This window comes from Poecile atricapillus, chromosome 2 (genome assembly GCF_030490865.1).
Source record: "Poecile atricapillus isolate bPoeAtr1 chromosome 2, bPoeAtr1.hap1, whole genome shotgun sequence".
Lineage (NCBI taxonomy): Eukaryota > Metazoa > Chordata > Aves > Passeriformes > Paridae > Poecile > Poecile atricapillus.
In genome coordinates this window covers 71,874,547-72,018,725 of record NC_081250.1, presented here as the reverse complement: position 1 = coordinate 72,018,725, position 144,179 = coordinate 71,874,547, and positions in this window count along the sequence as shown.

The following is a 144,179-nucleotide window of genomic DNA, read 5'->3' as shown; positions in this document are numbered from 1 at the left end:
CAATGGTAAGTAGTGGATGAATTCGTTGTTACTTTTTTCTTGCATATGCAGCTTTGTCTTTTATCTCAACCCACCAGTTTTTCTTGCCTTTTACCCTTCTGATCCTCTTTTCTGTCTACTGACAGTGAATGAGTGAGTGATTGGGTGGTGACTTACCTGCTGGCCAGAGTCAACCTAACATAAATGTAGACAACCCTGCTGTGGAATGGGCAACAGATAATTTGGGAGTTTGTGTAATGTGGTAAGAGTGGAAGCAAAAAGACTGTGAACATTTGCAACAGATTGCCACTTGAAAACAGGGGGACAAAGTCTCCTTTAAAATAGCCTCACAATAACATGTCCTGGATCTCATGGAGGACTTTACCTGACATTTGCTGAAAGGAAAACTTGGAGAGGATCAGATTTCTGAAGCCTATCAGGATCAATTTTTGATGCCGGTTTTGGATGGCCGAACTAGAGAAATTGCCCTGCTGCATCTACAGTTCATGCAAAAGAAAAGTGGTCATGGATATTAAGATGAATGACAGCCTTTGCTGTGAAAATGCCATTGTACAATTTTAAATTCTGAGGTAAACAGAAAAGGTAGCAGAAAAAGACCCTTCTGGGCAGCAGACTTGGGAACTGGCCAGCAGCTTCCCCTGAGTGATCTTGTTCTACCAGGGATTTCATTCTTAAGGGCATGATAGCCCATGACAGCTTTCTGATCTTCAAGGACAATCTCCTCAAAGCATAACCATGACCTACCCTCATGGGCAGGAATTTGTAGAAATACCAAGTGAAAGGAGCTTGGAGTTTTGTCAAGGCTAAATGAATAAAGTGCACACTAGAAGCACACGTATTGGAGATGTGTGAAAATAGAGCCAGCTGTTAGCTGTAATGTTACATTGGCACAAAATAATCTTCAGGAGAAGAAAAGAGGTGCAGACAGTGATAAATTTAATCACTAAGTAGGAGAACTTGAAGGAGGATAAATATACTTTTACTGGTTACTATGAGAAATCTATAAATTCACCTATACTAGAAGTGAGTATGCTATATTGTAAATAAATTATTAATTGAATTTCAATTAAATATAAAAATAATTGTTTTGATAAAGTAATGAATTAAGATAATCTAAGAAAGGTGCAAAAAACTTGTGAGCTAACCTGAAGAATGATATAAACCATGCAGGGAGAAAAGGTTGCAGAATAACTTCAGAAGATTAATAACAGAAAGAACCTGACCCAGATGAAATGCAAAAAAAACACATTAAAATCATGGATATTAAAGAAATCGAATAGTTTGTCAGGCTATTTAGTAATACTCTTTGGCCATATATTGAATTATTAGCATAAAAGGTTTATTGCTCTTATTTTAAATATAAAGGAAAAATTAAAATTTTTATCAGTTATTCTAGGGCTACTAATTTAATCCAGAATCTGAATGACAATATGACCATAAATTTTAAGAATAACTGAGTCTATTGTATGAAATTAATGACAAATATTAAACTGCATCTGGAATTAGACTTGAATCTGTTTATATCTGCAAATGTTACCTGTGTGGTGAAAAAGAATAAATGAAACGAGGAGAGGAGACTCGAGGAGAGGGGAGGGGAGGGGAGACTCGAGGAGACTCGAGGAGAGGAGACTCGAGGAGAGAGGAGAGGTTCGGAGAGGTTCGGAGAGGTTCGGAGAGGTTCGGAGAGGTTCGGAGAGGTTCGGAGAGGGAGAGGGAGAGGTTCGGAGAGGGAGGGGAGGGGAGGGGAGGGGAGGGGAGGGGAGGGGAGGGGAGGGGAGGGGAGGGGAGGGGAGGGGAGGGGAGGGGAGGGGAGGGGAGGGGAGGGGAGGGGAGGGGAGGGGAGGGGAGGGGAGGGGAGGGGAGGGGAGGGGAGGGGAGGGGAGGGGAGGGGAGGAGAGGAGAGGAGAGGAGAGGAGAGGTTCGGAGAGGAGAGGTTCGGAGAGGAGAGGTTCGGAGAGGAGAGGAGAGGAGAGGAGAGGAGAGGAGAGGAGAGGAGAGGAGAGGAGAGGAGAGGAGAGGAGAGGAGAGGAGAGGAGAGGAGAGGAGAGGAGAGGAGAGGAGAGGAGAGGAACAGGGAATTAATTCTGCCAATTAACGTTTTGGCATAAAACAAGTATGAGAAAGGGAAAAAAAGACTGACAGGATTAAAAACAGAGGCAGCTGTAGGATTCACCATCTTGACAAAACTAATATGTTTTTCTTCATCTTATATGGTTAGTGTAGATTTAAACATAATTCAAGTTTCATATTCATCTTTTAAGTGTATGGCATGAACAAGCCAAAGGTATTTTTGGCACCATTGAATATTTAAGCAATAAAAAGGGTTTACAATAGTCTTTGAATATGTTATTAACTCTGAAGAAGGATGAGACTTTAAAAGGATATATGGCACTAAGCACCCACTAAATGATGTCAATCATAAGTATGTAAAGACTCACTTTATGCTTTTATTGAAGTGTCTTTTCTGCTCTAATAAAGCAGTTATAAGTTCAGCTATATGTTCAGCTATATTTTTCCCCACATGTGAGAAAAGTGTCACAAGAAGTGCTTAAGATTAGTGCAATTTAGATAATAACTTCTATGTAAATGATCAGTGTTAACAGCTGACACAAAAATTATTCACCAACATTCTGAAGCTCTATGTAAATGTAACACATAAATTAATATGAATAATAACTATAATAAAAAACCCCAAACCACAAACTATATAATTTCCTACCAAATGCAAATTGAAGGAAAAGCACTTTAATCTCCCACTGTAATATTGAGCTTTCAAGCCAGCTAGGCAATTTTGTACCTTCCAAATTAACCCAAAGACAAATATAATCCAGCCAAAACGTAAGCCTGTTCTCTAAGATAATCAGCAAATCAGAAAAATATGATAAGACTAAGTTATATTGTATTTGCTGAATTACTCATTATAGTCCTTCATTCCTCAAACATATGGCCTGCTCCTTCTAAAATTTATAAGTATGCCTAATTTAATACAGTAAAAATTCCAGTGTCCCTAAATGTATGCAGACTTCCTGGCCAAGAATTTATTAGTTCACAGTTGGTACTGCATGGGTAAAGTGTCATTCAGACATTTTTTCTAGCATCATGTAGTTAAGCTGTAACTGATCTTACAAGTGGGAAGAGAAAGACTGTGTTTTCTCATTCCTTTTGAAAATACTTTATTTTACTTTGAAAATGCAGCTGCAATGATTGAGAAGAAGAAAAAAAATTAACCATATAAAACAATAATGTTTTGCACACTCGGTACAAATTCAGATGAAGTCCCTTGCTGAACACTTCATGGGAAAATTGAAGTCCTTATTTGTATGTCTTTGGACAAAAGGAGGAAGCCTCTGTTGGCTTTTAAAAACTGGGACTTTGTTTAGGAGAGAGAAAAAGAAAGTTTCAGTTAATTTCTTCCATGGAACATGGAGTATGGGGAAGTGGTGGTGAGGGTGTGTTAATCTCTATTTCTCTTTCTTATTTTCCCTTTGATGTCCAGGGTCATCACTACTGTGCACTACCCACTGTTTACACCAACTCACACATTAATAATCTAGTTTGTGATAATATATTTGATATGCCTGTTTTTCAGCCTGAATATCACTGCTGCCATTTCTTTACATGTAAAGGATTTGGACCATAGATCCATAGCATTGTATAATATTATTTTATACTAGATTCTTCTATGGCTTTATTTGAACATTGAGTTAAACAGCAGGTACAGCAATGTAAATAACCAAGGAGTTTAACCACAAAATATGTAAATAAATTTTCAGGAGCCATAGGTGGCTAAGACCCAGATTAAAGCCTACCTCTAATGAAAAATATCAACTGAAAATAATTTGAAAATTTAAAATAGGCATAACAAATCTTTTTCTTATCCTTTAAATGTATAGTTTTAGCACCATGCACAGATTATTTCTGTAAATAGAAGAATCTGGAATTAACTGTCTAATTTCAAGCATTACTCCCGTTCTAATATTGCAGAAACATTCTATGTAATCTTGATTTAGTTGTGTGGAAAGGAAAACTCAGTATCTTCTTGTATTTAAACTATTTTTCTTATATTTAAACTAATATTTTATTAATGCACAAGTTATTTATATATGCATGGAATTATTAGCCTTAAAGCTACATGAACTTTGTGTTTAAAGTAGTGCTATACTTGTTTTCTGGTATTTTTCTCAAAACACTATCTTTTGAGCATTTAGTGATTATTCTAATTATAAAGAGCATAAAATTAAGATACTGTCCATTGTACTTATGTCCTAAGGAGAGTGGATAACCTGTGATGGGTTAGTTTTCAGCAAGAATGCTGAGTGCCTCCATAAAGCAGGTGGCAACAGTGTGTTCAGTCCCTAAATTCTAAATTGTATAGTCAAAAGAGCCCTGCAAATTATTACCAGGTTATTGATTTTAGACCAGGTATGATGCAATGTCCATGAGCACATTCTGAACATCCAGTAAGCTAGCTAGTGGATGGAAAATACTTGGTGACTTGGAATGAACATTTTGGTTTTGGTAACATAATGGATAAAGCAGCAGTTATTCTTAGTCCAGAACCTAGGTGAAATTAGCTGGGGCAAGATTGTCCCCTGCCCCTCCTAATTAGCTCAGGAGGCCACCTGAGATGCCAGGCCAGCAGTGGCAGATGCAGCAGAAACGTGACAGAAATGCATTTGTTGAGAGCAGGCAGCAACAGAATTGAGGAGCTGAACCTGGAAATGCAGGCTCTGAGCTGAGTTATGGAAACCCAGACTGAGGGTTAAATTATTGGTGTTAAACAATTTGATGATGCAATGTTGATGACATCTGTTTTGAAAATTATGTGTGTCTGGGCTGTATTTGTGGTCTGAAATTATGCCAAGTGTCTGAAGAGACATCTAAGGTCCTGGGAGACACTGATGCTATAGATATTCAGCAGGTTGTTAAGGTAATTAGTCTAAGCATCACAGAAACAAGTGCATTTGATCAAGTGATTCCTGCTTTAATCCTGGTAGTTCTGAATTAAAATGTTATTTGGTGGTAAAAAATAATTAACTCCTGCCTAAATTATGACAAAGAACTTATTGTAGAGTCAGGTAAATTCCATTAATGTCTTAACTTTTTTTTCTGAACTCGAGGCTAAAAAATATTTGAGGGTAGATTTAAGGAAGTGTCTGTGAGCAACAAACAGTTACAACTGTGAAACTACTGCTGCATATCAACACAGAAATCATTTTTGAATTTGTTCTTCTTAATGGATTGCATAGGCTGTACTTGGGAAATCCTTTTATGACCATTAATTTTATTTATTGAACTGTTATTTTCCTGTGATTATGCTTACTTTCCCATCCCTAAACTCTAGTTTCTTACAACTCTTCTATAGTTTTATTAATTTTGACCAGTTCTGATCACTAAGATTCCATTCTGCATGTACTTTACATTGATTTATGTGCTTTTACTGATGACTACAGTATCTAATAACATGACTTCAACATCCTTATTTAAAGCTATGTGATACTCAGGAATGAATAATGAAGCTGGGAAGGTAGGATCATTTTGTTGGTTAATGAAATGATAAATTGTAAAGAAATAAAATTAGACAGCATGGAGGAAAGAGAAACTTATTTTTATCAAAGCTACTTTGGGGGAAAGATTAGAGAAGCAGTTTTATTTTGTTTTGCTTTCTGTGAGTTCTTCACAATACTCAATGGTTGAAGATAGATACAGACTTCTGTATTTTACTAGAGAGATTAATACTACTAGAAATTGCAACAATATTGATAATTATTTCTCCACTGTATATAGCTAGCAAAAGAGTGCTGGAAAGAGTGTTGTCTGAATATTCTTGGTCATCAAAACTAATGCAGTTCTTTGTGAAAACTTTAATAAAACAGTGGGTGCTGATAATGTATCTAATGTGGGAAAAATATAAAACAACATTACAAGCATATCAGGTAGAGGAATAAGTGGGCTATAACACTTTATTTTTTTTTTCCATGAAGTAAAATAACTATTTATAGTATTCCTACCTAATCCTACAGATTAAAGTTTACCCTGGTAGCATTATGTGTGTATAGCTATCATGAAATCATCTTGACTAGATACTAACAACTTTGCTGCAAAGGATGCCCAAATATCTCCAAATCATAACTACTAAAACTCAGAGGAATTTATATTTCAAGGGAAGGGAAAACATCTGACATAGCTGTTGAGTGAGCCAGCTAGGGAAAGTGTCCTAGTAGACTAGTGGTTTGTGAACAGGAAAAGACTTGTGGGTGATGTGATGGCTGGAGGCTGTCTTGAGCATAGAGATCATGAAATGATAGAGTTTTATGGTTCTTTGAGAAGTAAGGACAGGAGTCAGCAGAACTGTCACCTTGAATTTCCTGAGGGCAGACTTTGGCCTCTTAAGGAGCCTGGTTGACAGAGTTCCTTGGAAAGCAGTCCTGAAGGGCAATGTAATTCAGCCAGGCTGGATGATCTTCAAGAAGCAAATCTTAAAGACACATGTGCAAGAAAAAGAGCTGGTGGCAAAGAAGACTTGCTGGGCTTAACAGTGAGCTCTGTCTTGAATTAAAAAATAAAAAAAATAAAAAAATGGAAGGTTATTTTATGATTTTTGGAGGAAGGGGTGGTTAATTCAGAAGGATTATTCAGAAGGATCTGTGAGGTTATGTAGAGAGAAAATTAGAAGGCTGAAATCCCAACTAGAACTTTTTCTGGCTACTGCTATAACAGACAAAAAATTTCCTACAAATACATCATCAACAAATGGAGGGTAACAGAGAATCTTCAACCTTTATTGGATGGAGAAGGAAACATATTGACAAAGGATGAGGAAAAGGCTGAGGTACTTAGTGCCTTGTCTCAGTCTTTAGCAGTTTGACAAATTTTTCTCAGGTTATCCAGCCCCTGAGCTAGAAGACAGAGATGGAGTAAAATGAAGCCTCTATAATCCAAGCGGAAAAGGTCAGCAACTTTCTGCACCATGTAGACATGCACTAGTTTAAGGGGATGAATGGGATCCATCCAAGGGAGCTGACAGACGTGATCACTGAGCCACTTACCAGAATTTACTTGCAGCCCTGGCTAACTGGGGAGATTCCAGTTGACTGAAAGTTGACAAATGTGCTGCTCATCTAGAAGAAGTCTGTCAGCCTGACCTTGAAGGTTATTGAGCAGTTCATCTGGAGCATCATCACAGTCAGCTGAACATGGGCCAGTGTGTGCCCAGGTGGCCAAGGCCATTCTTGTCTTGGATCAGAAATAGTGTGGCAGGACAAGGGCAGTTATCGTCCCCCTGTTTTGGCACTTATGAGGCCACACTTGGATCCTTTTTTGGGTATTGGGTCTCTCACTATGAGAAGGACATGTAGGTGCTGGAGCATGTCCAAAGAAGGGCAATGGAGTTGGTGAAGGTCTGGAACTCAAGTCTGATGAGGAGTAGCTGAGAGGGCTGGGGGTGTTTATCCTGGAGAAAAGGAGGCTGAGGGGACACTTTAGTGCTCTCTACAACTGTGTGAATGGAGGTTGTAGCCAGGTGGGAGTTGGCCTTTTCTCCCATATAGCAAAAGAGAGACCAAAAGGAAACAGCCTCATGTTGCTCCAAGAGAAGCTTAGTTTAGATATTAGGAAAAAATTCTTCATGGAAAGGGTGGTGAGACATTGGAATAGACTGTCCAGGGGAGTGGTGGAATCACCAGCCCTGAAGATATTAAAAGTGTAGGGACACAGCTTAGTGGCAGACTTGACAGTGAAGAGTTAATGATTTAGCACAATGATCTTAGAGGTATTTTTCAAACTAAATTATTCTATTCCTATTCTATTCTATTCTATTCTATTCTAATCTTCTAGAGGCTAGTGTTTGGGTTTTTTTGTTGGTTTTTTTTGTGGGTTTTTTGTGGGATTTTTTTTTTTGTGGTTTTTTTTTTTTTTTTTTTGGACAAGCCAGTATGGAACAAACAAAAGTTTGAAGAAAAAAATGAATGTATCGATATTCACTGGTCATGTTGCTTGCATGTAAATGAAAGAAAATGGCTTAGGCAGCTATGGGACTTTCAAAATGACCTTGGCTATTCAATTAAAATGAATCTTAAAGGAAATACTTATTATAGGAATTGAATCAAATGAAAAAACACATTAACAAAAGAGTATTAGATTGACCTTGCATCTTTCTTAGACGGACTGTTTCACAGTCATCTTATCTGTTAGAATTTCCATAATGTCTTCAACATGATGATGAATAAAAAGTTATTTTAAAACAAGGAGAGGGATAGGTGAATCTTATAAGGTAGACAAGTAATAGAAAATAAAATTGCAACAAGTTTTACTGAATGTAAGCATCACCTCAGAGTGATTTTGTTCACAGAGAATCTCAAAGAGGTGAATAATAGAAAAGAGATCAAATTCAACTATATAAATGAAACATAATGTACTTAAAAACTAGGGATCAATGATTTTATTAAAAGATAGTTATTCTCTGTTGGTGTGTATATATTAATTCCTCATAGGACGGCTATACAAAAATGCAATGGAATTGTAAGATATGATTCCAGAAAATCTAAGTGTAGTTGCTCATTTTGAAGAAGAAATATTTCTACTTCAGAAGCCACTAAGCTGATTTAGTATACAATGCATGTGCTTCTTGTGCCATGTGTGTTTCTACAGGTTACACTTTAAAAATCCATGTGGGACAGAGATATATATATAGGCTAATCTCAGGACCCCCATAAACAGAGAGGACATGCTACCCAGCAGGTTTTCAAGGAGCAGGCTTTGGTATAACACAGTATGAATAGAATGGCTCTGACTGTTCTTAATTAAAACAGCTTATTTTCCTAATTCATCCTTATCATTTCATCTTATTTACCAGTATACAGTGTTGGGCAAGAGATCAAATGGGTAAAAACATGTCTTTGAACAAAACAAGGAACAGAAATACAAGGCAAATTCTAACAAAAAGATCTGTGATGGTTTTCAGCAAAATAGCAATAGCAAGATCAAGAGGCCTAAGTACTTTTTAAATGACTTGATTAAGTTTATGAAAAGGATTATATGACATGGTTGTCTGTGATGGCAGGTGCTGAATCCAGGCAGTTCATCACAGGAACAAAGGAAACAGGATTAGGAAGAAATTATTACAATAATCTTGTCTGCAACTCTCAGATACGTATCCCATGGTTAGGAGGTGTGGAGCAATGACAGTCTTAGTCTAGCTGGAGTCAGCTGCATTCCCTTTGTTATTATCCGCAGCTCTGCTGATTGGATTTGATGATTTGTTTAGATTTTGTGTGTCTTTAAGGACGGGGTTGACAAAACAGTTATTCAGAGAGTATTTAAGGAAAATATTGATAGATTAGCAAATACAGAATGATAAGGGTCAGTATAACTGCAGCAGAAATTTTAAGGTGCTGATGACATTTGCCTGCAGGTAGAAAAAAGGACAGTGTGAGAGAAATTAAAATCTGAGAAAATAACTCTTCAGAGGTCACATGTACCCTTAGATTTAAAACTGAATTTTCCATGACTTGAAGGAGAAATAGTCTCTGTTATCCCATGCTGTCAGAATGTTATGTTTGAGTAGTGCTACTGTTGATGTATACCCTTTGCTCTAGTGTTTAAAAGATGCTTCTGGGCTGCAGAATATCAATCAGCAGTATTCTTTAGAAATGTCAATAGCTGGCATATTAGCACTTCAAATCTATACCCCTTATAAATGGGGACTACTTGACATTCATTCTGTACCACACAGCAATACTTAAATGGTGACACTATAGAGGAGAGTGGAGAGAGAACAAATACAAACTCCGAATTTTAGAAGGACTTCTGGAGTTGATAGTTTTCAAAAGGAATGGGAAAACAATGTATGAACAAAGTTCTGGACCCACTGAAATCTGGGGTGAGTAGGCTTTGCCACTCAATTCAAAGGAATGCAGGTTTCATGAGAGACACAGTTATGTTGAGATTATGTACTCAAGGAATATGAATTTACCTGCAGCCTTAGTATTTAAAGTAGAAATGCGTCACAACATATAAGAATAACATTTTCTCTTAACTACTAAGACTAAATTCCTTGGATTAAAGATCTGCTATTATGTTTGTACTCTGAAACAACAGATTCCATCTTCTATTAGTTGAATTCGTGTTATTGTATGCCTTAAACTCTTGACTCAGAATGTTAATGATACCATTAATTATGGACTTGTTACTTATAATTAGTATTACATGGATATTAGTCCAGGAAATATGGGTCAAACCTAGTGATAACACTACTGGTAATATAATAAAGCACAAAAATTTCTACTGTAGAGGGATCGTGTGAGGAATTTTACAAACATAAAACTCCTGCTACTACTGTCATCACTGAATAAATAAGGGTTTATCCACAGTACAGTCAGAGATTAAATCTGTATGAAAATAACTAAATTTATGCTAGTGAGATAACATATTGATCAGTTTGCCCACGTCAGTACCCTGATAGTGCTCTAAGTTCTGTTGGGTTTAGAAAACCTTAGTTCAAATAGCACGTCAAGTAGGATATGCTTTCCAGGTAGTGTAGTGCTACTCTCAGGAGCTGTTTCCTCTGTGCTCCCCTCATGAAGTGACAGTGCCTTCTGCCTCTAAGGCTCACCTATAAAGACAGGAGACATTTCTCTGTGACTGTGCTGCCCTCCCAAACTCCAGTCTCTCTGGCTCTGTTCAGTGTGGCTACATGCACTTGATTTCATAGTGGTTTAACTGCACCATTTTTAGACAATCTATGCAATGGCTTTGTGCTCCATCCTAAACTGGTATTAGGTATTAAAGAGGTATTTTGATTGGTATCCAAGCTACCTGAAGGTAATTTTCACAATGTCTGCACAAACTAGAGGCCAGACTGCAATAAGCTGAAAAGCAGTTATTAGATTATTTTAGCACAGTGGACTTACACAACAATTTTAAGCCAATGGACTTAAAGCAATCTCACTGCTTAAGTTAACCTTTCATGTCAACTTCTATCTTATTCTGATTTCTTCAGCAGCTTTTATAATCAGTTTTGATTTGCCTATATTACATCTTTTCACCTATTTGACATCCTTGCAAGATATTTGAATGAACAGCATTTTAATGAACCGTGCTGGAAAATCCATTTGTCTTCAGTTCTGCCATTTTTGTTCACATCTATAATCAGCTAATATAATTAAAGAGACCAGCCCAAGAATGAAGTGCTGCTTAACGTAATGGTTGCTCTGATGGTCCCTAAGGGATACAGCCAAAATTAACACAGCGATTCCACAACGTGGTATGACCAGAGTTCAGGGAACCTGACTCTCCATCTGATTCAAGCAAACAGTCTTGGCTGTAGGACAAGCTGTAATGTGCATATTCATCAATGGTTTCACTGGTATATTGATGAAAATAAAGAGCTTACTCCTGATATTTTGTTAAAGGATTTGGATACAAGCATCATTACTAAAACATCATTATCAATTTGGCAGACACCCCTCATGACTTTATTTATAGTTTCTGTTCTCAAATGTTACCCTTTAATCTACAAGGACAAAGCATCAATGTGAAGCTCCTGAATGTATTTTTAAGTTTTTCTAAACTCTGCTCATCAGCTTGTGCATACAGCTCATGCAAAATATGAAATGAAGATTGACAGAAGGACACAAGGAGCAGCAAATATGGGGAGAGACTCAGACAGTCTAAGGAAAAAAACCAAAATGTTAACAGAATGGAACTCAGTAGGTCATGAAAGTAGATCAAGAATAATTATCTATGAAATGCTGCAAGGAACACAGCAGACTCATGAGGATAGATTTTCATGTCAGTAAGATGAAAATTTAAGGATTAATTCCTGTGACTGTTAGTGGAATTATGTACTAATTTTCTCACAACATGAATATGAACTACTGTAGATCATTTCAAATCAAAAGTTCAGCTAAATATTGCTAGTACCCTGAAGAAGAGAAGGCTGTTAATTCATAAACTGAGCGTCCTTCTAATAAGGCATGGCTGATATTTAAACTTATTAAGAGATTATATTTTAAAAATTTAGTTTAGGGTTAATGAGTCAGACAAATTAAATATGCATGTTTAAAAGGGCCCAATTCACTAAATTAACATTAAGTACAAATCACATATTCATAATTTTGTTTTAGTAGAGTGATTTATTCTTCTGGGTTTCACTAATATAAGTGTATTGGTGGATTGTAGGTGCTCAGGGATATTGCATCTCTCTGGCACAGCGTGTTGTTTTAAACCACCTGCTGTCTTAGCTTTGCTGGCGGGCTGAAACCAGTATCTCAAATTATTGAAAGTTCTTTGCTTTTCTGAGTGTTGCTTCTGCCATTTGCAGCATTCTTCAAGTGGAAGCAATTACAGGGTCCTCTTGAATTTCTTCTGTAGAATAGCAGTTTTCATGGATTCTGGATAAAGGTACTGGCTGCCACCAGTTCCAGGAGTGGTATCTGATTTTGTACCTTTTTGAGGTATCTCCCTGATGACTAGGCAGAAATTTAGCCAGCCAGCACATCAAAATCAGATTAAGGTATCTTCTGTCATAGGTGGTGGTGGTGTGTCTGGTCTTCAGCTAAGTACCGTAAGAAAATGCTCATGCAATGAGGTTTCTGTGTTGGATTCAGACCTGGAAGTAAGAAGAGGCTTAATGAGAATCTACATACATCACAAACATGAATATATCATATCTGTGTTCTCAAATGGGAAAAAGAGAGGTTGGATCATGCTATCAAACACATCCAAAATTTCATTTTAGAAGTTCTACCAATTAAATATGTAGCAATGGGGAACAAAAACACAGACTTCCTTGTGCATGTGAAGGAAATCACTTTATCGTAGAAGTTATCTCCCTTTTATACCTTTAATCTCAACCAAATCTAAAATCTCAGCCAATATAAAACCAAATTATAATAGGACAAGAGCACCCATTGGCTGACTCAGTTGCAGTGCTGCTGTCCATGAGTCACAGCTATCTCCCACCCCCAACTGACTTTTGTCTATCCTGCAGCTGTGCCTCAGTTATATAGGGTCTTCTGCTGAACATAAGCTGTAAAAACTTTAACAATTATAACCCCATATCCCACATAAATACTGGCAAGGTCATAACCTGTTTGAAATACTCTTTGAATCCTGCCTCAGGTGAGATACATTGTACTGCTTTCTTAATCATATAAATATTTATGTTGGAAAGGCCGCTAAGGTAATCAAGTCCAACAATCCAGTACTACCAAGTCTGACACTAAACTATGTCCTTAAGTGCCACATTTGCATCGTTTAAACACCTTCAGAGATGGTGACTCAACCACTTCTATGGGCAGTCTTTTCCAATGTTTGATCAGCCTTTAAACACTGAACAAAGGAGTTGCCATTGTTGCGAAGTATATTTCTTCCAGTATTTCTCTGAACTTTATGTAAATTATTGTCCTAAGTAAACAAATCACAAACAACTCATCTCCAAGTAAAATAGCCTTTGCCCACTTTTTTAACCATTTTCATTGCATACATCAACACATCACATTAGCTACAGTCAATAATATACAATAACAACAACAACAACAACAACAACAACAACAACAACAACAACAACAACAACAACAACAACAACAACAATAATAATAATAATAATAATAATAATAATAATAATAATAATAATAATAATGGTACAACACATCTCCTCAGATTTTTCCAAAAAGTGTTAGGAGGAAGGAATGGCATAGAGCAGCTACTATGGGCTCAAGCCTCCCTTCTTCATCCCTCTGCTCCAGTTCTCTCAGGAAAATAAGTAGAGGAATCAGGGATGGAAGAGTGAACTTGTGAAGAAAAGGGTTATAGGGAGGAAGGTGTTTTAGGTTTAGTCATTCTTTTCTCATCATCCTTCATTCTTTTGTCATCATCCTACTCTATTTTGTTTGGCAATATGCCAGACTAATTTTCCTTGTGTTAAGTCTGGTTTGCCCGTGACAGTTCTTGATAAGTGTCTTTGTCTTTCTTATGATCCGTGAGCTTTTCCATATTGTTTTTTCCATTTGTCTTATTGAAGAGTTGGAGTGAGAGAGTGGCTGGGGAGGCATCTTTCAGCCAGCCAAGATCAACCCATCATAAGGAATTATTTTATCTGTCCTCATTGCATCATGTGAGATTCAAGTTACTGAATTTTTTTTTATCTGTAAAGTTTTTGTGTTCATTTTTCCACAGCAGCCCCTTTATCTTTCCTCGTTCTCCTCCTCTCAGATCAGCACTGTTTAAATTGACGCATTAGTCACAATTGAAACATGTGACTTAACATGTGCATTTGATGTTACACTAATGTCATGGAGTAAAGTATAGGTTTTCCATGCAAAAGAAGTAGCTGTAGGAGGCACTGTGCTAGTTATTGTGTGCTGTCAGGTTGGAACATGGTCTTCTTCAGTCAGATTTACAGTCTACCTGTATGAATGGATACTTCATACAAAATCACAGAACCATAGATCAGTTAGGATTGGAAGAGAGCTCTGGGCATAACCTAGTCCAACCCCCATGCCAAGGCCAGGTAATCTTGCGCATATTACACAGGAATGTGTCCAGGTTGGTTTTGTGTATCTCCAGAAAGGGAGACTCCATGACCTCCCTGAGCATCCTGTTCCAGTGCTCTGCCACCCTCAATGTAAAAGGTTCTTCCTCATGTTGGGGTGGAATTTCTTGTGTTTTACTTTAGGGCTGTTGTTCCTCATCCTGTCACTGGGCACCACTGAAAAGATTCTGATACCATACTCTTGACAAATGCCTTTGAGATATATATGTTCATTGATGAGATCCCCTCTCAGTCTTCTCTCCTCCAGATTAAACAGGCTCAGGTCCTGCAATCAGGTTTGGAGAAATGCTCCAGACAGCTACAGGGTTGTTTGCTTAAATTGTTGTGATCTGCTAGCTATGACCTTGCAAATACACAGTTGGGCTTGCTGTGGCCAAAGATGACAAAAAATTTGAGGACATTGAATATTTTACCTCTCAAGGATGCCAGGCGTCTTTCAAACAATACTTTAAAGATATCAGAATTGATTTTGTGAATTTCTGTCATTTTAAGCAACCTAAAAAGTGAATCTGTAAGCTATGCCAAAACTAAACTTAATTGACCTTAGACATCGTACTGCCTTTTCTGAGAGGCAGGTTCTGTGATCCAGCAACTAATTTGCTACTGAGCTGAAAGGAACTTAACTGTGCAGGTACTTAAGCACCCTATAAGGACAGGGTAATAAACCGTGCTGCTGAAATTAATTGAAGCTGGGCATCTGGATATGCACACATTTGTGAAAAAGGTTTCTGATTTTATCTGTCAGGAATTACCCAGCTCATCTCAGAGCAGAATAACAATTTCCTCTTGGCTGGTGAATAAATACCCTATAAAATGACTAATGGACTATTTAATTGTCATATCGAAAAGAGCATGGTTGTGACTAATGTGCAAAATAAACCAACTTTGGAAACCTCATACAGTACTTACCAGCCTTAAAGTAATGAAGCATGATGATGAGATCTATACTTGATCCTAACTACTCTGTCACTCATGTCAAAGTTTTCTTCTCAAGAAAATAAGTGCTCTTGCAAGAATGTTCAGAACATGAATGAGCTTGACTTTTGCATTATAAATCTCCAAATTTGCCCTGAATCGTTCAGTTATTTGTTTGAGTCTTAGATGCTATCTTGTCCTAATGTGTCATCAGTGAGGGAGATATCATTGCAGAATGACATTTAATTCCAACATTATAAAGCCTTAAGTAAACAATAATTCTTTGTTTGTTTTTCAATGGGACATAAAATTGCAATGTTCCAATGTTTTTAGCTTTCTTTTCTCGTACATATATCTGTTAAAATCAGCCTCAGCTAATGGAGAAATATATAGCATAGCTGTCAGTTCAAATCCAGCCTATTGATTCAAGACTGTTTAATACAACTTACAACTGTAAGCACCTTGCATCAGCCTGTGTGAGAGTGCAGAATCAGGCTACAGGGCAAAAGAAACTGAAAATTATTGCTGTCTGCTCTGTGTGGCATTCTTCAAGAGTGTGAATTATGAAGCAGTTTTCAGGGACTACATTGCTGAAATTAACACTAATTGAAAAGTCTGTTTTTATTAAGAGACTTTAACAGACTTTAGTAAGACAAAATTATTTTAGGTCCTAATTTAACAAAACTTTAAAGTGTATGTTTAAATTCTATCCAAGACAATTTATAATTGAGTAAGATGTTAACATTTAGTTGACTTCTCATTGCTTTTTACTTTATCTGCTAAATCCAGAAACAGGACCTGCCATACAGGGAAGATATAGGATGCTGAAATTCATGTTTTCGGTTCTTTGTGAGCAAAAGTTTATGTGCAGAATTTTAGAGCTCTTCTGGAGCCTTAATTGCCCATGGCAGAAGAATTGGTACTAGATAAACTTTAAGACCCCTTCCGACCAAAAAGTTTCTTTGGTTTTATGAATTCAAATGAAAACTTGAAAGGAAAAGAATGAAAAATTGAGCAGAAGGATATTTGGTCAGTGAACATAAACTTTATGTGTTTAAACACACAAATGTCTTACAGTACATTTTTACTTATTGGAAAACACCAAATTAAAAATCTAAATTAAAAGAATTTTTAATTAAACATCTTAGTGAACCATTTTTGAACACATATTTGAATTGTTTGAGCTATTGTGACTAGCTTTTGTGTTCTCTAACAATCAGCAAACAGAAAAGCAGACAGACATTGTTTCTAATGAAATTGTTGTCCATTTTATCAGGTATTGTATTCTCAATACATCTCCCAACATAATCTTCAGATATCAAAGCAATTTTGATGCTATCTTATCACCCTTAAGGAATGTGGTTAAAGTTCAAATCTATGGCAGCTGACAGGCACATATCTGTTGTGTGCAATAATAGCAGATTTATAGTCCTTTTGACATTAATCTGTCACTTTTCAAAGGCATGAAACTGACTGAAAATAATTTTCAAAATAGCAGCAACTAGAAAGAAGTTTTATTTTAAACAAATTTCAAACATTTTCAGGTTTCTTTTGCTATGCATTGCCATCAATGTCACTGCTACCTCCAGTATATACATCACTCCCCTTCATAAAATGCCATATGAGTAATAGTTCAGAATATTTTGCTCATGGTTTGTAGTGTCTGAAGGAAAAAATAAATTATAAAGGAAAACAAATCATGACTTTCATGGAAGGGCTCCAGTAATCCAGTTCAGTTTAGGTAATGATATATCATTTCTTGCTTTCTGGTTTGGATACTTTAGGCTTCTGACATTGGTTCCAGCAATTTTATTTCTTTTCTGCCTGCCTCTTCTATGATATAGGGAAGCCTTCGTTCAAATAGGTGACATACACTTTTCAATTTCTTTCACTCCCTCCTCCACCTACCTGCAGCCATCATCCCCATCAGATTTACAGGTCAAACCTTTAAACTTTCATGTGACATTTCTCCAGTACTGACAGCCTTGTGTAAATGCTCACAGAATATCAGCATCTAGGCACAGCAGAGATCCAATACAAACATCATACAAGAGTTTCTTTCTTGTCACTGCTAGCAAAATGCATGATTTGACAGTGGGGATCATAAATCTCATTCAGACAGTATGACCACATATCTCCCTTCAAACCACAAGAAACAAGTCACACTTCAGAGATCTTGTATCAAGGAGGTGAGAACAGGGGAGCTCCTAAAAGATTTGGGGATGATACAGGGAAGAGTTTAGAGAGACTTTACTCAGTAAAATAGGGCATATAGCTGGATTAATGGTCATAGGAAAATATCTGCAGTAGGAATATCTCATATCTGTCCTATTTCTTTTTGCCAGATGAATTTCCTCAAGGCTTCCAAATGCTTTACAGTTGCACAAAAACTTGACCAATGCATTCATCATCTTTGATCAAGCTGACTTTAGGGGTGTCCTTCAGGTGCTTCTAACAGTGATTTGAAACAAGTGCCACTTCCTGGCTGTCCTGTGTTTTTTATGGCTCCTAGTGAAGACCAATAATATGAATTTCATTTTAATTCTTCTGTAAGGGATCTTATTTATAGAGCAATTTCTCGTGCAGTGTCTTGTCTCTATGAAATGATTGCCAACTCAGGCAGCAGTTAAAGTTTACTGCTTAGGCCTTCCTTCAAGGTACCATATGGATATTACTTTCTAAAAGTAATTTAGACTTCAAAGTACTAAGAACATATTAACCCCTTGCAAGCTGCCCATCCTGTACTGGAATGTTGACTGACTTTATGAACTGGTCTAACTTAATTCAACAAGTCATCAGCTTTTCCATTCTCTTTCATTTTCAAATGAAACTGACAACTAACTTTGATTATTAAAATAGTGTCAAATGCTATTTAGCATTAACATTTTTGTGACTTAAACTGTGATGCATTGTTTTGCTAGTATGTTATTCTTTATGTGTATTTGAGCAATGACCAGCTTTTTATTAATTGCTTCCATCTCCCAAGTAAGATATCAGTAAATTAAGAAGAAAATTATCAAAGAAAACAAATTTTTGAAACTTCAGAAGCAATCCAAATAAATAATCATGAAGGAAGTAGGTTATAATACTGGATATTTCAGTAAAGAAAATGAAGAACTACACTAAAACATAGTATCTCAATCAATCTATTTTTGTAATTTGTGGCAGAAGTTTAGTGGGGGGTTTCTTGGGTTTTTTTTTGTTTGTTTATTTGTTTATTGGTAATTTTTTTTGGTTGTTGTTGCTAATGTTTTTCCCCCAAAGCTACAAGTCAGTTGTATGCTCATGTAAAAAGCTATAGCCCTTTCTTGTGCTTTATCCCCAGCCAGCCACCAAGGCCCACTCAGCTGCTCCTTCACTCTCCCACCACCTGGCTTTACTTTTCCATATAACACTGTCTTAAAGGCAGATGGAAAAGAAAAGCCAGGCATACATTTGCCACTTCTCTTGGAGCAGCAGGTGTTCAGCCATCTCCAGAAGATCAGGGGCCCATCATGTGTAGCAGTGACTTGGGAAGACAAACACCATCACCTCAAACATGCCTCCTTCCTTTTCTTCCTTCCACTTTTATATACTGAGCATGATGGCATATGGTCTGGAATATCCCTTTGATCCTTTGCAATCATCTGTCTTAGCTGTCTTTCCTCCCAACCTCCAAAGAACCCCTCAACTTCCTCTCCAAAATGACACCACCAAAAGAGGAAAAGACCTTGGCTGTTTGTAAGCCCTGCTCAACAGCAACAAAAAAAGTTTCTATATTATCAAGCTCATGTTCAATAAAAATACAAAACACAGCCCTGTACCAGCCACTGTGAAGAAAATTAACTCTAATCCATAATCAGCACAGCTCTATAGTGTTTCTGTTTTGCCTTTACCAACCTTTTTCTGAAACAGAAAAATCAGAATTTGGATTATAATCGATAGTATTTATTCAAGCATCCAAACAAGTGAAGATGAGCATTTTTCTCATTATCCTTGTGTTTCCTGATTCCTTGTGAAAGTGAAATGTTATAGTTCATGGCTCAGACATTGTTATGAAGGACTTTTTGGCCATTATGGCATAAGTATATAAAGAACCTGTGACTGAATATTCTGTGAATATGCATCCTGAGTGGAACTTTGGACTGTGAGTTAAGCAGTTTAAGGCAACTTAAGACAAGTTAAAGGTGATGCCATTGTCCAATTGTCTTAGGTCTAGGGAAAAGTAAACAAGGCTAAGAGAGAAGAATGTATCCACAAGAAAGCCAAACCCAGGAGCTCTCCTGAAAGTCATCACTGGCTGTGTCATCTGCTGAGGCCAGGTTTGCACATACTCCCCCACAAACCAAGTGCCAAATAGGAGAGTTTTAGGTGTGTGGTATAACCCTTGGTCAGAGGCAATGAACATCTGTCCTCCTTTACACAAAACAACTCAGCTCTTGAACCAATCCTGGGTAGGCCACATCTGAGGGACATCATGTTTACATGGCACAGCAAAGGAGGTGCCATAATCCATCAGAGACCCCAAAGTGCTACCCCGACTCATTCCTGAGGCCTTGCACAAGAGCATGTATGTGATACAAAGTGATGCAAGAGTCTGGATCTCCAGACTCTGCTGCAAGAGACAGTGCCAAACTTGCCCACCCCCCTCCACCATCTCCAGGGCATTCCCACCTGGTTTAAATGTATATTAATCTGACAGACTATGTTTTTGAGGGACCCTCAGCACCAAGAAGAGTGGAAGAAGAGAATCAATATGATGGCTTCAGGATCCACAGAGTAGTGATATTCTCTACTTACTCTGTCTCTCTGTCACTCTCTTTCTCTCCCTCCCTTATTTTTATTTCTTTCTATCTCTCTCTCTTCCTAAAATTTACTGTTAAATAAAATCCATATTCTTGACTTCAGCATATGGTCTCATTTGCACCTTAATTGGGGCAGAGGCATCTCTCTAATAATTTTAATAGCCAGATCATAGCATACCTTTAGGTATGATTTGAAAAAAAACTGATGGGCAATGGATGCCTACCCTGAGTTTTCATGAATCTTGAGTAGTGGCTTATGAGCTGTCTTGTATCTGTTATAGACCTGCAGGTAAATTACTTCCATTTTAAATCCCCTCTGTGTTGCCAGTGTGGTGTAAAGGAAGATGTGTAAACAGCTTCTTGAAAAACTAACATGCTGGAGGGAAACTTCTGATCAACTGTATAAAACAGTTTTCAAAAAATGAAGGTGTCTCAAAGCCAGAAGGGTTTTTTTAAGTCACAAATAGTTCTAAAAACACAATGGCAAATTCAGTCCCCAGACAAACTCACAGAAATCTGTAATCTGTTATTTTCTTTCCTTTTACTGTTAGATATGAAAGACCAAAAAAAAAAAATTAAATAAATAAATAAATAAATAAATAAAAAGTCCCCTGCTTTGTTTTCTTGAATAAAGAAGATGTGTAAAGGACTTTAGATACATTATATTCTTATGTTCAGTATCTAGCATCAACAAAATGCACTTGAGAAATATGTAACACTTTCCATGGTGACTCTGTTGCTATAGAATAGATCAGTCACCTTTACATTCCTAATTGCTATTGTTCTGTGTAAAAGCCAAGATTATAGATAATTTTTATTACTATTATTTCTATTGTCAAGTTGCTTATTTTTCAGTTAATACCCCTCCACTATTTTGTAGCTTCTTTCTCTGCTACAACCTGAAAAATGAGATTTTCGTAGTTTTTATGGTGCAGGCAAAGAAGTGGTTTATATAATTTTACATACAATTTCTGTATTTTTAAAGATTACATAATGCAGAAATTAATTCATAAATATTGCTTTTCATAATTAAAAAATAATAAAAAAATAGAAACCCAGACAAGCTGGGAAGTTATTTTAAGTACTCCAGGTTCAGCAGGGCAAAGCTAAGACACTGTAATAGAGTTTTCTGCAAAACATGTCTGGTCCAAGCTCTCATTTTCACTGGAGAAGGACCAGATTTTGCCACTTTCATCTTGGAAAGAACATTAGTCTGCACAAAGTTGTTGACACTGCCCATACACAAAATATTCCTTAATGTGAATCCCAAAATTAGAAAAAGATATTTCCACACAGATGTTTAAACACCAGTCACAGAGATGAGCATACAAAAACTTCATGTCACTTGGGCATTTAATTTAGCAAGGCTTTAAATCAAGTAATGAGTAGGGCCATCCAAATTCTTTTTTGTTGAGAATCTAGTAAGGGATTTCTTGTTGGGGCACCTTCAGAGTACTGTGGGCAGTGTTTACAATAGTAGATATGAAAACACAGTTCAACATTTTTCCTCACCCTGTCATCAAAAGAATCTGAGATGCAGTTTTCTGAAAGAAGTTTAGTGAGAGTTTTACCATTTTCTGCCTTCTTTTTCAAATTAAGTTTTACTTTAAAAGAAGACCTGTGGTCTTCAATAGATCATTGAATTTAGTTGTCAAGTTATCCAGAAACATAAATTTGCCTGAAAACATACTCAAAATGCTTCTCCTGAAATTTCCCATTTAACTGTGGAATAGAATAATAGCAGTTTGTGTGAGGTTCTCAGACATGAGAGACTTTTTTATTGAAGAAGAATTATTGATTAAAAACAACTAAATTAGGTAATGATTTAATTCATAGGCATATAATTTCTCATACACACTACTAATTGCCATGACACTATGTCTGTGTTCTTTTCTCCTCTTTTCTAGGCTTAACTAATTTTTCTGGTTATTGACTACCATAGCAAATATTTCCTTTGAAGCAGTTTTGTTTTTTGATTTTTTTTTTTTTTTCTTATCCCTGTCACTGGCCAGTAAAGGAATCAATTTTAATCTAATTTGTCATAACAATCAAACAAATATTGAACAAATATCAAGCAGTGTTTCAGTCATGTCCTATGCCTCTAGACTTCAAACTTCACTCTCATTCCTTTGTCTGTTTTTATCTTTACCTAGTTCTTATTAAATCAGGTATCTGGGAACATTCTGGCCAACTGTATTGCAACTGACACCCTAAAGGTATAAGTTTAGTTTATCTCCACTGCAATAAATGCCTAAAACTAGACACCGCTATAAACCTTCCCAAAACTCAATGTCATGTTTTTGTTCTCAACTATTTGTGCCTTGTCTATTCCTCACTAACTCCTTGAAAATCCATATAATAATATGGCATTATTTTTTTTTTTTTTGCTGTGACATGAATTATTGCATTGGAAAATAAGGTTAAAACACTTTTTTTCCAAAATATGGCAGAATGTGCTTTCTTTTCTCACTGAGTCAATGTTTTGTTTATGCATACAAAAATTTCTTCATATGTGAAATTATATAATATATTTAACATACAGTCATTTCTGCATGTCTGAACCCTACCTGGTATACCAAAATAACATGCAGATATTTCACATATGGCCTGAAGTACAAATGATGACCACTACTGACTTTGTTTTAATTCAAAACAAGAAAAGTTACAAATTTTTAATAAAACTGTCCTGTAATATATATTTAATGAAAATGTTCCTTTATTGATGTTTTAGTGAACATTTAAAATAAATGAAGTCTGGTTTTTACTAGATTCTGTTCCTATTTTAAATTAGTCCTTTTTTTTTTTTTTAAATTAACTTCTTTCCTTTACATTTAGTCTGAATTGTGTAAGGCACACTCCAATTTTTAGTCAGATAAGTGAAAGCCACTGTGTTGACCAGCTGTAACATGTTTCAGTTCCCAGTGAATACACAGACCCTTATGTCTGTGAATAACATTTCTTCAACTGGCTAGTAATAATCCTACTTAGCAAATTCTTGGCATAAAAATGATTGACTGTTTTTCTGTGTGGTACATGCTTTAACATGAAGCCTAGAATATATTTCAGAGTAGACGGACTAAGGATCTAAAGCCATGGGAGTAAAAGTTTATTTGGCTTACTAAAAGCCCTGAGTTATCTCTGGTGAGTTCCTTCTCAACAAAAGAAAACTGTCATCAGTTCAACAGAAGTCTCACAAGGTACTTAGCAGCGATGTCCCTTCACTTCCATTGCCTATCTCTGCACCAGGTAGACTCAGAGTATTCATTATGTCCTGAATTTATAGCTCAGCAATATTTCCCCTTTCGGATTGCAACTGCTGTTCTGAATGTACAAACCCATTTTCCCCAAGAGCCCCAGTTGTTTGATGAAGACAATATAAACAAAAGAGTTTAATGATCACAGCTTTACCTCTTTGGAGCTTGTCATACAGCCCATTTACCCATGCAACTCACCTTGGCTAACAGGGAAAGCTGTGTGCTGGGGGGATCTAACAAGTTCAGCCCTTTCATGTCCTCTCTTTTACCTTGCTCCTTTCTTTGTACCTTCAGTTTGACAGGAAATAGCCTTCTCTCCGTGGGCTGAGACCCTACATTTAGTAACTCCAAGCTATTTTTCTCTGTCTCCAAGTCACATTGTCTGCCTGGATTCAGTTGATCCTTATTATCCTAGGAATTCTCTCTGTATTAAATTCATATCTAAAGGGTTTTACAGCCTCTCAGTGGCAAGAGGATTTTTTTGTAAGTAGTTTTATATACCAGTTGCATTATGTAAACATACAGAAACATAACTTAGAATTAAATTGCTCCTGAGACCTGGTCTTCCTCCACAGACAAAATCTATTATGAGTAAGAAGTGAATGGATTTTTCCTGTATGCAGAGATTTGCTCTAAGACAGAGAACAACTGGCCTGCACTGTAGAGAAAATATGTAATTCCCAAGCAGAAATTACAAAACTCTTTAATAAATACCACTTTCCCACCACTGTCAAACAGGTACCAGTTCTCAGATGAGAAGTCTTAGAAGACTGACATGGCAGCAGAGAGATAATTTTCATTTATTCATGGATATTTCTTTTTTACAGGAAGGAATGAAGGTTTGTATCATTACTAAACTAAGAGGCTCCATCCACCAGCTGAGCAGCTTGGAAGTTAAAATTAATAATAAAGAAGCTGGCAATATCAAAGGATGAAGCAAAAGAGAAGAAAGAAAGACTGTTTAAACTTTCAAGTTAGCCTCGGGGCTTTTCTTTCTGTTTGTTTGTTTGTTTGTTTTAAAGGACCATTTTTTTGTAACTGTAAAATCTCCACCATAATGAATTGCAGAAGGTGTAGGTAAGGATAACATTTTCTCCATTTCTCAGTTTGAGACAGCTTTATATATGTTCAGCATTCAGTGAAACTCTATGAAGGCACAATCTTCACAAGTTCATCTGACATGAATATTCACTTGGTCTATCCTCCTCCAAAATACTTTCAAATCTCACTGAAAATTTTAAATAAGTTTTGAGGAAATGTGAGTTGAGTTCTAAACATCCTTTCAAAGTAGGCCCTCCATTGACTTTGTTTCTAAGGTGGAGCTGTAAAAAAAAAAAAAAAAAAAAAAACAAAAAAAAAGAAAAGAAAAGAAGGAGGAGGAAATAGGAGGAAATCATAATAATTTTAGCTTATGCACTAGTTTGTAAGGTTGATACACCAGGTTCAGAAGAGATACCTCTTATCATATGGGGCATAAATAATGGCAATGAAAATAATTACTTCATCTGCAGATTCTGAAATTCCACTTAATATTTTTTGAGAAAGTTGCAAGGTGGTAATTTACTTTACAATTCTATTTTACAGATCTGAAGAAAATAAAAATGAAAGGTCTTGACAGTCTAGAGAAAAATATTACCTTCTGATTACTGGGCGTAGCACTTCTACTTCAAGGTTTTTCATTTCAGTATATTTATACAATAAATTTGGGTCATTCCAAATTGCAGCACTGAAAATTTTGTAGTGAAAAGCATAGGTTTGGATAAAGGAACTAACAAAAATTATATCACAAAGGTAATTTGGCACTAGTGTAGTGGGAAACTTATCTTGAAATTCTTCCCCAGGTAGAGTCATAAATGCCAGAGCTGTCAGATAAATCACTAGAAAATCTAGCAAATGCCTAGATAAAATAATCTGACCAAAATAAACACTTCTAGCAGTGTTATGTAAAATTTATAGTAAGTGAACTGAAAATTATGATAATGAATGTCAGAAGGTCTATCATAATGTTTGTGTTTCAATAATATCTTATTAGCACTGTAATTAGAAAATTCACAGCATGACTAGCTTCCTGTATTTTCTGTCATACTTCCTCTCTGTACTGCAGTATATACTACAGTATCCCTTCAACTTTTCTTCTAAAAGGTATGGAACTTATGAACAAATAGGCACAAGCTATACACTCAAAGACCAGAAAATATTTCTAAAATGTTACAAAATTAGATACTCCTAAATGATGAAAATTGAATCACCCTCTTTGAATAACCTCTGTAGTTCGCTTTTATGCTGCAAATGGCAACATGGAGGGAATAATTTATTATAACTCGGAGGGGTTTTTTTTCTGAAGCACTACGATGAACATTTTTCTCTTCTCTTTGATTGAATTCAGCATTAATTAAAATGTTTTGCATAGTTTCTTTTAGTAGTGACATTTAGAAAATTGGACAAAAGGCACCGTGTCTGATAGTGAATAATGTCTTTGCAACCATCAAGGTGAGACAAAAGCAATATCAACTATAAATCACTATAATGAAATAAATTAACATGGAGAGATAATGTTGTGTTGAAAAAGCTGCTAGTTCCTAACCAAGGAGCTTATTCTGAGCCTGAAGCAACCTCTGTCTTTGCATCTATGCTGCAACCCATTTTAATGTTGATAGAAATGCAGAATATGAGTTTTAATCTGATCATACAGTCTTTCTTCTCTTCGGATCAAACTAAAACCTTTCTCTGACATTACTGCTACAATGCCATCAAAAATTATATGTGAAAGAATATAATTTTTAAATTGTGAATTGCAGCTCCTCCCAGAAGCAGAGCTGCTGTATTAGTGTCATAATAATGCTGATCCAAAACACAAATAGGAAACAACACATTATGTAGCTGTCCTATGATCACCTTGTTTGTCTGGTTTCTCATTCTTGTGGAAACAAACATGAATCTAAATTCACTAACAAAACATTAGGCTGCAATGTGGGATTTTTTTTCTGGACTGGGGTACTACAGATGTATTGTTCTGCACAAAACCAAATTTCATTTCCCTTTCAGAATGCAAGCTCTTAAAATGCTCATGAAAGGAAATAAACAGAATCCAAATATAATGTGACTGTGCTTCTGTGCATAGTAAAGTTAGAAATGCAGTTCTCCTTTTTTGCTGTTCGGGCATCAAGCATGCCTGGGGTTTGAGAATAAAGAAAATTATATGTAACAAAATATAAATTGTTTAATCATCTCCAACTCCGAATCAGGATATGGAGTCTAGAGCCAACCTTTATTTTTATTTGTTCCATAACAAATGAAAAACTTCTAGGTGTAATAAAATATGTTTTTACTCATTAACTTTAGGAATGTATGTGTGCCTAACAAGTAAAAGAAAAAATTCAGTCTTAGAAACTCATACATTCACATCAAAAGACATTTCTTTGTGGCTGTGCATTTTTACAGCACATGTTTCTGCTCCAGAATAAAAAGGTGAAATATTTATTAGAGATTATAAAAAGAGATTATAACAAATTGATTCTACTCCACTTTGCAAGAAAATTTCCAAATGTTGCAATTCTTTGTGAGGGAGAATTAATCACGCTGTATCGCTGTTTCCCAGGAGCCAGAGTTTCTCGTAATCTCTGGAAACCCAGACAGCTGAGAAACTGCTAGGCAAGAAGGAAAGCAGACAACTGAGGCTTCAAGCTCCCAGGTCAATGGGCCTCCTGAGTAGCTCACATGAGAGCCAGCAAGGCAGGACCTTGCACAGCCACATGCAGTCAGCCATGAAGATGCCCAGTGCAATGCGTTTTATCACGATCTGTTTTCCAGCAGAGGGCTGCTAAAGGAGCGGATTAGGAAATTCAGGAAAAATCATTGTTTCATATAATGTATTCCTTTCTTCTTAGTTTCTGGTCTGTCAAGTATCTGGGCATACATATGTACATCCTCATACCTCCATATAATTTCCATTAAATCTAGAAACTGAAGTTAAATTTTGAGCTAATAATGCAACTTTGGGTGCTGGAACAGGCTCCCCAGGGAAGTGATCACAGCACCAATCCTGACAGAGTTCAAGAAGTCTTTGGGCTATACCCTCAGGTGCATGGTGTGATTCTTGGAGTTGGTGCTATGCTGGGCAGGAGTTGGACTCGATGATCCTGATGGGTCCCTTCCAACTCAGCTTAATCAGTGGTTCTGTAATTATATATATAGCAAACTCTGGTTTTAATTCAAGCTCATAAAAATCTACTAAGATATCTCAGAGATTTAATGGTTTGATTTCAAATTGTGCAACACACCAGGATTTGTGTTGTTTAAATATACCTGAAATATCAGAGAAAATTAGGTCACTAAGCATTTTCTAGCATTTTGGTACCACAGATATTGCTTTGTTGTTATAAGCTTTTATTAATAATAATTGTAAATAGAGAAAATATTTTTACTATGGTTTCGATTATAACATGAAATCCAGTCTTGAGCTGAAAGCCTCCTGTCTGCTCTACTTTCTTTCATGCTGGGAAAAAGACTATTAAAGCTTGTAAAATGTGAAAATAGTACTCTTCTTTTGTCCTGAAGTGAAAGGAAAGAGTTTGGGAAGCAGTTAGCTTTCTCATGGCAAGCATAGAGGAAAGAGTGGGAATTACCTCTGCCTCTGGATGCTACCTCCACTGCAGTTGGGAGAGTGCTGCCTTTGCCTTCCTGCACCAAAGACCTTGGATCAAAATTTGAGTTCCAGTTGGCTTGGAGTTTAGAGAGAAGGTCAATGAGCAACCCACATGAGAGAAATGGACTAACCTGACATTCTGCAGGACTGTTCTCCTCAGATTACTGTTCCACATTTGCAACTGGTGTCATTGCTGTAATAATCCTACAGAATTGCAAATAAGAAGCAAATTCCACATGGCCTGAATAAGAAAAAAGATCAGTTCATAGAAGTTATTTTCTGCATAATGTGGTCCACCACTCCAAAATGTCATAGATTTTTTTTATGCAGAATTTTTTGTAAAGCAAGTTATGTTGTTAAGATTTTTACTGAGCTCTTGTGGTAAATGATTTCTGCTTGAGATGATTTTACCTGAGTTCTAGCTTTGTGAAGAAGTTTGGAAAGGCCAATAAGCAGAACATCGATCTCAGAAGTATGTCAAAGGCAGGTGTTTAAATTAATGTACAATTCATTTTACTGCATATCTAATTTCTTACAAATCATGAAAAATTTCCTTCTCTGTGTAGGCATTTATACAGACTATTAGATCTAGTTCTAAATCATTAACCCCTCCAAGTTGCAGTTATTCATAATGTATAATGTAACTTCCTTCTACATTTCCCTTTCTTGGTGGGTTCATAAATGTTCGTTTTACTTTTTAAAAACTCTGTAAAATAAAACAGAAGTTATTAATACACACAAAACCTGAGTTCATTCATTTATACTGGCAGGGAAACTTGTCACTTAGTTTTTCTACAATGATATTTTTCAGAGCACTTTCAGTGAAAGCTGAAAGAAATAAGGAAATTCTCAATTTTCTTCTGTAAGTAAACCAGTGCTCTTCTGCAGAGCATAAGTCAATCTGCAGCCAACTCAGGAATTTTCTTATGGACGTATTTACTCCATTCTCGAGAAGCTCCAACTTGCATTTTACCTGAAAGGTAAAAGTAAAAAGGTACTTTGTTCTGTTGCCACCAGCTGTGAAGCACTGTGCAGTACAGGCTTGAAGAAAACATATCCCACATATATGTTGTGCATGTGTATTTACATGCTGTCAGTATTTGGTCATCACATGATCAGCCACGGTAATGTAATTATGATTATTTTTTTTAAATGTAGAAGACCTCATTCTTTTGACTTAACTTTAAGAAAGGCACTTAACTTTAAGAAAATCACTGAAGCACATCCTACAACCCCTCTCTCCACGAAATGTAGCTAGTGTGCTCTCCTGTTGCAAGCCAATCCATCTATTCCAGAGCTCTTCAACAAAAATCTCCTGCATCTTACCTCATGAGAGAGGCATTCCCCCATCTGAGAAATTCATAGGGGCAAAAACTTTGCAGTCAGTATGACTGCAGCCTTAGCACAGCCCCAAAAGATAAGGCACTTTGCAACACTGTATCTGGGGAAAACCCTGTAAATTATTTGCTTCAGATCTTCATGATAAAGAGCAAGTTAGAGTATGGTCTTCAAGCTCAGCTCCTCACTGTTTTTCTTCTTTACTCCTGTACCTACTTAGAAAAAAAAAAAAAAAAAAAAAAAGTTTTTCAGAAATCCTAGTGTGACTCTGGGGTTTGTCAGGCCATTCAGTTCAGTGAAGCACCAGATGTACAGCTTCAGCTGTATGTCGTGGTTTCTCTGGGCTGTTAGCACGTGCAGGGAGACAAAGACAGCTGCATTGCATATTGGATGCTCTTACAGGTCAGTGCAAATATCACTGCAGGTTAGTGCAATTGCAGATTGTGACTGAAAGGTATGCAAGAAAACGTTTCTCTCTGATTTACCTCAGCAATAAACAATATTGAATATTCACAAAATTGGAGTGCTTGAAGAAACTTGCCTGGGAAACTCCAGACTTTGTGCTGACATTACTAACATTTTGCACCCTATAATTTTTATGGCATGTTTCTATGAAGGAGGTGGATGATGAGCTCTTGAGCTGCATTTTACAGACAAGAAGGTTGTAGCAATTTGTTTCTTTTACCAAAATGGAGTGGCCTGAGAAATTAAAACCAAAAGATTCCTTTTGCTCAAAGGCCAAAAATATGAGAATTATCTCATTATTACATCAAACCTCCAAACAATGAGAAACCTTGGCTCAGTGTTATAATTATAGCCTACATTTTAAAAATTAATTTTGATTTAATGTTCTTTACAGTACTGCCCAAAGCACAAATTTTCTTAGGAATTCCTTGTTTTGTACCTCAGTAGCATTATTCATAAACCTAGTTTTTTCTTTAGTTTTATAAGTTTTCATGTATTCTTTTCAGATATGTTGAAGGTAGTCCCTATTTTCATTATCTCCCTTTACCTCTCTTTCATCTGCTCTGGTTGAAATTTCAAAAAAGACCCTTATAAGCATCCTGAAATCTTTTCACAATAAAGAGATTTTTCTAAGTACATAACAGGCCTTGCCCAGGCATCAGGCTCCTCCCTGGGGACAGGTCCAGCCAGGCTGGGACATCGCCCCGTGGTTGGGTGCCAGACATTGTCTGGTGTTAGGAGCATGGCATACAGAGACAGCCCCACAGCTCACTGAGGGGACAAATCTTCCTAGGTTGGATGAGGAACAGTTAGTATGTAAAGAGCACTCAGCATTGTAATTTTTGAGCCAGAGGTGGCTGTGGGATCCCGCTTTTTGGTTATCACCATATTGCAAGTTAGACTAACATAAATAACATGAGGTGGCACCCTCAGGCTGCAGTTCCTCACTATAGGTTTTTGGGAAATTAGGGCTGCATGCCCCACTGCCCACCTTCAGTAGCAGCGTTCAGGAACTGCAGCTTTCACTCACTCTTTCAGCAAGAAAGACTTTTGTGAGCAGGGAGAGAGAGAGTTGCTTGCCTTCTCTCTCAAGTTATGTTGCTCATTTAACCATAGGACAAGGTCTCAGCCTACTGTGAAAGGCCATTGTGGTTTTTTTGAATTGCAGGAACACTATAACCATGCTTGAGTGAAGTGTTATTCCTAAAGAAACTGGAAAGCAATACAACATTCTCTCTACAACAAAGCAGTATATTCATACACCTTTCAGGACAAAAGAATAACTATCATAAGGACTCGGTGACATGTGCATTCTCTGAGTGTTCAGAGGGTGAAAAACTGTGGCCTCTTGCTATCTGTATAAAGCAAGTAAAGGCTTCTGCCCTTCTGAGCAATTCTGGTTTTTTCTTCTGCCTTTTGTTACTTAACTGAGCTATATTTGAATGCTTTAGGAAAAATATAGATATGTTTTTGTGGTTAAGGGCTTTTTTAGGGCTGAAAGTTAATGCAATCTCTTTAAAGCACAGTAAATTGTTCACTGAAGTATGACTATAGCATCCCAAATATTCTTTTTATTTATTTTCTCTGTGTATTGGGCTGCTTTTTCAAACCAAGACGTTCTGTGATGTTGGAAATTTCTCTTAAGAACAGATGGATTGAAAATAAAACAAGTTGGTTAGACAACAGATAAGTTTTACTGCAATGTAGTAAGAATGCTCATGGAAACCATATGAAACTTTGAATTTAATCTTGAGTACAGGGATATACACAAAACCAATGGCATTGTAGGATCTTTTATTTAGATTATTAAGCCTATTTAACGACAGTGAAGACTGCCAAAATAAAAAGTCCAAATACTGTCTGAACAAATGTGGAACCTATCAGATGAACCAAACCACAATGGGAATTATGTCTCAAGGTAAATAACGTGTACATCTTAAATAAGCTGTAATTAGCTAATTAAATAATTTGAAAAACATTGCAAAGGCTAGGGCTACGTTATTTAATTTTAACTACTGAATCTAAAGTCTCCCTGCAGTATCAAATAATGTCATATTCTAATTAAATTCCCTCCCTGAACTAATAGAAATCCTTAAAAATTATGACGATAAAAGCAGCTAATTAGAACTAGCAAATATAATTCAAAAAACTTAATAAAATAAAAATCCCTCTGGTTAATATTAACAGTGGCATCTTTCTTTGATACTTAAACTAAAATGTCCTGCTCAAAAGACATAAATAAAAAATGGTTCCATTATCAGCTTTCTTGAGTAGAATAATAAAATAATTGACTCCATGCAGATGATTGCTGCATTACAATCCTAACTTTGAATCCACACAGTCAGATGAATTGTTATCATTCAGCTGCTCAACAGACAATTAGAAAAGCAGACACTGACATTTTGTTCATGGAGAAGGGTGTGAGGCTGCCAGTGACCAAGGAAAAATAACAAAAATGAAAGACCATTGAGAGTGTATTTGAGTCATTGATAAAGTCACTGCTTTGCAATAAGGAAGGGTTTCTATCATTTTATGCCTTCTTCTTTTCAAAATTAGACTCTTTGACATTCCCTGTGTGGAGGAAGGAACCCTCTCAAAACAGAGATGATACAAACATAAACACTTAATGCTCTATTGGATCTCTACCTGGAGTCTTCAAAAGGAGACAGTGCACAGGTTGTTTTACACAAGTCACAAGCCAAGGCAAGGCATGAAACCCAAAGACAAGATATCTTTTTTGCTGACAAATAATTTAAAACTTTCCTAATGTCAGTGGGTAGTACTGATAAAGAGTTGTCAAATCCACGTATGTGACTTATTTCTTCCAGCTGAATCAATTATTCTAGACTCAAAAGAGCCAAGCAGACTCTTTTTGCTCCTCACCTATTCCAAGGATGAGTTAAGACCGTATGTAGTCAGATCAGTTTCAAGATGTGTTTTTCATTAAAAGCAAATTGAATTGTCACTACCACAAGTATGAAGGATGCAAACTTGGTTCTCCTGATACGTATGTATGGAAAAAGAAAGGGGATAAAAATGAGTCAGGGAGAATTCCGAAGAAATAGATTTGTCTTAAGCCATCATAACATCTGCTGGTTCTGGCTGGTAACAAATTTTCTTCTTCATTCAAAAATCAGATTTTTCTATTTTCTTTCCCTTATGTTCCCTGGCTTCTGTCTGTGTGTAAAATTCTGGCTTTATATACATACAAACCAGAAAGCAGGACCACAGCTATCAGGTCATTTGGTTCAATCTACTGCTTGGAAACCTTAAATGGAAATCTCATAACCCTCTTCCCTTCCTCCTTCCTGGATGTTTCATCTAATGTGACAGCTGCTGTGACAGAACTGACCTGAAGGTGGTTTTGCCTGTGTTTGTAATCTGTGACCCAGGTAGTCCAATTCAAATGTGTGTCTGTGTGCTCAAGTAAGTATTTAGTCCAAATTACATGTTGATTGGTATCATAACTTGGTTGATTACCTTGAAAGCAAGAAAGGGTTTTTGCTAATACCTTTTGGTAGACTGAATAGCTTTGATGAGCTTGCAGATACAGATTTTATTTTTGGCCTGTATTCAATATAGAATCAATGAACATTTTTACACATATTTTGTGTTGTACCTTTATTTGATCTGCATTCATCACTCAGTTTCAATCTGTACTATATCAACATATTTCAGTGTTACATGATAAAATAAAATTAGCTTTGAGCAGGAAGTGCCTCTGTTTTTTTAATCTATATATGCAGGTTTCCATTCAGATAATAAATATCTGTAGCCACACATTTAAAATATGAGAATGTCAGAATGTACACATGTACATGTACATGTACATATACATGTAATGTACATGTCAGAATGAAACATAAAATATTTATAGGAATGAACCAATACAAACAATGAAAAAAAAATTAGAATATTTCATGGGTGTTTGTTTTATCTGGGGGGCGGGGGGTGGAGGCCAGAGATGACTCTATTTTGCTGGTTTTTTTTCAGTTTGAAGGGCCAATGCATAAGAATATTAAAAAAAAAACCCAAAACAACATAATTACAGGCCAACTTTGGAAAGTTTTGATGGACCAAGCTAAAAACGTTACTGGAAGCCAAGATTGTTTTAAAATGGAAAAATATTTTCTCATCTGATTATTTTTTTCATGCAATGCACCATCACAATAGAATGTTAGATGTGAATCCAGCTTCTGTGTTAATCATGTATGTTTAAAGCTGCTGTCTTCTACAGTACTATTTCTAAATCTATGTGATAGGACCGATGAATCTAGCAAACTATTTTTATCCTCTACCACATAAAATATAACTTTAGGTGGAAAGTGAATTGTGTTCACTGTGAAATGATGAGAAATAAAATACAGTTAAAAAAAGTGCACATAACTTCACATGCACAAAGGGAATACATGTGTTTTGAGCAAGAAGCAATTTTCCACAGAAGACTTATCCTCTACAAGATAATAAATAATTTTAAGTGATTATATAAAGCATTATTTCACAAACAATAAAATTCCAAGGCAAAGTATCATGGAGAAACTCCATGACGATAACATTTTTCAGACCTGACAAGGCAAACTTTCTGTACAATGATTAAAATATGATTGTTCCAGACCAGTGGATTTAGTCATTTAGCACTTAAAATGTGATTTTCTTAAAGAGATATGTATTTTTTCACAATCAGAGAAATTATTTAACAGTTTGTCTACATCAGTTTGAAGTAACATTATCAAAAAAAGTCCTGTACTGGAAGCCAAATTCTGGAACATATATTCATCCTTTTTCAGAGTTTATTTCAGTTTATGTGAGTTGAGCAAGAACACAAGTCAGTCAAAAATCTAATAAATAATTTTATTATTAGTTTCATAATAAAAATCAGACTGATAGAATATTATTTTTTTATTTTTAGAATACTGAAATCAGATTAGAAATAAGCAAACAAAAAGAATAAACACAATTTTTTGTTTAATGAATATCATGAAAAATGATTACAAGAAATAAAAATAAAAAATCAACAGATATTAGAGTGGCTTAAGACTCCAAGCTGGAACAAGCCAGTAGATTTATGTCCATTTAGAGGACCCTAGGTGTTCTGCTAAATGGTTTTTTAATTCAGTTTCCCCTTCAAGTTGTCCCTGAGAATTTTGCAAAACACTACAATCCAAAACTGCTAATTTGCCTTTCTTACTGCTGCAATTTATCTTTTCAGTTTTGAAGAAATCCTTTAAAAGTGTTCATATGAAAATTATGAGTTCTACAAGTATTTTTTCTCAGCTCTGAATTTGTTTCCTGTTTCCCTCCACAAAACCAGATGCTTGAATTTCAATATAACTGAAAAAAAAAGGATAACAATAATGATTTTCTTAAGGCCAGAAAACACCATCTTATCCCATTTCACTGTAGGAAAGACTGATTGTATGAATGTCCCTGCTTAGTTAATGGGCACTAATTTGAATGTGATGAGTAACATTTAAAACATCTTTATGCATTTTTTATGTTTCCATCCCTTCTGCTTGCCCTAATTCTCTCTTTCTTTTTCTTTATATTCTTTTAATATTTCTTTTTGTTTTCTTCCCAGAATGATTCAAATAATGATAAGTTTTTGTGTTGAAATAAAATTCTTGTTAGGGAGAACATTTTAAAGCAAAGTTAGTTTTAAACTGCTAAACTAATAAACACTCTCATAAACTATCTAGCTGGGTCACCTGGTCATAAAAGCAGATAAGGTTGGTCAAATAGGAATTAATTTTCTAAATCCATGGCAGCTGGACTTGATCTCTGGGTTATCCTGAACTTGTCACATGATCATTCTAAAGATAATCTGCTCATAACCTGTCTGGGCACTGAGGTCAAACTTTTAGGCCTGTAGTTCTTCAGAACCCACTTTCAGCCCTTCCTGTAGGAGGGCATCACATCAGCCAACCTCCAGTCTTCTCAGTCCTCCCTGGTTAGCCAGGACTGATGATAAATGATAGAGATTGGAGAGCTCTTTCATCAGCTGTCAGTATCACAAGACGAACCACATCCAATCAATCCCACAGACTTGTGAGTGTCTAAGGGATCTCTGTCACTTGGTGGTCTGGGATCTGGGATCTGGGATCTCAGATCACCAACTACTTCCTCCTGGATTGCAGGGGTTCAGTTCTGCTCCCTGTCCCTGTCTACGAGCTCAGGGGTCTGGTTGCCTGGAGGAAAACTGGCCTTTCTGTTGAAGAGTGAGGTAAAGATGACATTAAGCACCTCAACCTTTTCCTCATCTTTAGTGACAAGGCTCCCCCCATCATCCAATAAAGGATGGAGATATTTCTTGACCCTCCTTTTCTCGTTGATGTATTTATAAAGACACTTATGATTATCTTTCACAGCAGTGGCCAGATGGAATTCTAGCTGAATTTTACGCTTTTCTATATTCCTCTCTACATGACCTAAAGACACACTTTTCTTCTTGCGCTGCCTGTCACTTTTTCCAAAAGTCATAAACTCTTTTTTTCCCCTGAGTTCCAACAAAAGCTCCCTGTTCAGCCCAGCCAGGTCAGTTTTCTTCCCTCCAGGCTCATCTTTTGGCACACAGGGACAGCCTGTTCCTGCACCTTTAAGATTTCCCTCTTTATGTGTGCCCAGTCTTGCTAGATCCTTCTATTATTAGGAATTATTTCCCAAGGGACTTTCTGAACCAGTGTCCTGACCAGGCCAAAGTTCATCCACCAGTAGTGAAAGTTTTGTTGACCCTCTTCGTTACTTCACCAAGGATTGAAAACTCTGCCATTTCTTGGTGGCCAAGACGTCCTCTTACCACCACATCTCCCACCAGCCCTTCTCTGTTTTCAACCAGCAGATCTAGCAGGGCACTGCTCCCAGCAGGGTCACTTACCAGCCATGTCAGGAAGCTCCACACACTCCAGGAACCACCTAGAACTGCATCATCTCAATTGTGTTGAGTTTCCAATTGACATCCAGCAAGTTAAATTCTCCCACAAGAGCAAGGGCTGGCAACTGTGAAACTGCATCCAGGCACCCCTAGAATATTTCGTCTTCCTCTTCATCCTGCTTGGGTGGTCTGTGACAGACTGCTACCAGGATGCTGCCTTGATGGCCCTCCCTCTGATTCTTTTCTGTTGTCACTCAACCTTATTTTCACAATCCTCAAGCTCCTTCAAAACACTCTGCAATGTAAAGAGCCACCCCACCGCCTCTCCTTCCTCACCTCTCTGTTCTGATGAGCTTGTGACCATCCACTGCAGCACCTCAGTCATGTGAGTCATCCCGCCATGTTTCTGTGATGGCTACTGTGTCATAGCTTTCCTTCTGTACCATGGCTTACAGCTCCTCCTGTTTGTTATCCATGCTGTGTGCATTGATGTAGATGCACTTCAGCTGTACTTCCAATTTCACCCCCAGCTCTGAAATGCCACCCATTTCTAGTGAGACTGGTCTTATCTCCTTCCTCTTTCAAACCTAGTTTAAAGTCTTCTCAATCACCCTGCCAATTCATGGAATAGAATTCTTTTCCCCCTTTTAGACAGGTGAACCCTGTCTGTTTATACAGCAGGCCTGGTAACATACAAACCACCCTGTGATTAAAAAAGCCAAAATTCCATCAATAACACCAGTCTTCAAGCCACACCTTCCTCAGGTGGGTCCTTCTGCTTCTTTCATCATTCTTCCCTGCTACTGAAAGGACTGAAGAAACACACCACCTCTGCTGCTCCTGTCCCTTCAACAAGTTGTCACAGTGCCCTAAAGTTCTTTCTGATTGTCCTTGGACTTCTCAATATTGTCACTGCTGACCTGGGCAACCAGAAGTGGATAATAATCAGAGAGCCAAATTAGTCCAGGAAGTCTCCTATTAATATCTCTTAGTTCCCTCTGGGATGGATCTGGTTGGCATACAGGGCTGTCAGTTCCCCTCAGAAGGGAGTCATCTATCGTTTAAAAGCTTTCGTCTTATTCTTTAATAAAATTTTAACTGGATTTCGAAGTGCAAATTTTCTGATGCTTCAGTGTTCTTTCTCTTGAACCTGCAGAATAATATTATGTGTAGATAATTCATCGTTATCACTGTCTTTCTCCTTGACATAGTGAGTTAATAAACCGATAAACATTACATGCTTTTTGTCTTTTTTGTTACTTTACATAAATCCTTCAACAGTTTTGGCCAAATGTCTTGGTTCTAGAAGACAGGTGTCTGCTAGGGAGAGCAGGAGCCTCCCTTGGGATGAAAGAATGTAGACCCCCTCCCTCCGAATTATTATAATTTTGAAATCAAGGGGGCTTTCAGGCAGAGATCAGGGGATAGGAATAACAGTTCTTTACTAGTATAACCAGGCAAACAAACAAACAATAACTACAGCAATAACAAGAAAACAGAACCAGGGACCCCGGGACAGCTTTCTCGGCTGAGACGGGATGGAGGAGAGGCTTTGTTTTCACAAACCCCTCGGGCAGTCAGTCCCGGTGCTCCTGCAGGCCTCCGAGGAAACAGTCAGCTGGAACAGCAGGGACGAGCTGAGATCCTGGGCTGGTGGATGAGGTGGATCAGCAGGGATGAGCTGAGATCCTGGGCTGGTGGATGAGGTGTATCAGCAGCTCCACGGCGATGCCTGGCAGGACAGGGGGTGCGAGGCCACCAACAAAGAGGGGAGAAGGAGAAGAAGCAGCTCCGCGACCCAGCACACGAACGTCCTTCCCCGAAGCCGAGGAAAAAGCCAGCTAAAAACTGTCCCCACCCTCCTTTTTCTGCCCCCTTCCCCCCCACTCTGGGCCCGGCCACTCTTTGTCCTTTGTGAGTACCCCTAAGTACCGGTAGTTAGGTTGTCCCAGCATATAATGGGTAAAAATTCCCACCTTACCCTCAACACCAAAGTACATATCTGACAATGATAACATGTTCTGTTGAAAGGGGAGATTCCACTCCTATACAAACACGTGACATATTTCTCAATTTATTGTTGTAGGAGAAAAATGTTGTAGACTTGATTGCAATTCAATTTTTTTGTAAAATCTTTATTTCGTATTTAATTGAATTGCAATCTGTTTGCAATTATGGTTGTTCTTGTAGTGATGTGATGGTCTTCTTGTTAAGATATTGTGCCAACACTCCAGAGGCCTTAGTTCTGTCACTGATGTCCTGTGTGACTTTGGAAAAACTATTTCAGTCAGTGTTTTCAAAAGTATCTTCATTCTTTCCCCAAAGTCAGTGGAAACTGAGACTCCTAAAGGACCTAGATAATTTTGTGCCAATTACTATGGTAATTTTGTACATAATATTTTACTTAGTCTGAAAATAAAATAATAAAAAGAGAAAGTTTCTTTCAGAAAATTCAGAATGTTTAAGTTGGCTGGAATAAAAGCTATAATGAAAGCAATTTTAATAACATCTGAATGCTTTTGTGAAGAACAAGAAGTTGGAGAACTACTGTCAAATAGGTTTATTTTGGAAAGTTTTTTTTTTTATTATAGGACACCATTCACTTCTTTTGGGATTATCAGGTAATTTACATGGTTGGCAGTAATGAAGATTGCCACATATGGTGGTACTAATTGTAGTGAACTTTACAAGACAGGGATGGATAAAAGTAATTGAGTTGAATCCTAAGAAATTAACTCAGATATAAACCTAGAATATGCTATATTAAGAGGATCATAAGGAGGTGAAAATCTCTGACATCTCCATACAAAACTACAAGTTCACTAGATCCAGCATTTTTTCACCTTCCCTCTTGTGCATACTTTCAGCAGATAAATGTATGATGCTGAATTAAGTGCATGCTTCCTGTGGCCATAGGGGATGTCCCCCACTAGCCTGTTTCCCAGAGGGATTTTACTTTGCAAGCAAGCTGGCAGGTAGAAGACTTACTGTTCCTTGTCCTCACAGAGCAGCAATGTGACACAGTGTCTTGTCCCTCCAAACCAGTCTTTTACCTTGTAGACATTCAGGTATTTTGGGAACAGCTGGCTAGTTGAGATCATGAAACATGCATGGTCATAAAACATAGAAATGTTTACAAACATGAGCTCTAACTTATTTATTCTAAAGCATTATTTAATTCCGTGTTAAAAAAAAAAAAAGAAAAAAAGAAAATGGAAAAATAGTGAAATTTAGAGTTCCTTGTACTGCAGCAAGAAGTAATAACACATGCACCATGGAAATGCCTCAAGAGGAGCATGCATTCCAGGTCTTTGGGTTAAAAGTAGGATTTGAGTTCTTGGACAACTGCAGATCAGTGTTCCAGTTTATAATAAAGTGTAAAGAAAAGTTAGGGGTAGTACAGGTCTGTATACATTAGTTTCTGGCAGCTACTGAGATAGAAGGAAGAAAATTGCCACAGAAGAGATGTGTGTAATCCCAGGGTGAGGCAGCACAAGTCTGCTGATGCTTTTGTAATGGTTTTAATCTGTGATGTAATTCAGGAACCTAGGTAATCAAACAAAGTTTTCCTGTTTGTTATACAAAAGCAGGTGAGTTTACACGTTATCTGATTTTATGGTTTAACTCTATGAATGAGTACAAATATTTTAAATATTTTAATCCCCTTTTCTCTCAGGGTGCTGCAGTATAAATTTTCATCACATAGTATAGTCATTGCTGTAAAATGTTCATTAGGGAAATAGAGAAATAAAGGATTGATTTTGTTTTTTGTCCTTTTCCATACCTAGTGCCATAGATCCTTTATTCTTTAATCTTATTATGGGATTGATCAAATTACAACAAAAATTATCAACATCTAAACTCACCATAGATTTAAGAAACAATTAGCTTACAGTCCACAATATGTGATCTGAAATTCTAACAACCTGATAGAAGTAAAATGAACAATTTGAAAATATCTGACTTTTAAAACCAGAACAGCTGTAACTTAGATCCTACTCCCAGAAATGTGCCCTGATCATTGGTTATTTTGTGTGCCTGAAGAGTGGAGCTGTTGGGCCAATGTCATAAAAATCATTTAGCCTCTTATAGTCAGTAGGAGGGCATGAGGGAAGACAGGGTCACTGCTGAACTCTGCCTCCAAGCCAGACAGCCCAGTCAATGTGTCCTGCATACATTCACACGTTACCAGGTTGACTGTATGGGGTTTTATACTCAGCAAAGACACTCGGTCTTAAAAAGCGAGAACCTTTGTAGTTCTAATTGCAATGCAAGTCTCCTTATTTCTTTGAGCTACAATAAAATTCTGTAGTTTTGACAGGTTGAAAACGCAGTTCTGTTCTGTTATGTTCTTGTAATATAACACCAAAAATTACTAATTATGAGAGCTCACAATTTAGGGCTAGAAATATAAAGAATTGTGGATAGAAAATCTGTATTTTATTGAATGTAATTTACAGATTTCAATGGCAAAATCTTGTTTTCCAGAGCTAAACATTGTTATTTAAAATTTCTGCTTGCTTTCCTCCCGATATCACTTTTATTTTTTTTTATAAATCATAGCAGGGATGGAGAGACAGTCTATTCTCTGGGATATCTGGTGATTCATTTATATTCATACATCAGTCAGAAGAATTCAAGGAAACTGTCTGGCCATACTCAGCTACCTTTTCACCTCAGAAACACAGAAACTGAATACCTATTGAACAGCTGTGACCTCATGGTTACAAGAATAATAATTCACATACAAACACTTTAATTGGCCTGTGACGACTGGCAATGAAAATGCTCTCCAAAACACACATATTTCTCCTGTTTTTCCCCTAAAGATTTTTAATATCTTTTTTTTTGTTAAATACTGTGATCTGCTTTAGTCAAAATAAAAGTAAGGCATAATATAGAAACTGTCAAAAAGAGGTACGAAAATTACACTAGATGATCATATATGTTTCCTGTGTATGTTTTCTAAACAGGTATTTAGATAACTCTAGAAAAAAGAAAATATTGCTATAATTTTTTGTGGTGGGTTTTTGTCAAACCACCACATTTTTGTATGAAACATTATTTATAGCTGTGTCATAAACATAAACTAGATGCTTCTTAATTATATTTATACTTTGGAAGTACTAAGTTCCTGGTCCGATGTTAATGGAACATTTAAGGTGTACTATAATTAATGTCATTATTGAGAACAGAGCAATGAAATTACTTTCTTAATGGAACTCCTTGGAATTAGAAATTTATAGCTGTTCTTTTTTTTTTAAGGAGGAAGCTTATATTTCTCTATTTCTTACACTGTTTTTCAATAAAAAAAACCACATTATTTTTAATGTATAAATCCTTCTTGTGCACTTGTTTCTTTACAATTCTTTCCTTTGGTTGCGGGAACTACTTAAGTATGGTTATGGGAATTGTAAGGTTACAGTGCCATGGTATTATTACAGGCTTTGTGTTCTGCGCTTTCTGCTTGAATGGGTTTCAAGATAACATTTACACAACAATAAAATTGTAAACACATCAGAAAACAGAGAGGAATGAATGCAGAACTGAAGAAGACCCTAATATCCCAGAGAGCAATGGGTTGTCTTGGTATAAGGGAAAAAGTGATTGCACTGTCAAAGACATCACAAAAGGAATTTCAAATGTGTTTTCCTGGCTTGGCAAGTGTTCATCAGGTGATTAAATTGTCTGAATCAAGTGAGTTTACAAAAATGTGAAGACAACTTTCAGTTTTAGGCAGGTTTTCTATAGTTCCCAGAGAAAACAAAATATTCTAAACGCTCTATTTGTTTTCTACCCTGTAATTTCTGCTCTGGACATCTTAGGTTGAATGGTCTCTTGTCAGTGCCAGATAGATAAAAAATAATTTTGTGTGTTTCATATGAAACACCAGCTTAAGCCTGGGCAAAAAGCTTTGTGGAAACAGAAGGTGAAGTGGGTACCACTGATATGACATGACATTTTAGATCCTATGTTGCAACTGACAGAAATATGTTCTCAGAAGGAAAATCAGAATCTGTTGTTTTCCTTTTTTTCCTTTAGTAAGTGCATTATTTAAGTCAGTTCAAAGATATTAAGCTTTCAACCCTCACAGTTCTTCTAGAAGCATCATGATATTCTACACTTATCTTAAATTCCCAAATACTGTGATATGGAATAATAGCCTTTTTTCCTTTTGTTTTTTCTTTAATTGTTAATGAAAACTTTTAGGCCTCATATCCGCAGAGCAAAGTTCAGCCTCTATGAATACTGACAATAATAAACCACCAGAGAAAAGAACAAGAAGAAAAAAAAGGAAGAAAATAAAAAACTATATTACTGCATTAGAATCAAATGGCTTGGAAGATGAAAAAATTACTTTTGAGGTGAGTGTCAGTAATGGTGTCTGAATGTCAGAGTCTAACTTGTTAAAATTTCAGCATAATTTTATGTGAATAATGTTCTGGATTTAAGAGACAAACATGGATCCTGTATGTATCCTGCTGTCATTTCGTAACACCCCTGTGATGGAAGTGGTCAGCTTTTTGTGTGCTGTGCCTAATCATGTGAATTCATAAGTATTCTGCTCCACACAGTATTTCTGTTTGAGCACAGAAATTGCATTTGCATATTGATTGCAAGCAGTAGTATTGTTGATCCTAATAAATCTATTGTTTTTGTTTCTGGCTGCATCCGTTTGCTCTGCAAGCAGGGATATTTTCCCCACAACTTTGTTTTATTTACAGATTTTGTGATAAGCGTCTTTATTGATTTCCTCTTTCACGTCGTCTCTTCATTGCCTTTGTTATTTTACAGAGAAAATACCATAATATAATGAAATAAGAGTAATGAATAACAAGAAAATTATTACCTTTAAAAGAAAGAAGAACTAAGTATAGCTTTGCGATTCTGAATGCAGCAAATTTGTTTACCGATGTTTTTTTCAATAGGTCCAAGCTGTTTCTATGTATGAATCTACATACAGGAATATTTTGTCTACCCCTCTATAAAAATATCTGCCTCTTATAATATATAATAGGGCAATAAATATCTCTATTTTGTGCTTTTACACCTGTACAGGCCAAGGTGCCCCAGCAGTGTGGGCAGTACTGGGGCTGGGTACGGCTGAGCCCCTCAGCCAGGGGTGGGTGGGTGGGAGTCCCAGGGAAAGCCTGGGCAAGGGAGGGCAAAACGCTGCCCGGCAGCCAGGGCAACCTCTCATCCCTGGAATGTCAACTGGTCAGATATAAATCTCTTCCTAAAGCTTAGAGAGGTAAATTTGTGAGGAAAGCACTACAAATCATTTCTCTTGCTCTATATTCACATAACCGCTATGTCCTTTCTTAGTTTGATTCTTAATTGGCAGGGTGTGAATTGGGCCTGTTTTGAGGATTCATTTCAGTAGAAATGGAACAGAGGATTCCTTGATTTAAAAAAAAAAAAAAGAAACACACTATGAAACAAATTTCTGTATTAGTAATAGGAACTCGTAATAATAAACAATACCTTTATGGCACCACAAAAACTAAAATCAAACCTTCTAAAGGAAAATTATCATTATTTATTTTTAACCAAAATGGGGCTGAAATTTTCATGTCAATTATTTCTACTTAACCATCTCAGATTGACTTTTCTGGTCTTATTGTTTGGGTTTTTTTGGTATTGTTTTTGTTTTCTTTCTTTCTTTAATCTAAGAAGAGTATAAAAAGTTTGCTTAGTCTTGTAGGCAGAAGTGACCACTATCAGTCAGCTGTTACCAGAAATTTAAGTTAGACTGCTGTTTAAGCTACTTACTAAGACTTTTCACTGTTAACATGGAAATTCAGTTGAACATGATCACTAACACTCTCTATTCCTAGTATCTTTTAACAGTGAGAAATTTGCTGCATAGCTTTTTGTACAAGTCTTGTTCCTTCTTTCTCTCATGTGGTCTACTTCTAAATAAAAGCAATCTTTCTATCTTCCTTGTTGATATTTTAATACAAAATAAATTATCAAATACTGGGGAACAAACTCAGTCAAACAAACTCAGTCCTATAGCTATGGGAACATTTCCTCTTCAACTGGAATTTTAAAAATTAAATATGAAAGTTTATAACTTTTGCCTGTTGATGATATTTTTTTGCTAGTCTTGGAATTGTTAAGCAATGTAGTAGCAACAGCAGCTTTCTATACCCACTTTCTTTGATTTAGGTCATCATGCATATCACGTTGAAAGACTCGGTTCTTTGACCAGCACTGTGAAGGATAAAGGTACTTTTTTCCCCAGTACTGCTCACAGAATCTCAGGCTCATCTAAGTCAGGGAACAGACATTCAAATTCTTTTCTTGACTCGTAATATTTTCTATCTGGATAATTATAGACTAAAAGTCTTCTACATGGTTGAATTTTAATGACTATAGTTAAAAAAATCAGAGGTATGTTTAACAACATATCTTTAGGAATTATAAAAACAATAAGCATTTCACTCCAAAAATAAGACTGAAAGGATTTCTCATGAAACTGTGTGATCTTGGTCATAAGTTATACATAGACTGTCTTTAATTTTATACCCAAAGGAATTTACACAGGAATACGAAAGACAGTTCCTTAAAAATTGTGGCAAGATGTCTCATATTAACTGCATTTCTCTATCACATTTGTTGGTGCCAACTAATATCAAAACTTCATATTTTATGTAGAATAAATGAAAGGTTTATTACTATTATTATTATTATTATTATTATTATTATTATTATTATTATTATTATTATTATTATATTTGCCAAGGGATCTTATTTTCCTTATGATTTAAGGCATGCTCTAGCTTTTCTTTTTTTTTTCAGAGGTAAAAATGATATATGTGGAATAGGAGGATATTGCCAATTTATTTTTTTTATTTTTTTTTTTTTTTCTGGCATATCATAAGGGGTAGATGTAACACGACAGAGAAGCTCCATTGCTAAAATTTCAATTTCCAGATTTCAGTATTATGGATACAAACACTTAAGTTTCATCATGTGGTTAATCTTTTAGCAAATCTACACTTACAATTTTAAATTAAAAAAAAAATGTTGTGGCTCATTATGTTGTTTAGATTCGCTACAGCCATTTATTCTGATTTATAGCTGGATTGTATGGAAGATATGATATTTGTTGATTTTGACATATGACTTTAAGCTATAAATCACCAGAAAGCACCATTATTAGGTTTCTGTATCAATCAAAGTTATTTCCTTTTAATGGTACCTACTGAGTATATTGGCTTTGGAGAAGCATCTAAAGGGGTCCTCAGGAGTCCTCTTCTTTACTATTAACCACTGTGGAATAACTTCAAAATCAAAGTTTGTGCTTCATCCATCTTCATTATCCTTTTATGCTAACATTGTTTCACAACTAGCTGTTCCTAATCTGCTCTGATATGCTTGAAGAAAAATGGGTCAATTATTTCATGTACATATTTGTTTATTTAAAGAGCTATCCAATAAGCCAAGGATAATCATGCTTATTTTTTATTTCTGTCTGTAAGGTGATCTTCATCTGCAGTATGCAAACACAAACAGAGAAAGACAATCCTTAACTTGTAGACAACTATAAAAATGGCAGGTGCTAAGAAACTGCACTAAAAGGTATGGAAAGAGGCCAGCTGTTTTTAAGATGCGTATGTAGGTAAGAAGAAGTCAACATGAATAAAATATATCTACAGTTCAGCTTAAGAAGGGATGTCAAAGGCATTCTCACAGAGACATGTCAAGGAGCCTACCAAAATGATGGATTTTTTATTAAAAATAGGTTGGCAGAAAGAAATAGCCTTAAAGTCACAGAAAACATGGCTCGACTGAGGCTTAAAATTGCCTTGAAAGACAATGTACAGCACGTGATTAATAATATCAAGTCTGACTCAGAAGGCTATTTCACAGAATTGTAGAATACCAGGTGGGAAGGGGCCTCAAGGATCCCCTGCTCCAAACTTTCCTGACAAAAGCATGCTCTAGAAAAGATAACCCTTCCATCTGGACCTTAGAACTGTCCCACATTAGGGAATCAATCCTCCATTTCCCTGACGAGATTATTCCCGTGGCTGATTTTTTCACTGTGAAAAATATCCTCTAGTGTCTAATCAGAATCTCCCCAGGTATAACTCAAACTTATTATTCCTCATCTGTTCCATGTGACTCCTTGTAAAAATAGGGTCTCCATTCTCTTTGTAGTCACCCTTTAAATAGTGGCACATAGCGGTAAGGTCTACCCTAAGCCTTCGTTTCTACAGGCTGAGCAAACCAAATTTTCTTAGCCTTTTCTCACATCAGGCTTCCCAGTCCTTTGGTCATCTTTGACATCCTTCTCTGGACCCTTTCTAAAATGCCGTATTTTTTTATTTTTTTTTGCACAGATGGGATCAAAAGTGAGCACATTATTCCTGGTGTGGCTTGACAAGCACTGAATAAGTTGGATAATGATTTCTCTATCTCTGCTGGTGATGCCCTTGTTGGTGCAGCCCAGCATCCCATTGGAATGTTTTGATGCAGCAGCACACTGTTCACTCATATGAGCACTTTGGCCACACCAGGTCACTTTCCAAAGAGGTGCTCCTCCTTGTCAATGATTAATTTGCTTTGCCTAACAGCAGGCCAATATTTTCCTTCTCTTTCTGCTTGTTGTTTACATACCTGAAGGACACTTGTGGGTTTTGAAATCACTTGAACCCCAAGACCTTTATAGCCCTCCTGGATTTTGCTCAGGTTGTCCCGTGGGTTGTGCCTCAATAGTGTTCTCTTTTCAGTTTAGATTACCATGCAGTACAAACATGTCACCTAAAATGGAATTAGCTGCTAAACTCCTGTTGGATGCACATCCTGATGAAATGTTGTTGAGCCACTGTCACTTCAGTGTTTCGTGGCTCAAGTCAGCCACTTATAAAACAGGAGAAATGAGAATGATATTATGAAATGTATGTAAGAGGAGGTTGTTAATACTGTTATTTTCCATAAGGTTCATAAGTAACACTGTCCTCATCTCTGTTACTTTAATTTTTTTGCTCATTATATCCCATTTAACATGTATTTTGGGAGACCAGGATGACACAGCATGGCATAGTATTTATTGAAAAATGATTGATGTTACTTTACCACTTCCAGTGCTCAATATCTGCCACAATACTCTTTATATAACTTGAGAAGCAAATACATTAAATTTATGGTATAATGAACACATGCAACAGTTTTGTTCATTGGTTCGTATACACTGAATGCAAGCTGTATGCCACTGATAAAGTTTTTTCGCTAACACTCTGAATTTCTTCTTTATTTGTACTACTTGAGCTGCTAAGTAGACCTTTAACCAGATAGCAGATGGAGAGGAGACCAACAAAGTCATACAACGTCTCTGCATAGAAAGAGTTTGCTGATTCACAGGCTCAATTGATTTCATCTCAGTCAGGTGCAAAAACAGCTGAACTACTTTTATTGCAAAAAGTTTCCATCTTGCATCATTTTATCTGGAAACATTTTTTTTTCTGGATATTGGATTTTTTTGTTTTTAAAATAGAATTGCTGATAGCTTATGGTGTTCACAGAACTTTACAGAGAGAAAAAAAAAATCCCCAGAGCTCTGAACCCCTTTTAGTCTTTGTTAATCTGACTATTTAAAGTAATTGTGATAAAATTAAGAAAATAAACAAGCAAACAAATAAAACACACTGCCTTATGTTTTTCTTGTATGTATGTACTCTTAGGCTTTTTTAACCTACTGACTGAGTTTAGCAAGTCTGCCATTTGCTCAGGTAATTTTCCTGACAGGATTTACCGCCTGCATCCCTCATCATCTAGAAATAGAAGTGTTTGATTTGTCTATTATACCAAGCATCAATCCATCAAGAATGCAATTTCATTTCTAACAGGAATTAATACTGGGTGATCCTTAAGGCTTCTTCTCTCTTGGTCAATACCCTTTTCTGTAAATCAATAGTGTATGAATTAATAGCCTAAAATAATTATTTGAGTAGAGCTAGGGCTGAAGTCTAAGCTAACTCTTGAATGTGTAATACTGGGTTACATCTGGAAATAGGCAAACAGTCTTTGTCTCTCCAGAATGACAATTATAAACCAATAGGAAAACCTTTATTGTGGCTGAAACCCAACGATCATGTCTATTTTAGTATAAATTTTAGCATGGAAACAATCAGGTAGCAAGCTATCTGTCAAAAGTATATCTGGTCATCCCTCTGCCCTAAAACACAGACAAAAAATAATGCTTCACAGTGGCATGGCAGAATGGAAAAGTGCTCTGTGTCCCATAGCAGACTGGCTGGCCTGGGGGGCTGGAGACACGTCAAGCCTCAGTGAGCACGGTGCAGGCTCACAGCCTGTCAGGCTGGAGCTTACAGATGTAAGAGATGGGAAAGGTCCTTAGTTCTGCAGTGCTCTGAAAATGGCATGTATTCATTGCCTGGTAATGAAGAAGAGAAGACAGGACCATTTAGCTCTTAAAAGTGTTTTATTTATAGGGCAAGTGGAAAGCACAAGTTAAAACTGCCTCTCAACTTGGCTGTAAAGAGCACATCAGAGCTTACTAGCTGAGATGTCTGCTGAGCAGCCAGCAGCAATGGTGGCTTTTAATGAAACTGTAAAGCAATTCTAGTTACTGCCATCTGAAAGTAAGTGACATTTCCACATAAAAGTGTTCCCTAAGACAACATACAGGAATGAATAATGGCAATAATAAATCTGCTTCTGAAGAGGAGAGGTGCAGGCAGAGGCAGTCAATTCTGGTAAAGTAAGCAACACTTAATTTTCTTTCTGATACAAAACATCTTCCATTCATATGTATGACCAACTCTCTATTCTTAGTGATACATTATTGAAAACTATTAATACAGGGAAGCATTTTTTAACAGAAGGAAATGTCATGCTATGAGACAGAAATGCTTGTGAAATGTTCAGAATTTGCTAGTTTCAAAACAACTCGTTTTTCTGCTTAGAATTTATTTTGAACCAGCTGATCATAAATACATGCTACTGTAAAATTTATGCCAAACCTCATTTTTTTAGTGTTTGTTCAGTCCCAATCCATGCAAATGTTGTCTTAGAAAATGAGAAAATAGAAACATAAAATATATATATATATATATATTTATTTTCCTTTTCAGAGTACCAGGATAGGTTGCTCCTAACTTCTAACTCTTCTACCAAACTATCCTTGTTAGTATGTTCTTCATCATATGTATTTATTGTGACCTGCGAAAAAGGAACAGGCAATTATTTTCCTAGATGCATTAGCTGAGGAAGAGGTTAGGAGTAGCTAAAAGTCAAAATAAAACCAATATTTCACACAGAGAAAGGTGTTTAATTTTTGGATTGTAATTTTTCTTATTTACTGGAAGATGGTAAAAAATATTTTCAAAATTATATGATGATTGTTCAGCATCTACCAGAAATATGTTAACATACCTAATGCTGTTTTGGAGACAGAGAGGAGTTAGATGATGTTTTAGTCCCTCCCATTCTATTCCCTATTATTTTAAGAACCTAGAATTGAGCTTCGAGGTCTATCTGAAGTACTATGGAACTTTCTCTATTATTTTTGAAATATGTTGTTTTTGTCCAAATACTGAAAAAAATCTATTTTAATCATCCAAAACACTGAAGCTTGAAGGGAAATAACTGCAGCATTTTAAACTAGTCTGGTAGAATGGTGTGTCCTTTCTAAATAAAGTCTTTCCCCAGGGTAGGTTTTCCAGCACTTTGCCCAATCTTGTTTTAATGACTAATGTTAATGAGAATACCAAGGGGAAATAGTAAACTTGACAGGAAAGATTCATTACACAGAATACAGAAAGAATGACAAGGGCTTACAGGAAAAAATATTCTTTGTATATCACCTTTAAGCAAGCAATTCAAAAACTTTGGGTGAGTTTCCACCACAACACAGGGACAAAGTACTTCTAAATTTCCATTCCTTAGAGTAACGTTTATAGATAAATAGTTGGGGCTTTCTAAAATATTTTATTTTTTTCTTTAAATTGTCATGAAACTTCATCTTGTATACTTAAGAAGATTCAGAATCTGTGATTTTTTTATTATTATTTTTTTAGAAAATAAAAAGAACAAACCAAGGTATGACATCTACTGGAAGAGACACTCAGGAATGTGAGGATCAAATAATCTAAATATGATAACACTTTTATTAAAGGAAGGATTTTTAACTGTTCCCATAATATGGCAATATGTGAAATACAATGGTATCATCTGAGAAAATGACATCTTTTAAGTCTAGTTTTGTGTACATTTTCATTTGACGAAAAAGATGAGGCCACATTTTCTAAGAGGAACTTAATAATTTCATGCTAATAAGTCACACTTCCAAGTCCTTATGTTTGTAATTGAAGCCAATAGTTTAATGGCCATATGTTGGCTTACACATCAAAACTAGTTGTTGCACAGTGTAATGGTGGTGCTGGAATTCAGCAGAAAACTGAAGCAAAAATTGATGCTAAGCAGCCAACATTTCCCTAGATAGGGGACCAAATGGCAGGGTGATGCAGAGGTAATTATAATAAATGAGCCCTACTCACACAAAGTTTCTTTGATCAGTGAGTGCAAATCATACCCCTCCTAATTTTGCAGTTATTGAAGTGGAGATACAGAAAGAAAAATTAGAAAGCTGAAATTAAAATATACTATAAAGCCTACACACAGAATTCTGTTGTCCTACTGCAGCTTCTCAAGTCCCCATTTACTTATTCAGGAGTCCCATAAATGTCTAAAAATAATGAATACCTCTTGGGCTTTTTGCATCAAATAACCTCCAACATCAGCATTTCTACTTCTACACATGCCCTGGGTTGCCTTGCTCTTGCCAGTATTATGTAACTTCCTATCTATTTTATCCCTAGGCAATAACAAGGCTCAAACCCAAGGTATTCTTCAACCTGTCTCCCTTGAAGTATTTGATTTGGGACTTTCAAAAACATATGAAAACGCCTGATATATATCTCAGTGCACTTGTCCCAAGTATCTGTGCAAAACAAAATTTCAGACACCTGGTCAGCTCTTTTTAATTAGAGATGAAATTTTCACATAAATTTTTCATGGAGCTGAGGAGCAACACCGTGCTTCAGTGGATATTCCTGGTACAACTATATGTCCACTTTTCAGCTTCTGTACTGCACTTCTGCCTTTTAGGAGTCCAGGTAGATGCTACAGTTGTTGAGATCCTATTTCTTATGTATTGTTTCCTCACCATAAATGTACCCAGTCACCTGAGAGAAGGCATAAGAAAATATAAGAAATGTGAATGTTTTCTATATCCTTTCTTACCATTTCTATGTCCTCTGAATACCTTTCAATCTATATATTTATTATTGTAATAAACAACACAAAAACCTATTTGACCAGAGCAAAATTCTCCAATGAGAAAAAAAAGTCAATGATTTTGAAATTATCATTTGATTGTTTGTTTGTATAGAAACCTATGGCTGTAATTTGGCAAAAAAAACCCTAAAAACTCCACTGAGGCATCTTCTTCAGGACTGTCCTTAAGGCATTTCCAGTATATGGAATGGTGTAATTCAGGCTCCTGTTCCTGCCATCACTTTATGCTCTGTTCACCCTGTCTCTCTGAAATCCTTTGGTTTTGAAGCAGATATTTCATCTATATGAAAGGCTTTGTTTCAGGGAAATAGGCTCAATTTTACTATTTCACACTTAGCTTCCTCTCCCCACCCCATCTTTGCCCCTCAATGTGTCTGGGAAAGAACAACAAGAAGCAGAGCAAAAAGAATTTTTCTGCCTTCAATGGCAAATTTAGGTTTTGTATAAAAATATTTCAGTCTGCCCATGGTCCACTTTTGTGTGCAAGAGCTCAGGATCTCATGTTTTTCAGATGAGTTCTAACGTACAGTTTATATTCTGGCTGCATTTTCTATTGCTCAAGTGCATGAGTACTGAATTACAGAAAACCCTGACACAAATGCTTGTCATGAGTACTTGGTCTTGTAATTCATATTGAGGTTACTGTTATGTTTAATGTTACCTCGTCTATCTTTTCTTGTTAACAGGAGCAACTCCATGACAGAGTTGTCTAAGAATTGTTTGATAACATCACTGAAACTTCTTTTTTCCTTTCTTAACAAGGTGTTTCAGCATAGGGTCATCAAAAGTCTGAATTATTTCTTGTATGATGGACTAAAATTGCATCTGCTTTCTTAAAACTGTTTCACACCACCTAATGTGATGGATGGGTGAAAGAAGAAATTTGATAATTTTCCGAGCAAAGAATAATGCTTTACTCAAGTCTTTAGAGACTCATTTATATGAATCTAATTGTTTTGTTATAGCCTTGTCCTTATGCTCTCCAGTGTGAATGTTTCAAAATATAATCTCATTGTCTGGAAACGCAAAATCAATATAAAAGGAAGCGAAGCAGCTAAGATGTGAAAGGAAGAATTTTTCAAGTTAGAAATTAGCATGTCATCTTTCCATTTGCCCTATTAGGACTAAATGATTTTTATGTAAAATGTATTTACCAACTCTTTAGTCCATTAATATCCATTTAATAATAAATAAAAGTCATATTCATTGCAATAGTTCAGTAGGACTTTTTAATCTCTCCTACCTGAGGGGTATTTAATAATGTAACATTTAGAATGATATGCAGATTATACATTCAAATGTCTTTAAGTTATTTATATTTTAAAATTCTACTTATCTTCACAAAGATACAAAAGACTAGTCTGCTATCTCCTTGACCAAAGTGCTTCCAGTATTAGGGAATTCAATACAAGAAATCTCACAGTTGACTGTTAGCATGTAATCTGTTTCTAAAGGACATGATGAAAGCCATTATTTTTGCCTGTAAAGAAGATTTAAATTTCATGAGTTGAGATGCTGGAGTGCCTGCCTCAGATTTAGTAAACCTGCACTTATACTCTTGCTGTGACAGAGATTTATGAACTTTGCACTAAAGAGACAGGTAAAAGGAGTCTGAACATAAAGTATGATTTCCTCTGATAAGTGAATGCAGCTACAGGAGAGGTTGCAGGCAGGATGATGTGCTTTGTATCGGGTGGTACACAGGCAGCTGGAAATGCCATACTGATGTGTACTTATTCATTGTACGTTCCCAGATTCCAGGGCCCTCATCCCACATGCATGTCCCTGAAATCAGATAGGGGCACACACACATTGCTTTTCTCACAAAATATGCCTCGTCTTTCTGTGTTAGGCATCCGTTCAATAACTGAGCCTCTAATGGCCTTTGAGCTGGATAAGGGAGCTGTTTTTTCTGTCTGATTAATTTAGTCATTAATCCATCTAAAGAATGAATTGCTGTGATACCCACAGTGCTCCCCATCCCTTTAGCAGGAGGTGGACCCACTACCACTTTGTCTGTGTCTATACTGTCTACCAGACCACAAAAAAAGGCAGGACTAAATCACATGTTCTTTATCCTGTAGTCCATGTGTCAGCACTGCTGGTTCTGCGATGCCTGCAGCTGAGGTGAGACATTCACAATGTTTTCTAAGGACAGTCATATTAGGCAAGTACTGACACCGAACAGAGTGTTTGGCATCTCAGCCTCTGTGGCAGAGCTACTTGCTCAGTTTCTGGATGCATAACACTACTGGCATCCTGACAGAAGCTTCTGGATATACCTTGATCAAGTTGGCAGTTGGGAGTGGAAGTCCTTAGGGTATTTAGTTTTGTGGGTCTTCCCACCTCCAGAATGGGAGATAATAGCTCTGCCCTGCCCTGTGAGCTGTATAAACCTGATGCTCCAGCTCCACACTGAAAGTGACATTTAGCCTATGTAAACCTAGTAACATAAAATTTTAAACATGTTAAGCCCCACCCCCCCTTACTGCAAATCTACATGCACAAACCAGACAGAAAACCTGAAGCTTTTAAGTACTGTGGTCTCTTTCAATGGCAAGTCCTTTGCCTTTTTAATTTTTCTTTATGTAATAACTCTAATAAATGAAATTATTTGTGTTTTTTCTCTTCAGTCTACTGCATATACTTTTATTTTCATACCAAAAGAGAAGGAATGCAGTATAACTCAGATTGTCTAGCCTGTATCCCTGATTTTTTTTTTCTAGCTGTATCATTTCTTGCTTGCAGTAATGAAAATCCTAAATCTATATCTTTAACTTGTATTGGATTTTCTTAATACATCTAATTATTAATGTCGCTTTACCACATACATTTTTTATGACAGCCTTCTGACACAGTGGCCTAGTGACTGTTTTATTATAAATTAGGAGAGAACAATTTAATACTACAAAAAGGCTTCTTTATTGTCCAGGAGAGACAACAGGTTTTTAAGCACAAGAAAGAGGGGGCAGTTGCTTCCTTCTATTGATTTACAGCCATATCAGCCTTAAATTATTATCAGCAACACTTTACAGCTGGGAAGTTTATGTGCTTCAAACTTCATGGTAGGAGACTAGTTTAAACACAATATTCCACCCCCAGGTTCTAAAAGTATTAATTTATAGTTTTTAGGAATGCCTAATTTTTATTACATTTAATGTTTTTTCCATCACCCTAAGAGTGTAGAAGACAATTAAATATGATTAGATTTCTGCATAGTTGAAGTTATTTTTATTGTGTTAGCAAGGCTTTAAAGTGGTCTAGTGTAAACTCAGATGGGAAAATTCTGCTTCCAATCAGTGACAAAATTCACATTGATTTTAATGGAACTAAATTTCACTCAAATTTAGGGCTGGAAGAGGCCATAATAATCAACTAGTCAGAACTACGGCATAATACAAGACAGAATTCCTTCAAGTGTTTCCTGCATAAAGTCCATAATTTCTGCTTGAGCTATTACATATCTTTTAGGAACATACAATTTTCATTTAAAGTTCTCAGTGATGACAAACCAAGTACTTCCCTAGGTAAATAGTCCAAATAGTTGATTAGAGTCACTGATAAAAATATGCACCTAGTCTAATATCAATCATCTAGCTTCCATCTTCAAATATTGGATCTCATTATGCTTCATTTGTTAAATTAAAGGGCTATTTGCAATCAGAAATCTTCTCATTGTAAGTAATTGTAGGCTATAATCAAGTCACCTCTTACCCTTTCCCTGGATACACCAGAAATTCTGCAAACCACGTTTTTAAAATGTCAAGTTTTTCAAGTTATGTTTTTTTCAGAAATTTTCTTTTTGTCTCCAGTTTTTTAAATTGTGGGCACCAAAACAACATGATCTTTAATGTCAGAATATTACTGGGGGGGATGAGAGGGGGGTGGATGAGAATACAGTAGTCTCCACATGCATCTATTTTATATTAACCCCACTACCAGGAGTTAAACCTAAGGTGGTTGTTCAGAGATAATGAACAAACAGCAGTAAATACATTATGTTTGGAGTAAACATCTGCAAACTAGTCAAGAGTGTTTGTGCCCACAAAATGGAAAATAGTTATAAACAGCTTGGCATATTTTACATGTGGCTAATTATTTCCAAAGCTAAGTCTAGAATCAAAGAGGACTTAAGTGCTATAAAGTTTGATTGGGAAACATGATGTGCTGTCAGCGTAATGTGCATAAACCACAGAGTGAGCGGGAGACCCCACATCTTCAGCCATTAGTCTCATTTCTGAAATGGGGGACAGGAAATAGCCATAGCTGAGTCATATAGCATAACATATATATATATATATATATATATATATATATATATATATATATAACATATACAACATAAAGGTAAAAAACCATGTAGCTAGGATGCTGTGTTGTGCTGCATATGCAGAATGTAGTGTTCTGTGTTCCTTTGAAATTAAAGCTAATATCCAATATGCACTTTCTGCATCACTTAAATTACCTGCTTTAACAGATACTTGTACAAGGATGCGTATGTGCCATGCGTGGTAGATTCTGCTGGTTTGGCACAGGTGGTCAAAAAGAGAATTTTCTGAGACACTATTTCTTGGAGTAGCCATAAAGGCAGGAAAGGAGCTCTGTGACACTCATGCAGCCAAAACACTCTCAAGAGACATAAAATGTGTTCTATATGTTTGTCATCTGTGACCTTTGTGAAAAACCTAGTCCTCATTTTCATTGAGTATTTCCTCCTCTATACACCTCTGTGTTTTTGCAGCATTCCTTATTACCATAGCATTACGCTGCACTGACAGTTCATCTTGAGTCAAACATATATGTCATTTTTCCAAAGGCCTTTTCATACTTTCTGCTTTCCAAAATACAGGCTGGTCTAGTTGGTGAGTGTCATTTTCATTCTTAGTTTTCAAACACTTTAGATTTTATATTTTAGATTTACCTGCATACATAAGATCACCTGAGGCTGTGTTACCAAGTATGATATATTCTCTTCAAGCATTGTAAGACTGATTTTTTTCTTAATATTATTTACTATAAATGTGAAAAATTTAATGTCATTGATGTTCCACATCATTTATCCAGATATTAATATGCAAAGGTAAAATATTTTTCCTCTTTTAAGAGCACTTACCCTTCTCTTCAACCTTTTAACCATCAACTCCTGTCACCTCATTTTTTTTTTCCTATTATTTCATTACAGAGTTTTTTAAACATCCTGCTAGTTCCTTACTCAATGGAACGACTGTGTCTGCAGTGTCAGATTAAATATTAAACAGTATTGTTATTCTCATGGCTACACTGTGCAGTGAACTCATTCTGTAGTTAGCCACATTAACTTCCATTTTGTTGGTCTTCACATGGAAACATCAACCTTGTTAGTCTGAATCACCCTTTTAAAGAGATAAAGATCATATACCTCTCATTTGTCTTCAGAATCATGGTCAGTTGAATCTACTGGAACCTTCTGTGAGGGCCTGCTGTGAGAGAAACATTGGGATGTTAGTAGGCTTTACACTACAAAATGGAGAATTTTTTTTTAAAAAAAAAGGAAAAAACAACCTAAAAAATATAAACTATTTATGAGGCACATAGTTCTTCAGACTGGAATTAAACTCATATACTGAAAATTCCTGCCAGTTTCTGAATACATAATAATGAATCTGTATATATGACCTGAAATGTAACTATAGGTAGAACTTCCATATGCTCAGCAGATGCTCTCACCTAGAGGGGTCCCTAACACCTCTGAAGTTCTTTGTAATGATGTATAAAAGATCAAGTGTTGGGTCCCATTCCTGACACAGTTAGTTCTTTCCAAAACTTCAATATCAAGTAAAATTAAGAAATCCTTATGCAGTTATTCAAACAGGATCTACTTTTTTATTCACGTTCTAACTTATTGCATGATCTCCGTCTCGTCTTGCATCCGGCCTGTTATGCTTTTGCATGATTGGCTTTAATATTTCTTCCATTGCTGCACAGAAAAAAAAAATAAACTTCAAGCCTAAATTTGTATGCATGTGTGCTGGTTCTGAGGCAGGAAGGACTTGAACAGAATTCTGGCAAGATGGGACTGCTGTAAGATCAGAGCTGACTTTAGGAGTTACCCTGCTTTTTCTAAAACAGCTTATTCTATTTGCAAGATCTGTATGATCTGGCTTTAGAAAATATAATGTTACCAAGAATCAACTAATTACAGTGCATTTTTAAGGCATATTAGGTTTATATTAAGCTTAACTACCACACATAGTTTGCATATATACAAGATAACATATTAAGTATGTACAATAATATATGTAGTTATTGTACATATTTGTAATTACTTTACATATGTGTAGTTAAGACATTTAAATTTATATTATGCGAGCATTTCAGGAAAAAATATTTTATAAGAAGCACAGTTCTTAAGTTTTTCTCTGTAATTCGCTAGATTATTGATTTAAGTATGCTAGGAGAGAACATTCTTACTAACAGACCAAACATTTAAATTGTAACCTTGCAAGCTTGTATACAGAAATTTTGTGTCTCTGTCTTTCAGTTTTCTGTGTCAGAGTACAGATTTATTCAGGCTGAGAACGGATTTTGTGAGGCTGTCACTTTATCTCCTGCTCAATGCTGCATCAGCATTGATTTCAGTCCAGATTACTCAGGGTTTTATCCTGTTGGGTCTTGTAAACCATCAAGAATGGAGACTGCACAGTCACTTTGGGCAGCCTGTTCCACTGCTGGATTTGTGTATATGGTGATTTTTTTTCCTTTTACCCATCAGAACCTGTATATATTTTTAAACACATATTTCTTCTTAATAGATTTTTCTAGAAACATGGCAGTCCAAATACTGTTACTGCATGTTTGAAACACTCTTTATGTTTCTGTGTATCCAGATATAATCGACTGCATTTCAGTTCAAGAAAACCTAACATGTCAGATTAACAAAATGTTGTGTGGCTTTTGTTTTTGTTTTCATTTTTTTGTTTGTTTTTGTTGGTTGAGGGTTTTTTGTTGTTGTTGTCTAGCTTTGATTTTTTTAGGTTTTTTCCCCAAATGCTTATTCCATGGGAAAATGAACATTCTAGATTGTTTTCTCTGGAAAAGACAAATTATCAGTTTGTGAAGAGCCTGAGGGTTTTGCCTATACTAGTTCTCAGTTTGTATTTTCACTACTGGTTTGACACCCTTGAGAGAAAATGGGGGCTTTGCCATGGCTATTTTCAAAGTATTTCACATATAGGCTTCCTAGGAGGCAGTAAAGATGTGATGTAGCTAGGGAAATGGAGTAGACTTCTTTCACCAGGTGCTTGAAAAATAAATATTTGTATGGGTGCGATGTTCCAAAAAAATTTTGCTAGGAAAAAACCAAAAACATAAGATAGCATCGTGAAAGAAAGATCTTATATCTTGAGCATGTCTGCTGGATTATCATGTGCCATTCAAGATAATATCATCACATTCAGCTGCACTATTCCCTTAATGTCACACATACCCCAACTAGCAAAGGTGTTGTGTGTAGAAAGGAAAGAAAAAGTGCAGTACTGCTAGCCAGCTCAACATGAAATTTCAGACTCACTAATGTTTTGAGGATTATTCCCAAACTCACAATGACAGACTTTTGTGGAGACCACTCTCTATAATTGTGAACAAAATTTTAAAATAGCTTCATTCCACATAACTAGAACAGTAGCACCTATACAGGAATGAGTAAGAAGGTGTATTAAAATAAAAGTCAACCTTGTATTCATCCACTTACAGGGATTGTTGCCAACATATTCACTTCTATATTTGTTCTGTCGTATTTGATTATACTCAAATTCCCGTAAGTCCTTTAGTTGAATTACAAATTATATCTTTATTTGGAAACAGATATGCCCATAAATGCATTGTGTGCAGTGTGTGGTGTTAGTGACTGCAGAGACAGAGCAAACTACTTTGGGCATTTTTCCTGCCAAACAAATAATTGTGTGCAATCATTTCAAAACAGTTACCACTGGCAAACAATGAAATCCATTTTAGTTTGTCATAAAGGAATAGAAATCAAATTCCTTTTGGGAGAAGAAAAAAGAGAGTGTATGGATGTGTATATAATATCCATTATGTATGTTACATAGAGTATTAAAATATTTCCAATCCATACTCAATATATTTTTACAAACTGATAAATAATTCATAGCATGTGATATATTAGATTACTTCTTACAATCCTTAATACTTTGTAAACCAGGCACGGATTCCAAACAAATTCCCTTTTTTTTGCACATTGTCTGTTTTAAAATTTGTACTGGAAGACAAAGGTAATTTCTTTTTAATTTTTTTAAATTTCAAGTATGCTTTTAGCTTTGAAGTTAGGTAAAAGCAGTAGTCAGCTGATGTACATTTCGTTGTGACTATGGGATACCTGCTGATTTTCATGCCATTAGATAGTTTCTTAAAGGAACTTTGAGGTGGGAAAAATATGGCTGACCTCACAGATCTTCATGTAATAGGAAACCAGGTCATAAGTAGTAAGTAGCTACCATGACTGGGAGGTTTGTATAGCGGGACTCGAAAAACCCTGCAAAAATATGTCACATTCATGCTGTATTTCACATGCATATCACTGACATTGCTGAGATATTGTCATTAGAACCCCAAGTAATTGATTTGTCCTGATTTGTACTGATTTGATCTTTGCCATTCATTTGCTGACTAGTTATGTTTTCTGGTTTTTTAATGGCATTTCATAAAAATAATAGATGGGAGTTCACTGTTTAATCAAGAATTCCTATCTGAACATATTCACAAAGAGAAATGTAATGAAACAGAAAGTAATTTCCATTAGATAATAATCTTATATGATCAACATTTTTGTCTAGCTCTACATATTAACTTAATAAACTTCCAACTCCCTCCCCTGCTTCTCATTACAAAACAGAAAGGAAAAATCTTTCCTTAAAGTAATAACTTTTTGTCTTTACTTCAAAAAGTTACAATTCAAGACTAGGCATTACAATATATCACTGTATTTGAGAGCATGAATAGTGAATATCTGTGTTTTGAGACTAAGAAACAGTGGATACATTTTTAAGCAGGCAGATAAAGCATGAACAGGACAGCTTCCTTTGGCAGCTGAGATTTCCTTCAAATCTTCAGCAGCAAACTATTTTTTCTAAATTGAGTTTAATTATTCCAGCCCATTCTGCCTTCAAGTCATGCCCCTGTGACTTCATATTGCATCAAGCACAATATGCCAGCTTGCACTTCTCTCAGCCCTCAGAAGCACTTTTGACTCATTACTCTTCCTCTTGCTAAATAAAAATAATCTGCAATTTAATCACTTGCTTGCAAGCAATCACTTGCTAACTTGATATGCTTGGCAGATTTCCTATTTAGAGCTGTCAGGTACAGGCACAGCAGGAATCTGCCAAGTCCTACTTCTAGTTCATGTGTAGGGTCACTAGCCAGGACACGGTTAAGCGGCTGATGATGTATGTGTTCACTGGAATTATTTCAGATACAATATCAGGTCTTTCTTGCTGAGCGTCCATAAGATAATTACAGTAAATGGTTACAGATAAGCTAGATCACAGAGGAAAATGCTCCATCCAGTCCTGGTCTAACATCTACCGATATCAGTCATTACACTACCCACCTACTTCCTAGTGTTACCAGATACACATTTAAATTGCTTGTGCTGTAACTGAAATAAAGTAATTGCTCTGACATCTGTAATTTTGGCCCATTGTTTGATGATTTACTGACAGTTGTACATAAATTCAGCAAAGCAGATATGCATATTTTTCCTCTTCTTTTTATAATAACTGCCATAGTACTCTAGAAATATTCAAAGAGATCAACCAAGATCAAATTCATCTTGTAGACAATAGACTGTGCATCTGCATCTTCCCCACAAAAGGAGTAACAGAAAAGGTTTATGAGTCCAATATCTTTATGATATTTCCTCACTGTCTTATTTGATGATCTCTAAATAAGCATTTCCACTGTTACAGACTTCTGTTGTTGTTATTAATATTATTTTTATTATTATTTAAAAAGACTAAATAAAGTAAAAGAAAGAAAACCAAGTTACCTAAAAGAAATTCTTCACAAGCAGCTTATGAATACCCAGCCAGTCGCTGAGCATTGTCAACCCCTAATAAACATGAGCTCTGGTTTTACTGCTGGACTAATCCTTTGGTTAATTTATGTCAACTGTCCCAGTTCTGTTCCCTCTCAGCCTTTTATCTTCCCCAACCTACTTAGTGTTGTGGGAAGAGGGGGAGATAGGGAAAGCCTTGATGCTGTATAAGCACTGTTCAGCAATAGCTAAAACATTGGCGTGTTATCAGCAGCGGTTCGGTCACAAACCTGAAATTTAGGGCTGCTACAAAGAAAATTAACTTTTTTGCAGTTAAACCCACTACAGAACATAAACATGTTTGGTATCATTTGGAAGCTTTTCCAGACATCCAAATTCCTTCTGCTCTGCATGGGAAATGGGAAAAAAAACCAAACCAAAACCTAACTGAATCGTTATCTAGCCAAACAATATTTTGGAGAATACAACACAGGATTTTATTAAGACAGCTGGAACAGTCTCCTCCTAAGATATAGATAAGTCTTTTTTCACATAAATTCCTCATCATATTCTAGGGAGCTTGATATAAATTTTAGGTGAGCAAAGAATTGACCCATGTCACTTTATTTTGGATGCTGTAGGGTTTTTCAATTCCTTGTATCTGTACATAGACTCCTAATTCTACCATTTTAGTCGAAGAAAGCTTTTGGCTACTTCTGCAATGTCAGTCATACAAGAAAAGAATGGCTAACTTGGTATAAAAGCTTATAATTTCTATTAGCAACCTCATGAATTAGGCCCATTTTCACTATGAAAAGCAAATTCCAACCTAATTTTTTTTCTATTAATTTGCATAATATACATTAATTTCCAAAATCAAATCTCTAATTTTGTACCAATTTTATTTTTTACTTGCTTCCTGAAGAAATACAAACAAAAAGTCAGAAAAAGAGGAAATGGTAAGATGCACACATTAAAGAGAGACTACTTCCCCAAACAAGAATGATGTTGCTATCCAGAAATGACAGAGGCAGACCTCCTATCAGTATAAAAAAATGTTGATTTAGATGTTATATTTTTGATGGAACACAAATTATATTCTATCTACTGATTACAATTTTATTACATGCATTTGTTTCTTCCTAACTAGATAAGTGGAACTCTTTGTTTACAGTTATATAAATTTGTTTGGAGGGTAAACTGCAGCTAATGTAAAACCCTCTCTGCAATCTTTCAAGTCCTAGTCCCCTGAAAGGATCACATTTTCCTCCCCTTTCTCTATCTCATACATTCAAGAACCCTATAAAACCATTAAATTACTACCTTCGAAAGGAAATAGATAGGCTCCAATTTCCCTTAAAATGGGTTCATTTGTTAACTTCTAAACTTTCCCTTAGTAATTTTCAGACATAATGTATAGTGCCAGTCTCTCAGCATTGCAGCACTCAATGTTTCTCTCACTTGAGGCAGTTGTTAATGTGTTCGCTCCATAGTTGCTTAGAGTACTGCAGACTTTAAATTACTGTTGCAGTTGTCTGTATTGCTTATACTTGCACTACCTTATATTGCAAAGGAAATTTTATTATCTAGTCCTAACCCTACATGCTGAGGGAACAATTAAAATGCACATTTTTATACCTATTTATTTTTGTGAACTCTGTGTACAAACACATGCCGGAATTGAACTTTAGCAAGGATAGATTTTAGTCAGAAAAATACAGAAACAGCAGTAAAAGTCTTGAAAGTTATGCTAAACATATCTGTCATTTAATATTGAATTCTTTCTGGGAACTGGACAAGCAATCTAATAAAGATATTTATTTCTGAAAAGAAAGATAAAAAAATAAAAATGTTTTTTACATTGCAAATTTATATTGAAACATTTTTTGGCCTTCTGTTGGCTTAATATTTGAGCTCTAGAATCTAAATTAGTCTTACCGTTTTGAACCTGCAATTTAGAAAAGTATTATAATGTTTTATAAATAGTACAATCGAGGTCAAGATTTGTCTTGCCTACATTGTGTTATGTGAAAGCTGGGTGTTTAATTTAAATCAGGTCTGTGAGATGTCTCCAAAGGAAATGCAGATAGTCCTGTATCATACAGACAACAAATACTCAAGTTGTCCTACCTTTTAATTTCATTTCTGTTTAATTTGGAATATATCGTTGGTCATATTTAACCATATATTCCAACAGTTTGCTTTTGATATGAATTATTAGTTTTAGCAAAATCTAAATACACATTTAAGCATTCTGTAACATAAAATCTTCACAATGTATCTAGAATTGCAAATCTGATCACCAATGTTGAATTAAATGCTAAGTAAATCTGTTGATTATATATGATATAACATTTTATGTCAGAATGCAAAATGTGAAGGGTGCTGTGTTGCATCAAATGTAAGGAGCTTTACATGTTCTCCATTTGCCAAGCACTAAACTACACTGAAGCAATTCCAATGCTTTGAGTAGTTACAGGCCATGACACCTGGTGAAAACCCAAAATTATTAGAAAAAGGTCCTGTAACACAATTGACAGAAAGAAAACTATCAGATTAAAGAGAGAAGGATATAAACTCATCTTTTTGGATATAAGCCTTACAGCTGTTTCCTTATCAACTTTCCAAGTAATAAAACTACAATAAAGAGCAAAATTTTTTGGAACTCGTGAAAATAGAAACTGCAGCATAGTTTGATATAAGAGTGAGATACCATAGAGTTCTTCATTTATGCTTTTCTCAAAGATCTGTTCTAATTCAAGAGAGATTGTTTTCCACTACCTCTTGGTTTTTATTGCGGCTCCAAAGGATATCACAGTTTAGAGCTTATCAGATCACAAACACAAAACAACTGCCATTTCTGTGCTGGTGAGCAGAACATTTATACAATAAATGGTGTATTTCAAGATTTTTCAGATCTCTCTTTTCACAACCTTTCACAAGAAACTCTCATTGATCTTTAACTTTTCTTATTTTTTCTCTATATCTTATCTTTTAGTGCTCTTTTTCAGTACAGAGGTCACTTACCCCACATCCCAATTTTCATTGAATGTATTTGCATAATTACCTTCCATATCTGCATGTGTGGAAATGCTTAAATCTGTGAAAATAAATAAATAAATAAATAAACAGAAAAACTTAACTTTCTAAAATAAAAACTTCAACAAAAGAAAAAAGATTGGGACACACTAATGATGTGCTAATTAGTTTTCCCCCAATGTTTCCTGTTTTTTAGGGGTGGAGTTGCAGTGAAATGCTTCTTTCTAATTTTCAAAGATGATGTTTCTTGTTGACAGATTTTTTCCTATAAGTGTTTGCTCCAGAAAGTTAAAAAACCAATTGTTCTGGTGTGTCAAATTCATTCACTAATAGAGGAACTGGTTATGGATGTGAAAGGCCACTTTCTTTAGACTATGGAAAATAAGAAGATGCAAGATTTTCATTAAAAGGCATCATGACAGCCTGAGGATATTACTAAGTGGGAAGCTGCTATTTATTGGTCTGTATTGCTGTTATGTGGTTTTGCCTGGTGCTTATCCTGAACAGCTGCTGTGACATCTCCTGATCATGAATGACACCGTCAGAGCATGCCTCAGGAAAGGCATAACAACAGCTTTAGAGTTCTGGATCTCTTTATATCATGGTATCTAACAGCTATCATCATTAAAGCCTGTCATTGTTCTGTACAGTGTTGCTAATTGATCCAGTCTTGGAACACATGTATACACACAACAGAGAGAAGTGCAGCTTGCATTTAAAAAAAAAAACCTTTTACACTGGTGTAGGCTGGAACAACCACAGGTTTATTTCAAAAATTTATTGGTTGTCTTTATCCCTGTAACTTAATTTGTTCCATGCAACTTGTTGGGAAGGTTTTAAATATGCATAAAAATTCATGATATTAAAAAAAAAAAAAAATTCTTGAACCGGACATCCCTGGATAAAGTAATATGCACTATAGTAGTGTACATTTTCCATTAAAATTCTTATCAATAACTTTCTTCATCTCCTGCAACTTTCCTAAATATTCCAATACCTGAAAACCTTTTTTTTTCGAGTCAGGGCTCCTAAGAACTATTAACTACTGCTAAGAATGTAGACAAATAAAAAAAAACAGCCACGGTTTTGTACTTTATATTCTCTATGGGGAGACTTTGCTTCTGTTTGGATCATTTGGCAATAGCATGATATAAACTGAAATAATTGTAGAGAAGACAAACAATGAAAATAGGTCTAGGTTTTGCTTACGTTAAGTATTTTATCTGAACTTTAACACATGCTGTTTAATTATTCAGAATATATATTTTTCTTATTTCCTTAATTACATTCCAGTGAAACAGTACTGATTTAATTGAAATTTTTTTCTAGTATGAAAACAGGAAAAAAATGGAAAAAAAAAGGAAAATAATTGCTAGAATTAGATAATTTTACCTTTATTAAACCTTTTTGTTGGTAGAATTGTATAATTCTACCAAATTCAACCTTTACACAATACAATTTTTCTGAATCTTAGATTCTAAGCTACAGAAAGACATTTGATCTTGCTCCAGTATGTTTAAATGATGAAAAATTAATTAATTATTTGTTACTATGAAAATATGTCCTTTTTTCTTTTTCCTAGCCTATGACCAGCCTCCAGCTATTGTGCTTCATTATATTTTCTTTTCCTGTATCCAAATTAAAGAATCACCTGCTTTCAGAAATAAGTTTCATGGGCTGGTACTTCAAGGCTAAGATAATAAAACTTTCTCATGGGTAAACAATGAAAGTAGAATTTTCCAAGTTCTTCATTAGAAGGCAATTTTTCTTTCTCAAGTTACTTTTTTTCATTTCTGCCATTTTTTAATAAATTCCAGTTATCCAGGCCCCTTTTTTATGATTGATGTCGAACCTGAAGTTTAATCAGTCAAAAAATTGACATTTCCAGACAGGAAGTAGCTCCACTTTCAGATGTGACTATTTGGACATTGTGTTCACCTGTTAACCTGAAGCATAACACCATCAGGTAGTTTTGAAAGTATTTTCATTGATGCTGTGTGCTGCTGTTTTTCACCTTTACTTATCGGAGTGGGATTTTCTTCCTAGATATCTGAGCTCACATTTTGGCAGTATTAAAAAATTATTATTATTGTTCAACAATTTTTTATTTAAACTGTTGATAAAAATAGCATGAGGCCAGAAATAGATTCCCGTGGAACTCTATTAACATTATCCTTGTTTCTCATTAGAATTACCACTGAGATCTAACATTAAACTACTTTTGAAATGATTAATAAGCTTTCCACTGATACTGTATGATGCTAATTTAATTCACCCTGTTATGTAGGATTGGGTAAAATGTCCCATAAAAGCCTACTACACAAACCAGTTATTTTTATAAATGAACCTTGCAAAAACAATTAAAACTGATATGAGTTTGATTTTTTTCAAATGTTCCCAGAAACTTTTCTGAATGGTATAGAGTTATCCTCTAAGCCTCTACCCGTTGCATCCCCACTCAATCTGTCTGTGAAATGGCCTAAGAAATATGTACAACTAATTGACTCTTGACTTCCTGTCTTGTTAAATATTAGTAAATAAGGACCAAGAAATGTTCTCTTGTCAGACCCAAAGGCACTGAAATTAGTAGCAGGTGAGTAACTAATTGTGATTTCCAGACTCTTCAAGATAGTAAATATGCCAACAATTTTTGAAATAGTTCCAGGGCAGACACCAACATCTTCCATCTGCGTACCTCAGAAAAATGGTTCTCTCTTTTGTTTCTTCTGCAAAAAACTGGTAAGAGTTAGTGTAAAAAATAGAACTAGTGTCTTCTTTAGAGACAGAACTCAGAAATCTATGGGAGTTCTTTGAAGGAAGCTATGAGCCTGTGCACAAAGGTTGATATGACATCCTTTGATTTCCAAAGGCAATCAACACAATCCCTCAGCAAAGGCTCTTAAAGAGACTAAGCTGCCATGAGATAAGAGAGCCAGTCTCCACATGGATAAATAACTTATTAAAAGATAAGAAACAAAGCACTGAAATAAATGATTTTTTTTTTTAAATGAAGACGACAGGAATATGCCCTGGAGGTTCTTTGCTCAATATCAAAGAGATAGTCAGATGACGAAGCTTGTTTCTACCAGAAGATACTACAGAGTGCTAAAGGTGAAGGCCAGTTGCACAGCCTCAGTGGTAGAACTGCAGATAGAGTTTCATGTAGAAAAATGTAAGCCATGGATATGGAAATATACAATCTTCAATATGCTTAGATGGGCTCTTCACTCTATACTCAGGACTCATATTTTGGGTTTATCATAGATAGTTCTTCTAAATGTTGGTTAATTTTTCATGAACACCAGGGAAAAAAAATGAGTTGTCAGGATTAAGAAAGGAAAATAGTTCTTTTTTCTTGTCTGAATGGTAGTGTGTGAACAGGTTAAAAATAGTAGATTTGGATCAGGTATTTTTTTTAATAGGCAGGCGTGATCTTGAGGTGAGAAAAACGTGTTTTTGCATCACACTCATTGCATATAAAAAAATTTTGCTTTTGATCTTTCATTCGGATAATGAAGCCAGAGAAACAGCTAGCAGAAGGACAGCATACAGATATCCATTAAAAAAAAAAAAAAAAAAAAAAAAATTCAACTGTAGGTGGTGCATACTAAGAAAAAACACATTTAGCTAGAATAAATAATGACTCAACAAATAAGTAAAGTATTAAAAAAAACCCCTAACCTTCTCTTGTGATTTGGTATTTGTGGGAAAAGTTGAGGGAATGTAGTCGGAAAAAAAGCACAGAGACAAAATTAAGAAACTAACAAAATGAAACATTTAGTTTTCATTGAAATAGCAAACTGCTTAATATACCAGGGAATACAGTGTTAGGAAAGCAATATTCCATATGTAGAAGACAGACAAAACATTCTAAGAGTAAAAATATTTATATTTTCTTATTCTAGAACACTTTCCACTGTATCCATTAACATCAGATAATGTCTTTCTAAGGACATCAAGACTCCTCAATAAATAAAATATTTTTTTAAAATTCATATATGTCATGAATACACTCCACTACTCTAATATTTTCTTCTTCTATGTATTTTCCTAGTTATCACAAATATTGTGAATAAACTAACACAATGACATATCATTGAGTGTGTTTCTGTTTAGTTAATTAACACCTATAAATGTTTTTAAAATGAAAAGTACCTGTATGAACCTATGTGTGAAAAACACACATAAGAAAATACGAGGTTTTCACTTTATTGTATCTCATTAGCATTAAATAGATTCCTGCATATCCTACGTAAGCTCTGAGAAGATCTTTGAATATCTTAATTTCATTAGCACATCTAAAAAAACCCGAAACAAAACAACAAAGCCAACCAACCAACCAACCAACCAAATAAATGACTGATTTATACCTTAGAGAGGTCAATTTATTTTTTAGAACATAAAAAATTAAATTAATAAATAAAAGATCATAATGATAGATCATCATGCATTTTACTGTATACTTCTGAGTAATTATGACTTAATTTGGAGAAGGAACCATCCTGCGGCTGAGCAGTTTAGGGAAACCTTTTACACTCTTCTGAATATTTTGACAATCATTTTAAAAACAAACAAGCAAACAAAAAAATCTATTTTGCTTCAAAATACTACCCACTCCAAAAAGGATGAAACTGAAAAGTTGAGCTGCAAGTGTGCTAAACACAACTCTTTTTTGTACAGAATAACAAGACTCCATCAAGGCTCTTGCAAGGCATCTCTTTAGTCAAGCCAAGTAAAGTTGCTTACACGAATTTTTCTTCATCTTCTTTAACTTCAAGTAATGATTTAATGTCCCTAACCAGAAAAGTTGTCTAGGTATACCGCTTTAGTGTGCTTTTTCTGCATCAATTCCATATTTTGTGTGTTACCAGCTGTGGTCTTGATCCTTGTAGGTAAAACACTACTGAGGTTAATCACTGTGATGTTCTCTGACAAAGCAAGCCTGGGACTGTGCTCATAATCTGGCATGTCTTTTGGCTCTGTATCTCCTCTGCAGGCTGCCAGCTTAACTCAGGCCATCTACAAATCCCATCTGCTCTGCTAGCAGATGATGTATCATGATGCTGGTGGGAAGGATATGGACTTGTCCCAGTTGCCCCTCTTTGCAAGGCCAGATAGGATTGCCTAGATCTAGCAGCAGAGACAAGAACCCCTCTAATTAGCATCTGCTTATACATGATCCAAGATGCACACTCTGCAGAAAAAGGCATTCACAAACAGGAGAGGAGATAAATTAAATATGCAGGCAGCAAATATAAGTGCAAGCTGATCTTTGAGGCTGTTTCTGTGTTCTCTGCAGTGACAGTCTGTGACTTTGCGTAAATACTTCCATAACTGCTTTTAAGACTGTTTTGCTTACAGAATGTCTGAGACACTTTTGGGACAGAAGGTTGAGGTTTACAGGGGCAGCTGGTTTCCTTGTGACATACTAGCAGTCAGTAATTGACAAAACTGTGTATGTTTTTTCAGTGCTGACAAGCCTCAGAAATGCTCTCAGTTACTCAACTTTAAGCACATTAAACAAAATTATGATCATTTCCCTAAGTTTAATTAAAACAAGGGGGTAGAAGGTAAGATGTACTCTGCAACCTGGAGCCAGGGATCACAACCTAATATGTAATGATTGCATTTAATGAGCATTCTGTGAATAGTTTAGTTATGAATAAACATAAGGGTTTTGGCTATGGTTATAGATTGGTTTTCACCTTTGCATACAGTGGAGGTCAGGAAATATTTGAGTGATAGGTTTTCTCTGCAAGACAAGTACTGAAACTTAAGCTTTTAAAAATACAATAAGTTTTTACCATTCTGTTACTGGATTATTGCTGTAAATACTGCTTACTCTCTAGACCTACTTGGACTATTGCAGATCCCAGGAATAAATCTTTACAACTGTTAATCTGTCCAGAGGTGCAGTTTTGACTGTAGTTTTGACTCAGCATTCATAAAGCAGAACACATTTTTGTCACAAGAAAAGTTATTTAATGTTTGTACAAGATGTAGATAATCCATACAAGAAATCTGTAACTATATCTACAGGGTATGGATATGAACACTTATTAACCAGAAACTGAGGGAACAAAGGTCAAGCAGCCAGGATCTTGCCTTATATTAAAAGGGAAAATTATATGTGACTGTTCTCTACTGTGCAAAATGGAATCTCACCACAGACATTATTGCACCAGGTTTTCAGGTACTAGTGGTTGGTTCAAAAAGCCAAAAATCAGAGCAATGAATACTTTTTATCATTCCGTAGTTGCTTTTCATGTTTTATTCAGCGAAAAAGTACATTTTACAGTAAAACTTGGAAGTGAAAGATGATTATCCCTAAATTAAAAATTACTGTTCTTACATTTTGGCTAAAAATCTAAAAATATTTTGTTTGAGAAATGATTTTGTCATCCTTCACAGGAATACTGCATAGGTACTTAGGTTTATACTTCTATTCCTACTTTATCTGTATTTCTTATTGTGCTTTCTATTTTGCATTGCAAATAATTTTGTATGTATCTTGTCTTGGTGTCATGATAAACTGTGGGAGATAAATATTGGACAAAAATTTCAGTTTATATAAAAGAAGGAAAAAAATAATCTCAAAGGGATTAATGTGGTTTTTTTTTACATTTAAAGTATTAAATTAAAAAAATATAGTTTTCTATTAAAAAAAATTGTCTTCCATACATGTCTCATTTTCAGATAGAATAAATATTTGACAACAGTAATTTTGGCTGGGATTTGTCTTTAGTAATAATGGGATACACACACTACACAAAACTAAAAATTTTATCAGTCTATAAAAATTCTATAATTTTGTCAAAAAATTGTTTGTTACTGTGCCATGTAAGGGGAAATATTTAGATGTATATAATATCCAGATATTAGCTATATAATTTCTCAATGCAACAGATTATGAGAAATTTCACACTGTGAGAGCAAATGTAAAGAGAAGGGAAGAGGACAGGGTTTGGCAAACTGATGATGAACTACAAACAATAGGTATTTCTTTAGTTCATTCACTGTTGACTTGTGGATTAAATGGAGACATGATAAGTAAAAAGATCAGGCATCCAAAGAAAGATACAAAGGCTGGAAATTTAAAGTACTTTATCCACAGCTTGGGATCAGGACATGCAAATAGAATTTCCATCAAAAGGTCTGCTGGCCACGGAGCAGCCTCGAGTGAACTGCAGTGAGTCTTCTGCCTGACTCCATAACTTCCTTTAGTTCCTCAATCTAGAATCAGAATGAAATTCATGAAGACCAAAGTACCTTGGAAAAGCTTCTGGAAAGGAAACTTTTTTTGCACTTCCTGTTGAAGTACAGAAAATCCTCTTTTCTTCTGCTCCTTCAACAGCAATTTCAAGTAAATTCCAAGTATTTAAATTCAAAGATGGGTCATGAAAAAGACCTTTTTATGTTAACTTTTTTGAGGAGGAGCGTTGTAGGTTTTTTTGTTTGTTTGTTTTTAATAAAGATGAATATACTTCCATAGGATTGCCTACAATTATCAATTTTTTTTAGTATGACAGAACCACAGAAGCATAGAATGGTTTGGGTTGAAAGGGACCATAAAAACTATCTAGTTCTAATCCCCATGCCACAAGTACAAGGGATACCTTTCACCAGACCAGGTTGCTCAAAGTCTTATTCAACCTGGCTTTGAACACTTCCAGGGGTGTTTCTCTGGGCAGCCTGTTCCAGTGCCTCATCACCCTCACAATAAAGAATTTCTTCCTAATACCTGTGCTAAATCTATTCTCTTTGTTTGAAGCCATAACCCCTTTCACTTGTAGAAAGCCCCTCTCTATCTTTCTTGTAGGCCCTTGCTAGGCATGGGAAAATGCTCTAAGGTCTCCCCAGAGCCTTCTCTTTTCAAGACCTAACAACCCCAACTGTCCCAGCCTGTCCTTCTGTTATTTCATTTGTTCCTTTCCTCCAGTTTCAATGACCTCTTGAAGACAATTTGACCTCATCAGCACAGTTAACAACTCCATTTATGAATAACATCTACTCCAGTAATGCAGGCTGAATATTTGACACGTGCAGATAAGAAGCACAGCTGGTGACTTCAGAAGAGAGAAAGCACTGAGGGTCAGAACTAAAGATCTGTGTTAGACCAAGCTACTAAAGGGCAGCAACTAAGCTTCAGATATGAGTTATAACATTTCATGGAAGCATTAATAAATTGAATTCTAAGTTGTTAAATGAGTTGTGGACATACCCTTTGAACATGTTCAATCAGCTTTTGGAAGAGTTATTCCAAATCATACAGATGAATTTATATAAACACACACATGTTTGTTTTTTTTAATTAAGCAAAGAAATTCTTACTGTATTTCATCCATATAATGAATAAGAAATTATTTCATAGTGAAACTCAGGAACCCTGGGGGATCTTTGAAGTGTCACAATTTAATGTGGATCTTTGACATCAGAAAATTAACTCCCTAGAGCTTTCAAAAGTCAAAGATCCCTTAAATAATCAGAAATAATTTTAGGGGCCATTGGACTTGCAGTATCAAATGGTCTATCAAACAATAAAGATCTTCATTTTCTTTTCTTTACAGCTGTAAATAGTAGAGGTTTTGTTGCTTGTGTTTTGTTGTTTTGGTTTTTTTTCCATTACTGACAAATATTTGAAGGAGAGCTGCATATCATATGCATTATTGTACAGTCTTTTATATTTCAAATTTTTCTTTTTTTTTTTTTTTTTTTAGCTTGTCTTCATTGAGTTTATATTAGGTGATAAATCAAAGTTACTTTTTTTGCCAAGCTGAGTTTTTTCATAGGACAAAATTCAAGATGATATCCTAATAATAGCTTTTTAAATTTTTTTCATCCCCTGGTAAAAGACACTGTGTCCTCTACTGCTTCACAGGAGCTAGACAAATGTTGGCACAGTTCTACAGATAGGAAATAAAACAGTTAAAAAGTTGTAGGCCATTGACTTTTATAGGATCCAAAAGGAAATTAAAATCCATAATTAAAATGCACGATGAGGGTCCATCCTATTGTGTTTGTTCTCACAGATAATTATTTATTGGTCAACTGTGGCAAATTTTGCCAACATCACCTTCATTCTCATTTATGACACATATTTCCCAATCAAACCAATTTTATGGTCTGAAATGGGCATGTTCTTCCTATATTTATTTTGAGGGAAACTCTTATAGGAAAACATAGTGAAGTGCATTTGATGCTGTTGATTTTCAACCAGAGATAATTTTACACCAAACCCTGCCCTTCCCTAAAATCAGCCCTCCCCTCAAAAGAAACAGCAAAAGACATCAAACAAAATTTTAAAATACAACAGTCCTTGTGCTTTTTACAAAGAAGTGAAAAAAGCTACTACCTAGTTTTCCCTTGAGTTCATTGCAGATTCTCTTCTTTACAGGCTACCTTCTGGTTTGTCCAGGATAGCAACCTCCACTGACATTTGGAGTATGCTGAAAGACATATTTATTCAGATTTATTCTAAAAAGGGCAAAGGTGGTAGAATTGGCTTTTCAGCTGTCCATTCACTGCTTTTTAGTTAGTGTTGTCCCTTTCCATGTAATTATATGTTTAGTATATGAGTAAAGTGTCTCAACCATGACTTTGTTGTACCCTGAGCCATACAGATAATCAACATAATGAAACCCAGCTTTTAGCAGCTTGAGTCTCAGACAAGGCTTGGACTCCACGCACAGTCCATTTGGGTTGCACTGGGGGTCCATTACTTTCCCAGAATCTTTTACTCCCAGGATATATGGCAGGAAACTCAGTAGTACCTCAGAGTCCAGCCATATCATACACGTTCAAGCAGAAACACGTTTTCCCATCTGAACGTGCCCCTACCATTCCCCACAGAGCTGAATATTCCACTTGTGAACACTCATACAAATCAGACTGGGGAACTGCCTGCAACTTTTTGCTTGAATTCCAGACCCTGCTTTGGTCAGGGTCATGAGTGATGGGAATGCCATAGGACAGCACCATCTTTAACTTTTTCAGAAGACCAATTGCATTGGGAATTGTTTTAGACAGTCGTAGTTGGGATAATCCCAACAGGTGCACATGTCCCAGATATATATTCTCAGCTCTGAGATGTTTTCCTTCATTTTTTTTTTTAGGTTCAGCTGCTCCTGTGATTTATTATATGGGAACACTTTGAAAGGGCAGTTTCTAATTTATATCTATGGCTTGTCGCTTTCCAGTGCATTGTCTCTCCATTAGGTAGTTTCAGCTGCTGTTTCTTACAACCCAATTTCTCCACTTCCCATTCCACCACTCACTCTTGTAAAGACAAAGATTTGTTTCACTGTCCAGGCTCACTCATAATTCATTTGATGAATTTGGCATGGGGATCCTGGGTTATGGGGGATTTGTATAAGCTCCCAGTTAAATTTGGTTGTCACAAAACTATATATTCATATAATAAAAGTAAATGGCTTTCCCATATCATTTTTTTTCCCCCAGTAAAAAGACAACATAAACTTGGCAAAAATCAGACTGATACTATGTAAAGTGATTTGATTAATATTCGGTCTCCCAACAAGTCACATGCAATGAAAACATAACCAAATAATAAATGTGATAACACAGGCAATTTGGTGGCAATTGAAAGTTTCAGTAGTTCCATACAGCTCCATCTCATCTGTTGACAGGTTCACAGAACTGAAAATCTGACCCACTACAGACCAATTCTTAGAAATAAGGAGAAATCCATCAAGTGTCGGTTTGAGGGTCCTGTATCTACCACAAAGATAAAAAGGCCTAAGGAAAAAACAATTATCATATCTTTTCTGTTTGTGAGCTTTCTCATGTAAATAGGCCATAAACTGTTTCAGTCTTTCACAAATACATGTAACACACCCTCACTATCTTGCTTAGGTAGTAAATGGGGGTCTAAGGTGGAACTGAATATCAATAAATAAAGACTAAAGTTTATGGCTTGCTAGTAAACTTAGACAAATGAGCTCGAGTGAAAACTAGATTAAGGAAGATAGCTTCAACATGGTGCTTTTTTAGAAAAGGGTTTTAGAAGACAGAAATCAATCCAGCTTTTGATTTTCTAGTTGTCAACATGTCAACACCTGAGAAGGTCACAAATTATACAAAGCAACTATCAGCACAATATATACCTATATATCAGATGACATCCAGTGCTAAAAAATAAAAAATAATAAGTCCTCATGACTAATTTTATTTAAATAAATGGGTAGATGTGTACTATAACCTAGATTGCTTCCATGACTCCTCTCTGCTGTAACATCCCATAATCACAGCATTTTAAAAACACTGCAAATCCATATATTTGGTAATATTATTACAGCAAAATTGAACCATTATTGAAGAAAAGGGTATTGCAGAAAGGAACACTGTAAAATATTCTTTTTATGTGCAGATAGTGTCACTTTCTGATAGGACATGCTATGCCTTTGGATTTCCTTCTCTTATCACTACACACTGACATTAGTCTCACTCTCCACCAGCTTGGCTTTCAACTGTGTTAGTCATCTTTTTATCTTTCACATTATTGTTTCTTGCAGTTTTATTTTATTCATAACTTTGAAATTAATTGTTGATTCTAATGAGTTTTAGATGAGTTTTCTTTCTTTAAAAAAACAAACAACAAAATAAAACCAAAACTAAAACCAACACAAAACAACAAAAAAAACCCCAAACCCCAAAAAAATCCAAACCACAAAACAACCTTTCTGACCATAAGAATACTTTTCTGAATCTTTTTTTTTTTTTTACTTCAGTAGAAAATAGTTAAGTTTTTTACCTCCTGTCCTCCTCAAAAAAGAAAATGTTCTTCTGCCTCTCTATGTGCATAGAATGTTTAGTTTGAATGCTCTGGAATAATGTAAAAACGACTCAGAAATGAGACAGAAATTGCCAGACTTCAAAGCTGCTATTCATTCAGGCCATCTAATCTTGACTCACTAAAGACTGGTAGGCACATCATGTGTAGAACAGTTAGAGATCTCTTCTCATCATGTTCAGAATAATGTTCTTGCTTACCCTGCTTACAGATTTAACTCAGAAATAGATGAAAAAAATGTCACTTTAACTAATTCACTCCATTAATATCTCTTTAACATTGAAACATATTTGGAAGGCAACTGTTCAGTTTCTTGCACAGTGAATGAAACTCAAAAGCTCCAGTATCTTCTGAGATACACACCTGAGAGAAAAATAAACTTTTGTCATGAGGTTGAAGGAGTTAGAAATATAGCCTATGACTGTTGAGAAATTTCTTCAAAGAAATAATATTAATATTTTACTTAACTATATATATACTTCTTTCCTTTATCTTGTTCTCTGTCTGAAAAAGAAAGAAACCCAGCAAAGCAAAACAGAAATACCTTGCCTTAATGAGTACATTAATTGTTTTTTTTGCATTTAAGAACTACTGTCTTGTTTTGAAACAATGATAATGGCAATGATAAACCATGGTTATGATCTGACTAACAAGAATGAAGAAGTATGATATTAGATTAAAAGAAGTGCCATAGTTGAAAAGAAGAAATACTACACCTTTTCTAAAATATAATATGAGCATGGAGAAAAGAAGAATAAGAAGGAGCATAAAAGTAAAAATATTATATTAATCATCATGACATTGTTTAAATGATCATAGCGGATCATAGGCGGAAGGCTGGGGGTAAGATGAGAGTGAGAAGTGGAATGCATATCAGGAGCATCCATTTGTTCATGTGGAGACTCAAGAGCTTTTTGGGCATTTTTCCCCATTGGTTCCAAAGCATTCATTTTCATATTTCCATGTGCTGGTGCCATTGTTCAGAAAGGAGTCAGCACCCTAGCTATTAGTAATGCTTCTGAGCCCAACATGGATGGCAAATTATTTCAGCTGCAAAGGAGAAATATTCTGGAATGTTAAAATATTTACAGGTATCCTAAAGCATAAAAATCTGCTCCAGTTTTAGAACATGAGATATGCCAGAACAACACATAACAGTTGGACAATGAACTGAAACCTACAAAGTTCTCATGCATACATTTGCATATTTGTATATGCAAATATAGAAATATGCAAATGTATTTATATTTATATAAATGCAACTCTGTAAATATTGCAACCAGAAAATACTCCTGCCAAAAAAATAACTCACCAAAACTCTAATCCTCAGAAAACTTATTTCCATCACATACTATGCAAGGATGGAACCCAGGTCCACAAAATACCAGTACAAAGCATATAACACCAGCAGAAGTATACTGCACTTGTGGATATGTCCCACCAACTAGAAAGCTTTAGAGGTGAAAATGATCACAGCACATACATAATTTTATGTCTTTCAAAAATCTAATTTCTACACTTGAAGACAAATGGGTGAAAAATCTTCTTTTCAAAAACTAAGTGTAATAGCCTAAAGCTGAAAAACAGAGAATTGTCATATTTGATAAGAGAAAGGGTCATTCCAAGTCAACTACAAATGACTGAAATTATTTTACTTGCCTCAATTAATATTATTTCTGCAGGTGTGACCATGACTAGCAGAATTTCTGTTCTTCAAGGCTGCAATAACAGGTAGGAAATAGATCTCAGCAGTTTTGTGTTCTATTAGTCAGTATTCCAATTCATTATATATAAACAAGAATGGAAATATGTCTGATTAGTTCAGCCTCCAGTCACTCTAAACTGTATGTTGGAGATTCTTGTGATGCAATGTATTTTTCTATTACATACTTTTTCTGCTTTGCCTCTTTTCCACCAGGATGCTTGGGTTAATAGATGTGTTCCTTTTAAAATGGACTCAGTTGGTAAAGCAGTACTTTGAATAACACTGTCTTTTGTATGTCACCTTTTAACACTTACATCATTTCCCTCCCAGCTGTCTTTTCATTTCACTTATCACCTCAGCAAATGCAAATTAAGTAATTATCTAGTTAAATTCTGAACAGGCATTATTCATTTGAGAAATTGTTACTTTGTAGTGCTATGGAAGCATTTTCCCCCCACCTTTGGTAGTTTACAATAAACTCATTCTGATCTAAATTGATTGCTCTGGGATTATCTTGGAGTCATTAAAATAATGCTGTATTGACTTTCACTAATGTCTTTAATTGGCAATTTAAAATTTCAACAATTTGAATTAAATATGCACAGGTATAGCTCACTTTGCTGCATACAATTTTGATATTACTTTCATTCAAATCTTATTTAGAATATTACATAATTGGTCTCAGAACCAATTATGGTTTTTGTGGAGTAAAGGTGATGGCAGCAGGGAGGAAAGGAGCACCCCATAGGTGTTGAGATAGGGAAACAAAGAGAAGAGCATTAAGTGGCCAGTCTTCCAGAACTGACTTACCTACAAATGTGTTGTGAATTACAACTCCAAACAATTAATTGAACTCTGTGTTATCCCATAGATTTCTGGCCGATTTTCTATCCCGTTTGTATCTATATACATAGCAAGGCATATTCTTTTTCTGTGTAAGAAAATCTGATGATGATGTTTTGAGTGGAGACCTTTTAAAACTTTACATGAAAGGATGATTTGGCTACAGTTAGTAATAAAACTGGTGTGTGTTTTCAGATCTAGGAAATATATTTATGGTTTGAACTCGGGAATATATTTATGGTTTGAATCTTTGTTTTGTTAGCCTAGCAGATAAGAAATATCATAGAATCTTTTGCGATGGCTTTCTCTTAAATTAAGTCTTAAATTTGCAGAGAGGGTAACCCTATTTAACTAGTATTTTCTCCTGCTCATCTACTTCTACAGCACTTTAAGTATTTAATTTTTGTGTGAGAACATAAAGTTTGCCACAATAACATCACATTATTCTATGATTTCTTCACATCCTTGGTAACACCCACATTTCATGGGTTCTTCTTCTGCTGCCTTTGTGTGGTGGTTTCACATTTGAGGAAAGAAGAAACACCCACGGAAGTGATTTCTTTAAGAGAACTGTTGGGAGCTTCCTCCATGCTTAGGACAGGCCAGTATCTGGCTAGTTCTAAGAACTGACAACATTTTGCACCATTGAGAAATTAGGTCCACCTCTGTGAATTCCACATTTTAAAAACCACAAGGCCAGGAACTCTTTCTCTTTGCTTCTGGCCCCAGAAGGTAGCTGAGCTCTGGTGAGGCCGGCCCTGTTCCCCCACAGCCTGTGCGGCCTGGGGGAGGCTGGGCCAGACCCCAGAGGCTCCCGGGCAGGGATGGAGGCTGCGGGACCCTGGCCCCAGGCTGGGCTGGGCCATGGCTGCTGACATCTCACCAACATTAAACCCTGCCCCAGCCTGCCCCGATGGCTCCAGGCCCAGCCAGGACCATCCACCTCTCCCAGTGGCTGCCGGGTTGAGAGAGGCACCCAGAGCAGCCTGAAATCCAACACCATGACTGCTGTGGCACTGGGTGAGATACTGACCCTTTCACTACACAGATGAGACCTGCAGTCCTTGTTCCTCTATCCAGGGAGAGAAAAGGAGTGACCACATGTAGAAAGACAACATGAAAACACCAAGGTCAGTAAAGAGTCAAGCATCAGAAGGAAGGAGAATGAGGAGATGCCAAACAGGGCTGAAATATTCTTTTGGTAGTACCATGGAGATGGACATTGATAAACTGAAATATCTCCTTTAATTCATGAGAGAGTATGGGGGAATGAAGTATTCAAACTGTAGATCTGAGCAGAGGCATCCACTGATGAGGTCAAGCAGACGTTGGAGTATTTGTGATCCCATGAGACACTTGAACGGAGAGAGAGATGAGAGCTGATGAAGACCCTTTGCCCCCAGGGAGAGAAGAAGAAAACCTCTGTTCCCAAAGATGATCACAGAGACAGATGAAGAGAACCTTTGCCTTAGAACAACTCATCCTTAAAATAATACTCCATGAGTTCATGGCCCAAGAACACACCTCTGGGAGGGCTGTGAAAATGGGAGGAATGTCACAATGCAGAACTTTTTTCCTGGGTGGCTGCTATTTGTGGAAATGAACAGCCACGAGAAAGCTGTTTCTTGTGGAGAAGTCTCCATGGCATGACAAGAGAAAACTGCTCTCCCTAAAAGGAGTGATGAAAGACTATTGTATAGTTGGTATAGCTTTAACATCCCAGTTTTTGCCTCTACGTGGTCAGTTGGAAAATGAAAAATTGGCGAATCTAAATCACTGCACTCTGAAACTAGAAATGTTCTAAATTTTTCTGGACCTCAGTAGCTGTCTGGACATGGTCCTGGACATCCACTCTTGGCAGCCCTGCTTGAGCAGGCAAGTTGAAACACATTATCTCCAGAGGTCTCTTCCAACCTCAGCCATCCTGTGATTTGTAATCTCACTAGTGTTTGAAGAAAGATTCGAAGTTGGCCAGGTTGCTGGTAGATATAATTAACATAGTTTTAATTACTGTTGAGTTATTTAGGGTTTTTTTTGCTTGTTATAGGAATGTATCATACACTGAAAAGTTAATAACCAATGAAATTACACCACCAGCTGTTTTATAGAGCTCTTCTTACAGAAGTATTTTGGCCATGTGACAATGAGTATCAGTCTTCTACTTTCTAAGGGCAGTAACAGCATAAGTTCCAGCTAGTAAAAATTGCATTTGCTTAGTGGAAAACACTTAACCAGATGTTAAAGAGATGTGAAAATGTATACATTGGATTTTTAGGCTGTGTCTGATGGGTAAAGGCTAAAGAGCTCTGAGGATGCAAGATGTTGTAATCAGAGATTATTTAGTCCCCGTAGCCTCTGTGAAAGGTAGTGGAGGTAGTGTCTGTTGTTGTTATTTCAAATTTATTCAAATTGTTCTGACTCAAAAACTTTAGCGGCAACTTTGAATCATTATCATTTTATGACCAAGGAAATCAGCTTTTTTTAAGGTTGTGTGACTACTGCCATAAGAAGAATGAAAATTCAAGGACTTCCACATTTCATACAAATTATAGTTGATTTAGAAAAACAAAATCATATAAAAAAAGGCCTATTCCTCAGAATATTGCTATTCTTGAATGTAAAGAAGATTTGTGAGTAAGATCCACTCTACAAGAAAACACATCTCTCCTCCCTCGCCGCTTTGGACTGAGTTAATGGCTTAAATAATTTACTTATGCATATATATACTACCAAAAAGTAGTTTCTAAGAAGGCTTGTTTGCGTAGATAGAGATCCAGTACCATGAATTATTTCAATAAGCTGAAAATCTTAAATTTCATATTTTATTATCTCTTTTTTTTTTTTTTTTAAACCCCAACAGGAAATTGAATAGGTTAGTTTAAAGTTCTGAACATATCAACGAGTAATCTTTGGATTGGTTGGAGATAACTTACGAGTGCTACTGTACTTTCAATTAAAGAAGGGATAAGGATGTGTATCTGTTAATCATAAGCATTTATATAATTCTTCTACATGCATTTGTATAGTTCAAGAGCTTGACAGATGTTGACACCAAACAGGAAGTCAGGATGTATTCTTCCCCTCAAATTATACTAAAAGTTTCAATGACTAATACTTCCCAACTGGTTTTTAAAAATCATTAATGGCTTTTCATGACCTCCTTATAGACACCTGGAAAGACAACAGATTAAGGAAGGTTAGCAATGAAATGAGAAAAAAACCAGAGGCCTACACATTTCACTTCTGCTGTGAAGTTACAAAACTTTGTAAATGTTCAGTATTTGAATGTTCACTCAAGCTGGGATAATCATGGAGTAGAAAAGAGCTCTGGAAATAAGGGAAGCTCAGTCTTCTACTGTCTATGGTCTTATGGAGGCTCTTTACTTGTTTTCAAAAAGGGGGAAAGAAAACCTTTTCTTTCATACTTTTTCCCAGCTTTCTGCCTTTGCTCTCCTCAGTTGCTGGCATTGAATAATGGAGTGGGAAATAAATGGAGCAGTGGAGGTAACTGTTTAATCAGATGTGTTTTCCATAGTAGTACATTTAAATTCCAGGGCAAGGAAGTGTGGTTCTTTTGCTTTTTCTATTGTTTTCAGAAGTGTGTATAAATCTCAGAAGCAAAACTCTTAAAGTGACTGTGGGAGTGTGAAACATAGTTTTGAGAAAACTGGTACTGTTGAGCCTTTGTGGATGCTAAGAATCCAACCAACAATACAAAAAGTTGTTTAGAATTTGAACTTTCAAAATTGAATTAATTAGAATTTTAAATTTACAGATAGAACTGCAATAACAAAAGTGCTTTACTGTCCTCTCAAATTATTTTTCTGAAATTTCAAGTACCCTAACCTTTGTGGGCATATAAATCAAAATACTGAACTTCATTATGATTTTATCTGAAACATGAGTTAAGAGAAAAGAAATGTCATTAAAATGTTTTTTTTTAAATCTATTTAGAATATGTTCTTAATTACTGGGTTGTACTTTAAAACTTTATTTAAAATTTTAAACATTTTTGGTATGGAGAACTCAAAGCAATGATTTTTTTATGCTATTGAGCTATTTAAGTGGGTTTTTTTTTAAAATCTAGACATGGGATTCAAATTACTTATTTCAATGGATTAATGTTTTCTGACAGAATACATTATTTTGGGCAAACAGAAAAGATCCAGTTCCCATTGCTTTAAATTTACAGTGTTACCACCAAAGAAAACTAGACAGAACAAATTTTTCTTAAGATTGTTGATAATGCTCTTTATTGTTGATATTAACAAAATAACAAAGAATACCAATTCTGGATTAATAATTCAGTGGATAGTTACTGTAGATTTATGCTATGATCATCAAACACAATCAGTGTTGCCTTCAAGAATTCAATTGTATTAATTAAAGAGGGAATTGCCAGAATAGTATTTAAACGGGGGGTTTAGAGGGGTGTTTTTGGTTATTTGCTTATTGTTTTTTTTTTCTTTTATAATAATACTTCTGAGAGCCTGGATGTGTTGGAGAACTGTATTTGACTGTCCATCTTCGACAGTTATCATAGACATCCTTTTGTTGTAGGTAGTTAAGAATAAATATTCTTAACTAATTACATAAATTAATACCATAACTTGAAATGAAGTAGGCACTATTGGTTCAAGGGACATTAAAATTTTACCCAAGACCAGGATTCCTAATATTCTTATTACATTTTCTAATACATTCTTTGTTTTTCATAGAAGTCAAAGGATGAAGTCAAGGCTATAACAATAGACCTCAATAAAGACATTTCAAAGAGTGTCTTTAAGAGCCCAGCAGTCTGTACCATTCTCCCTTGTCCACTCACTCTCTAATTTCTAAGGAAATGGTTACATATTTAGGCTGAGATTCTCACTGTTGGTTGCTAGCAGTGGAGATTGATAAATACCATTTTTCATAGCTATGTTTTTAAAGTAAATGCAAGATCCATTTATTACAATCAAAAAGTAATCAACTGTCAGAAAGAAATTTGATTTGGGAAACTTACACCACATGAAAATAGTATTTGATGAATAATCTGCATTTCATCCAGTCATCCTAAAAGTATAAATATATGAATGTCCATTAATTAGGTCTATTTTCAAAGGTAAATTTAACTGATAATCAGATTCTGATCTAAATCATTTGTACATTTTTAATTCCTTACATATCTGAAAATAAGGAACTCTACAGGTTCACTCACAGGTAACAGGCAGAACAGTCTACTTTCTGAGCTCAGAAAAAAACTAGTCATTGCTCACTGGAACGGAACAGAAGATATTAGAAATGCTCCAACATCAGCCCCAAGTCTTAATTAAAAAGAAAAAAGAAAAAAAAAATGCATCTAGAACTCAATATTTTAGGTGTATTCCTCACAGCTCATGTAGCTGCAAAAAAATAAAGATTTTCTCTGTTCCACTCTGTTCCCCCTCCCTGCAACAATTTCAACCTGAGATAACCATTTCTATTTCCAGAAAGTGTTGTCTCTTGTTTGTAAAATATAGCTGTGTGACAGTGATTCAGTGACATCTTAGAATCAGTCTGCAAAATAACAGTTCCCAAAGGTGATTTTTTTCAAGAGCGGCATCTAATCATAATCAGTCACCATTTATTGTCAATGAGGCAATGGATATCACCGAGTGAACAGAAGCTATTAATTAAAAAATATCTGATATCAATGGTGTCTCTGAATTATGATATCAACAGTTCATTATTACTCTGAACTCTCATTTCTCCATCTCCTACCAATCACTTTTCCCTTTTAAATAATTTGAGTTTAAGAAAATGTAAACATAGAAACAATTTAAAATATATATATACATATTAAAATATACCATTTTTTCATACTTACATGATTAATAAAACATACTGATTCGAACACATCTCTGGTTTCCAATTTCACAGAAGAAGCAGGGGCACTTATCATCCTGACTGCATATCTATACTTTTTTTTCTTCCATGAATCTGAATTACTGGAAATAGTTGAAAAATCTGATATAAATCATCTCTGCACTGCTGCCCAATTTGTGTTTTAAGTTTTTCATCATTCTGTAGCCCTCAATGCTGCTCAGGAAGTGTTCATAAGGTAAATGACAAGGTGCTACTGTGGCATTAAGACAGAAGAAATCCTTGGTTTAAGAAGGAAAAAAAAACAAGCAAGGGGATATGTATTATTAGCACAGGTCACTTTCTAGGTGTTTTTACTTATGTTAATAGCAATGCTGAAGCTAAAAAATGTTTGTGTGTATTTCAAATTTTTCTATTTACCCTGAGTTATTTTCTTTCATTTTGTTGCTGATATCACATTGTTTTTTTTCATAGAAAGGAATTGTTCTCATAGAGAAGGGATTCTATGGGATCCACTACAGGGTTTTGGTGTTGATACCCAGTTTTTATAGGAAATAAGGATAGAGCATGTTATATTAAAATGTGATTTCCCTCCCTTTTCCCTTTATTTTTTTATTTTTTTTTTTTATCAAGAAGAAAATTTAGTAGTTTATCCATCCTTCCCCCCTGGAATGATTTGCACTTCAGGATGAATTCTACACACAGCTTGTCAAAGAAGCATTTTGGTTGGCTGTGGTTCATCCATATAAATTGAATACTTCAAAGATTTTTCTCACTTTGACCTGCATCTCAAAATCCCTGCAGGAAACTGCATCGTACAAAAAAAAGCAGAGTGATCAGAGTGAATAATCTTGGACCATACAGAAGGGCTCAGAACTAGTCTCATTGCTATTTGCTTATCTATACCTGCTAGCTCACCTGTGGGCCCAGAAGGAGCAACTTGCTGACAGTTTTAATGTAATATGCAGGCTTTAAAATCCTTCAAACTGAAACATAAGCTGAAATTGATGTTGTATGTGCCACCTCCATCAGAATCTCTGCATTAGAAATGTACCTCCTACAAAGCAGACTCACACCTACAGGGGTATCTGTGCACATGTTTGTGATGGCTGTGAGAAAGGAGCTACTTGATGCAAAATGATGCAGCTCTACACAAATCTGTGACTCTGCTTAATATGAGAGGCACTTCCCGTAGAAAACCAGTGATACTTGAAATATGTGTTTATAAAGGTCCCATGGAAAGTCTAGTTTGAGTAAAAATTTTTCAAGAACCAGTTTCGCCTAAAATCCTTCTGTAAAATTATTGGAATAGCATCTGTGCAGTAGCACTTAGAATTATAAGAGTAAGAAGTAAAATATTTCCATTAGCTTGTAAAGGAATGTGTTACAAATATTTTGTGTAACACAAAAAGTCCTAAACTGGGCTTTCATTCCCATTAATTATGAAATTAAATATAAGGCAACATGGTTCTTCATGGACAGAATTAATTTTTTTAAAAAATATTTAACTTGTATCTGGCTAAAATCTTATTTTTCTGAACATTAAATGAGAAGGGTTATGTGTAAAAGATAAAATTACTAAAATCCCACAACCAAGGCAATTTTTAAAAATTATGCTGTTAAAATTATTAATGCAAATAAAATGTCATTTAAGACACCATTGGAATTTGTTCCATAGCAGTACACATTTCTATCTTATCTGATACTGCTTCATTTCCTTATACATAAGCAAATTCCTCAAGCAGAATTCATGGAATTCGGCAGAAAATTTTCTTTAATTACATCTTCTAAATAATGAAACTTCTGGCCTATGCGTAAAAGCTAAGTTTTAAGTAAAATTTGTGTTTTAATTACTTCAGCAGGGGTATTTTTTAAGCAGAAAATGAGAGACACAGAGAACAATAATATTCTACAGTAAATTTCATTTGAGCATTTTCATAGCAGCTTATTCATTTCCATACAATGAAAAGCAATGCCAGTGTCAATGGGCTTGATTTGAAACACTGCTTCTTTAAACCTATTGTGATTTCACTGCCACTTATTGTTGTATGTATCACACTTTCATTAGCACAGAAATAGTGGTATAGAGTTTTGGATCAATAATCTTCAATGAAAAAATTGTGATTTTTATTGACACAGTTTTAATTAACTAGATTTGAAAAATATCATGTTCAGTCACCTGTCAACATTTTTCTGAGTCCTTTACTTAATCATAAAAATCAGTATAACTCTCTAGATGTGTGTGCTACAAAAGAAAAACTGCCATTTGGAGTTCTGCCATCCAGAGTTCATGTTTTGAATTTATTTTTTTTTTAATATCAAGAAAAACCCTAAAACCATCCAAAACATTCCAAAACAATATTTGAACTATTCAATTTTAGTTTTCAGAAAGAGTATTTTAATTTTTTTTTATTTTTTTTTATTTTTTTTTGGTAAAAAAATTAGGTTAGAGCATCAATTTGCCTATATATACTTAATCACCACTGTGTGTTATAATATACATAAACATAATTGGAAAATGACCAGGGTCCTGTATTTTCTCCTGCTAAGAAGGAGACTTCAATCAGAGGCTAGGGCAAGGAGCAGGACTAAATGTTTTGCTTCATTTGTTGTTTGGGGTTTTTTTATTTGATTTTGCTTCTTACCTGTTTTGATGGAAGAAGAAACAGTGGAGAGGCAAATACAAGTTGGTGAGTGATTTGAAAGTCATTCCCATTGAATGTTCAAACCCCATTGAAATAATGAATTCTGGATTTCTTTAATAAAAACTAGAAAGGCACTGCATAGCTAGATCTTTGTCTGCCCACTGAGACTTCTTTTTCCCAGCTGTAAAGTTCTTCTTCCAGAGTTTTATAATTTTTATTGTCCTAAAGGACTACAATTGTCTTCTTTGTTCAAAGACTTCTATGTTATCTTTAATGTAGCCAGAGCCTGAACTATTAATTAAAATCTCTTTAGGGTGTTGCAAAAAATACATGGATAGAAACAACAAAGTCACAATGACATTAGCTTTGAGGCTGCTAACTTAGAAAACTCCAATAATTACAATTATTTAATCTGAAATTTTAGCTTTCCCTCCTCTGTGTATGAAAATTAATGTCTTCTAATGTGATGTAAATGTAAATCCTATTTGTATGACTCTGGAGTTGTTCTCAAAATCAATGGTATGTCTGTGTGTGTTTGGGTAAACATTGGTAATTCTTGGCACTTTACTCAGCGGCATCATTAGAGGAAAAAGTATATTTCTTAAATAAATTGTGTTCTTTTAAACATTATTTTAAAACTTTTATAGTCTAATCAAAATTAATTTGTTTCATACAAGGGGTCAAAATCCAGTTTATTTTTTTTAAGAGTGGAATGGGTTTTTTTTTATTATTATTATTTTTTAACTATTTGAAAACAATTATTTGCATGAGTATATTTGGAGTTTGGCTGAAGTTTACACAGTTCTGCCAGGGATGAATTTGCCAGATTTGAATTTTATAGTTCTATACATGGGAAAAGTTGTACATTAGGTTCTGTCAAGAACTGATCATAGTTGTCATAGCACAACTAGGTGAAAACCAACTGATTGTAATTAAATATATTTATCATCTTAAAACTGCTAAAAGACAAAAAGATAAAAAAATAGTTTCTATAAAAGCAAAAAATAGAGTAATGTGTAACATTTCCTCTCTCCCTTTTCCATTTTTCCACTTCCTTTCCTGTTTCCTTCAGACAAAGCCAGGCATTTACTCAAGGTAGTGAGTTTTCTGGTAAGGGTTTTCTGAGTATGCATAGTGCCTTCTATAATGTTTAGGCCATGATGAGAACTACCAAATACCGGTAAGATGCAACCAGAAAAGTAATTCCATCTGAGCAGAAATTATGAAGCTTTATTTGTTTAATATTCATGTCCTGTAGTTAGTTTTGCGGTTGTGCATACGAGAGTGAACTTATATTAAAATTTTCCTGTGGTTTGGGCATTTATAATAGCTTCCTCCTACGTTGATCCCTAAGGTTTAAAAAGGCTTGAATCTGCTTAATATAAGAGACAATTCCTGTATGGAAAAGAGGGTGCAGAAGGAGTTTGTCAAGAGTTTATTTATATAGAACCAGTGATGCTTGAAATACGTATTTTAAAAAGGTCCCTCAGAAATGGCTTGTTTGACTCATCGTTCTTCCCTTCATTGAAGGCTTTATTAAAAGTCTCTCTATATACAGATTTTTGCTTTTATGATGCTTACCAAATCATTTCACCTACATCTCTGTTGGACATGATCAAAATTGACCAACAGGTTCTAAGGATTTCAGGAAGAAACTGAGAGAATTATTTTCTTAGGAAACTAGGATACCCACCTATTAAAATAACAATCTTGTTACCGCTGAAGATGAATAGATCACACAGACACAGGTCGAGGTGTGGTGAAAGGAAGAAGAAAGTTTATTTTTCCTCCCAGGATTTATAGGCTCCTGACCACAGCCAGGGACTGGATGGACAGGATAACACTTTCTCACTGCACTGGCCATGAGAGATGTCCATCACAAGACGTGTAACAGAAAGAATGTACACATATCTATGTTTACAGTTACTGTCCTGGGAAAGTCCTTAGAAAACCATGTCAGCAAGCTCAGAAGTTGAGTTTTCAGGGTGACACAATCTAATAATTATCTTGCTTTCTATGTTTGCAAAGCAGAGTGATAGAGTTTCTTTTTCTCCTTGTATCTCAGAAAATAAAATATTTTTAAGTAAGAAATGACAATATTCATCTAGATTCCACTTCAGTGGAATGTAGCCAAGCTTGGGACTTATTTAAGAGTAAACAAGAAGTAAACAATCTTGAAGCAAAGCAAGTCTATATTTTTTGTTAACAGGATTTCCTTTCATGACCTTATCCTGCGAAAAAAGAGAATGCTGGAAGTCATGGACCTAGAAGGAATATAGTGTGACAGACATACTGGTTTCTCCCCTTGGCTGGCCTTTGTTCAGCGCTGCCAATTCCATTTGACCTAGGTATTAGTTGGTCCCTTCAGGGACTATACAGACCTCCCTCTATGCTCACTATCTATTAACATAAATGTTCAGTTTGCCTACCATAGTGAAGCAGCACTGATCATTGAAAATTTTCATGCCTCATATTTTCTCCCTGTTTCACAGTTTATGAGCTCAGGCTTAAGGAGACTAAAACCTATCGGAGTTATTTCACAGGAAATTTGGTGTATGGATACTTTTGAGATTCTGGGTTTACATGTCTAATTTAAGCCACAGTAAACTATCCTCTCTATCATAAGGCAGGCTTTAAGTAAGTAAAAGAGAATATTGTATTGCGAATTTTTTCTGTCAGTTCACCCTAATTAGAAAATAGACTGCCAAACAAATCTGACACTTGCTTTTGCCCCCTTTATTTCTCTTCTCCACACCCACCCTGTTATTGTTCCCTTTAGTCTGCAGAGTCATTCAGGCTGTGCTTCTTCCCTTCTTTTGTACAATATGTCATCCACAGTCTGTAATTGTTTATCCTGCCATTACATACACCACAAGCTTTTACACACAGTGAAATGGTTGTTCTGGGTATAAAAGGAACTGTAAAAAGAAGTGTAAAACTTGTGATGTATAACAGCAGAGTGAGTGAAAGGCATACGGATTTTATGTCTCTAAGTGCTTATGAAAGGATGGAAGGACAGTGTCTGAATCCTTTCTAGAATTTAATTGGAAGAATGGTTAAGAAACTATCATCTGAAACATGATATTTGAGCAACCCAGAGCAAAAATCCACATGCAGTAAAGTAATTGATGCATTTTTTGAAATGGTATGAATGAGGATTAAGGCAAAACTTGGTCTGTAGCATCCAAGAATTCTTCATTTATAGGAAAATTGTGACAAAAAACCTTGTGCCAGATTTTGTTGACTACCAAAGTTCAGTAATTACTTAGTAACCTGAGATTCCAGTGAAAGTCAGTGTCAACTAGTTTCAAGTTGAACTAGTTGTGTACCACCTCTCAGAAAGACAGAAGAAATCCTGAAGGCAGATGGGAGTGTGGCAGCCAGGTGCCACAGGATGGGAGGTTCCTTAGGGTTGGAGGTAAGGGATTTGTCCCAGGTCATGTCCCACTGGTGATTTTCTTTGACTGCTGGCTGCAGACTTTCCTTGAGTGACCTGAGCCCTTCCCGCAGTAGCTGCGCTGCTGCCCACCCACCTCTGTTACCCCCTTCCTTGTGGAGCTGAGACCGAGTGACTCCCTCGTGCTGCTCTCTGGGCGCAGCTCTGTGGCCATTTTGTCTGGTACTGGTGGCCATTGCTGCTCCTGGGCCCTCACACATCTTTTGTTCAACAGTGGCACACAGGGGATTCTGTGCCTCCTTGTCACAGGGATGATTCGGCCACACAGCAGGGGCAGCAGGTCCTCCACACCCACATGTAGCAGAACACACACTGGCTCAGAAAGAGGCCACCCGAGACTTACCCAGGCATGTTTTTTAGAGAAATTGCATTTTATCCTTTCTCCTGAAAAAGAGAAAGATTTCCTTTCCAAACTCATAGATATCTCAAGTAATCCACGAGTCTTTTCTTATTGGTCTCACTAAATCCATTGTAACACTGTCTATCAAGACTGGTAAGAAAAATCTAGTGTTTATCCACAAAGAGTTGTGAAGTTGCCAGTTTTATTGTTATTTTCTGCATAAGGAGTCTGTGTTCCTTTTTTTGACTGACATATTTTTCAATGTTTTTGAATATATGCTACTGATATTTTTGGGGTTTCTCTGAACAGCTCCGCAAGCAAAAAAAACCAACTTTCATATCTCACTCCTTTACTCCTCCTCCCTCCTCTCCCCCTGCCCTGATAACTGTAACTGAATATTGTCATGTATCCCTTCTCTTGAGTCCGGTTGCTGATATTAAAAAGGAAAAATTACATCACTGTGGGACTTTTGAACATATTGCAAGTGTTGGCAATGTGCAACACAGGGAGGATAACATTTTAAAGGATGCGTTAAGGATGACATCTCCAAGAAATTATTTAGTCAATGGAAAAGCTCTCATCGGGAAGTCAGATAGGATTTTTTCCTATTTATGCAATGTGCATTGAGGAAGATTGATTTCTACTAATTATTCAGTCTTAGGCATTCATAAATCAGTTGTTGAATAATCATTGAGACTTTCTATTGATACAAGTACTAATAGATCTGCCAACATTCATCTCATCTCTTGCATTGGTTTTATTTTGAACTTTAATCATAAGAATGCATATCAAATTGCAAAGAACCACATTCTATGCCTATCTGTCCAAGGTACTCTTTTATTTTTCTTTCTACTTAAAAGCACAGAGAGAAACAATCATTTTAAGAAACAAGCATTTGTCCTTGGGATTTTTCCAGATGATGCCTGATCCATCCTAGTTGAACTAATGGATGTGGGTCTAACTCAGATGGCATTTGTTCTTCATCTATTAGTGTCCTTTTACACTAAGGTGTAGTGCTCTGTCTCTCTACTGTTAAATTCTTTCAATATAAAGTTTTTTTCCCTTTACTGGAGGTGTAATGACAAATCACTCTGTGTTTCATACACTAATTTAAAAACCTCAATGAAACACTTAATTTTTAGTATCTTAAGGTTTACTCCATTTTACAATTTGTCACCAAGTAAATTGGTGAACATATAGCACCTAATAACATATATCATATCTGAGGCTACATTTTCATGAGTTAGTCTTTGTTTTAATTTGTTTTGTTTTACAGAACACAGCCCATAGTTCTAACCCTATAAATTCACTTTTGTGATGTACTGTTCACCAGCACCAAAATACTACTTTAAAAAATAAATAAAATATTACATATAAGAGAGCTTCCCTATGGATATTTCAGAGGCTTTGGGGTGATGCTCATTTTTCTCATTAGTTTGTGGATTGGATTTATGAGGAATAATAGTGCTAATATCCTATACCATGTCTTAATATAATTTCAAATTCAGACCAGAATTTAAAATAGAGGGATATATGCAGAATAGTAGTCTGTTCAAACAAAGGGAACAGAGTATCTGTGGTGTAGGTAAGGAATGGGTTATCATCATCAATAATGAGGAAGCTTTACTATTAGGAAAGTAAATTTGATGGACTCAGAAATTTTCAATATTTTATGGTAATGTGAAATCCATTCATTAAAATTATGCATAAGTAAGATTTTAAAATAAATTTACACTTTTCTAAAGTATGGTTTATGTGAAAATATAAAAATCTAGTATCAACTAGGCTTTGATAATTTTTGTTTTCTGAAGTCAAGTTCAACTTCTTCCTCAGATAAGATCTTAAATAATTCTATTTCAAACATGTCATTGATGATAGCAATTAAAGAAAAGTATTTTGCAAGCCATCTTTCTTATGTATTTATAGTCAAATATTTTACTCTGTGGAGGTTAATCACAAATACAGACTAAAATCATTAGTGCACTGGCTTCTTAGTCTTACGCAAATTCTTCAGTTTGATCCAGAATTATAGATCCAGTGCCTGTCATTCATTCAGCTGGTTTATTTAAGGAGAACAAAGGTCCATTTTAGACTCTCTGTCATTCAGTTCCTAATTTGGTTTCCTAATCATATACAGATGCAGAGCTGAGCTGAAGAAAAAAAATGTGTTATGCACCTGATTGTCTATCTGAAATAGGTTTGAAAGAGTAAATAGGAAGTAAGCAATTGAAGACCCAAGCCACATCCTTATGGAATTGCTACTGTACAGGATTTGGGAGTTTGTTATTTTGGTTTATTGGTAGTTTTTTAAGGAGAACTGCAGAACAATTTTTTAGAGTTATTGTTTAAGTAGGAATGTATATCTTCACTCTTGGTTTTGTTAAGAACCTCAGTAGAAGAAAAAACTCTTGCTTTCTCTGACAGTTTCCAGTCAAGATTACACTACACAGAGAACATGAATTTCAGCTTTCCATAGGTGAAGGACAACATTCCCTGGGGACTTTAAACCCCCTCGAGTTTCTGTTGTGACCAAGCTGTCAGAATAACACTGCAAACAAAATTTGTGCCTCAGACTGTATTCTTGGTAAGTTTTTCACAGAAGGCAGCATATTTATATATTGAAAGAATCTACAACAAAGAGCTGGATCTATGAAGTCTCATAAAAGAAAGCAGTTTCACACATTGTAACCATTGCCCTATACAAGGAGGTGCAAAATTCTGAGATTTTGAAATTATATTCCTCTCAATTAATTTGAAGGTAGTGTAAATTTGACAGTAATGATGGTTGACATGACAAAGGAGAGAGTCATCTCTATTTTTCTTACTCTGCTCTTTGTGCAGTGAATTACCTTTCTGGGTTGTTTATGATTTGTATTTCTATAAACATGGACTAAATTAGAAGGTCACGATAAATTCACACTTAAATTGTCTGCAAATTAAAATTTTGTAGGTTAATGAACAAATTTATGTACTCTCTGATAAAATCTTTTTTCTCCGTCAATGTAGTTTTTGATTATGGCACTTGACTTGCTCAGGAAAATGAGATATTATGAAAAATTATATATCTAAGCATTTTTTTCGTCCATTTTCTTTTGCTCACTCTGGTGATGTGCAACATCAACCACAAGTCACTTCACAAGTTTAATTCACTCGTGTAAACTCACATTTACTTCTCTCGCACTGCTTTTAGAATTTTCCTTCCTATTGTTCCTAAAGCATCTTGTTAGAGTTTACCACTACACCAGCTTTAACTTCATTGAGGTGATAAGGCAAAATGACATTCTGTGCAGTCAAGCACAGAAAAAAAGAGACAACCTTTGCTTGGACATTCCTTGTTCTCACTTTTAGCAAACTACCTGTATTATATAAATGGTAAGTATTTTGTCTGAATCACTGTGTAGTCCAATCATAAATGAATGTTCTCTCATTTTTCTAATAATTAGAAAAAATTTTGCTTGCTTCTTTTCATTGCAATGGAACAGGAAACAATAGAATCTGTCAGATGTATAACTAACTTTCTAAGACCTTAAAAAAACTGAAAAAAGACATAGTAGAATATTTATAGAAAAACAGGAAATGACAAAATGACTGCATAGATTAGGTGTGTAGGTTCCCCACAGAGTGAAATTTCTTGGTAGGTCTCTTCAGGCTCTTTCAGATACTTTGTCTCTTTCTAAAAGGAAAGCCACGAGTTGTGAATGTGATACACCTGAGTGCTTGGAGTTTTGAAAGATTGAAGCCCTTAAGCGATTGCTATTTTTATACCATGCTTATTTTAGCTGTGTAAAGAAAGTAATAAAGACTGTTACTAGGAAGAAATAAGAAAATATTGGGAATATAGGTGTTAAAGTTAATATTTTATTACAAATGTAAATAAATATTTAATTGTAGCAATGTTTAACTTTAGGAAGTACTAGCATGCAAAATTATTTACCAGTATTCAAGTTATATTTTTGATAGTTAACAAATGCTTTTGCAATTTCTTTTGGTAATCATTGAAATTGAAATCAAAGGTATGTTATCACTGCCAGACAAAATGTATCAATCTTTGTTTACTTAAAAAAATGTTAGCATCTCAAAGAGATCTATCTCAAGTGCACTTAAGTCATTGTCCATGGTTGTAAGGTGATACTGTAAAAGGAATGTTTGTGACAACTGACCTTCTGATGCTGCTGCTTCTTGTATTGCAAAAAGAAAGCTGAGCTTTAATTCATGAAAACCTGCTTAACTGACCAGTAATTTCAGTGACTTTTCATTCTATGAACAACTGCACGAATTGTTGAGAGATCCTAGAAATGCTGAAAGAAAAGAAAGCTTTGCATCTTATATTTACATCGGGAATGCAATCTTTTTATTCTCCATTTTTAATTTAAACTATTCCTTTTAAATATTTTACAGAACTCATCCCCAAAACGTTGAATCTTCTATTAAGTATACTAAAGGATTGTTTACCTGACATAATTTTCCCTCATGCTTTAAGATGCATGCTATTGATGATTTTGCTGGCTAACTTTTCATTTAAGTAGTGTAGAATATCAGAACAGAATAAAAATTATTCAGAATAGAGTTCTAGAAGGCCTAATTAGCACCTGTGGGACTCCAGTGAGGTTTACGCTCTCTAAATTTACTTTAACAGAGGTACAAACAAGAAAAGAACAAAACATTGTTTGAGTTTTCCCTCACCAAGACAGTGGAAACAAGACAAAATTTAAAGAAGCATGCCAAGTCAACTTCAAAGAGTATCTGTGTGTACACAATGTGTACTCTGCAAATATTAATGGATGCATTGCCAATGGTTTTCTTTGTTGATTTTGTGCATCTCTGCATTTTTTAAACAACTTTTATTCTTTGTTATTCCTCTCTGTACGGAGCCAAACCTTAATCTGGATTTAGAAGCACTTGTTTAGTTTACTAAAAGCTGCAGTTAAGCTCATTTGAGCAGTGATCTAATTAAAAGACAGCAGGCTTTGTCAGTTATGTGCTGTCAGTTTTCAGTACCTTATCAAAAGGACAAAAAGGGTGGAGGACAAGATCTTTCTTGATGCATGAAGCTGAGAAAAAATCCTGGAATGTATTCTGTAGAATTAAAAGAAAGGCATGTGTCCCTATGCTATATGGATAAGCATATGTAGAGAAAGGGGGTGATAGACTGAGAACTGACATTCATTACCATGGATGCCTGTACTTGAACAGTTTTAAAGCTGAACTTTTATGGATCGATTGGGCCAAATCTAATCATAGCACATTTGAAATCTGTGTTCCAGAAAATGTATCTATTTGAGAAACTGCTCAATATTTTCTAGTGATTAATGAACGTTTCCCTAGCCCACAGAGAACTTCCAGAAACTTTCCCTTTGGATTACACTAAAAAATTAAATAGCTTGTAAATGGTAATGCAGTTGCAAATATTTTGTGATCCATCCTGGTTCCAGGTTTGGATGTCTCAATTTAGCATAGATACCAACCACTAGCAGCAGTATTTCTGGGGCTTTGCAGCAGTGACAAATAATGACAATACAAAGATAGACAGGAAGTTTTTATCATATTAGGACATTTATAATCTGTTTGTGCAACAAAGTTTATCCTTAAAAATATATATTTGTGTTAACTGTTTTTGTATTGATTTATAGCATACAACAAATAGGTGCAGTCGTTTGGTAAAACCCGAAGTATAGTTTGACATTTTTGCTTTAGTGACTAAGCTCAGAGTGAATAATTTCAGGAAGCTTCTGTATATTTATCTCCAAAGTTTCCAGTATCTGTGTCATTCTCCACAATATTTCCAGTATCACATTTGCAAAATATCTGGTTTAAAATTAATTGCTTTTTTTTTGTTTTTTTTTGTTTTTTTTTTTTTTTTTCATTCTGATTTATGCTTTCATTGATCTACTGCTCCATAACAAAAGGCATTCTCCATGCTGATGGCATTTGCTGAGTTAAATCATATTTTCTCAACCATCATGAGATATCAAATAATGTCTTTCAAATCTTTAACCTGAGATTTAAAGAAAAAACTGGTTTACTACTGCAGAGTTCTATTTTTTGTCCAACAAATGGATTACAAAATTATTTTCTATTTATTTTTCATCCTTTGCCTTCACAAAGAACTTTTTTTCCTGTCATTTAATCCATAGGAAACTTTATAAAAATGACTGTGTCAGTTATTTCCATTTCTAATATTAGGATGAGTAATCATACCTCCAAGTATTTGTAAGACTTCTAATATTACTGCACTTTAAAAGCAGCCACTAGCAAAATGCTGGGGAGGAGAAAAATAGAATCCAGGGGAAAACAACTGTATTAGCATTCTGATTTATGCTCTGTAACACTTATATTCTTTTCAGCTAAAAATCAAGCAAACAAAAAAAAATCCATCCAGATCTGCTCAATGATCAGATTTATTTCTTTATTTTTATTTGGTCAGGAATGAATTTTGTGACTGTCTTAGATTTTGAAATTTCTTCTTATTTATTAAAATTTGCTTTGTGTGCAGGATTGCACTGCAGATACTAAGCAACTTTAAATCTAGCTATTTGGTTTACTTTAGGCAGTTTTTGGTGGTTGTTTTTGATTTTTTCTCTTACACTTTTTTTTGTGATATAGCTGAAATTATTCTCTTTTGTCCTCAAAAAGAACAAAAAAAGTGACAGTTCTTCAGAAGTCATAAGCAGTCTTGCCCCACATTCAATACTCCAGCCTTTTCTGCTCAGTCAGAGGAAGGAATAGACATGGAAGAGTAGTCATTTTTAGCTTCCAGTGAAAGCATTTTTAGCTTCTTTGTGTTTCTTCACATTCTAGAAGTGACATGCAAGTTCAGTGCTCGTTAGTTCAAGTTCTGTTACAAGGTCCTATTTATGTGTAAGCTTCGGTTTGAAACAGCCCAACATTGCAGGAGAAAAGAACTGACACTTTTAAATACCTGTGCACTGACAAAATTGAATAGTGAGAAAGCTGAGTGAAAAAGCAACAATCTACATTGGACTAGTAAATGCAAAGGTTCAGCCAGCTCTAGCGTTCATATTCTTCAAAATTATTCTTACAAAAATAAAATACAAATAATAAAAGACACAAAGGAAACATTTCTTTTCTTCTTTTTCTTTTTCCTCTCCCTGAAAGACTACATGATGATTTATAGCTTGAGCCAATGTGGAGAACAAAAGTTATATTGCTTATTGGCCAAAATCTTGACTCTTGGCTCATCAAGCATCTTGAACCAGTACTGTTCCTATACTCAGATTAGAGGACAGCAGGGACATGTTGGCTCTTAGTCACAAAAGCAGCTCATGACACTGCCTGCTGGCATGCCAGTGCCTGTCACCCCTCAGTTCTGAGCCAATCACCACAAGCATATGCCTCTGCTGGCAAGCAGTGTATCCCATCCAGAAGGCACTAGCTGCTGGTGCCCTTCAGCCCTCTCTCCCAAAACAACCTGGCAGGGTGTGTGTTTCTTGTCTGAGCTACCCTGCCAGTGTGAATGTCATACTTTTGGGTAAGGAGATCTGGATTCCCCCAAGTTTTCATACATAGTAAAGGGTTCAGATCAAGGCCAGGAGGTTTTTTCCTTTGAATAGCCATTCATTTAACATAAATCTCAATTAAAATATGAGTTTTGCAATACTAACATAGCAGAACTGTCTTTTGAGTCTCCAAAATGTACTTCAGGAATGTCCTTTTCACTTTAGTATAAGACCATTGTGCATAGAATTTTGTCCTGTTAGTCTGTACAATACATTATATGCAATTTGTAATGTCATTCAGGTTGTCAATCCAAATACACATAGAACCGAGTAGCCTTCTATACTTTTACCCCATTTAAAGTCATAGTCCTTGCAGATATTCACTTAAAATTATGTCCTAGTAACAAGAAAGCAGATATATATTCTGTCTTTCCATAGTAATTAAACAATGAAAGTCAATCTGACAATGAGAAGAAATTCTTGAAAGGCTCTAAAGGTCTGTACTTCAAATGTTCACTGAAGAAGGCAAGACACACAGGCAGGACATGCAGAAGTCCCTTTTGATTCTTTGTGGCAACTACAGGTGTTGCATGCAACAGACATAAACAAGAAACTGTCTTTCAATATAAAAAGAGTTCTTGAGAATGGAAAAGCAAATCAGGTTTAAAAGTAAATTTTTTGCAAAAATCACTTGTGTCTTTTAACTACCATACTCTCATCAGGAGCAACATACATTCAAAAGAGGAGGGATTTAGTCTCCATGATCAAAAATTCTTCCTGTAAGTAAAGGTCAAAATGAATAATTTTAATAGATTCTAAGTCTTCTCTTCCCATGTTTGGAAAAACAATAAATTTATCACTCCCCCCAAAATAGTTAGACCCTTTCCACAACTTGTTTCAAGTAACTAACATTTTGTTTGAAAAATCACAGAATCCTGTATTTGACATGAATGTTAATTGACAAGCCAGCTGTCTGATTTCTCATTTTCCTTTCCCTCACAACTTTAGATTTCTGTTTTAAACATATGGCTGCATTTTTGAAGTCCTGTGCCTTTTTTTAAGAGTATGAAACTTGGATGTTATCAATGCAGCATGTTTTCTTGATGTTTCATTAATATGTAAGAATATTTCTTCCTAATTTCATGTGCCCCTTTTGATGTAGGTGTTTTTTAAAGCCTCATATCAAGAGATAATATTTTTAATGTCAATTTAAAGAAAAAACCCCAAAACAAAACAAGAAAAACCCTACTCTGACTCTCCTGATTGCTACAGTGTGTGCCTGTCTGGCTCAGCAACAAAAAGACCATTTAAAACATTTACTTTTGTCTTTACATAGACTTTAAATATCAGAATTTTGGAGCTGAAGTAATGATGTTCAAGTGCAGATGATTAATGAATAAATAATGTGAGATTCTAGTGGAGTAATAGTAAATAGTAAATAATATGGGAAGCCAATTTTTCTTAAAATCACAGACTTGAAAGTGGCTTCAGAGGAAGAGCCCATGTCCAAACTAGAATGATCTATATTTGTGTCACTGCTGATTGATGTTTGTCTAGTTTGTTGAAACATCCAATGACTGCTTATGAGAATGTATCTGAGGCACTGTCAAAAAACCAAATTAAAGTCAAGATATATGGTGTCTTTCATGTCTAAAAAACCCTGTCCTATTATGGTTATGTAAAATAAAGGTAGATTATGGTGACCTGAATTATTTTAGATAGCCATATTGACTTTAGCTAATATATTTTTTATTTAAGAGCCACTTACAGAAAGAGATCATGCTTCTATTTTTCTATGCATACAATTTTCATTCTATGGAATATAGCTCCACAGAATCTTTCTTCCTCTCTTTGCAACTCTCTAACTCATTTTTAAGTTCTCTAGTATTTTGGAAATTACTCATCCTTCACAGAGTCTCAAAAATAAACAAAATAAAAAAACTGTTTTTACTCTGTACTCACAAGTTAATGGTAGGGGGGTTTTTGTCTGTGATTAGTAACCTCAATTAATTTTCACTTCCTGTATACCTGCTTAGGCTTAAACTCAATGAAGAGCTCAAAATTTATGGGTGCTGGCTGATTCTAATAGGTACTTTTAAATGGCCTTATCTACTTTCTTCATTGTGGTGTAGCAGAAAGTAGTAAATTCCACTGTGTTAACTTTTTTTTTTTTCCCCTCTATTTATTAGAATTGGAAATTTTTCAATGTCAATCATACACTGCACAACATATTTTGAAATGTATCTTGATATGTGCTGTCCTTTCATATTCAATGTTGAAGTCTTTCCTGAAATATATTTTATGAATCAAAAGAAAAATTAAAGTAAGGAGTTAAAGGATGCAGAAAAGAAAGAAAACATTCTATTTTAAATCAAAGAGTCATAGAATATTTACAGCTGGAAAGCAACCACAAGAATCACTGAAGTTCAGCTTCTGAACCTACACAGGACAGCCCCAAGAGTCACACCCTGTACTTGGGAGCACTGTCCAAAGGCTTCTTGAATTTCTTCAGGCTTGCTGTTGTGACCACTTCCCTGGGGAATCCGTTCCAGAGCCCGAACACCCTCTGGGTGAAGAAACCTCTTCCAAATGTCCAGCTTAAACATCCACAGACACAACATCAGTCCAGTCCATTCCTTTGGGTTCTGTCACTGTTCACCAAAATGAAGAGGCTGATTTCTGCTCCTCCTCTTCCCCTCATGAGGCAGTTGTAGACTTCAATGTGTTCTCCGCTCAGTCTCCTCCTCTCCAGACTGAACCTCATCCACTCCTCCTATGGCTTCCCCTCTAGCCCTTTCACCATCTTCATAGCCCTCCTTTGTACATTCTTCAGTAGCTTTATATCTTTCTCATATTGCAGCATCCAAAACTGCACGCAGCCCTTCAAATGTGGCTGTACCAGGGGGAGTAGAATGGGACAATACCTCCCTCAACTGGCCAGCCACGCTTCCCTGATCCCAGGGCACTGCTGGCCCTCCTGGCAGCCAGGATACTGCTGACTCACATTCAACTTGTCAAAGACCAGGATCCACAGGTCTCCTTCTGTGGTGCTGCTCATCAGGTCCTCACCCCCAACTCTGTATGTACATCCAGGTTTGCCCCATCCTGGGTGCAGAATCTGGCACTTTTCAATTGCCCAGCCCTCTAATTTGTTCAAGTCTCTCTGTAGAGCCTCTCTGCCTTCCAGGCAGTCTAGAACTCCTTCCAACTTACTGTCATTGGAAAACTTAGCATATCTTTGGTTCCTTCATTCAGCTCATTTATGTAGCGTTAAGAGCACTGGTCCTAAAGTGAAGATCTATAGAAACCATCTCATGATGTGTTTATCTCTTTGTGTGCTGGAAATTTTATTCAAAAGGAAAACAAAAAAGATTATATTAACTGGCTTCCCTTGATCAACTAGATAGGTTGTCATAAGAAGCAGTGAAGTTTATTGAGCAGGACTGTTCCCCCATAAACCCATTCTGTCTGTGAGCAATGACTACATTGTTTTTCAATATCACCCAGAATAATCTTCTCTGTGATTTTTTCAGTCACTGAAGTGAATTTGACAGGTTTGAAGTTACCAGGATCAACACTCTTTCCCCTCTTTAAAATTGGGACATATGACAGTTTCCAGTCACTGTAACCTCTTCAAATCCCCAGACCATTGAAAAATCACTGAGAGAGCTCTTCCAATGACTTCAACCAGGTTTTGAGTACTCTGGGATGACCCCCATCAGGTCTCATAAACTTAGACTGGAGCAGAAAATCACACACAAGTTCAGTGTTGACAGAGAATTTATCATTCTTGCTGTCATCATCTTCCAGCTTAGGGCTCCTGGGGTCCTATAGGCTCTCACTAGTATTGAAGACTAAAATGAAGAAAGCATTAAACATCTCTGCTTTGTCTATGTCCCTGCTTGTGGGGTGGCCACCCTTGTCAAGTAACAGAAGGGGGCCAATCACCAATGTTATTTCAGGTCTACCTTTTGCTATTATGACATTTTTAAAAGCCCTTTCTCTTGTCTTCCTCAGTATTGGGAAAGCTTCAAATCTAATTGAGCTTTGGCCACACAAAATTTCCCCCTACAATGGTGAGCAGCAAGTCTATAACTCTCCCAAATTACCAAACCTTTCTTCCACTGGCCAACCACACCTATTTTTTTTTTATTTATTTATTTTTTTACTTTTTATTTTTTCCTTTATCTTACAGAAGAAAATCAATCTTCCAGAAGAAAGCAAAAAAGTAATTTTGGATTTGACTCAGTTGCAATTATTTTGGGAAATGCACAGACACAAGAAGATATACTTAAAGTAAGTTTATCTTTTGACCCTATCCTATATAAATATTGAGTGTTCTGTATTCGATCATAGAACCATGTTGTTATTATCATTCCGGTTTGAAGTGTTGTTTAATATGTCCAAGTGCATGTAAAATCAACAAGGTAAGCGAGAATGAATGATTTTATATTTTTTTTATTTCCACCTGGTTTAAAAAAGACAAATTATCAGAAGATATTTCTTCTCTGTTAATGGAATTTCAAATTGAGGATTTGCATTATTTCATCCTTTCTTTCACAGATACAATATGAAAATAAAAATTGCTATCCAGTCATACCTGAAGAAAGTAATGGTCTACAATCTTTCAACAAAATATAAAACCATTTTGTTCAACTCCTGAAGGTAAGTGGAGTTATATAATGTGTTCAGTCTAATCACCTTCATTGTAAACAAGGACAGAAGGAACAGGAGTCAATGAGCATTGCAGGAGAAACTACTAAACTTGTGGTTACAGTTAGCAGCCTGACATCCTGGCTAAGAAGTGCAGATCCTCAGTAAGGTACATAAGAGATAAATACAGACTTCAGTCAAAGCATGAAATCAAAAGGACTCTGGATACTTTGATACATGCTAATTAGAGAAAAAATACAGACTGTAATCTTGTCATCAAGTGCTGTAATTCTGTCAGATCTTAGAAGTGAAGCATAATTGGGCCATGATAACATGGGGTGATCTGCATGAAGGGGAAATTAAGGTCAGGAGGAGTGGTTTTGTTAGTGACAGTCTTTCTTTTGGTTTAAGGTTAATACTTCACCACTCTTTCACTTGGGAAGATAAAAATACTTTCATTTTAAAGTCCTACCAAGTCATAAAAACAGCCAGTTGCCTCCTTCCTAGATAAATAAATTTGGTTTCCAAAAGCATATATAAAAAGACTAATATACCTGCAAAGCAAGAAAACATATACTCCTTTGGGAGTTTTGGGGCTCATAGGTTTGCTCTGCACTGCCCTGAAGCTTGTGAGAGAGCTTACGGAGTTATCCTCATAGTGGAAGACATTTCATCCCCTTGGCCCAGCAATAACATCTCTCTTTAAGTTCATGAAGCTCCTACAATGACATACAGAGAAAAGAATCAGGGGATGGTCAAAATGTCACAGTACCCTGCTTTTAGACTCTTGTGCTGATGTAAGAGAATGATTATACTACCTACATACATAGAATGCATGCTTACACCTGTATAAGAATATGAATGCAAGTAATATATGTATATAACACAACAGTCTGTTCTATGTATAGACACTTATTTGATAAAGTATGGATGAAGAAAAAAAAGGAAAGCAAAACTTGCACTGCTTATATTAAAATAAGTAATTCATTTGTTACTTAGCTCATTCACTTATTAGTTTTCCCTGCCCAAGGAAAACTATGCTCAGTGCCTTCAGCTTCATTCAGTCCACTTTTCAAAGAATGTCTTGTGGATAGTTTTTGCATTTTCCATTTCTTTATTGGAGTTCCCTGTTTTTTTGTTTTGGTAGGGGTTCTTTTTGTTTGTTTTTATTTTGTTTTTCTTTGGTTGTTTTTGGTTTTTTTCGGGGGGGGGGGGGGGTGGGGTTGTTTTGTTTGCTTATTTTTTTGTTTGTTTGTTTTAATTTAGCCTTTTTCCATCAAACCCTCTCTATGAAAATGCCTCTTTGAAAACAGGCTTTCCATCACTCCTTGACTGGCTTAATAATACCTTCCTGATTAATGAAGGAACCAACTCCCTATTGAATCACTGCCTATATCTCAAAGAGAATCTGTAGATATATCACAACAAAAAAATCCTTGATAACTGAATAAGATTGATGAATAAAGACCACTACCACGAGAAAAGACACAAACACATTAATTTGAAATTGTTTTTAGCACTCAGATAACATTGTGAGAAATACACGAGACAGACAGAAAAAATTATATACATACAGATGATGTACAGATAAGTGATATATAGAGATACAGAAATACAAACAGATAGATAGACAGATAGAAAGTTAGACAGATAGATAATAAAAGGTTTGAAATCTTTCAATGTAATAAGAAATTGAGGTTTTTCAGTATTATATTTGCCTCAAATTCAGTAAGTATAAGTAACATAGATAAGTAACTGACTATTTTCATAGTAAACTTACAAGCTTATGCTTATAGATGCAAAATACTCCTAGCTGATTTCCTTGTGGTGCAGCACAAGACTTAAATGCTGACTGATGTAATATTCTTACATGAAAATGGTTAATTTTGTATATATTCCAGAACATTTGAAAAAATAATCACTACCTGCCTATATAAAAACCCTTCTAAAAAGGAAATTATATGACATATTCTAAAATTTTTATCTTCTGGCTAAAGATACAGATTTTTACTCATTGGTTTTTTATTCTTCTTTCATGACCAATGATACATTTCACTGGAAGTCTTTAGGTTTTCATAAGCTTTTAGATTATAGTGCAAAAGGTACCAGATGAATGTTATTTTGTTTATTATTTTCTTAACATAATTCAATAGCCTTCTATACAGGATGGATTTTTTGCTGACTGTCACTTCATCTTCAAACCATGAAAGATTTTACATTTTACATTACATTCTCAAGGTACACAGTGTTTGAAAAATAACCTTCTGTGATACAAGTGGAGTAGATTTGGAAGAATCTGAAGATATTTGGTATTTTCTGAGATGTATTTTAATAAAAAAAGGCTCCTGATTGACTTCAGTTTTATCAAAACGATTTAGTCAACTTTGCATGTACCATGTTTCTCTCCATTCCTGATGTGAGTACAGCAACTAGTAAAGCAAATCTTATGACTAAAGTTCAGTTTACAATTTTTATGATAACCATTATAGAACAAGATTAAATTTCTTTCTGTTCTAAGTTTTCAGTACTAAAAAGAGTAAAAAGCAATAAGAGCTTATTTTTGTCATTAAATTGAGAAGTCATAATCCCAGAAGTAGTTCACTGAATAAAAAGGTATAATTTTTAAACAGTAAGTTTTATGATTATCACATTTCTCATTATTACTATCTTTAAGGCTAAGAGCAGATTAAAAGACTGAACACAGGAGAAAGCACTGAACACTGTAACATTTTTTTATGCAATTTAATATGATCTAATCTCTGTCTTTGGTCTCTAGAAATAAAAAGTGTGATATCTTTAAAATCATGCCCTTATAATCTGAGTTTCAACTAAATTATGTTTTTGTTCACAAGACATTCTCTATTTTATCCTGAAAACAGATTATTTTCATTATAATTAGGTTCTCAGTGCATTTACTATGGAAAAAGAAACCAAATTTTTATAATCTTTTCAATATAATTAAAGCAGACCTTCATTCCTTCCTTCAGACAATATGCCCCAATTAGAGGACCAGGAGTGTGACTGTAACTAAAAAGCCAAAGCTAAGGCCCCCCAAAAGACAGGAAAAATTTAAACTACTGAATTATGAAGCATGATTGGACTGAGGCAGTTTCTACAGTTTTTAAAGATTTTTAGTGCTTAAAGTGAGTTTGAGAGATGATTTGAATACATTATATGATCCCACAAACTTTTTATTTCAATATAATTTTATACTATTGTTTTTGTAATAGCTTAGTTCTTTTTTCAGAGAACATCTTACACGGCTTCAGAAACATGCTAAGAATAGCCACAACTTGAATGATACCAAAATGTTTGACATTCATATTAGTTTTACACATCATTGAGATACAAAAATTCTATCCCATTAGTTTTTTTCCTCTGTTTTGGGGCTCAGGGTATATTAGGTGCTAATAAATCACCTCTAGCATAAATTGACACGATTGATTTCCTCATAAAAATGTTTTAAATGTGTCTTAACTTTTAGGCACTGTTAGAGAAGTGTGTGATTCTTAATTTTTATAAATTTTGTAGTTGTTAGGGAGTTTTTCTAGGAAATAAGAGAAGCATTTATATGTCTATGTCTCCAAGTGTATTCTAACTACGTCCTTTAAAGTCCAGGACAGGACCACAGCCATGAGGGTCTAGTTGTGAAAGAAGAGAAGGGTCCAGTAATTTCCACTGAGGAAAGAGCTGGATCAAAACACAAATAAAAAACCTGTGTGCAAAACAGCAAAGTTAAAAAATTCTAAAACTGTCCTGAAAACAAAATCAATTTGGTAATTGCCATTAACTACAGAAATACAAATATAATTGTCCATCATGTGAGAAGCACCAAAAAAATGTTTTGGTTTTCATGCTTCCTAAGAAACATCCTTTCTTTATAAACTAAGTGGAAATATAAAATTTCCTTAGTCAAAAGGAAACCTCCCTAGCCAGGGGCTTGATACAAGTCCAGCTGAAATTGTTCCCAACTCAATAAATGTCTGGATGATGCCATATATAGATGATGCCTAATTCACTTAAGCACATGAATTGTCTCATATAAATCAATGTGATTTCAGCGATTTCATAGCAGTGTTTATTTTAAAAGGCAGGCTGCCCTTCCACAGAAAAGATTATAAAATTCTGATTACTTCAGTAAACAGATGAGATTTATTGTAGTAAAGCCATCTTCAGTTACATATTTCAGATAGTGTAAAGAAAGACTAATTTTCTACCAATAATCTCAATCTTCTATGAAATTCTTAAGAACAGTGCTAGAGAATGGACAAGCAAAAGTAAAGGTATCTATATAGAATTGTAAGAGAAACATATTTGCTCTCCATAATGATATTAGTGTTAATAAACAATTTTAAGTGTACTGATCCTAGGGTCCCACGGAATTCTCTTTATGAATATAAAGAAAATGCTTAAAAAGTACAGTTACTCACAGCAACTAGTTACTTATTAAAATTAATGCCAAACACTCAGCTTAGAAGTTGTGCTTGCATATATTTAAGCAGTAGTAGAGACCTTCTTAGTGCACATTGCTCTCTTTAATGAGGCTTTAAATGTCCCAAGGTTCTATTTTTCATTCTAGGACAATGTTTTCCAATAGTATCTTCTGTTTGGGAGTTGGAGTTTATATTGGAGGGGGATGAATTTTACTGTAATGTTCTTGGTATAGAATCCTGTCCTTCAGAACTCTGAAGAATTTTCCAGTGCTTCACATTTGCATCCTTTATGTGCTAGAGAATCTTGTTAAAATTCTTGCCATGGTTTAACCCCTAAGTACCACACGGTTCGTTGTTCACACTCCTGTGGTGGGACAGGGGAAAGAATAGATAGGGTAAAAGTGAGAGAACATATATGCTGAGATACAATCAATTTAATAGGAAAGCAAAGCAAAGTAAGGGATTCCTTCACTACTTCCCATGGGTAGGCAGGTGTGTAGCAATCTCCAGGAAAGTCAGGCTCTGTCATGCATCCTAGTTACTCTGGAAGACAGATGGAATCACTCTGAACATCCCCCCTGTTCCTCCTCTTTTCCCCTCTTTGTACACTGAGCATGACGCCACACAGTATTGGAATATCCCTTTGGTCATTGAGATCAGCTGTACCAGCTGTACAACCTTGTACAGCTCATTGTGTACCCCTAGCCTACTTGCTGGTGGGATGGTTTGAGAAGCAGAAAAGGCCTTCAATCTATGCAATCACTGCTCCAATTAAAGCATCCATATGTTATCAACACTGTTTTCAGCACAAGTCCAAAATATAGCCCTAAAGTGTGAAGTAAATAAACTCTATCCAGGAAAACCCAGAACAGGCTATTTGCTCCCTTTTTTGGGCCATAAATCCTGAGACCAAATTTGCCACATCAGTGTAAATAAGTAATTTGAAATCAAGAGTTACAAAGTACAAAAGTCCCTTTTTCCAGAAGGAATGATAGAGGTTGTGCCTATAATCGAGCAGGTCAGAAAAGAAATTCAGAAAAAATGTAAAATTATTTTAAGTTTCAAATAAGGGAAAAGGATGCGTAAGACAGGTAGTTCATAAGATGGTGAAGATTTTTTTACAAAAATACTTTAAGTTCAGGCTTTTATCTGCTGAGATAAAGTGATTCTGTCTAAAATAAGCTGAATAACAACAATCCTATGCATTGTCTCCATGTCTCTAGCAATTCATGTGACCTTTACAGCTGCATTCTTTGAGATGTAATAAGTTTTTTTTTGTTAGGTAATATTCTCCCTTCACTTGGGTTTATCACTGTTTAAGAACATTTTTAACTCCTTCATCAACATAATTTCTAACATTTCCAGAAGAAGTCAGAAATTTATCATTGCAAAAGGTTTTAGAATTGGTCGGAAATCATATAAATGCATCCAAAGACCTGGTGCACAAGTGCTTATCCCAGATGATGAACAAAAGACTTGTTCTGGCAGGTCATAAAAACTATTAACAGAAAAAAAAATTATTAGGAATTTTCTAAAATAGACCATGCATTTTTATTTTAAATTGTGGCCATGTGCCTTCTTCCTGGACTGGAAGCTTATTGAGGTTTTAATTTTTCACCATTGTCAGCTGTGAAGGTCTGTTTGATTGCTTAAAAATATGCAGTAAAGGAGCAGTGAAACTTCTCTTGAAGGCTGAACTTTATCAGCAATAGGTGATGAATCTTGAGTTTATCATGTGAGGTTTTGTGTTGCTGAATATGTCTCCGTCCTTATCTATTTATACAGAGAGAGGGAATATACTGCCTATTGTATGGTAATAATATAGTACATAGTGCTACATACAACTACAGTGTTTAGATAAAAGATAAATTAAAAGATAAAATATTTTAAAAGTTATAAGAATTTTTAGTATAATTACTTATTGAGTACTGAACATTTAAATACTAGCACATACTGTCTCTGTCTATGGTACTTCAGAAAATTTTCTGATAGGGAAAAACTTGTTTTCTAATTAACTGCATAGCCATAATGCTCATATTTATGAAGAAAATAAGTAAGTCATCCTTGAGCCATTACCTCTAAATATAATTATGAATATTTTCTAGAGAATCTGTTGAAAATTACTTGGCCCAAGGCACTCAGGCTTAACAACTTTCACCTGAAAAATTAGTTCACAGTCAAAAGCTCATAAAAAATCTGTAGCCAGACAATGCTTCCTTGTATAGAGTTTCTCACATTTTTTTATTCTTCTTAATTTTTTTTCTTATGAGGATAATCATCTCTAAGATAGAAATAAATTATTCTTAGCTACACTATGCTTTTGGTTTTGTTGATCCAAGTGAAACGAGGTTTAGAAAAGTGCTGAGAGAGGTTTTCAGCTTACAGAGATGATTGAACACTCTTCATGTTCTACAGTAATGTGCTAAGATGCAATTTAAGTGTGAGAGTAGCTCTTCAAAAATATGTTCTTTGAAGCAGTGCAGTCTGGGCAGATTTAGATTTGGTGCACTGTGTATTTGCATGAGGTAAAATACTGACACCAGTGACAAATGAATGAATAAATTCTGTTATTTTGGACATATCCTGTCCTTTTTTTTTGGTGCCAAATAGTACAAAAGAAAAAAGTAAATATCATAAATATAATTTATTGCATCCCATAGAGAAGTCCACTCTAACTAGCAACAGAAATCCACAGTTCAGAAGGTGGATGGTATAAACCTACAGAACTGAAGAATTGAATGAAATCTTACTGTTGTGAAATCAAAAACAATGAAAAACAATGTTTAGATGAGCAATGCAGAACTCAAGATATAAATCCTATAAGATTTTAAAACATTTTACCGTGTTTGGTTTTTTTTTTTTTTCCAAAGGAGAATCTTACAAAATACTGTGCAACTTTCAAATCTATTATAGAGAAAGACCATAGGAACAGCAATGTACTTTTGAAAGCAGACAGGTGCCCTTTTGTTTATTTTTTATTTCTGGAAATTTGATTTATGCTGCAATTTTGAAAATGTATCTGCAAATATATATGGGCTTTTTCCCATATGTCAAATTCCTTTTAAACCATATTGACTTCCATGTCAGCCTTTCCTTTCTATTCCTAGTATTTTCTTCCCAGGATTTGAAAAGGTTATTGAATAAATTATTATCCAATTAACTTACTATTATATGTTAACAAGTTATTAGAATAACTTACTAAAGGTAACAACAAAAGTAAAATCTAATACAAAACCTCTTCAGAGCTGGGAAACATACTTCATTTTGATCTGACTTTTGCCACTTTGTTTTCAATTTAATAAACAACAGTGTAACCTCTCTTTTCATCAAAATAAATTCACTGGTTTTATTTCTTATTTTTAGGCTTGTGTATCATTCAAAGAATTGCAAATGAAACTGTTAAACTGGAGATACTTTTTTCTCTGTAGAGGTAATCAGTCAAAAAAATATTTTTGATGTCTTCAATCAATTTGGAAATCTCAGAAACAAGTCTGATATCAACATTAAAGGTTCTGTTTGATGTCTGGCAGTTGGAGTAGGGAAAGAAATCTGCCTTAATATTAGCTTCTAGTTTCTGCTACATGCAGACATTTGAAATTGAGACTTTGAAAAAGCCAATACAAGTACAGAAGCTCTAGCTAGCTTCTGCCCAGTGTTAACATGAAGTTATAAACCAAAAGCAAGCACTTAAATGCTGATTAAAATCAAAACTCTCTCTGCATTTGTTCTTTCCATGAGGATGAGTCTATATATTACCAATAATCATGAAAGAAAAAGGAAATAATTCCAATTTTCAATTATTAAATGAAGGATGAATATGTATCATTTAGAAAATAATTCAGCTTACTTGACACTGTTTCCCCAACAGGATACCTATCATCTGTAACTTGATCTGCTAGAGTTGGTTGAGTTTGGGTTTTATTGCTTTGGTTTTGGCTTGGTTTATTTGTGGGTTTGGCTTTTTTTTTTTTTTTTTCAAACATATTTCTCTTCATTTCACATGTCTGTGTCTGTATATATTCTGTATCAGTGATTTGGAAGGTAGAATTGTGTTAAAAGCATAGGTGGGTGAACAAGGCCTTCCTGCTTGGCTGGCTGTCCCAAAAAGCTATTATGGAAACTATCAAATGCTTTCTAAATAACCATATAAGCACACTTGAGAAGAAAAAAGACACAAAACCACCCAAAACTACTAAAAAAAAAATCCCTAACAGAGTCTTTGCTACTCTGTTTTCATGTTTACAAAAAGATTTTGCAACAGAAAATCTTTTCACTTGGTATAAGTGAAATTCAATCAACAGTTCACAGCAAACACTGCTAGATAAAGATGGAAAATGGATAAATTACTGTTGCTAAAACCAATTGTCCTGTGTTTAGTCTCACATATTTGAGTCAATAGATTGCTTAATCACAGAGGAAGTAAGCTTTGAAAGCAAGAGAAGGGTTTACATGACTTCTCAGGAATTAGGAAATATTAAACTCTGGACCAAGAGGACAGAAAAAAACCCACAAAACCTTTTAAACTTTAATATTTTTGATTTTTAATCATATCTTATATCTTCATATTTCTAAACTGCTCTCTTTAGACTTCTTTCAAAAAATTTATATGCTCCTGATGTTTCAAGAAGTATCTTTACAAGGTGTATATTATATGTCTCCTACCTCGATTTTAAAGCATTCACTAGCTATTTGCCAGCTCTTTTTATGTTATGGCCTCTTTCCTCCTTAAGAAGGTTTCCTTTACTAAAAGCAAAAAAATTAAATGAATCTTTGAAACATTCTTCTTTGAATGTTCTTTAGTGATATGAGAAGACTCACCTGGGACACAAGTTTTATTGACATATTGAAAGACTTCAGGCTATTTTGTTTTTCTGCATCTACCCATATTTTAAGTCTACTGTTTCTGCTGGTGGGGACTATCCCTGAACTAGACATGCTCTTCAGATGCTTTAGTGCAAACTCTGTTATCCTTCTGTTATTTTCCTCTGCTGGTAGATTAGACTAAAATATCATCTCAGTTCTGAAGTTAAGGTATATATTGACTTTCACATATGTGTTCTCTGCTGAAAAATTATTTGGGTAATAAAAATTATCTTTTCAAGCAAAGTTTTACTAAAGAATTTTTGACTGATATTTCTTAATTTTCACAACTCATTTTGCTGATCCGATTTGTTAATGGATGAAAGTGAAATAGCAAGATTCACTCCTTTGTTACCTCAATTGATGCTGGTTGAGCAGTTTCATGGGAAAGAAAAAGCTGTTCATGCACACAAAGAGGAACAATTCACTTCTTCCCACTGGCAGGCAGGTGCTCAGCCATCTCCAGGAGAGCAGGACCCTACATGTACCAGTAACTTGGGAAGAACAAATGCCATCTCTCCAAATGTCCTGCCCTCCCTTCCTCTTTCCCTCACTTTATTTACAGAGCACAATGCCATATGCTCTGAAATATTCCTTTGGTCACTTTGGGTCGCCTGTCCTGGTTGTATCTCCTCCCTGTCTCCCAAGCACTCCTAATCTCCTCAGTGCCAGTGTGAGAGTGGTAGTATGAAAAGAAGAAAGGGCCTTGGCTCTGTGCAAGCCCTGATAAGCAATAACAAAAACAACTCTATATTATCAACCCTGTGTTCAGCACGAATCCAAGACACAGCTTCATACCAGCCACTGTGAAGAAATTTAACTCTACCCCAGCCAAACCTACCTATCTGCACAGTTTTATTCAAGATGTAATTTTGATTTTGATGTAATTTTGTTGTGGGTTGATCCGGTAGCCAGACACTGAGATAGCTGCTATGTTACTCCTCAACAGGACTGGGGGAGAATCTAATACTGAAAAGCTTCTGGGACAAGGTGAAAACAGGGAGATCACTTAGCAGTTACCCTCATGGCCAAAAAACCCTCAGGCTTATGATTATTAATTTAACTTCTTGTCAATTAAAATTAAAGTTGAATGGTGAAAACCAGACATGAACTAAAATGCTTTTCCGTATACTCCCCATCCCTTTTTCCAGGTTCATCTTCAATCCTCATCCCTTGACTTGACTCTCCCCTCCTTCAGCCTGAGCAAGGCTGGAGTAGAGGGATGAAGGACGGGGAGCTGCGATGAGCCCACAGCAGCTCCTCTCTGCCGCTCCTTTCTCCTCACACCTTTCCCAGGTGTTTCCCTGGAACATTCCCAGGAGCCGCAGGGAAAGCCCGGCCCGGCCGGGGTCTCTCCCTGGCCGCAGGCCCATCCCTGCCGGGTCTCTGCCGGCCCCGGCCCTGCTCCCGCTGTCCCCCCGGGGCTCGCAGGGCTGTTTGTGGCTCGGTTCCCCTGGCTCAGCCCTGGCTGCCGGGCAGCGTTTTGCCCTCCCTTGGCCAGGCTTTCCCCGGGGCTCTCGCCCGCCCGCCCGTGGCTGAGGGGCTCAGCCGGGCCCAGCCCTGGGGCTGCTGCAGCTGCTGGCACCGCCTGGGGCACCTCGGCCCGTACAGGTGCAAATCTGATTTATTTTCTCTATTCAATTAAGGGGCCCCGGCGCCAGTGCCTTGGGTAACTAACAGTCAATATTTGAAAAATTAAGTTCTGTAAGAATATAGATGCACTGTAATGTTTTCTTTGTGCTCTCTGTATCACACAAAGATCTGGGGAAAGAAAACAAGCCTTCATCTGTTTTGTTCTGAGTGCTGTAATGCCATTTTTGTGACTGTAGACATGCCTGGGATCAAGAGCAGTGCTAGAATGAAAATGGTAATTCTTTCGTAAAACATTTTACTTTTTCTTCATTTGGTACTCTTTTCAAATAGCTAAAACGTAACTGTTGTTGACCCAGAGAGTTAAGATGTTGAAGTAGTGAGATTATATGTAGTATAAAATATGCAGATAAAATTAATCTTTTCAATGATCTTTTGGTTCAAGAATCCAGACACAAATCACCAGGGCTCACCTCAAACTATATCTGATCTTTGCAAGTTCACAGAATCACAGGAAGGTTGGGGTTGGAAGGCTTCAGAGGAGATCTCCTATAACAGCTCTCCTGGGCAAAGCAGTGACCCAGAGCAGGTCTCAGATGACCTATGCTCCAAACCCTTTTCATCATTGTGAACCTTCCCTGGACTTGCTCAGGTATGAACATGTCTTTCTTGCACAGTGGAGCCTAGAACTGGACACACTGCTGGCCTGATCAGTGATAAGCTGACAGGAAGGATCACCTCCCCCCACCTTCTTGTGACAATCATCCTCCCAGTGAAGCTCAGGATGCTGTTGGCCTTCTTTCATCTATTTCTAGTAAATGGTCCATGGTGACCCCAAGTTCTTTTAAGAGCTGTTTTCCAGCCACAGAGTTATTCATCCATCGTGTAGGACTTTGTTTTTAACTTTGTTGAACTTGATAAGGCTCCCATCAGCTCATTTCTTCAGCCTGACCATGTCCTTCTGAATAGCAGCATAACCGTACAGCATTATCTGCTCCTCTCAGTTTTGTGTTCTCTGCAGATTTTCTGAGTACTTACTATCCCAGCATCATGTTTGCTAATGAAGGTATAAGCAATATTTACCCCAATATTAACCCCTGAAATGCATCACTAGTGACCAGCCTCCAGCTGGACTTTGTGCCACTGCTCACAACCATTTGAGTTTGTCAGTTGAGCTAGATTCTATTCCACCTCATTGTCCTGTTATCCAGCCTGTTCTTTATCAGTTATAGTTTTACAATACTATTCAAAAGTTATTAATCTAGCACCTTCAATTTTTTTTCCCTGCAAAAACAAAATTAATTCAACAGGTAGTTACATCAGTTAAATATAAGTTATTATACTGATCTTATATAAAAAGAACCCCCTTATTGCAAAGCTTAAGGCACTGTAGCAGTGCATAAAAACCATAACTAAAGCAGAATGAATGTGCAATTAAAAATATCTACTTCATTAAAATGTCAACAGTTTAGTCACATTTATATATATATATATAGAATATAAGTAGCATGCAATATGTAATATATATTTCACTTTATAAATATATACAGTTTTTATATACTATATATATTTCATATATGTATTTTTAGAAAACCCTTCAGTGTAAATATCAATGTGCAAACTGGTAAAAAGGAAATAAAAAGTCACAAAGAAAATCACTGTGGCTTGGGCCTGTCACATATATAATGTATTCAATCAATTGCAGGATTGCTTTCTATTTCTGTTCTGAAGTGCTTTCACCTGCACTGCCACTGAATAACGCAAAATTACGTGAGTAAATCTGACAGTGTGATATATAGTCCACAGTAGAGCATCCACGCCAGGATGAGCCATACTAGGGCCCAATCCAAAATCCAGTGCAATCAGCAGAGGGATCCCTGAAAATTTTGAATTTGGCTCTTTTGAAGTATTTGGTCTGTTATATGTGATGTCATGTTTTGGTGACAGAGGAGAAATTAGTTTTTTCCTTTGAATATTTTCTGCTTTCACCATAGGTGGTACCACAGAGAATTTTTCATTTCGGGCAGGGATTGACTTCAGCAGTTTTATTTTTACATTGTATACAATGTTCCATAGAACTCCAATATCTTCAGAATAGAAGAAAATTACACAACTGCTTAGAGCTATGTGAAACTCAACACTTTCTATCCAGACAATAGAAACAAATATTTTATATAGCTCAATATGCAACCATGAGATTTTCTTAGTATTTTAAGATCTTGGTTTACTGTAAAATAAATAAATAAATAAATAAATAAATAAATAAATAAATAAATAAACAAATACCCTGAATCCAAACAAGGATTTATTAATTCCCCCCCCCCCCAAAAATACAGTTTTCTTATATGCATACACATATATAATTTCTTAAACTGAAAATCTACTTTAGGTATATTGTTAGATAAATCTATACCACATTTGAGATTAGTTTTACTGCTGGGTGTGTTCTACAACTGACTGTAGAACACTACTGCCTTGGCATTTCTAATTTTCCAAGACCAAGAAACTTTACAGGAATTACTGGTGGTACACTAGATCAAACTGAGAATGTTCACAAGTGCAAGATAAAAAAACTATGCTCACCAAGTGGTAACCTAGGAAATTTAATACTTGTAAAACTCATGTAATGGAAAAAAAAAATTTAATTTTAATCATATTTGATAAAACAAATTTCTATTTCCTGCTGATTCTTCTAGATATTTTCTGATTTCTTTTTAAGGGTATGAAATGTAGATGTTTTAATATCAGTTTTCTTGGAAGATCTCTTACCTTTATTTTCCCCAAAATATCTACTTTGCTTCTGCCAAATGGATGTCACCACTAACATTTCAAAAACCATTTTTAGTGTCATTACTGTGCATCTTGATCCATTTAATTTTTCCATTAACTGCAATAATAATGGATTAATTGCAGTATTTTATGCTTTTTATGGTCAAACCCAACTTGTTTTCTGTGCATGTTTTGGCAGGAGTAGAGACATTAGATGTGGCATCTGCCAAGGAGTTAATAAGATTTGAACTCAATTTTTATGTGGTTCTAATGAGTTGATGCCTTGATACTTATGGGGGTGTCTTGTACAATGAAAATGTTTACTAATTTACTTTGAAGCCTCATTAGATTTACTGATTCACTGCCATGATCTGGAGGAATTTGTTCAGGTGTTAATTTCATTTTGGCTCATATCTTTTTTAGTTGCATAATCAAACTGCATTTAAGAGATGGACTTTCTGAATGAACAAAAAACCTCAAAATTAGATAGAAATCAACACAAGTAGCAAGACTAATAAGAATTTTTGTGCACATAAACATAGTTCAGCATTTCAATGGTATTTCAAATTAAAATGTGAGAAAATGAAAAAAAAGAGCTGAATGCTAAACAGAAAAAAAAAAAAATCATTGAAATAATGAATTCATAAAAATATTTGGTTCATTTCTGAAGAGAAAAAAAGTTTTACCTGAAAGGTTACTCCAAAATAGACTATAGAGAAGTTGATTTGAAGCTTAAAAGGAGACTATAATTCTAAAAAAGAGACATGTCTCCTTCCTAAAGCCAGACTCACTGAGGTGCTTAATCCCTTGCATCACTTTCAGCTCATGATTAGTTCTGCTGTAGTTTAATGATTGCAGAATAATATGACTGAAGTTTAAACACAGAATTATGTGTATTTTTGGTGAATATAAATCCATCTTTCTGGGGTTTATTTTAAAATAATACCCAAGTAAGACTTTAGAACTAAAGACTTTAATCTTACTCGTCTTTTACATCAAATTAGGAAGTTTTTAATAAAGTTTTTCCCTAGAATTACAGCTGGGAAATTTAGGACACCCTAAAATATATTCTATTTTCTTATGAACTACCAAATCCATCTGTCTTGCTGGCACTGTGATATAACATTTTGTTCTATAATATAAAATTAATAAGTAAATAGAGTGTACAAACACTCAAAATAGTTTGTAGGGTTAGTAGAGAACTACTTTTCATAAATGGCAGTATACTTCAAATGAATTTTCTTAAACCATTCTAAATAAATAACTAAAAGAAACATGACAGTTAGGAAATCTTTTTCCACAAAATAGTCCATGTTAAGAAGAAAAATATACCATCTTTCACCATATTTTCTTTACCAATTATTTTTTTTTAAATATATTGATATAGGGTTTACAACATAAACTTTCTTATTTTTAAACAGATAGCTATAAAGTGAATAGGGAAATTCCTTACTAAAGTAATTTATATTTAATTTAATTTTACTAAATTTTCATTTAATCTTTGTATTTAAAAGTACGATTTAGAAATTAAATGCATACTTTTTTTTTTTTTTTTTTTTAAGTAGAAACCCTGATTCTTCATGCTCCAACTATTTTAATGAAGATTTTCCCATTACTACCTGGCTTGCATTTTTGGTTTTCATTTTCAATAACTTTATCTCACAACAGAGATTTCTTATTTCTTATCTTATAATCAATAAATTTGTTAATTCATAGCCTTTAGATTGATTTTTATATTTTTTTCTGTGCTGAGATTTTTAAAGGAAAGGACTTTACAGGTATGGGTTAGACAGATACAGCTGAAAGTTTTTGAGCTGTTTGTATTTTCTAGGCAAAGCCACTAAAGCCGCTCAAGCAAAATAAACAAAGATAAGAAACTTCCTTAAAAATTTACATACCACACCAAAAAAAAGTCACAGTGGCTTTACTTTTAAAATGCATGTAATGATAAAAAGTGGGGAAGATCAAGAGGCCTGCTCCCATTATACTTTATAAATTTCACATCTAACAACCAAACGACAGAAGCCATTGGGAAAGTAGTTCTGTGATTCTCACTTTCTTAGTAGAAAATAAACTTGAAAATCAGAAATACGGCTTTGAACCTTCTCAGGCTGCAAACAGGCTAGATCTCATATTTCCAGCTTCCTGAGGGTGTTAAAAAGCTCTGAACTATTATTTAAAATGTGGGTGCCATGAACATTGACAGAATGGTTCTTTGAGCAACCATATTCTTAAATGACCTTTAATGACATCTTAGGAAAGCATCTCCGGCAACACATCTTTGAAAAATGTCCTGTAAGCAGCTTCTTTGCTTAGTGAGGGGCCAGTTAGAGCACTGCCCAGAGATGCCATTAAGGACTCCACAGAATTAATAAATATTCAGACACCCTTTAAAGACAATGACAATGCTGAACATGAACACAAAGACCAGGCTAATATTTTTGTTTGTTTATCCCAAGCTGAGGAATTTTTAATGACAGAATCACTGTGATGCCTGGTGCTTGGATTAATGAAATGCTGATGACTAAGAGTCTAAATCAAAGTGCTTTATTTTCTATATGCTGATGTTACTCTTCAGTTGATAGAAGATTTTTTTGCTGTACATCTATGCTTTAAGTTTCAGATTTGTGTTGGAAAACATTCCTTTTTCAAAAATTACATTTGTAGAAAGTGGGAGTAGAATCACAAACCAAAAATACCTATTATTCATTTATTTTGTACACACAAATTTTGTTTTCTTCAAAAGATATTGAATTCATTATAGAAGCATAAAAATACATTTCTCCAGGATGCCTAGGCAGATATTATAATGTAGCTGATGGGAGACAGACCTGGACAAGTTCAAATCCTGCTAGCAGGAAGATTAGGAGAATGTGTAGTGTGTGCAAGTTAAACAGCTCTTAATGAGTTCTCTGTTATGTCCATAGTGCTATAAAGCACTTTAGCTAGCTAGCTGAATGATAACCTGTTTTCATCTATACAACTCTGTTGCCACAGCAAAGGAACAATCTGATTTGTTCTGTAGGGATGTTTCCATTTTGAGACCTGTGAAGCTAAATGGAAACATCCTCAAAGAATAAATCAGCTTTAATGTTGATGTGCTACTTAACTGCCTACTAATAACTTCTGTGACTTCTAATTCATGCTTTCTAATAGGCACTATTATTCCAGTATATAGAAATCTAGATGAATATTATAAAATTAAATAAAATTTTAAAAAAGACACTAATTAAATTCTCATTTTAGTCTGATTTTTGGGGCTAATGTTGCTTAATTGGCTCATTCTTAAGGGATCTTATTACAAGTGGTACAAGGTGGTCTTAGAAGATGAAAATAAATTGAAAAGAAAGACAGATTTAGGAAACATTGAAGACCTTGGCTAAATGTGTGACCATAATGGTGTAAACTGTTCTGTGCAGGCAGTTTCTACCTTCCAGAATAGTTGCAACGAATCATCAAGGGTTTATAACACAGATTCTTTTGTAGAGTCAATATCTACAGACAAATCTTATAATTCCTGATAATTCCAGTCAGGCCGATTTTGAAAGATGTACTAATCCAAACAGGAACATTCCATGTAAGCTCTGATTCCAGCTAGAAACATAAAATATGTAATGCTGTTAGTAGTAGGTGACCATTCTTTTAAAGAATTTTATCAGAGAAAATTTCATAGGAATTGACAGCCAAAGGACATATACCTTCCCAGGTGTAGGAATTAAAGTGCAAGCCGAGATTTATCACTTTAAAAGAAATATGGAATATGCTTGGTCACTTCATTGTTCTAAGCATGAGTCTGAGTTGATTTCTGAACATTTTAGTGCAAGAATTTCAGTAGACATTGAATGTTAAGCTACTTAATATAGAAATAGACATTTATTACATACATATTCTGTGCCTAGTAGAATGTGGCCATCTGTAAAAGTGTCTCATCCAAAGTCAGTAGACTTTATCAGTGATTGTTTGGACTTGAGAGGCTACAGGCAAAAATAAAATAAAAAGGATAAAAAAAAGAAGAACAAAAGGTACTAGAACTGAAAACAAAAAAAATGTAAGTGATATTAAAATGCAAACAAAAAGTTTTAAAATTATGTTACTATTATTTAAGCAGTTTTAATTATGATCACTTATTGGAGTACTTCACTTTCTTTACAACACTTAAATATGATTTGATTCTCAGACTGAGATTTTTTAAAAGAACCTCTGACAGGTATCTAATTTCCATTCAATTCACTAAAATTTGATGGATTAATTTTAAGTAATGTAGGTTACCCTGGTAATCTCTGGTCTGTGCAATACGAGGTAAAATAATCTCTTGATGTTTCCCGACGTTCCAATCCAGCAGTCCTTGCTGGAAATAATAGGTATAAAACACCATTTTCTCAAAACTCACTTCTGTCTTTTTCATGCACAATTTCTGTGACAGACACATCATGCTATGAGGTAAAGACTCTTATGCCATAATTTAAGCTTTTTTTTTTTTTTTCTTCAAAATCAGCCCAAACAGAGGAGCAACAAGCGGTACAAAAAATGAATTCTGATTTTGTTGGTGTGCCTTCTTCAAATTTTGTTTTTGTTGGTATAATGGACTTCTGAGCCTCTGTTGGAATCTGATTGCATTATTAAGTAGTTTTTCAAAAACAGAAATGCCAAAAAAAATTAAGTATTTCTTTGCTCGTAAACATTCCTCAGAACCGATTTCTGAAAACCACTGCACACACCACCTGGCAGGTGTATTCTAGTATTTTTATAGAGAATAATGAAGATTTGTTTCACTTGCATGAAACAGATTGTTAGCTGGGATTTGTTTTGAGGAGGGATACAAGTTTAAACTAAACTTTTGTACAAAATGGAAAACAGAATAACAAATTGTTCCCAGGTTTATTTGAGATTTATTTTCTTTTTCCTGTTATACAGTTATTCACTGTACTAAATATTCTGCATTTTCCTCTCTGTTCTCCCTTTTTGTATGTTGTGAGCTTTTCTAAAGGTGTTAAGGGTTTTTTTTTTTTGGTAGTTTTTTCCTCTTATTTTTGTTTTAGTTCTAGTTTTTTTTTTGTTTTTTTTTTTTAAATCTTCTTAAACTCCTACACTTCGCAATTTATTTCCTATCAATCTTTTTTTTTTTTTTGTTGCCACCGTTATTTTCTAATTATTCCTACTGCTCTTAATGGATGACTCTTTCTTCTCTTCCTGCAGTTTTCTGCTTTCATAAAGATTGCCTAATATTTGAAATCTTGTCAGAATTTTTTCTTGAACCATTTTACTCTTTTTCACTTTTGAATATTTCTAGTCTTTTAAGATGTTTCTCCATTGTTTTCTTCTTGACATATTTTTATTCAAGGTGCTATTAAAATGCATTAGTTGTATCAGTTTGGTTGGTACAAAATTTAACCTTTCTACTAATTGATGTATCTAAGTATTAAGAAAAGTAAGATAATTAAAAAGACTCAGATATCATGGAAGGAGGTTGGAAATTCACTTACTGTAAAATTTATTTTCTGTAAGGATTAATCATCTTCCTGTAACAAATGCTATAGGAATACACTTGCAGTGACTAATTTTTAATTGTTAATTAAATTTTCTTTTTTCCCCTCACCCTCCTATTTTTTAATTTATGAAAGTGATAGTATTTTTTTCAGCAGATTTCCCTATGACAGTTGTTACTTTCTAAAATTTTTAGAGCAGTTTGCCCCTTAGAAGGCATTTTGACAAGCTATTCTTTAAAATTACTTCTAGATTCCTACTATGTCCACACATTGTATATTGTGCTGGTTTTTTGACCTGAGAATTATGAAGACTGAATCTTTTTGGACATGGCAAGATCAAAGGAACACTTTGTGTTTAATTATAGGTGTTACAATGAAGGAAAGCCTCCCTAAACTATGAGTTTATATTCTACTGACAGAACATAATTAAACCTAACAAAGCTGCCATTTACTAATTCATTAATCCCACTATTTTGTTAAATTTTAGCCTAAGAAGGTCTTATCTTTCAACTTGCTGGGTTTGTGGAATTAAAAATCTGAGGTCCACCACTCTCTTCTATAAAAACTTTATAAAGAATCTCATCAGCTACAGCCAAACAATAGTCTTCCTCAGGAACTTAGATTTATGACATTACAGCTGTATATCTGTTGTACACAGAATACTGTTCTTTACACAAAATACTCAGATTTTAACAAGGAGAGTAATGATTTACCAAAAATAAGGGTCAAGGGTCTGTGTTTTGATCCTTTGGCTTAGCTTTGCAAGTGCAAAGATGTCTAGTAATTCACTTAGTTATGACTGAGGTGCAAATTGTTTCCAAAATTTAATTTGGAACTAATTTTCCAAGAAATCCATTTTTGAAAATCTGAGGAGGTGATTATATTAATATTTTGGCATCTAAATATCTTTGCAAAGGCAGTGTTTAAGCACATGTTTAGAAGTTATGTTCAAATTTATTTATGTCTTTGGTGAATAATGTTTATTTAAATGCTTTGCTGAATATTGATTTTTAGCATGTACTAAACTGCTTGGTTGAACTGGGGTCAACTTGAAGCATTTTAGCTATATGCTAAATTGAGTAGGCTTATTCATTTAGCTTCTGCACTTAAAAAGGTGAAAAATTGCAGCTGCTGCCTATATGTAGGTGCAGAGAAATTTCATTTGTATTACTAATGATGTCAGTAAAAAAATTTTAAAAAAACTGTAATTTTATATGCAGAGTTTCTTACCCTGATTTCCCCATGAGCACACTTCAGAACAAAGTATCCAAACTCACAGTAAGACTATTTAGGAGAAACATTAGAAAATATTGGGTTGGAAGTAAAACACTCTCATCTTGGTGACACTTCCATTTCTCACTCTATAAAACATGCGGATTAACTCACATTCAAGCGGTCTATCTGCAGTGACATACACTGATATGAGTTTGACTGTAAGTATTGACTCTTGGTTGTTTTGGGAGGGGAGACATTTCAGTTCAGCAACTTCTTTCTTCATTATACCCATGATACACATTTTTTGTATACTTATTGAATAACATTTTTTAAATTATTGACTACTTGTAAATTTTTTGAAATTACCTTTACTATGAAAGATGTCTTTATTATTCAGCATTAACATTGTGAGTAGCAGAAAGTTGGCAATATTGTATGTCACTTGCATCCCAGAATCATAATTATGGTGAATGTACAAAGCCTGCCACTTAGAACGGCAGGCAAAAAAGGTACTTTTGTCTGTAATACAAAAGCTTAATTCTGATTGTATTTAAAAGAAAAATTATTCAGAAGTTTTGTGGTTTTACTGGCTTTTCTGAATAGATGTTAGTCATACTGTTATTTAAGGTAACTAATTATTTTCTTGGATAGGTGGTATCTGTATTTTTTCATTGATAACAAATAACAGATAATAAGCACATTGTTTGGTATCTTTTCAATGCTAGATATATATGCAAATGAGGTTTTTAATAAACAATGGAATAAACAAAAAGAGCTCAAACATCCCAAACAAGGCATAATAATAGTAATAATGTTGCTCTTCATGTGGCTTTTCTTTCTAAAGATTTCCAAACCACTGTGTGAACTTTGCCTATAACATTGGAACAAGGACTGGAACAATCACATCTGGTGTGCTGGAATGTAAGTATGCAAGTGGATATCACCACTAATATTAATTTACTCTTTATGTAGCACAACAGCAATGGATTAGGTGAGGGTTTTTCTGGAGTGATGTGAGAAACATTTCAAATATTTTTCTTTTTCTGAGTTCAAATTATATTTATTGCCACTAAGAAAGCTTCTAACATTTGTAACTACCAAGAACTCTAACCTGAAGTCAGAACTGGTAAATTTATCTTTGAGAATGAACGGGTGAATTCATCTTATGGTGAAGCTTATTTAAAATGCTGTACAAATTTGGCCTATACTCACATTATAAATAAACTGAAATCAGTCCACTTGTGTTACATAAACCCATGTCAGCACTTCATAAGATTTAGGCAAAATACTGTGTGCTTCTGTACATCCCTAGTACACCTCTACACTTCTGCTCTGCTGCTGGCTGGCTCACTTCTGCAGGGTTTCTAGAAGTTGCAAATGTTCATGTTGCTTCCTTCCTTCCCAAAGCCCTGAGATAATGAAGTCATGCAGAAACAGCTGACTTAAAATTTCTGTCTGAACTGAGGACACAGAGAGTTTTCCCAATGACCAGGCTCAGGTCATATGTTTCCTGGCCATATCATGGACTTAGGGTAAAGCAGAGGAAGACACCAGAATTCCCCAACTTCTTATTTTCCATGGCTTCCTTGAGGAGTAAATTGAAGTGTGCATGTCAGCAGGTGGTATAATTTCCATCCAGCTGGAGTCTTCTACATCACTGGGACTGGGAAAACAAACTCCATCAACGATTTTCAGTAAGTAGAAAGACTGAAAAATTATCACTTTCTGAAATTCTGATCACAAAGCATTATCCTCTAGTATATAACTTCAGTACCCATTAGTGGTATCTCCATTTGATTTATTTGAAGAACACAACACATACATAATTAGTATTTTTTCATATCCATATTAAATTACAACCTTTGTCTCCACTTCCTTTCCTAATGTATTGGCTTTTCACAGTCTGGTTTTTGTTAGCAGGGGGGCCACAGAGGTGGCTCCTGTGAAAAGCTGCTGGAAGCTTCCACCATGTCCAACAGTTGCCTCTGTGATGATATATTTAAGAAGAAAATCAAAACAGAGGGCACACAGTTTTTCTTCTACTCAGAGAAGGGGAGCAGATGAGAACATGTGAAGAAAACTATCTGGAGACACACCAAGGTCAGTGGAGAAGGAGGGGCAGGAGGTACTCCAGGTGCCAGAGCTGAGATTCCTCTGCAGGCTGTGGTGAGACCATGGTGAAGCAGCTGTGCCCCTGCAGCCCATTGGGATCCACAGGGGATGCAGAGATCCACCCACAGCCCGTGGGGAAGGTGCCCATGCCAGGGTGAGTGGATGCCTGGAGGAGGCTGTGATCCAGTGGGACAAACGGTGGAGACAGAGGGCCCTGCTTCCAGGCTGGAACAGCCTGTCCTTGGAAGGCTGCACCCCTGGAAGAGTGACCCACGTCACAGCAGTTTTGGGAGGACTGTGTGCCCATGGGAGGGACTCACATTGCAAGCAGGTGTGATTTGGCTGCTGCTTTTGAGAGTGAACCCATGTCAGGGAAGATCACAGAGAATTGTCTCCTGTGGGAGGGACCCCACAGCCTCTCAGGGGAAGGACTCTCCCAGAGGAGTAGAAGAAAATCTCAGTGATGAACTGACCCAAAAAACCCCATAACCTGTCTCCCTGCACTGTTGGTGGGAAGGAGGGACAGGCTTGGGGGGGAAAGATGTTTTAAGCGGTTATTTTACTTCTCATTATCCTCCTCTGATTCTGTTAGTAATAAATTCACTTTGCAACCTTAAGTTGAGCCTGTTTTTCCCTTGAAGTGTTCTCTCACAGTCCTTATCTCAACTCATGAACCTGTTGTTAATTTTTCTATTTTTTTTCCTCCTCTACCCAGCTGTGGCAGGGCAGGGTAAGCAAGCGACTCTCGTGGGTGCCTGGTGTTGGGCCAGTGTCAAACCATGACAGTCTTTTGATACAGGAGTATTTCTAAGTGAAGGATTCCTGTTTTGCTATGATTAACTCAATCTTGAATTTCTATTAATTTCCATGAAAATATGCTGTTTACATAAAACCACTTGGAGAAGTCACAAATACTGAAATTTCAGATATGGGCTTAACCTCATTTCAAAATTATTTTGCTCTGCAGAGGATGGTCTTGCATTCCATCTCCCTGATGTCCACCTCTCTTCCTTTCCTCTGTTGATCATGAGTATTGCTGCTTGGTCACAGATGCAATCTGACTGCTGACTGCTTTTGGGTCCAATGGTCCACAGCATTTGTCTTAAGCAGAAAGGATCAGCCTTCCAGTGCCTTGAGTAAGTGGAGTTCCTTGCTGGTGGTTCCACTGTGCTGCTATTCTTATAATTTTTGTACCAAGGCCTATTTTCTGTTCATTAGTTTACAGCTAAAGTTTGATAGCTCCACTGCAGCCTTTACTTGCTCCCATTCAAAACACCTACTACTGTTTAAGTTTCTTAACTCTTAACTGTGTGTGATACCCACAGAGCAAATCTGAAAAAGTTTAGGCAGTGGTGCCTTAACCTTTAGATGATTGTACTGCAGCTAAGAGCATGGTAAAACATGTAAAACAAATACATGGTAAAACAAATACAGATATATCCCAATATACTCACTGACAACTTAAAATAAGGCCTGTGAAATTTTAGTAGTAGTAATAGTGGTGGTAGTAGTAGCAGTAGTAGTAAGATCAAAAATTCTTGTTTATTTCAGATACAGAGTTGATTTTGAAATCATACCTTAAATCTAAGGTAATATTAGAGATACCCTGAAAGAAAAGTAAAATTTATTCTGAAATGCATATATTTGTAGAACATAACAGTTAATTAGGAAAAATAGAGCAGTTCATCCTGTCACAGCTAACTGATAATATTGCTTTAAAAGCAATCAATGCATTAAAAAATAGCAATTTTAAAAACACAACATAATAAATAATAATAAATAATAAAACCACAAAAATTGGATAACCTAGTAGACACACTAAATAGAACAAATAAACTATTTAATATAGAAGTGTTTTGAAGACACTGGAGTAGTTACTAGAAGTGAGAGAAAATTTTATATCCTTTATCAGTAATTGTTATCAAAGTTATTTATTTTTATTTTAGTCAAGAAAATTCCTTGCAGTCTTTTACTCTAAAAAAGCTTTTGTTGGCCTCTGTACCTAGTTTTAGAGAAACACTGGTAGATTCTGATCAGATAAACTTTTGCAGGACTTAGGACTTTTCTTTCAGCAAGGAACCAATACCTTGTTTTTTATGATCAAAGAATTTTGTGTGCATATACCTAATGCTACTGTGCCAGAAAACCAAGGGAACAGTTTTCCTCTCATACACAAGTAGATCTGAGGTCATTAGCATCCATGAGCTTCATTGTCAGCCTGATGCTGAAACAGAATTTCATGTTCCTACATTTTATAATTCCCTCCAGCAATTGTGGTGAAGGAAATGGTCTGAGTTAGGTGAGCATTGGGAGAATGAAATAAAAGTGTATGGGACTGAAATTACAAAGCCTTATAGTTGTCACTGTCTTTGTTTATTAGAGTCCGTAGCCATAATATTTATTATTTGCTTGTGTGTAGGATTTATGCACTAGTCACGCTTACATTGGTAGACAACAAAACCAAATGTCTACAGACTTTCATTTTTTTACCTGGTGGCTTTTTAAGAGCATTGATCTTCAGGTTGATAGCCAAAGTCGTTGGTCATTATCTATTTATCTAGACAGAGAAACACATGCATAAGTATTCTGGCAAATATCCAGATGAGGTAAACCAAAAATCTAATACTCTGCAAGAAAGCTAATATCTATAAAGTGGCCTATTTTGGATAAAGCAAATCTTTCAATTTCTAGTAAGTGGGATTGAGTAAGGATTGGATGACGAGAAAATTTTAGCACAAACATTTCATTTGCAGTCACCTCTAAAAGATCTTTTGTCATGACTGTTTTCAAGTTCTCTGCATTAATAAAATCTACTCATTTAGAATCTGTCTCTCCTGAATATGATCTCTACAGACAAAGATTTATGGCATTTAATATATTTTGAAGCTATTCCATCAAAAGCAATCCATCTTTCTAAAAACATGTTTATGTAAAAATTAAAGCTAGAGAAATAATTTCCCACACTTGCAAGACAGAGTCATCTCTGTCCCATTTTACAAAAGCAATTTATTTCTATAGACCAGAACAAAAAACCCCAGGGGATTCTCCCAAGTCTATTTCTAATGAAATTATTAGTAAAAGAGAAAAAATAGTGCAGACAGTAATCAAGGAACAGCTACATATTTTTCAACAGACTATTGATGAAAATGCAACCTTTGCTTTTGTAGGACCTTTAAAATCTACTAAATATTTTTAAAAAGCATGTAGATATTTATGAGGCATAAGCTTCTCATCAGCTTGTCACCTGCATTTCTCTGACCCAGAAATGCAAATAATTTTAGTAGGCTTTAAATACTCACTTTAAGCAAGGAAGAACAGGTTATGTGATGAAACAAAGTACAGACCTGCCAATAACTCTGCCTAGTTCCTAATAAAGTTAAGGCAGTCAGAGAGGCGTCATGACATGCAATGGGATCTCCTCTCTGTTGAGTAACCAGGGTGTGGAAAGGTAGTCCCTTCATGTATACTGCATCTGTAGCCTCCTTTCAAGCAGAATCCATATTCCAAAAACTCACTCAAGCAGCAATTTGACCTCTTCTACCATCATATTCAATATTTGGGCACGTAGCTCATAATGGCTTGGGTGTTAATTTCTGTAATTGGTGATCCTCTTTGACACTAGAAGCTAAATTTGTCCCTGTTTTCCTTGGAAATTAGCCACCCTTCCATAAATTAGGAAGCCATCCAAACTGCTGGGCAGCAGGAGGCAACAAATGCTTGCAGAGCCAGAGTGAATCTGTGCTGCCAAACTGGATGACCCCAGCCAAGGGTGTCTCAGCAGAGCTTTCCCTAGGGCTCCTCTTTAAACTCAGCATAGGTTTTGACTATGCAATGGTGCAATACAACTTTTGCAGCTCTTTCCAGTTGGTAATAGTGAGGGAACCTAGGAGTAGGAAGGTGTAAAGGTGTTCCCAGGTGTAAAATGCCCTTCCCATCATGCAAAGGTTTCTTCCCAAATCTCATGTTCCTTTGTAGAAGTAATGCTGGCATCCTTAGGAAAGGATGTAAAGGTTGTAAAGGATGTAAAGGTTGTAAAATCTGTCCTGCCAAAGCCCTTAGGAAAGGGAAAAGGTACTTTAGACAAGCAGACATATTATATATGTAGATGCCCCCTCCTGCTTTGGAGGGCTCTCACATTTTATTTGTGACTTTTTTTTCTGTCTTGTCTCCAAGTTGTCTTCCTTTTTCTTTTTGAATCTGTGCTCCATCCTTTCTTCTCCATCTCTAAGAGGACAAAACAGAAGAAGAAGAGGCTGGAAGCAATTGCCTATTAATTGCTGTTTAAAGTTCCCTGTCACAGTGGGTTGCCCACAGGCTTTCCCTTCATTTACAGAAGCTGTAACATGAGAGTGCAGAATTCTGCTGGACTTTTAGCAGAAGGGTCTGTGCAGCAGTGGAACAAGACCAAACCTCTTCTGATTACGTGGATAAGCTCTTAACCATTTTGGCATGGAATTTAATACCACAGGTTAAACCCAAATAGGAAAATTAGTGGACATATACAAGACAAATTTTATTCAGTCTCTATTATACTAATCCTGTTCTTCGCCTCTAGGTAAAATAAGCTAATAAGATATAGTACAAGGTAAAGCACTATGACTGTATGTATCCATTCAAAGCCTGTCTTCAACTTGTTGTTTCCCTCGGAAATTTTTTCTAGATGATGTGACTATAAAAGCATCACTTTTTCTCCATGGAATAAATAAAAAACATTCAGTAAGTACTGGCCTAGCAATACACTGGCAGTAAAACTGAGGTCCAGTCTTGATTTCTTCGCTGACAGGATCATTGATTACTGGTTATCTCCATTCCTGAGATTTTTCCTGGCTTAGAAGAGGCTTTAAATTAAGGGTTTTAACTGAAAACATGTGCTGCTCATTAGCTCTGCTAGTGCCACACCTGTGCTGTTCTCCTGTTTTTTAACAGGCTTTTCTTTAGTCCAGGTTCCTAGATATCACTATATTTGCTGTTGCTACAGTGGCTAGAGGATTTATCTACTGTTATTGGCATTTCTGTCTTATATTTCAAGGACAATAGAGAAGACTGACTTGACGAATAGAAGCAAAGGGGTTTTAACGTAAAAGATTGCTAAAATAAATTCTTTGTGACTAGGTTAATGATCAAAATGCTGCTTTTTAAAATGGGCATCTCCTTCTAAGGATTTGTAAAAATTTGACTAGGAATTGTACATTTTTTTCCTGAAATTGGATGGATTGAAGAGGGCTGCTCTGTTTTGTAGCGCTGGATATGTTGGTATCTTTTAGCTAGAATTTTTTGCCTAGAAATATAGATGCTGATATTTTAGATTTGTCTATGGTCTGATTGCTTATGCTTTGAAAGTAAACTGATGTAGTCATCTGATGTAGTCATCTTTTCTGTCTTTGGAACTTGGAGTGTGAAGCCTAGCTATGAAGGTTGTGTAGTCAGTGAATATGTAGTTCTAGATGTTGACTTATCCTGTCCTGAATAAGGTGTTCGAGTCTGATAGCTCTTGTACAAATAATACCTGATGAGATACCTTATTTACAGATAGCAAATCTATGAATTCATTGTAAGGCATCCACATCCTTACTTTAACTGAGGAGCTAAAAATATCTGTAAAATGAAGGAGGTTGGTGAAAGACTCAACTAGCATGTGCCATCTCTGACTTCTGTCTATTCACTGAGGAAGCAAAAGGTTTGATGTAACTCACATCTTCTCAAACATGTTTTCTTTAGGAGTAAGCAGGAAGGAATAACATCTTACTATAGAGCAGCCCTTGGCTATTCCTTTTTGGGTATAAAAAGAATCCTTTAGTGAGATTGATAAATGCTGTTTATAGATTCCGCCTGCCATTCAGCAGTAACACTGAGTTGTTTCTGAATTCTTGTTATGATATACTTACCTTCCACATTTTATGGCCATTTTCTTCAGGGGGCTAAGAGAGAAGGGTGAATATCCCAAACTAAAAAAGTTGGTTCCTTTTTCTTCCTCAAGGTACTTCTTGAATTTTGATAATTGAGTTTTTTGCTAGAACATTCAGGAAAAAACTTGCCATCAGGATGGATCTTTTAGTCCTTACAGCGTCTTTGGAGGTAGGTGGTACAGTTTAGGGTGGGAATCATAAACCTGTACTTCCAGTGTGAGGTTATACCATAAGGTCAGACTCTCTTAAATTACACGAAACCATAAAGAGAAAATAACCATAGGAATCAGACATGATCAGGTGCAATTATTTTGCTGTACAGAAAGTCTGTTGGAATAATAAAGCTGAACTTCATGTAATGATAGCATTGTCATAAGGGGTAGAGATAAAACTGTTCAAAGTGACTGTATGGAAAGGCAAGGTGCAGTGGTCTATGAACATATGCACACCTGCCTGAATTTGGCTACTCTGAAGTCCCACATATCTTGCTTTTTTGTTCTTGGTTCCAGATCTGTAAAATGAGACAGATATTTTTTCATCTCATGAGAGTTTGTATCCATTACTGTTTATTGTTGTTGTTTCTGTGTGTTTGTTTTTCTTGGTTTTTATTTTTTTGTTTTGTTTGGGGTTTTGTTGTTGTTTTGCTGGGGGGGGGTTTCTTTTCTTTTTTTTTTTTTTTTTTTTGGGAAGTAGTTGGATGTCAGAATAATGATGGCTATAGAAAAATCTATTAAGGGAATTAGTAATTCTGTCTTCATGGCAGAGCCCGAACCGCAGGTAGTAAATAAAATTTGAGGTCACAAAATGACTGGTGAATAGGAAGGAAAATATTGACTAGTCAAGCAGGAAGCATTTACTGTTCTTTCTGTGTTTCTGATTTAAGCAGGAATCTTGTGGAAAATAAGTTGTTTGTAATTAAAAATTGAATCATAACATACATGTTGAATGGAAACAAGGATTAAAAGGTATCTGATGTTGTTGAAGTTCTAAACACTTCTCTTTGTGATTCTGTGTCCTTTATGGACAGTGTGTGGGATTAGAAATAATAATTTACTTCTGCATTTAAGTGATGTACTGCAGTAGGAAAATAAAATTGAAAGTTAAATCCTCTGGGAAGAGGAAGACAGATACTGCATATGGCTTGAATTACAGGTCTGTTTACATCAGGAAAGTAATTTTTGCAGAAAATATCATCATCATTGCAGTTCCATATTGCCCTGCTGCATAGCTCTTGGATCTGAAAGCAGTCAGAAAGGCATAGTTTGACAGAGTGGAACAATGCTGTGACAACAACAAGACCAGGTGCCTTTGTTCAAACTCATGGAAAGTGACTGACTGATGGGTAACATGAGTAATCTGCTGCTAGGAGTTCACTCATGTCTGTCTGTGGCAACAAAAGCACAGCTGTTCAGCTCAAGCTGGGTGCCTTGGCAAGGCTTCTTTGTATAGTCTTGTAACAGCCTTTGAAATACTTGAGGAAGATTTGTACACATGTGCATTGCAATGTGGACTTAATGGTCTATTTCTCTTGTCAAATGCTCCCATAAATTAACATGCTGAGTCATTTACTTGGTTGCTATAGTTGACCTTATTGCAGGAAAAGCATGGAGCTGAAATCTAACTTGCAGATATTACAGATGTATGCATACTGCTAGAGGCGCTCTAAAATCCAGGTTCTGTTCTGCATCCTGGTATTCAAAAGAGTTCCTGGCCTTAGTTTCCAGTGGTGAGTGTTCAAAAATGACTTCAGATCAAATGTGTAATCTGTCCGCATTAGCTACACACTTGAAAATCTTACAGAGTTCATAAAATAAAATATGAGAGTAATAGGGAGAAAAAAAGCAGACCTGTTTTACATCAATTAATTGTTTAATTGGGTATTTGTCTAGATGTGTATTTTATCAGAGAAACTAGAAGTATTTAAGTACTTAGGTATTATTTTCCATTTTATTCTTTGGGCAGAGAAATTATTTTGACCAACTAACTTGTTGCTAAATCTCTTGCTTCTGCTTCCTGAAGTACTATGCATTTACCATTTTCCCTTTCAAAAATACATCTGATGCTCACTTTAACCATTTTTCTACACCCTGCTGCTCTCTGAGATGGAAAAGCATGTTTTCTGGTTAATCTTCGTGTAGGCCACCCAAAAAGGTGAGGGCAATTGAGGCCTGAGAAACATCTCTAGATTTATAATGAGCCTTTCTGGGTCTTCCACTGCTCTAACTCACTGCATTCAAAATTTACAAATCTGTGTTGACATTAACCCTGTAACAAAGACTTTGAATGCTATTATTTGCAGACAAGCGCCTTAAAAATAACAGGCTAATTTAAAGGCTTAGCCTAAGACATCTTAAGACACCCTATTTTCAAAGCAGACTTCTTTTATATACAGTGAAAATTCACCCATTTTCATCTAATCACTTCTCATTCCTAGCTTGCTTCTCAATAATGTTATTAAAACAAATATTAAATCTTACACTTGTAAGATCTACAAATTATGATCTTCCAGTTTCAGAAATTGGTTATTGGTGTATATATATATAGCATAAAGTGACTAGAGAGTGATTTTCAGTCTAATAAATTATATGGAAGAGGAAAACTATGGAGGACTATGGATTTTTTTGTTTCTTTGTTTTAAGAAATGGAGATCAAGAGGCAGAAAACTGTACCTTGCTGAGAAGGAAAATGTTGGTGTGGGACTTTGTGAGGGACTAATTCTGTATGTTTATACTGATATGGAGAGAAAAGGGATATGTCTGTAAATAAATTAATTACTCTGAGATTTACCCTGTTTATTTTCTTCCACAGTTTCAAGTCCAAATCAAGCTAACTCAAAACCCTATCATTTTTGTATTTGGAGTAATTACTAAAAAGATCCCCAGTATTCTCAAAAAAGTAAAGTTGTCAAGCCAAGCAATAAAAGGCCAAAAACTCTAAGAAGTGATGTGGCGTAATGCAAATAATATTCTCTCCTTATGTGTATATATTATGATACAATCTATGATAGTATCACAGCTAGTGTTGTTGGGCTCTCTATTTTTCCATTGGACAGATTTTAATAGTTTGCACAGATGTGAAAAGATGCTAAGGACTATAAACTGCACACTTCAACAGACTTGACTTTCTAAATGAGAAAAATAGTGGCACCCATTTTCATTGTTAGACATGACTGATTGATTTTTGTCTTAAGCTTCCTGAAATACCTTATCTGAAGAACATTGCCAATATGGAAAATTTCACCAGAAATTTCACCAGAATAAACAATTGAAAATGGAATACCAATATTGTCTAGTGAACCTCATTAAGAGAACAGATTGCACAGATGTTAACTGTGTGTACTGGAAACAGAAATGCAGATATAGTCACTGTAATGAAACTAACTTCAGGAGACAAAGGTAGAGCAATAACTAGTTTCTGTCTGGATTAAACCAAGCATGAATAATGAGCAGGTTGTTTCAGTGAAGATTTTTAACTTATGCTAACTCTCCAGTGTCATTAAATCATTACTACATACAAAATACACAGCACCCTAGGATGGGTATATAGAAAATTGCTTGTCCTTCTTCAGAAGTTGCACTCCTTTCTATTCATTCTGTGAGGTTTCCTAAACATAATAAATAAAGAGAAACTTTAGCTCAATTATCCTTCCTGGATATTCTAACAGGAGACAGCAACATATTCTGTGTGAAGAGAACCAAGCAGTTGAAATGCAGAGTTGAAGTAGGGAGCTGCCAAAAAAGAAATTTATTAAAGAAATAATCTATTATTGTAAGCTGACTAATAGTCAAGCACTTAGTTCTGTACTACCCACATGCATTATATATGCTCATAGGCAAGGAAGAAAATAATCTTAACATGAATCCAGATGCACAGTTTGATTCTAAATAACACATAATCCATCATTGTTTGTACTTGTGTGCACAAAAGAAAGAGGCAAGCTTAGAAGAAATAATGTCAGCTGTTGCTTGCTGGAGATAGAAAAGCAGGATATTTGGTGTATGTCGTCTCAGCTTTTTTCTAGCCATGTACTATTCTTTCTGGAAAAGAGAAGATATCCTCATTTAGTCTCAAAATCCACTCCCTTTCCAGCAATTTGAATATCGACAAGTATCAATGTAACTACAATTTTTTGAGCAGCTTTGGCAGGGTTATGTTTTAAGCCAGTCTTCACTAATTTTGAATAGTTCTTAAGTCTGATACTTTTTTTTTCCGTTTTATGCACCCAGTCAGATTTCTGTTTCCAAAAGAACAGATTCTTTTGTGGTTTTTTCTACTACTGCTAATCCAAAGGTAAAACGACCAACTATTCTGTGTGCTAAGATCACTCTAAGCAGCAGTTGATTTTTTCGGTTTGTTGTTTTTTCTTTTATTTCTTTCTCTGCTTAATAAAATCTCAATTTTGAATACCAATCTCATATCCATATGGATCATATCCAGAATGGATACTTGTTATGTCAAATTTTAAAGAAAAACCTCAGAAAACTTCAGCTATCTAGGAGTCATTGAGGAAGCTGATTGAATTAGCTGAAGTGCACTCACATTCCTCTGTCTGAATGTTTTTCAGGATTCTTCAGTTTTCTTGAGAGATTTAACAACCTGAGTCCAGGTTGAAGATTGTCTTTAAAGGATGAAACTTAAAATAATCAGAACTCATGTTTATGGAAGTTACTTGGGTAGCAGGATGTTACCTACACTTCAGTAACAGAAGAGATTAGACATGACTAATTTTTTGGATATGCTATATAGCATGGATTGTTTTTTTTAAGTTTTCTGATTTTCATTTTTTTTCCCCCAGTCGCAGAACATTGTGGTGGCTGGGATTTAGGTTGACAGTGACTACCACTTCGCGGAGATTGAGCTGACTCACAGGAATACCCTCTCCTGCTGCTTTATTTTCCTATTGGTTAGCTATTATTAAAGTTAACTAGGCAAGAATAGAAACCCCATAGGAAAGCCCAGCTAGAAGTTGATTTTTCTTTGTCAGCTCAAATTCCTCTGGTTAGAGATTCAGGCAGCAATTGCATATAACATACCTGCTGCTACTTTTCCTTTGCCTGCTAATGAATCCCTGCAAAGAGGCAGTAACAAATTAATTGATTTCCTGTATGTGTCCCAGCTTTACTATTGAGTTTAAAAGGAAACTATAAAAAAAGGAGTAGAGAGGAGGTTGGCTAGTTGCTTTTTTGATTGCTGTTTTGTGTTTTTGCTAATATTTGATTTGTTTTGAAAGTTTTAATGACTCCCATTAGGTATTTCAGTTATAAATAGGCACACAGCAGTTTAAAAACTCAAGAGAAGAGGATGAATTGGAGGAAGGTTGATACTTTTTAAGTATTACAAAATGTTCAGGGATGGGTCAATTGATAGGTGATAATGAAATTTTAATCATAGCAGAGAGATTAAGATTAAGATAAAATAATAAGCGCTAACATGAAATGCATTGAGGCTTTTTACATAATTATATCTTTGCAAGAATTTAATTAGTATATAGTATTCTCTTGAAACAAGCACGCTGTGTTGGGTTAGATTTGTTTGCAAGCATGATAAAAATGAGAGTAATACTGTCTTTTGCTATTTTATATCAATAGATTATGGGGCTTTGGGGGCTGAAATGTGTTATGCATAAATGAACAGGTAGTGTCTGATGGCCAGAAAGGGAACAAGGATTCTTGAAATGGGAGATTTTTTGGCTGCTAGCTCTGTCACTGATACAAGTCCACCACTGCGCCTAAAAAAGAAAAAATCCACAAAAATAATGGAAAAAGCCCCAAACAAACAAAACAATGAATAAACAAAACCCCAACAAAACAAGATGGCTTTAGCCACTAGTCACACTACTCAATTTTTTTACCCCATAACATATACTTTAATCTGCTCCCTTCTTCCAAGTCCAGATAGAGCATTTAAGTTTAGGAAGAACATTGAATTACTTATCCCCCAAAACAGAATCTAATAGGAACCTGTTTATCACTGGCAAATCCCATACTTTTTATTTGCGTCCTTTTCCATCTAGTGGGAACCACATTCCTAGTGTCTCTGAAAGCCTGCAGAAAGCAACAAGCTCAAAAGACTGAAGGCAAAATATTGAAGGCTTATATTATTAAAATATTAAGCAGTTATTTTTTTGTTCTCTTCCAAAATTATTTCAAATCTCATCTGTTTCAGAAACATCCTGAAGGATGCTTCTGTCTGCTTCTTGTTCTGATCTTAATTGTTTAATTTTTTTAATCCTGAAAATATTTTAGTGTTACAGTCAATATTTATAGGGATGCTTAAAGTAAAAAAAAATTCTAATTCCTTAGATTAGAAAGCATCTATGATATTTCTTCATGCTCCTTACAAAGAAGACAAAAAAAAACCCCAGAAGTGTGTAATTACCCTGTAACTAAAGGAATCAGTAAAAGGAAACATGGGAATATGTGAATTTATATCAGAGATGTCACCAATAGCAGAGCATTTTCAATAACCACGCTAACATTTTTCTGTTTCTACTTATGAAACTTAAAAGAGGTAAAAGATGACATCTCTGGTTGCTGTTTGATATACTTAATGCACATATCATAGCAACTTCTGTTCTGTTTAGTACTGCAGCTTTTCTTTTCCATTGGAAAAACTATGGGAGACAGCAGCTAGCCTAGAACCAAAAGGCATAGCAGAGAAATAGGCACAGGGAGAGGTGTAATAGGAATTGTAGCAAGTTGCAACAGCTTTTCATGGGGAAGAAGAGTTAACAAGCATGAACTGGAGGAAAGATAAAAAGTATGTGTACAGTAATTTCTGGATCCTGGCAGCAAGGAAAATCAAGTAAATGAATTGGTTGGTATTTTTCTGAGGTGAACAGTGCTTAGAAAACCAAGCTGCAATGGATGGGGCAAGGACTAGGACTGTGAAACTGTGGAAGAAGATGGGATTTCACTTTATGGTCTGTTGCCTCCCTGGCTTTGTTAATTGCCTACAAGTAGGAATCAACATTGGGAATGGATACCAAATAGAGACACAATAATGAGAAAAGAATCAGGAATGTGAAAAAAAGATTAGATTGCTTGCATGCATTTGTTACTTGTACAGAAGACTGCTGGTTTGAATACATGCTGTAGTGCTCAATTCTTAGGGCACAAACCTGTCCTTCTAGGACTTTTGAATGCAAGTGCTGTATAGGTTATCCTGATTTTGTGTTCCATAGTTACACCAAGTCCTGATTTTGCCTCTGCAAAATGACCTGATTAATAAAGCAAAACTTTGTATCCATTGCTTTTGAGATACACAGCAACTCATCAGATCTCTTAGAGAAAAACAGAAAAGGGATTATATAACTAGTTGTTAAAATTATTCTTATTTTGGTTGAAACTGTAGCACACTCAGCCTGTTCAAAAATAATAACCTAAATATTTTCCAACAGTGTCTGCTAATGACAGACATCATGAAACTGACCTACAAAAGAGAGGATGCTTATTAATGTGTATGTACTACTTGGCTATTTAAAATAACTGGGTATTGCCCCCTTTTTATTGATTCCATTACAGACAATCTTCTCATGGTAAGTAGTGACAAAACTACAATGATCAGCACTTTTTTGCTTGTTTGTGAAAAAAGAGCTCTTTTCAAAGATAGTGTTCTCAAAGCAAAAACTTTCAATTTTATTTTATTTAAATATTTTAGGTAGGTTAATAAAAGAACTATAAATCTGTTTATCTGGATAAAAACTCCTTACTACTGAGTTGAGTTAGGCCTTTAGAGAAGAATTATTTTAAGAAATTAACAGAAAATGTTGATAAAAATTTGGTGGTTTCTCTTTTTTTTTTTTTTTAAGTAACCAAAGCAATCAAATATTATGGACACTAAAAGAGCAGAGTGAAAAGCAGATTTTCTTCAAGTTCATGAATTGATTTTGAAATCTTAATTATTAATTTCTCTTTCTTTTCCCACTGTATTTTTCTTTTTAGCCGACTCCTTCGCAAACTCTGTGGAGAGTCATAGAATGGTCTGGTTTGGAAAAGACCCTAAAGATCACAAACCTCCAACCTCTCTGCTTTGACCCATGACCAGGGATACCTTTCACTAGACTAGGTTGCTCAGAGACCCATCCAGCCTGGCCTTGAAAACTTCAAGGAGTGGGGAAGCCTAACCTTCTCTAGGCAACTTGTCCCAGTGCCTCACCACATTCACTGTAAAGATTTTTTTCCTAATATCTAACCTAAACCTACTTTCTGTCAATCTGAATCCCTTCTGCCTTGTCTAGTCACTACACAACTTGTAAAAGTCCCTTTCCCTCTTTCTTGTTGGCCTCCTTCAGGTACTGGAGGGCCACAACTGTGTCACACCAAAGCCTTCTCTTCTTGAGGCTTAGCAATCTCAATTCCCTCAGCCTTTTCTCACAGGAAAGGTGCTCCATGTCTGTAATCATCTTTGTGTCCCTCCTCTGGACTCACTCCAGCAGTCAATGTCCTTCCTGTGCTGGGAAACCCAGAGATGGATACAGCACTCCAGATGGGGTTCCACAAAAATTCTTATTCTGAAAAATTCTAGTTGAAGCTACCTTTGGGAAATAACAGGGTAATTCAGTCAGTGGAATTCTGAAAGTAAAAATCTATATTCCTTTTTCTCAAAAGAAAGCTAGAGGGATTGACTTGTACTAATTATTGAATTTTTTATGTACATGTCAGTATGGTTAAATCATTGCCTAGCTATATTGCTAAGCTAGCAAACCTAGGCTGGATTAAATTTCATTATTTGGAAACCTTAAAACACGAGAAATCACACACACCTAATGTGCTTGATGTCTAATTCAGCATGGTGTGCCATGTAAAGCACTGGACTGTGAGGCAGAAATGGATTTCTGAGTGCAATAAGAATCATTTGAACAAAACTACCATCTTGAATGGTCTCTCTGCTGCTCCTTTGCCATAAAAACTGCTGTTACAGATGCTTTCATGGAATTGTAAGTAAATGGCTGCTGGAGTAGACAAGTGTTCACCCAGTCAGTTACAACTAATGGATGACTGAACAAGCTGTTTCTTATTGCTACTGTGTTGTCATTTGCCATCTCCAGCTGAGGTTACTGTTCACAGATGCTTGATAATTTGCACACCAGAGCAGTAGGTAGGGATGCTTATGTATTGAAGCTCTGCATCAGGCCTAGGACCAAAATGTTGGAGGCATTCCATGTGATCTGATTACTGACACAACTAGACCTGTTTTGGTAGCCTGCTGTGTGTATGTGTATGTTACTAGCTCATATCTAAGTTGATATGAGCTAGTAACCAGGGCACTTGAGCTGACTTATTTTTTTTCTCTAGTACCTATAAATGCAGAAAATCAATGTGAACATCACAAGATACAGGATGCTGTAGCTATCTTGATCAGCAGTTTCCTCATATATATTCAATAAAGGATGGACATTACTGCTCAACTCTTAATGTAAAACTTGTTATGTTGATATACCCAGCTAAGGTTAGATAAAGTCCATAAAGCCAATCTCCCAACATCTAAGGCAGAGGACAAAGTCTGAAGGTTTTTTAGCATCCATCCTTGTTGGATAGGAAAATAATGTAGTTGATGACTTCCTTGAACTTTGGGGTTTTTTTGTGTTCTTGCATATCTATCACCTCTTGGTGTTTATCTCAAGGAAGAAACAATAATCAACCCATAGAAACAGAAAAAGAAAGATGAAAGTATTAGTCCACAAAGACTAAAATGGAAAAAAAAAAAAATTAAGAGTGCAGCAAGATACCCTCAGTGGAGCAAGGCTTACCCAATTTGTTCCAAAGTGCAGTATATGCAATGACTGATCTAAGAAGCAGATTTTGTATTTGTCAACACATTGAAGGGAGCCACTAGTATCAAGTGAATGGGCATGTTCTCTTTAGTTTGGGACTGCTGAATTAAGAAAATTAGGGAAATATTTTGTTTTTCATGTGGCTGACAGGAAAACATCATGATATCCTCACCTTCTCTACTGTATTCTCAGTGCTGCAGAAGAGCACTGAGTTTTAAAGATGGAGAACACTACTAACAAGAAGGTTTTTAAACAAGATTCACTTTCATCTGAGATCAAAGTCTTGTGCTCATGGTACAGCAGAGGGGTGGCCACAAGTAGGAGTAAGCAGGTGGTAGTAAGTGGAAATTTAGTGATACATGGAAACATGCACTTTTTTTGACATGCAATAGGACAGTAATAGGAACTTTTATGCCAGGCACAAAAGCAATGAACATGAGGAGATGTCTAGTCAGGAATGCAGATGTCTGTGTTGGAACCAGCAACAAACTAATCACAAAGATGTAAGAAAAGTGTTTGGGAGAATAACCAGAGTCCAGGACCTCCATAGGATCATCTGTGTTTTTATCTTGAGTGCCAGGCAGAGATTTGAAATTTCAATGTGTGGATGAGATACAAATTATAATGATAAATTATAATGGTATAAAGATGAGTAGATGATGGAAAGATGAGATTTATGTATATTTGGAACTGGGGAAGCTGTATAGGAAGGATGAGCTGCATCTTTATCATACTGGAGTCAAATTATGATACTGAATTAGAAACGTTACAGAGGAATATTGAAACCTGGAAATTGAGGGAAAGCTTGGAATCACAGAAGATCACCTGGTTTATACTGCTTTGAAGATTGCCCAGTGCAGTCCTGAACAGTCTGAAAGAAATAAATGGCATACAAAAATTAAAGAAGGCAAATTAATTCGCCTATAATGACAATTGATTCATATGTGCAGCTTTAATGGAGTGAGTATAAAACTCTGAAATATTTTTACAGCCACCTAAATTCTGAAAAAAATTTAAAAAAAGAAATAGAAGAATTAAAATACATTATGTTAAGTGGTGCTTGTAAGCAGCCATTTCAGAAACAGAAAATTTAATGGAATATAATTTTACCGGGCTATCGACTTCACAGGAGTCAAATTATTTTCAGTGATGGGAGGGTGAAAGTTTGGAATCCTTGTGGCCAGAATTCCAAGATTCTAACAATAAAATTTTGTTAATTATACTGTTTGTACCATAGTTAGGAAAATAATGAACAGAGTATTAAACAAAATCAGTCAAATTGCAAATGTATGGCAGGTAGAAGACTGGGAAATTAAAGCTACTGTTTACAGATCAATTCCATTTCGAGGTGCAATAATTGGCTGCTTCTGAGACAAGCTATGTGTAACAACAGGAAAATATGTCTTTCTGGTTTACACTGAGTGCTGATCAACAGTGTACAGCTGCTCTGTAGTAGCTGCCATAGTACAATTAGGTTTAATGTTGTAGCAGGAGCCAACAAGCAAAACAAATCCAGTCCATGCATATTCAATTTTAAGAGTTAGAAGTGTATGAAAATGAGAGAATTTGTCAAAACCAAGCACCTCCTTAAAGCAGCAGTGCAAGAAAATGCAGGCAGTCTAGAGTCAGTTAAAACATCCATTTTACTAGAAGACCAACTAGAAGTTGAGATGCAAACTGAAAACAAACAAGACTGAATGGTTACCATTAAAAAAAAAAAAAAAAGTTTAAAGGTTGTTAGGAATGAAATCAAAAACAACAGGAAAGCCTGGAAAATATGGCAGATGCCATGCTTGAGTTCATATGAAGAAGCTCCTTAAATAGTTCAAACCTGAGGAACCATGTAGGTAGTTGGTGCTTTGCTTGGTGACAAAAGAGCCAGAGAAGCAGCAGGGAAATAAAGTGAGTTCTTAGCACTGGCCTTTGCTGCTGTAGGTATTGGAGAGATTCCCAGTGATCCATGCTTTTTAGGAGACAGAGCAGAAACACTAGCTCAGTTTCCAGTAAATATATGGGTTATATTAGATCTGATAGACAAGCTGCATCTGGTAAGGC